The sequence below is a fragment of the Ictalurus punctatus genome, chromosome 13 (genome assembly GCF_001660625.3).
Source record: "Ictalurus punctatus breed USDA103 chromosome 13, Coco_2.0, whole genome shotgun sequence".
Taxonomy (NCBI): Eukaryota; Metazoa; Chordata; class Actinopteri; order Siluriformes; family Ictaluridae; genus Ictalurus; species Ictalurus punctatus.
Genome location: NC_030428.2, coordinates 4,082,556 through 4,226,734, shown reverse-complemented (window position 1 = coordinate 4,226,734; position 144,179 = coordinate 4,082,556). Strand labels below are relative to the sequence as shown.

At 40.0% G+C, this 144,179-nt stretch overlaps 6 protein-coding genes, 3 long non-coding RNA genes and 1 other non-coding gene across 12 annotated transcripts in view; 2 read left to right on the top strand and 8 right to left on the bottom strand.

Annotated features, from left to right (window-relative positions):
• LOC108274210 (NLR family CARD domain-containing protein 3-like) overlaps positions 1–6,897 on the bottom strand; it is an 8,334-nt gene extending 1,437 nt beyond the window's left edge. The window contains exons 1-9 of the mRNA XM_053685133.1: positions 6,803–6,897; positions 6,522–6,643; positions 6,105–6,249; positions 5,662–5,866; positions 3,593–5,372; positions 1,829–2,002; positions 1,441–1,616; positions 1,054–1,230; positions 1–935 (exon numbers count right to left, since the gene is read on the bottom strand). The exon at positions 1–935 is cut by the window's left edge and continues 1,437 nt beyond it. Coding sequence (XP_053541108.1) covers positions 1,595–1,616; positions 1,829–2,002; positions 3,593–5,372; positions 5,662–5,866; positions 6,105–6,249; positions 6,522–6,574 — 2,379 coding nt within the window. The 5' untranslated portion in view covers positions 6,575–6,643; positions 6,803–6,897 and the 3' untranslated portion in view covers positions 1–935; positions 1,054–1,230; positions 1,441–1,594. The remainder of the gene's footprint in view (positions 936–1,053; positions 1,231–1,440; positions 1,617–1,828; positions 2,003–3,592; positions 5,373–5,661; positions 5,867–6,104; positions 6,250–6,521; positions 6,644–6,802) is intronic.
• Positions 6,898–19,307: 12,410 nt separating this feature from the next.
• Positions 19,308–41,863, bottom strand: LOC124628796 (NACHT, LRR and PYD domains-containing protein 12). The gene is made up of 8 exons (XM_053685132.1): positions 41,650–41,863; positions 39,597–41,361; positions 38,395–38,568; positions 33,269–33,442; positions 25,422–25,595; positions 21,284–21,457; positions 20,844–21,020; positions 19,308–20,723 (listed from the first exon to the last, which is right to left on the bottom strand). Exons 1-8 carry the CDS (start codon positions 41,684–41,686, stop codon positions 20,711–20,713), a joined length of 2,688 nt encoding a protein of 895 aa, XP_053541107.1. The 5' UTR covers positions 41,687–41,863; the 3' UTR covers positions 19,308–20,710.
• Positions 41,864–42,091: 228 nt separating this feature from the next.
• On the bottom strand, positions 42,092–43,488 carry LOC128634530 (uncharacterized). Its single transcript, XR_008397726.1, has 4 exons — positions 43,414–43,488; positions 43,133–43,254; positions 42,556–42,672; positions 42,092–42,147 (listed from the first exon to the last, which is right to left on the bottom strand). It is a non-coding gene; the product is annotated as an uncharacterized LOC128634530 (long non-coding RNA).
• A 4,102-nt stretch (positions 43,489–47,590) lies between these two features.
• On the top strand, positions 47,591–51,434 carry LOC128634534 (uncharacterized). The gene is made up of 2 exons (XM_053685171.1): positions 47,591–47,791; positions 47,895–51,434. Exon 2 carries the CDS (start codon positions 48,150–48,152, stop codon positions 51,432–51,434), a length of 3,285 nt encoding a protein of 1,094 aa, XP_053541146.1. The 5' UTR covers positions 47,591–47,791; positions 47,895–48,149.
• A 10,261-nt stretch (positions 51,435–61,695) lies between these two features.
• Positions 61,696–69,191, bottom strand: LOC128634606 (uncharacterized). Its single transcript, XM_053685299.1, has 2 exons — positions 62,645–69,191; positions 61,696–62,463 (listed from the first exon to the last, which is right to left on the bottom strand). The coding sequence occupies exon 1, from the start codon at positions 69,063–69,065 to the stop codon at positions 63,075–63,077; it is 5,991 nt and encodes a 1,996-aa protein (XP_053541274.1). The 5' UTR covers positions 69,066–69,191; the 3' UTR covers positions 61,696–62,463; positions 62,645–63,074.
• A 40-nt stretch (positions 69,192–69,231) lies between these two features.
• LOC108273693 (NLR family CARD domain-containing protein 3) lies at positions 69,232–89,589 on the bottom strand. Its single transcript, XM_053685309.1, has 11 exons — positions 89,248–89,589; positions 88,967–89,088; positions 88,390–88,506; positions 87,926–87,980; positions 87,484–87,688; positions 85,422–87,195; positions 84,745–84,918; positions 80,830–81,003; positions 80,348–80,524; positions 79,871–80,207; positions 69,232–71,197 (listed from the first exon to the last, which is right to left on the bottom strand). Exons 3-10 carry the CDS (start codon positions 88,503–88,505, stop codon positions 80,171–80,173), a joined length of 2,712 nt encoding a protein of 903 aa, XP_053541284.1. The 5' UTR covers position 88,506; positions 88,967–89,088; positions 89,248–89,589; the 3' UTR covers positions 69,232–71,197; positions 79,871–80,170.
• Positions 89,590–89,625: 36 nt separating this feature from the next.
• Positions 89,626–91,127, bottom strand: LOC128634616 (uncharacterized). Its single transcript, XR_008397774.1, has 4 exons — positions 90,851–91,127; positions 90,515–90,703; positions 90,220–90,378; positions 89,626–89,968 (listed from the first exon to the last, which is right to left on the bottom strand). It is a non-coding gene; the product is annotated as an uncharacterized LOC128634616 (long non-coding RNA).
• A 6,574-nt stretch (positions 91,128–97,701) lies between these two features.
• Positions 97,702–110,051, bottom strand: LOC124628795 (NACHT, LRR and PYD domains-containing protein 3). Of its 2 annotated transcripts, none has more exons than XM_053685304.1 (11): positions 109,963–110,051; positions 109,682–109,803; positions 109,105–109,221; positions 108,641–108,695; positions 108,200–108,404; positions 106,141–107,911; positions 104,674–104,847; positions 101,733–101,906; positions 99,164–99,337; positions 98,722–98,898; positions 97,702–98,593 (listed from the first exon to the last, which is right to left on the bottom strand). In XM_053685304.1, the coding sequence occupies exons 2-11, from the start codon at positions 109,720–109,722 to the stop codon at positions 98,557–98,559; spliced, it is 2,925 nt and encodes a 974-aa protein (XP_053541279.1). In that variant the 5' UTR covers positions 109,723–109,803; positions 109,963–110,051; the 3' UTR covers positions 97,702–98,556. The 2 variants fall into 2 exon arrangements, with proteins under 2 accessions (XP_053541279.1, XP_053541280.1); XM_053685305.1 differs by having other exon boundaries at positions 109,682–109,862; positions 109,963–110,036.
• Positions 110,052–111,100: 1,049 nt separating this feature from the next.
• On the bottom strand, positions 111,101–115,341 carry LOC128634617 (uncharacterized). Of its 2 annotated transcripts, none has more exons than XR_008397777.1 (3): positions 113,925–115,340; positions 113,514–113,618; positions 111,101–112,427 (listed from the first exon to the last, which is right to left on the bottom strand). It is a non-coding gene; the product is annotated as an uncharacterized LOC128634617 (long non-coding RNA). The 2 variants fall into 2 exon arrangements; XR_008397778.1 differs by lacking the exon at positions 111,101–112,427 and adding an exon at positions 113,143–113,169 and having other exon boundaries at positions 113,925–115,341.
• Positions 115,342–116,481: 1,140 nt separating this feature from the next.
• trnas-aga (transfer RNA serine (anticodon AGA)) lies at positions 116,482–116,563 on the top strand. The gene has a single exon. It is a non-coding gene; the product is annotated as a tRNA-Ser (tRNA).
• Positions 116,564–144,179: the final 27,616 nt, after the last annotated feature.

The window sequence follows — 144,179 nt, the reverse complement described above, 5'->3', positions numbered from 1 at the left end:
ATGGAGGTCAAATATTTTTAGTGTTGGGCCACCCAGTCTGAATGGGCACCAGCTCCTTCCCCTTCTTCACTACCATCAAGCAAACTATCCACTGGTAGCTTAGGTTTTTGCCCAAACATCGACTCATATGGGTAGTGTTAAGTCGACTGGTGCATCAAAAAGGAGCTGTGGAAGCAATTTTTACCAGGCTACTAATTTCAGCTGCAAATCCACTGGCCACCCCAATAGCACCATTGAGCCCATTGCTTTTATTCAAGGTCCCAGTTGAAAGAATTGACATGGACCTCATCAGGCCATTAGAGAGATGCGCACGAGCGTATTGATTTGTGTTATTTCTGGTCTTATTTCATGTAACACTATGTACAGGACCAGTGCCTCCATGCATGCTGAACACACTGTTGCATAGGCATTTTTCTAAATCATCTCCTGGGTTGACCAATACACTGTGTTCATGACACAGCAAAGGTTGGCAGGTTGTAAGGGAAATTTTACACTGTACTTTCACATCTACTCTCTGTAAAGCGCTTTGTGTAAAGTGTAAAGCGCTTTGGAACCACTAAGGTTAAAAAAGCGCTATATAAGTGCAGACCATTTACCATTAACATGCCTGCTCCTGCCTCGTGCTTTGGGATCAGTCCGTACATTTCCAGATGTGTACTTAAGGCTCGTCAGTCTCCATCCCCGGGGCAGATTGTTGCCATTGCTTTGTACAGCAGATATTTCATTACATGTGTTGATTCCTCCTGTGTATGACCTTCTGCCTGTTCTTGGCTTTGTATCTGCTCCCGTCCCTTTAAGTTTAAGGATTCAGCTCCCAAACTGCTGGAAATGTGGGACGGGTTCTAACTCTTCACCAAAACTGCTTTATCCTGGAGAAGAGGTTTGAGGTGAGACTCCATCATGCGCCTGTCCTGGTGAGTTTATTATAGTTAATGCTGAAAGACAGAAGAGCATAAGTGTAAACACACAACATCAGCATGAACACCAACACACACACATTATTCAGTATGATACAGTAGAGTAGAGTAAAGAGAGAGTAAGTCAGTAACTCACTATAATGTCTCCAGTTTACAGTGTGGATCCTTCAGTAGATCAGAGAGCAGCTTCACTCCTGATTCTCCTGGATTATTACTGTTCAGATTCAGTTCTCTCAGGTGTGATGAGGAGTTTGAACTCAGAGCTAAAGCCAGAGCAGCAAAACCTTCATCTGTAATACTGCATTTATACATGCTGCAAAACAAAACCCTTCTCACACTTAACACACTCAGTTTTAGCTCTGAAAACATCAGCTACACAAAATCTTTATATATAGAATATTTACTCTCCATCTCACACACACAACAATGACAATATATCACATCACTACAATTACAATCACCGCAGATGGAAACTGGATGTAGCTGTGTTTATTAAAAGTCTGCTCTGTGTGTGTGTGTGTACCTCAGTGTCTCCAGTGTACAGTGTGGATTCTCCAGTCCAGCAGAGAGCAGCTTCACTCCTGAATCCTGCAGGTTATTGTGACTCAGGTTCAGTTCTCTCAGTCTGGAGGAGTTTGAGCTGAGAACTGAGGACAGAACTCTACAGCTTTCCTCTGTCAGATTACACACACACACAGCCTGGAAGAGAAATGATGAAATATCAGAACTCTGACCTCAAACACACAAACACAGCCATAATCCAGCTAAAGTTTACCATGTAACAGAAATGTGAGTGTGTTTCTCTTACACACAGAAATCAGAGGACAGAACACCACATCAGTACTATTATTATAATTATTATAATTATTATAATTATTATTATTATTACTGTTGTTGGTGTGTGTGTGTACCTCAGTGTCTCCAGTGTACAGTGTGGATTCTCCAGTCCAGCAGAGAGCAGCTTCACTCCTGAATCCTGCAGGTTATTGTGACTCAGGTTCAGTTCTCTCAGTCTGGAGGAGTTTGAGCTGAGAACTGAGGACAGAACTCTACAGCTTTCCTCTGTCAGATTACACCCCCACAGCCTGGAAGAGAAATTATGAAATATCAGAACTCTGACCTCAAACACAGCCATAATCCAGCTAAAGTTTACCATGTAACAGAAATGTGAGTGTGTTTCTCTTACACACAGAAATCAGAGGACAGGACACCACATCAGTACTATTATGATTATGATTTATTATTATTATTATTATTAATTATTATTATTATTATTATTATTATTATTACTACTACTACTACAATTATTATAAACAAATGCTTTATCATAAAAAGCATTTGATCAAACAAAAAACCCTTCTGTTTTCATTTAAGGATCGTTGTAACTGATAATAATGATAATAATAATAACAATAAATTATTATTATCAGTAACTATGATCCTTAAAGGACTGAAAACAGATGGTTTTTTGTTTGAACAAAAAGGAGCAGGACGTGCTGTGGCTTTGTTTGGAAATATTTCATTGGTGAAACAGAAACAGACAATAAGATGTAAGACAGGTAATATTAACTTATTCTTTCTGTTAGCATAGCATAAATAAAAATAACATCAGATGTGTGAGCTTTAAAATGTCTAAAATAATTTAATATGCATTGTAGTTGCACAGCCACACTGCTCCTGTACCTTTAACTCTCTCTCACACACACACACTGTCACATGTTGTACTCATTGTTCCCATGGTGACAGTGATGTTTTTCTTGTTCTCAATTGTGAAGTTCTGTTCAATGTCTCTTTCAAGTAAAAGGAGAAAAGAAAAAGTGCCTTTCACTGGTGTTTAGTTCACAAAATGATCAAAAAGCAGTCATGAATACATGCAGTTATTTTGTAGAGATCATTTTCATCAGTTTTAGAGAAAAGGTAATAAATGGTGATATAAGGTTTTGTCCATATGGCCCAGATCTCAGTGCAGACGTAACGTGTTCGTGTAAAAAGTGAAACAATCTTCTGTAATGTCATGTATCGTGACGTGAGGAAGTTCAGACGGATGCAAGTGCAGGACAACAGTTTTATTTAGGAGAAAAACAGGCAGACAACTCCAAAACGTGATCCAAAACGTAATCCAAAAACAGGCAAAATGTCAGACGATCGGCAAACAGGCATACACAGTGCTAGGCAGGAAGCAAGGTCGTGGTCACGGAAAACAGGGTCGAGATACAAAACATGAAACATAAGCTCAGCGAGGGACTGGCAGCGGCGAAACCAGCGTGAACTAAACTAACGAACCTTACTACTATTATAATATTCCGCATTGCGTGCTGGGAGGCGCGCGGTATATATGCGGACATGATCAGTGTCATAAATGCTCACAGCTGAGGGCGATTCAGACACACGTGAAAATCCCAGCCAATGACAGAAAAGGGAGGAGACATGACAGAAACATAAACAAACACACGTGTTCAAATGTCATTACTGTCAACAACAAAAAAGCGGGTGCTCATGTATTCGTGCTAAGAGCATGCTGCTTCAAGGGGAAATCATGACATGTAACAGTACCAGAGGTTTGTTTAAAGATGATTAGAGTAACTATTATCAAGCATTAATCCAAACAGTGCAGTTCAGTGTTACATTAAAATAACAAACCATGCAGTAATACATTTATAAATAAAAATACTCACTCAGCTTTTCTGGAGGCTTTGACCACTGGCAGCAGCTTCAGAAGACATTCCTCTGATGGGTCATATTTCCTCAAATCAAACTCATCCAGCTCCTGATCGGAGTTCAGTAACACAAACACCAGAGCTGACCACTGAGCAGGAAAGAGTCTGGTTCCACTGAGACAAAAGTAATCTTCTCTGTTCAGGTAAGTCTGTACTTCCTGCACTAGAGAATGATCATTCAGTTCATTCAGACAGTGGAACAGATTGATGGATTTCTCTGGAGATGGATTCTCCCTGATCTTCTCCTTGATGTACTCGATTGTTTCCTGTTTGCTGTGAGAGCTGCTTCCTGTCTGGGGCATTAAGCCTCGTAAGAGAGCCTGATTGGACTCCAGTGAGAGACCCAGAAGGAAGCGGAGGAACAGGTCCAGGTGTCCATTCTCACTCTGTAAGGCCTTGTCCACTGCACTCCTGAGGAAATCAGACATGGTTGACTTGCTGAAGAAATGGAAACGGCCAGTGCGTTGCTCCACTAACACATTTGTCTTTCTAAAAATAAAGCGGAGAAATGCATATAAAGCAGCCAGAAACTCCTGAACACTCAGATGTACAAAGCTGAACACCTTCCCCAGGTGAAGCCCAAACTCCTCTCTGAAGATTTGGGTACACACTCCTGAGTACACTGCCACTTCTCCAACATCAATGCCACACTCGCTCAGGTCTTCCTCATAGAAGATCAAGTTTCCTTTCTCCAGCTGTTGGAAAGCTAGTTTCCCCAGTGCCAGGATACTCTCTCTGGTCTGCTGAGGATCAGGGTCACATTTCTGATGGTACTTTTGGTCCTTGTGTTTGATCTGAAAGATCAGGAAGTGTGTGAACATTTGAGTCAGAGTCTTGGGGACCTCTCCACTCTCTGCTTCACACAACATTCTCTCTAGAACAGTGGCTGAGATCCAGCAGAAGACTGGGATGTGGCACATGATGTAGAGGCTTCTTGAAGACTTCATGCGTGTGATGATTTTATTGGCCAGGCTCTGTTCACTGATCCTCTTCCTGAAGTACTCCTCTTTCTGAGGATCACTGAAGCCTCGTACCTCTGTTACCTGGTCTACACACTCAGGAGGGATCTGATTGGCTGCTCCTGGTCGAGAGGTTATCCAGAGGAGAGCAGAGGGAAGCAGATTCCCCTTGATGAGGTTTGTCAGCAGTGCATCCACCGAGGCTGACTCGGTCACATCACACAATCTCTCATTCTTCTGGAACTTTAGAGGAAGTCGACACTCATCCAGACCATCAAAGATCAACACCACTGTGTAGGAGTCACAGTCTAGTAATTCTAGTTTTCTCATTGCTGGGAAAAAATGATGAAGAAGCTCCATCAGACTGAGATTTCTCTGCTTCATCAGATTCAGCTCTCGGAAGGGAAGTGGAAACATGAAGGTGACGTCCTGATTTGCTTTTCCTTCAGACCAGTCCAGAATGAACTTCTGCACAGAGACTGTTTTTCCAATTCCAGCAACTCCTTTAGTCAGCACTCTTCTGATGGACTTGTCTTTAAAGAGCTCGTTACATTTGATGGGTGTCTCCTGTGTTGCTGGTCTCCTGGACGCTGTCTCAATCTGTCTCACCTCATGTTCATTATTGACGTCTCCACTCCAACCCTCTGTGATGTAGAGATCTGTATAGATCTCATTCAGAAGTGCTGAGCTTCCATGCTGTGAGATTCCTTCATTAATTCTTTTAAACTTCTCTCTCAGGCTGGATTTCAGCTCTGTCTGATACACAGAGGCCACAGACTCTAATAAACAAAGTAATAATATGTTTTAATGCAAAATCACTGAGCACAATATAAAACGTAAAAATTCTTTCAAATGCTGCTGTTCATTCCTGATTCATGGACTAAATATTATTGAAGGAACAGGACCACTTTACAGAGTAATCACAAACTTGACCACGAACAGAACAGAAAAGCACCAGATGTACATGATACTAAACTCAAACTTCAAACTAAAGGTGTTCATATCTAAAACTATTTCCTCTCTCTAAAGTGAACCTGATGGAATAAAGCCATGACTCAGAACTCTTACTGTTGTGCAGTGTGTTAGCGAGATCTGTGTGGTTCATGTTCTTCAGGACGTGCAGTGTGATCTTCAGCGCTCCCTCTCTGACACTGTGCAGATCCTCCTCATCCTCCACCTCCCTCTCAGTGCATGCTGGGTAATCTGGACTCAGGAGCTTCCTAAACCTCTTCAGCTCATTCTTTATCAGAGTGATGACTTTGTGTTCCAGCTCCTGGTTAGAAACACACAGGAACACATCTCAATATTAGAATGTTACACACTGAGAGATGCTTTTATTTTATGAAAAGAAGAAAGGTCTCTTTCTATTACCACAGTTACAACTGAAATTCTGCCTGTTTACCCATAATGCTGCTGCACATCGATAAATCTGTGAAGCATCATTATCTTAAATAAAAAACCTGCAACCTACTCTCACACACAAGTTACACACATTAAAAAGACACACACACCTTGAATATGGAGTCCAGCTGATTTCTGCTGATGTTTGATTTCTTCTTTTGTGGTCTGAAGGAAATTGGGTGGTCCATTGACCGGTCACTCATCATGGACACACAGCTGGGTTCTGGTGAGTCTGATCTCTTTCCCTCCATCATTCTGTAATTAGAACAGAAATGTCAGCAATAATTAATACTCTGCTGTCTCAGCACTGATACACAATGTGTTCATCATTAAACACCAATAATTCCATCTTTTTAATTCAGCTACAGTCTGCACACTTACTCAAACAGGAGACACGCGTCATACCTCAAGAACTACACCTTAAACCAAAGTTTAGTTCCTCTGTAAACTAGTGAGTGTTTAGAGATACAGATCTGTTCCCATGAGACGGTGTGTATCTATTGCTGGTGAATGGAAAAGTAACTCACCTCTCGTCTTTCTGTAAGTCCTGTTCTCCAGACACACTCATGTTGGAGGTCATGTCTCCTTCTCCAGATTACAGCAGGACACACGTTTACTTCACTCCAACATCGGTGTGTTAAATCAAACCCTGTATCAGCACAGAGTTCACTTACAGGAAATAGTCACGGTATCAAGTCATAAAACAACCTGTGTACATTCAAACCTCAGTACAAACCCACAAAACTCTTCTGCATCTGGTGTACATTCAGTGTGTTTATATATTATAGCTTTAGATTTAGATACTCACTGTGTTTTTACTCCTGAAATGGTTTATTTTCCCCTCGACACAAAATGGAGCTGCCTAGTTTTACTTTTACTGACACCGTCTAACTGGTTTATCTTGTTTATTCTGCAGAGCAGGAAGGGCCGTGGTGTGTGTAAATGAACAATATTTAATGGTGGATTTTATGTGATTCTGCAGTAAAACAGTAAAAATATAACAGCGTATTTTCACATGCTACGAAAGATTTTATTTTCAAAGTGGGCGTCTCCGATCTTTTAGTTTTGTAATTACAGCATTGAAACTAATCCTGGAGGTGCAACTGTTTCCAATATAACATGACCTGCTGGTGAAAGTGGGATAATTTAAACAGGAATCATTGAATATTGAAATCATATCTAAGTATAAATTTGATCCCTCCAAATTTCTTGAATATTTCTCTGGGAATATGGAACCAGAAGTTGTTTGTTGTTTAGATTTAGATTTTAACCGATTAATTTTCAAGGTCCTATTTATAAAATCAAAACCGGTGGCTTGTAGGCCTCCACCTTTAAATTCTTAGGTCATCTCTGCTTTCTTAATGTAATGAATTTTCCTGATCCAGATATAATCAAAATTAACCTGACTGATCTTTTTAATAGCTCTACTTTGAATATGCAGGATAGAAAATTATTCAACCCAATAAGCTAATATCTCTTAATAACCACGAGCAATGTTTACTTTATTCATCTACACATTCATATTTTCAACTGTGAATTTTATAGGGATGCTGTAAGCCTCTGTTAAGCGTCTTTGCTGAACCGGCATTAGCTCACACTTATTCAAATTTAGCTTTAGAACGGAGGCTTTGGAGAAAATGTGAATTGTATGTAATATCTTGGGAACCTCCGTTATCTGCTTCATAGAGATGGTTGTATCATCTGCTAATTGGCTGGTGATTACTGGTTGCCCAAGTACCTTTAATGGAACTATGTTTGAATTTGTAATAAAAATAGAAAGCATTTCTGTAATCATTACAAAGAGAAATGGAGAAATAGGGCCTTGTTTAACCCCACGTTTGATGCTAAATCGGGGTGAGGTACCTCCTGGTAAGGAGATTGAACTATTTGAATTTTCATAAAGAGATTCTATAATGTTTCCAAATTTAAGGATGTCATATTATCTGTTGGTTCTTTTAACATAAGAAAAAATTGATCTTTAAAATGTCCCAAAAGTGTATAGAAATTGAGAGCGAGATATTCCATGACCCTCAGTGGAAGAACACCTTGCATCCTGAGGTGAGGGCGGTTACGACACAGCATCCAGACGCTCTTGAGCACACGGACGTATAGATCTAAGATTTACCACTTTGTATTTGAGGTAGGAATTTGAATATCGTAGCTATTTCAGCCCATGAATTTTTTGCTGGTTTTGATCAACAATTTTATTGTCAAAATAATTATTTAGCCTATGAAACTGTCAAATATGCATACGTTTGCAAGTTAGCCAGCACACCAAAATTGTGTGTATGTGCCACTGCTACGTGTCCATAAATGATTTAATGGTATGGTTAGTCAAAATGTTCAAACAGAGATGAGAATTCTACAATATTTGAAGAGGGAAATCTCTCTCTGAAAATCCATACCAGGTTTTGTTTGTTGCCTTGCAGTGACAGACACTTTGCTCTCGTCAAGCTTGGCAAGAGGCAAACAGTTCAGTGACCCCTAGCTACTGGAGTCTGAACCCTGTGCTTATTATAGAGAAAGTTCATTTTATTTATTGAACTGTGTTTCTAAAAGCTGTGGAATTTATTAATTTGGAGACTCCAACTCAGAAATCCTCAGAGAATGCAGGCAATGTATAAAAAAAAAAAACCCTTGATATGAGGAAAAAGTGGGGGACAAAACCTAGATTTTGAAATGTGGGGGACATGTCCCCCAATGTATAATGGCTCCTACGTCCATGTTACTGACATGTTTCAACAAGAATATAAAGATAAATAAAAAATGACATACAGAGTACAAATGTATAAAATATGGTAAAACCTTGGTTTGCATTCAAACAAATATAAAGTATTTGGAGGAAATTAAGAATTGGTGGTTACTGATTATTTATTATGTTCTTCCTGAGCAGTAAAACCCAAATGTTTGCTTGTGCATAGCGCATTTTACTGAGGACAGCTTGCTGAACCTGAACCTGGGCGGAATGATTCCCACTTTGCTCTGACAATCTTGTGCTTCTGAATCGGAACCTAAGAGTATGTCTGATTATTTTATCTTTTTAAATGATTTTAGATTTTTATCTGCTATTGAGTTTTGTGTTGTGGCCCAGGGCTCGGTTTTAGACCTATGCTAACGTGCTAGCTAAAGTTTTGATATTGGAGTTTCTCTCTGTTTCAACAGACTGAATTAGTGCTACTGGATCAGAATCATCCTGCTGGACATGAAACTGGACTGTGAGGAAGTGAACTGAACAATATATAGTATACAGTGTTTGGGCAACGTCAATGGTCCTGACTCCCCACAGTAATAACTAGCACCCTCACCACCCCACAGGGCGAAATACATCTGAAAAAGCGTGTCAATGGTTAATATTGGGTATGTGTTTGTGTAACCACATTGCTAGAAAAAGTATGATGTTTGAATGTGTACATATATGAGTAGAATATTTGTTTGTGAAATAAATGAAAACAAATGTTGATTACGTTTTTAAGGAGCCCGGTTTGCCTTTGAATAAAAAGTTTAGGAGGTAAAGCATTTAAAAAAAAAAAAAAAAAGAATCTGTTTAAAAGAATTGTGTGTATTACGTGTCTTTCAAACATAAACCTTTAGGAGGTAAAAATGATAAAAAGAGCTGTTCTAAAAAGAATCACGCATATTACATGACTTCTAAACAAAGATCCTTATGAGGTAAAAATGTCAGTGTTGGCTAAAAGAATCGCCGTATCGTTTAAACTAGAAGATAACTTTTCGCGAGATGTCTTCCATGCGCTGGGGTAACGCAGTAATGATATTAAAACCGAATCTCCTCTCTCTCAGTTTCTGTAGGCTATGTGCATCTAATTTATGACTCTACAAGTCTGTTCTGCATGTGCACCTAATTTATGATCTTTGTGTTTTCCTCACCAAGAGTTTTGTGGGGAAGACACTTATTTTATGATGGTGTAATCCTCAGTTTGTTTATGATAATAAGTTAGTGTCTTGGGGTGTTAATGGCTTTACGAAACCCCCACAAATAAGTAAGCACTGTGTTTAAAAGCGGAGTCAGTTACACAGAAGTTTCTAAGATCTCGGCTGTGTACCAGTGTGTGCGCTGTGTAATTTAGACGAACTGGCGGGTTCTCATTTTAGCTCACCGCTAAAGTTTTGTTTTTATTTTGAGGAATCCTTCAAAGGGGAGATGGCTGTCTATCGTAACAGTAAGTGTTTTATTATTATTACGTATTATTAAGAATGTTTATTTATAAACGAATTTATGGGTCTGCTGTAATGTTTAAACAGATATCTAACGCTACAGGTGATGGCGACATCATGTCTATTCCGGACATCGTAGACGAAATCAAGTTTCTGAACAAGGCAAGCGGTACGTACATGTGTTATTATTTTATAAGTATCTGTGCCTATGTATGATGTGTTGTGTATGTGTAGAATGATTTCACGTTTTATTTGACACAAAAGGATCGAACTCAGGCGGTGCGGCTCGGCGAGTCAGGTCGGATAACCCCGTGCTCGGTAAGTGTTGTAATAATTACATATTTGATGGTTATGTTTAAATGGTTTTATGCTGTTTTCTTATTTTTTGTGTGTGTTCGTTTGTTCACTGCTCATGGATTATCAAATCTTGTAAACAATATTGACACACCAGTGTTTAAAAATCGTGCTGCGGGTTCTACTGAACGGCTTGTGTCAACAAAGCCTAGAAAGAACAAGCGCAAAACAGTTACGGTCGCTCAGGTCCATGCTCCGACTGACGAATGTTTGAGAGACAGAGGTTTAGTGACATCTACAACGCCTAAGCCATCAAGATCTTCCCCAGGGTCGACAGACGGTATGGAACATGTGTTTAAAAAAAATAATAAAGTTTTATCATCCTAATTCGTATTGATTTCCTAATTCATGTTTTACTTTTTCCAGAGACAGTTGAGAGTGAACGCGCTGCCGCTGATCCGCACGCTATAGACTCCGTTTTTATCTGGGATTGCGGATTGTTAGAATCGTGGGACGATTGTGCATTTTCCCCGGCTCCTGAGAAACGCGTGCCAGCGAATGTCTGACTGCGGGAGACGACGACTCTGAGGCTTCAAATCAAGAAGCTTACAGTCGCCGGCTATTATAGACAACAACAGAGCCTGATCTAGCGTTATAACTGATACGATCCGGGTTCAAGACCATCGAGGGGTATATTGCGGCAATTGAAGAGTTTTGCTGTATTCAGAGAGCGACTGGACAGCCTTGAGAAGAAACAGCGTTTTTATAATCAATCTATAACGGATACTTGACAACAACACCCCATCATGCATAAACATATTATAGCTACCCAGAGGCTCCTTGCTGGGGAGATTCCCCGCGTTGGCAATGACCAATATCTGACGACGGAGTTGTTACAGCAGATTGTACCATTAGTTAAAAACACCAAACTCGGTGAGTTGTACAATACGTTTTTTTTATACATCTGTGTGTTTACTTGTAGTAATTACTGATTCCTATCTGTTTATGTTGTCCCCCTATCTATATAGAGGAGAAATAAGTCACAAACATGACGGTCGGTGTTACTTCCACGAGCTTTACTCGAATCAATTGTCAAAAATACAACAATACACACAAACAAACAGTGAACCTAAAGTGCATTGAACATTATTTAAATAAAAGTACACATAAAAATACGACTTTCATGTCTAAATTACGACTAAACACAAGCTAGCGCTTTTCTGTTTTTCCTTATAAGGCGAGGACACGCACGCGCGCAATCACACACACACACACGACAAAACTTACTTATCTCTACTCAAAAACTATCAGAAACAAAATATAAGCACGTCTCAAAATGTCAGCAAGTTAACACAGATAAAAGAAGTGGGTAAAACATGCACAACATACCTATATAGAGGAGAAATAAGTCACAAACATGACGGTCGGTGTTACTTCCACGAGCGCTTTACTCGAGTGGAAAATTACCGCTTTCCCCCAGGTATGTGGGCGGAGACTAAAGCAATCGATCCCAGAGTGCAGGATTCAGACCATCCTAATAGATGACTGATCCGCGTTATACTCACTTGAATCATCAATGTATTGACACATTAAAATGGAACAACAGCGAAAAATAAACACTCTTTTAACTCTTTAAAAAAAAAAAAATTGACTATTTAATTTATTACATTTACTGTGTGTGATTTTTTTTAAATTAGTTTTGTTTAAATATAAAAAAATAAATCTTTTTAAAATGTCAAAGCGTTGTGGTGAAACAGTTTGTAATCAGGGAACAGTAATTAAATCTAGAAAATGCGACCACGATGGTTTTTGTTCCTTTAACAGCGCGGTAACACCGACTGACTATTTAACTTATTATATTTACTGTGTGTGATTTTTTTAAACTAGTTTTGTTTAAATAAATTTTTAAAAATCTTTAAAGCTAAAGCTCAAATTAAAGCATTTTGTCAACAGTACACTGTTAATGTCACAAGAGACATTGTCAGATCTCTGAGAGCCCTGGAGACTGGAATAGTGGAACTCCAGTGTTTGGAGACCACAGGAGATCTAGGGCAAATTGAAGCCCTGAAAAGTAAAAAAGCTATAATGAATGATCTGTTGGGCATTACAGGACAGGGGGCGTTGGTCCGCTCACGCTTTAAAAGCATGAATGAGATGGATGCTCCTTCTAAATTCTTTTTTGGTCTATAGCAGAAGAATGGACAGAAAAGATTCATACATGCTGTGCGAACAGAATCAGGAGATCTTCTGTCAGATCCCACTGAAATTCGCAAGCAGACAGTTAGCTTCTACTCGAACCTATACAGCAGTGAGCAGTCAGGGGCACAGATACTGGAGGAGAGCTTCCTTAAAGACCTGCCAAAACTCTCAGAGCATGTGGCCAGAGATATGGACGTAGAGCTAACACTAGCAGAGCTCTATGAGGCTCTCCAAGGGATGGAGAATGGAAGGGCGCCAGGCATAGACGGTCTCCCTGTAGAGTTCTACAAAGCCTTCTGGGCAGTTATAGGGCAGGATGTGCTAGAAGTGTTGTTAGACAGTGTGAAGGGAGGTGAGCTCCCATTGAGCTGCAGGAGAGCTGTCCTGACCCTCCTGCCGAAAAAGGGAGACCTGACGCACTTGAAGAACTGGCGCCCGGTCTCACTGTTGTGCACTGACTACAAGCTACAGGCGCTGGTCCACATAGCCAGCACAACCGCAACATTTAGACTCCAGTTCATCCAGAGACTCAGGACCCAGGAGTTTGGTATGGAGAGCAGCAGCCTATAGGTTGTTACACACAGTAGGAGGACTGGGGTTGGACAGAAATTTGTTTTTAATGGACATGTTGTGGATAAAAAATGTCATAAAATAAACATAAGGGAGGTCCAGATCCAGATCCAGGTCCAGTAACGGTGAGAGAAGGGACTGACGACGGGCACCGGCACCTAGACATACAGAAGCGGTTTTAGTCAGAAGTGGATAAATTGGTAAAACACTTTAAAGATCTTTATGGGTTATTAGTCGAAATAGTCGAAAGAAGTGTACGAGCTGAGGAGTGCTAAAACACACACACACACACACACACACATGCTCGTACAGTCAAGGGCGGGCAAGTAGACACAACATACGCACACACTCTCTCTTTCTCATACACACACATGAATAACTTTAATAGAATCTTATAGTAATAGAGAAACTCTATGAAAAACAGAATTGTAGGATATGCAGGACAGTAGAACTGTAATGATATTAAGAAGTTGGAAGTACAGTAAACCGCTTTTCAAGTAGTATAAATATATATAAACTAAGAAATATAGTGCAAATATGAAAATAAATTATAAACGAGAAATACAGGAAAAAAAGGAAAATATAACTTACTCATGATTCAGATGGTGAAGATTCTCGTCTCGCAAGGAAAGCCTTAATTTTTAGAGAACCATGAAGAAAGCCAGTTATAAGGGTGGCTGCCCCCCCCCCCCCCCCTCGAGATAACGATAAGACCAAGGTCCCTCCCGGTTGTTTAGTCGTCTTGCTTACGTCATTTTTTAACCTAGGGAAATAGGAATCCTGGGTTTTGAAAACCTAGGTAAAAGAGAATCCTGGTTTTTGAAAACCTAGGTAAATGGGAATCTTGGTTTTTGACAACCTAGGTAACTAGAAACCCTGGGTTTTTGTTTCCTGGGTTGTTGGGATTGTGGGTTCTGATTTTATGTGTAAAGTAAAACCCCTGGTTTCAATTCTATGGGTAAGTGAAATAGGCCTTTTCTGGAAACCTATGGGTTATCTAGTGTGTAAATACAGTATAAATACTGGAGCTTAAGCTCAGGGTATTGGGATCACTTTTGAGAATTCTCATCGGTGTGGATCTTGTGTGGTGGAATGGAACAATAAAGCTGGACCCTTGCTTCTTCTCACTCACGGCTGGTGTATTTTTTCTATCTCCAACTGGGCTCAGAGGTAGATGTGAGTATTGGCTTCTAAGTTGAATTTTAAATGTTTTTGGGTAATAGGCAAGAGCACTAGACTTTGCTGGATTACCATTTTTTTATCGTGGGCTTTTTAAAATATGGAATGTTTTTAAAAAACAAATCAAGGGGTGCAGAACACCACACTGGCTGCTGGAGGAACCCCTGGTTCATGGTGGGCGATTAGACATCTCTGGTGTGACCACTCCTTCATTATCCAGAGTCCTGGTCTCATCAGGGATTGTGACACTCCGGCAGCTGGTGAACATCACAGGAACGGACCTGTCACGGGCAGAGGACGTAGCAGCGCGCCTGGGACTACGGTCCCTACGCGTTGTGAACGAGCTCCTACATCGCTGGAGGTCCGCCCTAACGTCAGAGGAGGGTCTCAGCCGATGGACAACGAAACAAGCGAGACTGGGGCTACAGAGGAACAACCTTTTCCCCAGCTGGTCATCGCTCCAGACCTAGATGGGTGTGGGGGCCCCCACCTGGAGTTCAGCGGTGACATGAACATTGAGACAGTGTCCGGTAAGCTTCTGTACAAAGCCTGCGTGAAAGTTTTAAATAAGAAAAAGCTGAATGGGAGAGTGGACACCCCATGGTGAAGTGTACTGGGTTTTAATGATGATATTAAACCAGAGTGGAGGGCACTATACAAACCACCTTTAACCAAAAAATTTGCTGACCTCCAATGGAGGATTTTACATGGAATTGTTTCTGTGAATTCTTTTATCTCCATTTTAAACCCTGAGGTCACACAGGAATGTCCATTTTGTTCACAGAGAGAGACTGTTTTTCATGCTTTTATACATTGCTCCAGGTTTCAGCTATTGTTTGTGTTTTTATAAAACAACCTGAGGTCATTTTATGTGGATTTTACTTTTCAATTTTTTATCTTTGGTTTTAAGTACATCAGAAAGAACAGATTCAAGTGTCAGCTGATCAATTCTATCTTTGGTCAGGCATAAATGGCGATATACCTGAGCAGAAAAAAACAAAGTGGCACAGAACACCGACTGCGATGCCATAAAAGTTCTCTCCAGACTGATCAAATCAAGAATTTTGATTTGAACTTTTACAGGCGTATGGGAGACTTGGAGGTGTTCAAGGCAGTGTGGTGTTATGAGAAGGCTCTGTGTTCTGTAGTGGAGGGAGAACTTTGTTTTACAACAGCATTAGGCTGATAATGTTCTTAATAACTATCCGTTGTTGCGCTGACTTATTTATTTATTTTATTCATTTATGGTTTTTCTTTTTAATGCTCCTTTAAATATTTATTTATTTATATATTGAGTCACCTTTGACTTTAATGTGTATAGTGTGACGTGTGATAAAGGATCGTCAAAAGTCTCTCTCTCTCTCTGATAGTGTGTACATCTTATCTGAGTACACAGAAGTCTGTATATATATATATATATATATATATATATATATATATATATATATATATATATATATATATATATTTTTTTTTTTTCCTGATAATTTCAGCATTAAACTAAGAATCTTTCACTGAATTCTGTGTCTGTGTGATTTCTTCCCAAGTTCGGTACTGAGAAGGTAATAGTAGCGTGGGTCTAATAATTTAATTCTGAGGCTGGTATCAGCAAAATCTTAACAGTTTAATGGTGTCAGAAGTGGGACATGTGGATGGAGGTAAGTGATTTTTTATTTTCGGCATTGTTGAAGTTTGGGTTGAAAATATCACATCGTTTTAGTCTGTGATGTTTTCTGCAAACGCAGTCATCGCAGAGACTTTCACTGAAATTTACTTTTTTATTTTCTGCACGAAGAGTTGTGATCTTGGCTATACCATCATCTGACCTGTGCTAGAGCAAATGTACACACACACACAAAAAAAACGCCAAATATGATGCACTGCCACCACCTAGTGGCCCCTTTTAGGCACTGCAAATTGACTTCACACACATGCCAACTGTCAGAGGTCTCAAATACCTTTTAGTTACTGTGGACAAATTCTCCAAATGGGTAGACGCTTTCCCATACTCAAAAGAAAATGCAAACACCGTTGTTAAAATTCTAGCCAAAGAAATAACCCTGCACTATGGTATTCCTCAGGTTATTGATAGTGATAATGGAACATCCTTTGCTTCTAAGGTAACACAGAAACTTTGCAATATCTGAAGATTGAATGGCACTTCCACATCCCTTATCATCCACAAAATTCAGGGATTGTGAAAAGAAAGAATCATACCATCAAAAGGCGCCTCCCTGGAGAATCCCTCCAGCAATTGGGTTGACCTTTTGCCTGCCGCCCTATGCGAAATTGATTTGACACCTAATCAGAAAATTAAATGGTCTCCTTTTGAGTTCATTATGGGCAGACCATTTCCCAATCCATGGACAAAGGGTAACCCAGGTGTTTGTTTTACAGGAGATCTGGATGTGATTGTCGGTGACTATACTCAGGTTCTCATTGAAAAATTAATTTTGCTTCTCTCTCTTTATCCACTGAACAGCTTACTCACCCTTTCCTTCAACAAATTCATTTAATCTCGAATATAATTTTATTTAATTTCAGCAAATTTAAGACATTCATTTAAATTCCACAGTTGTTGTATTTTTCTGCATTCTTTCAGGTCTGGTAATTATATTTAATGTTTCTGTTCTTTTGATGCTCTATCTGCACAGTAGTATGTATAATGTCCGTCTGTGACTTTTAAGCTTAAACTTGGCATACGAGATTGACAGACAGATCTGTAGAATCACGAGATTGGGAAAGAACAAGAGAGTAATTGCGAGACAGGTTGAGGAGGATGTGTGTTTTTGTTCCCTGTATTGAACAGCAATAGTTGTTCAATACGCTAGTTTTGAAAGTGTTCTTGAAATAAACGGACCTTATACCTTCATCAAAACACACATGGACCTCCTGTGTAACACTGACGCAGTTCTCCTTAAAAGTCTGAATCCACGAAAGGTTGGGGAAGCAGCCTTCAGCCCTCCTACATGTGTGGTGGCTGTTACCCTCACTGCTGTCCTGATGAATTCACAACCCCAGTCGATTCATACCAGCCATATCAAGCACTGCCCATCTGTGACGAGAGACAATACTGCTATGAAGTAGTCCTTAGGAGGCCTCTTCTCATCTCACCTTAACACATACACATAGCATTATATTGTATTAGAAACACACACATGAACTCTATCTTCTACTCTGCCAAAGCTTTACTCCTTTGCTACAACTGTTTAGCATCCACACTCATCTTCAATTGACCTTTGCACCTGAAACACATCAGAACACAGGCTATTGTTAACAAATACAAGTGCGATATTAACTGCAACATTGCTTGCCTCCTGGGAACAATGCTCTGATTATATATACATCGCTTAACTCATTGAATTAACACTTTGCTATGCCCTTTATATTGACCCGACCCTTTGTAAATGCGTGGCCTTTACTATACGGTTGTTTACGTGTATACATTAATGAAAGTCCAAACTAAATTAAACTGGAATATAAACAGCAGTAGCATTTCTGGTAATAGAGCTCTGTACAGAGCTGCCCGTGCCAACCTGAAAGGTGGTATTAAGGAAGCTAAGGCGGCCTATAAGAGGAGCATAGAGTCCCACCTGTCCAGCAAAAATAAACGGGAGGTGTGGCAGGGCATACAGAACATCACGAACTACAGAGGCCGTGAGGCGACAACAGGAGACCTGAGTGCGATTCTGGCAGAAGAGCTAAATTGCTTCTTTGCTCGCTTCAACATCACAACAACAGCACTCATCTGCTCCAGCCCCACCTCCACCCTCATCTGGCCCCCGTACCAGTCCAGCCCTGCCTCCATCCCCTTCTGGTTCCTGCACCACTCTACTTACTGTGAGGGAACACGATGTTAGACGGATGTTTCTGGCAGTGAACCCCAGGAAGGCTGCTGGCCCAGACGGTGTACCTGGTAACGTGCTCAGATCATGTGCCCACCAGCTTGCCCACATCTTTACCAGAATTTTCAATCTCTCCCTGGTCCAAGCAGTCATCCCGTCCTGCCTAAAATCAGCCACAATCATTCCAGTGCCAAAGAAGTCGCCCACCACTAGCCTGAATGATTATCGTCCTGTAGCCCTCACTCCAGTTATCATGAAGTTCTTTGAGAGATTGGTTCTTCAGCACATCAAGGACTACCTCCCCCCAGATTTCGATCCTTTTCAATTTGCTTATCGTGCAAACAGATGCACAGAGGATGCTATCGCCGTAGCTGTCCACTACGTGTTGAGACATCTAGAGCAGCAACAGAGCTACATACGGATGCTTTTGTGGATTACAGTTCGGCTTTTAATACAATAATTCCGGACATTCTCGTTACCAAATTGGTCACCCTTGGCCTCCCCCGCCTCACGTGTGCCTGGATAAAGGACTTTCTCACCAACCAGTCCCAGACAGTGAGACTCGGGCCCCACCTCTCCTCCACTCGCACGTTGAGCACAGGTTCTCCACAGGGCTGTGTGTTGAGCCCCCTCCTGTACTGTCTCTACACATATGACTGTAGACCAGTCTACAACAATAATCTTATCGTCAAGTTTGCTGACGACACCACAGTGGTCGGACTTATCTCAAAAGGAGAGGAGGCAGCCTACAGAGAGGAAGTCCTAAACTTGGCAGCCTGGTGGTCAAAGAACAATCTGACTCTAAACACCAAGAAAACCAAGGAACTTATTGTAGACTTCAGAAAACACAACACGGAGCTGGCCCCCCTCTTCATTAATGGTGAGTGTGTGGAGAAGGTCCACACCGAGCGGTTTCTTGGCGTCCTTATCTCTGCAAACATCTCCTGGACAGACAACATCACAGCGGTTATCAAGAAGGCTCAAACGCGGCTACACTTCCTGAGGGTTCTCAGGAAGTACAATCTGGACTCCAATCTGCTGCTGATCTTCTACCGCTCGTCCGTCGAGAGCTTGCTGACATACTTTATCACGGTGTGGTACGGTAGCTGCACCGCAGCAGACAGGGAGAGGCTTCAGAGGGTAGTAAGAGCAGCACAGAAGATCATTGGCTGCCCTCTCCCCTCCCTGATGGATATTTACACTTCCCGTTGCCTCAGCAGAGGAAAAACTATCATTAAGGACAGTTCTCTCCCTGGCTTTGATCTGTTCAATCTGTTGCCCTCAGGGAGACGTTACAGGTGCATCAAAACAAGGACTAGTACATTTAAGAATAGTTTCTTCCCGAAAGCTATTACCATGATAAACAAACACATGTACTGAGTCCACAGCATATGTATATATTGTCTCAAAACTGTGCATTTCATAGTACCTCCCCCATCCACCCCAATATCTATCTATCTATCTTGCATATCTATCTTGCATATATTGTATATCTTGTTTATTTATTGTTTATTTATCTTGTTTATTTATCTGTGTATTATCTGTTTATTCTTCTTGTGTATTGAATGTATATGTTTGCATGAACAAAAAGGAGTGGCTCTTAATTTCATTGTACATATGTATAGTGACAATAAAAAGGCATTCATTCAAATGTTAGTAGTGGTAGTTAGTTAGTGGTAGTGTTAAGTCGACTGGTGCATCAAAAAGGAGCTGTGGAAGCAATTGTTACAGGGTACTAATTTCAGTTGCAAATCCACTGGCCATCCCAATAGCACCATTGTGCCCATTACCTCTATTCAAGGTCCCAGCTGAAAGAATTGACATGAACACCATCAGGCCATTAGAGAGATGCACATGAGGGTATTGATTTGTGTTATTTCTGTTATTTCATGTAACACTATGTACAGGACCAGTGCCTCCATGCATGCTGAACATACACTGTTGCATAGGCACTTTTCTGAATCATCTCCTGGGTTGACCAAGACACTGTGACACAGCAAAGGTTGGCATGTTGCAAAGGAAATTTTCCACTGTATTTTCACATCTACTCTTTGGCACAAGCTTCATGAATGTGAAACAGTGTAAAGTGCTTTGGAACCACTAAGGTTAAAAAAGCGCTATATAAGTGCAGACCATTTACCATTACCATGTCTGCTCCTGCCTCGTGCTTTGGGATTAATCGGCTGTACATTTCCAGACGTGTACTTAAGCCTCGTCAGTCTCCATCCCCGGGGCAGATCATTGCTGCTGCTTTGTACAGCAGATATTTCGTTACGTGTATTGATTTCTCCTGTGTATGACCTTCTGCCTGTTTTTGAATTTGTATCTGCTCTGTCCCTTTAAGATTCAGCTCCCAAACTGCTGGAAATGTGGGACGGGTTCTAACTCTTCACCAAAACTGCTTTATCCTGGAGAAGAGGTTTGAGGTGAGACTCCTGTCGGTCCTGGTATGTTTCTTAATTCTTAATGCTGAAAGACAGAAGAGCATCAGTGTAAACACACATCAGCATAAACACCAACACACACACATTATTCAGTATGATACAGTAGAGTAGAGTAGAGTAAAGAGACAGTAAGTCAGTAACTCACTATACTCTCTCCAGTTTACAGTGTGGATCCTTCAGTAGATCAAAGAGCAGCTTCACTCCTGATTCTCCTGGATTATTACGCTTCAGATCCAGTTCTCTCAGGTGTGATGAGGAGTTTGACCTCAGAGCTGAAGCCAGAGCAGCAAAACCTTCATCTGTAATCCTGCAGTAATTCATCCTGCAAAAAAAAACCCTCTCACATTTAACACACTCAGTTTTAGCTCTGAAAACATCAACTACACAAAATCTTTATATACAGAACGTTTACTCTCCATCTCACACACACAACAATGACAATATATCACATCACTACAATTACAATCACCACAGATGGAAACTGGATGTAGCTGTGTTTATTAAAACTCTGCTCTGTGTGTGTGTGTGTGTGTGTGTGTGTGTGTGTGTGTGTGTGTGTGTGTGTGTGTGTGTGTGTATGTGTACCTCAGTATCTCCAGTGTACAGTGTGGATTCTCCAGTCCAACAGAGAGCAGCTTCACTCCTGAATTCTGCAGGTTATTGTGTCTCAGGTCCAGTTCTCTCAGTCTGGAGGAGTTTGAGCAGAGAACTGAGGACAGAACTCTACAGCTTTCCTCTGTCAGATTACACGCCCACAGACTGGAAGAGAAATGATGAAGTGTTAGATTTATTTATCTGATTGTGAAATGAGGTGTTTCCATTAGGTGGGAAATAAAGTGTTTACCTGAATACAAGGTTCTAATGTCAGGATAAAAATATAAAATGAACAGCCTGTGTATAAACAATAAACTAGTATTGGCATGTTATTAAAGTAAATGTGTGTGTAATGTACACTGATCTACACCCTGTAGAAATAAATGTACTTTGTTCTGATGTGAGAAGTGATGTAGATATTTCAGCATTAACACAAAGCTGAGTTTCACAGAGACGCTAAAACTGTTGGAGTTCATTGTTCTTTGGAGCTTAATCTAACTTCCACACACATACAAATCACATAACACACATACACACACACACACACACACACACACACACACACACACACACACACACACACACAGAAAAACAAAGCTCAACAGCAGAATCAATGCTAATCCACACCATATAAAATACACACTTTAATGTTTTACTCATATAAAACAATGGGCCTCATTTATCACACTGGATACGAATTAATTTCTTCATAAACAGTGTGTAGGAGCATTTACACAAGAACTCTTTAATGTGCAAATTAAAATGTAATGTTATGGAACATTTACAGGATGTTGAGAGAAAAGGTTGATGAGGTGTTGGATTGGAGTTAAATGGGCGTGGCCACTCAGCACAAGAGCTAGCTCTTTATGTATGTGCATAGCTGCTTTATCTGCTCTTTATTCTGACCCTCAACCCAGTGTTTCTCCACCAACACCTCACTGTCCTCACTGTCCTTATGTAAATGTGCTTTTTTGTTTTTTTTATTTGTATTAAATTTGCAAAGATTTCAAACAAACGTCTTTCATGTTGTCATAATGTGGTATTGTTTGTAGAATTTTGAGGAAAATAATTAATTTAATGCATTTTGGAATAAGGCTGTAACATAACAAAATGTGGGAAAAGTGACGTGCTGTCAATACTTTCCGGATGCACTGTGTGTATATGTGTGTATATGTATGTATGTATGTATGTATGTATGTATATATATATATATATATATATATATATATATATATATATATATATATATATATATATATATATATATATGGGTGAGATGGGGCTGCAGGGGTGGTGGAACTACCTCCCTGAAATGAGTTTTTCAAGGTGGGATGCCAGCATAAAATTAAGAAAAGAAATTAATCGATGTCTCCAGGCCACACCTGAAACGCGCGCACAGACAGCCGCCTCATCATGAGAGTACTGAACTGAGTTCTCTTTAGAGGCTTATTATGCTTGGACGGTGAAATAAATACACACACATCATGTCAAAACACAGGCCTGGCCGAGTATTCATGCAAACACAGTCGGTTATGATTTAAGTGAATGTAAACAGTTGGGGAAAAATCAGAGGTGTGTCAATACAGTATATTAGGTCTGTGCATTAGGTCTTAAAGTGACAGCAGTCTAATAAACCTGCTGCTGTCTGTGTCATTAATGTTCATCAAACAACAAAACACAGAGAAAATCACTCACTCACTCATTTGACTGATAACTTCAGTAAATCTAATAAGAATCACTGTATATGTCATACAGTGAAGTTAATTTCATTTTACATTTAATTGCTTTATTCAGTTTCTGTAGTATTTCTTACTTGAATACTACTGATAGACCTACCTAAGAAAACACATCGTTATCGTGAAACGTATCATGTAGTCATATCGCCCGCCCCAAAATATTAACATTTGGTAATTCCAGTCTTGAATTTCACATAAAATGTGAAATGTACTTCTTAATGTAGTAAATCTCATAAACCCTGCTGATGTTTTTTATTATTTTAGAAATTAAAAAGAAAAAAGTTACAAGAACAGAGCTGTGTTCAGAAATGAGTTTGTTGTGATTCCTAGACAGATTACAAGCAATAATAAAGCATGAAGCTTGTTGTTATAACATGCTGCTAAATGTAACTCTACTCTGTACTCTCTCACACAGACTATATAACTGTGGGGGAGAGGCATCAAATCATTGAAATGTAACTCGAACTGGAAGACACAATATTGTGTGATATAATAACAAAACAGCTTCATTTGTATTTTCATACACTTGTAATCTAATAAAAGTTCTATAAATACCTCTATATCCATTTTTTTTATTGAAACCATTTTTGATAGGAAACTAGTTGAGGTGCTGATGACATGAAATAAAAATATTAAATTGCATTGGCAAGATGTAATAGAGGTATTTTTTGTTACAGTTATGTAGCAATTGGTTTGTGAAGGTTAAAATACTAATTTAACAGCTCAGTGTTGAGTTTACAACTGCAATTTCAAATCTTTTTTCAATGTAATTACTTTCTGGACTCGGCCAGAATCGACTCGGACTTGGCCATTAAAGACTCCGACTTAAGTCTAACTCTGCCGCTTTTGGACTCTGACTTGACTGGTTAAGGACTTGGTCTCGATTCGGATTCGACAAAGATGGACTTGGAGCCAACACTACTAAATATATTTAAAAAGCAGCTTCAACACATTTATTTACCTTGGCTTTCAATTAGGCCTCTTCATTTTAGCCTTAAAACTGTTTTTTTTTTTTTTTTTTTTAATTTCATAATGATCTAATTTAAAAAATATTTTCTGTTTGATTATTTAATTATTTCTTAAGGAATTTTTAGGTTTTAATATTGTATTTTTATCTTTAATGTTCTGTTGCAATAATTTTGTTTTAAGGGGGACCTATTATGCAAAATTCACTCTTAAATGGTGTTTGAACATAAATGTGTGTTGGCAGAAAGTGTCCACAACCACCCTACAATGGTAAAAATCCACCCAGTCCTTTTTTATATTCCCAATAAATCATAAACAGAGTCTCAAAATGAGCCGCTTTTGTTTTCGTCCTAACATGATGTCACGTTGGAACAAGCCCCGCCCAGGGACTCTGCCCTATTAGCATAGCTCCTCCCCTGAGTGAGCTGCACACAATCGGTCATGTTCTCCGCGCTGGAGCAGCTGCAGTGATGAGAAGAATGTCTCAGCTTCGTAAGCTTTGTAAGTGTTCTGTTGTTGGCTGTAAGAATGAACACGAGAGTCTTCATGTACTCCCGGCATCAGAGACACTGAAGACGCAGTGAAGTTTTATTTTTGACGGAAATGTGCCCCAAAAATACCTAATCATTTCACACCAGACTGCTTTGTGAACGAGGGTCAATACAAAGCAGGATTTGATAAAAACTTGATTCTCAAGCATGGATCAGTACCCACTGTTCGTGATCCAGTTTCATATCCAGAAGACGGAAATATCGCACTTTATATTTTGGAATGTTTGCAAATCGTTTTTCCGAATGAGCTTGTTAGCAGATTCCATGGCTAATGCGGCTAAAGTGTTAGAGTTATGTCGTCATTTTTATTTTTAACCCGAAAACACACCTTTATTATGCACAATACAGTAAGGTGATTGTCTTTTTGAAAACTGTGTAGGTTTCTGTGAATCATTTTACACCAGGCTGCTTTGTGAATAAGGTTGTTAGCAGATTCCACAGCTAACGTAGAATCAGAAGCAGGAGCTGGTCTTTTCTAGAAATGGGGCGGGGCGCAGCAGGTCATTTGCATTTAAAGAGACACACACCAAAACAGCCTGTTTTTGCTTCCACCCAAAAAGGGGCATTTACAGCAGGGTATAAGATCTGTGGGGTATTTTGGGCAGGAACTTCAGACACATTCTGGGGACACCTGAGACTTATATTACATCTTGTAAAAAGGCTTAAAATAGATCTCCTTTAATATTATATTTATCATTTTATTTTATTTTCCATTGTGAAGCACTTTGAGCTGCATTTTACGGATGAAATGTGCTTCATAATAATAATAATAATAATAATAATTATTATTATTGTTATTATTATTATTATTACTGTTGTTGAAGGTGTGTGTGTGTGTGTGTGTGTGTGTGTGTGTGTGTGTGTGTGTGTGTGTACCTCAGTGTCTCCAGTGTACAGTGTGGATTCTCCAGTCCAGCAGAGAGCAGCTTTACTCCTGAATCCTGCAATTTATTGTAACTCAGGTCCAATTTTCTCAGTCTGGAGGAGTTTGAGCTGAGAACTGAGGACAGAACTCTACAGCTTTCCTCTGTCAGATTACATTCCCACAGCCTGGAAGAGAAATGATGAAGTGTGAGATTTATTTATCTGATTGTGAAATGAGGTGTTTCCATCAGGTGGGAAATAAAGTGTTTACCTGAATACAAGGTTCTAATGTCAGGATAAAAAACAGCCTGTGTATAAACAAAAACTAGTATTGGCAGGTTATTAAAGTAAATGTGTGTGTAATGTACACTGATCTACACCGTGTAGAAATAAATGTACTTTGTTCTGATGTGAGAAGTGATGTAGATATTTCAGCATTAACACAAAGCTGAGTTTCACAGAGACGCTAAAACTGTTGGAGTTCATTGTTCTTTGGACCTTAATCTAACTTTCACACATATACTGTACAAATCACATAACACACACACACACAGAAAAACAAAGTGCAACAGCAGAAACAATGCTAATCCACACCATATAAAATAAACACTTTAATGTTTACTCATAAAACACTGGGCCTCATTTATCACACTGGATACGAAATAATTTCTTCATAAACAGTGTGTAGGAGCATTTACACAAGAACTCTTTAATGTGCAAATTAAAATGTAATGTTATGGAACATTTACAGGATGTTGAGAGAAAAGGTTGATGAGGTGTTGGATCGGAGTTAAATGGGCGTGGCCACTCAGCACAAGAGCTAGCTCTTTATGCATGTGCATAGCTGCTTTATCTGCTCTTTATTCTGACCCTCAACCCAGTGTTTCTCCACCAACACCTCACGGTCCTCTACTTCCACATTCATCAGGCACTTATGGAGGAGTTCTGGACTGAGCTGGAGCTTGGGGAAATAGCATCAACACTGGACGAGTGCACTCATTCTTCTTCCTGTATTCATTTCTCTGTAAGAAAACTACTTCATCTGAGAGGACGAGTCTACTGGTGTTTGCCTAAATTTCCACAACAGTAATCCAAGAAAGCAAGTGGCAGATGTGGTAAGAGTGACACAGCGCGCATTCTGATTGGTCTTTCTTTGTGCTAACTAATCTATCACTTTTCTCGTTAGGCGGGCTTTACAGTCGACCTCTCTCTCTCTCCGTGAGGTGGGGAGGTGGGAGGTAGCCGCTGAAGTCACCTCCTTGAAATGAGTTTTGGCATGGTCACGTTGACATCTGGGGAACCAACTGTTGTCAAAGCCAAGAAACCTGGAACTGTGGAGAGCCTGCAGTCAAAAAGGGAAAGCAACAGAGCCCGTGCTAAAACGAGAATAAATATAGGTGTGGCTTTTGAGAGGTGGTGAAAACTGAGATCTGAAGGAATTGAAGACAGAGATGCTTTTTTCCTGTTAAACAGGTCAGACATTTCAGTAGCTCAATAGGTAGCTAGCTAACTTGATTCAGCTGTTTGTTTGTTTTGCTATGGTCAGTGTGGTATACTGCACTTATTTCCTGCTAGCTATGAGAGAGAGCAACTCTCCTCTACTTCAAGAAAACCGTATCCACCTCCACCTCCACTGTCGAGTATTGGAGCTAATATACAACACACGAGTACCTCAGTGTTGCCAAGTCTCACGAGACAAATAAGCAACTGCAGATTCAAAAACAAGCCCAATATTATTATATCCTGTTACAGGCTCAATGTAAACAGACTCAATAAATGAGCCTACAACATATTAAACTGAAACCACTCGCAGTTTAAAACTAGGACTGCAACTAACGATTATTTTCACAATTGATTTGTTGGCCGATGATTATTTAACTTACTGTTTATTTAATTTTTTTCCCAATTAATCATATGGGGGGCAACCTGTCAGTGCCATTTTTTCATTTATTTAAAATAAAATCCACAACCTGAGTGCTACAAATATAAACTTAAGACTAAAACTTTACACAACTGTTTGTCCAAATATAATAGACTGAAAAGAACCCAATACACACAGACACACACCAGAATATATATTATTCATTTAAATTAAATTACATTTTTATTCATTATTAATGTTAAATATGAATAAAATAAAGTAGCATATATAGAAATGACTGTTGAATATATAGCCTATAATTGTTGTGGAGTGAGGGGTTCCTTGTGAATTGTTCGAAATATGCTAGGTGTCCAAAGCACACAAAAGGTTGAGAACCACTGGTCTAGTGTATGAATTTTAGAAAGGTAAAATCGTCTCAAATGGAACACGTTAGTTTTTACTAACCTGAAAGTTTGCCCCCATCCGATTAATCGAAAATGAATTCGCCAACTAAATGATTATGAAAATTATTGTTAGCGGCATATTATATATATATATATATATATATATATATATATATATATATATATACACACACACACACACATACACATATATACATATACACACACACACATACTGAATACACACACACACACACACACACACACACACACACACACACAGTATCTCACAATTGAGTACACCCCTCACATTTTTGTAAATATTTGATTATATCTTTTCATGTGACAACACTGAAGAAATGACACTTTGCTACAATGTAAAGTAGTGAGTGTACAGCTTGTGTAACAGTGTAAATTTGCTGTCCCCTCAAAATAACTCAACACACAGCCATTAATGTCTAAACCTCTGGCAACAAAAGTGAGTACACCCATAAGTGAAAATGTAAAATTAGGCCCAATTAGCCATTTTCCCTCCCCGGTGTCACGTGACTTGTTAGTGTTACAGGGTCTCAGGTGTGAATGGGGAGCAGATGGGTTAAATTTGGTGTCATCACTCTCACACTCCCTCATACTGGTCACTGGAAGTTCAACATGGCACCTCATGGCAAAGAACTCTCTGAGGATCTGAAAAAAAGAATTGTTGCTCTACATAAAGATGGCCTAGGCTATAAGAAGATTGCCAAGACCCTGACATTGAGCTGCAGCATGGTGGCCAAGACCATACAGCGGTTTAACAGGACAGGTTTCACTCAGAACAGGCCTCGCCATGGTCCACCAAAGAAGTTGAGTGCACGTGCTCAGCGTCATATCCAAAGGTTGTCTTTGGGAAATAGACGCATGAGTGCTGCCAGCATTTCCGCAGAGGATGAAGGGGTGGGGGGTCAGCCTGTCAGTGCTCAGACCATACGCCACACACTGTATCAAATTGGTCTGCATGGCTGTCGTCCCAGAAGGAAGCCTCTTCTAAAGATGTTGCACAAGAAAGCGCACAAACAGTTTGCTGAAGACAAGCAGACTAAGGACATGGATTACTGGAACCATGTCCTGTGGTCTGATGAGAGCAAGATGAACTTATTTGGCTCAGATGGTGTCAAGCGTGTGTGGCGGCAACCAGGTGAGGAGTACAAAGACAAGTGTGTCTTCCCTACAGTCAAGCATGGTGGTGGGAGTGTCATGGTCGGGGGCTGCATGAGTTCTGCCGGCACTGGGGAGTTACAGTTCATTGAGGGAGCCATGAATGCCAACATGTACTGTGACATACTGAAGCAGAGCATGATCCCCTCCCTTCGGAGCCTGGGCCGCAGGGCAGTATTCCAACATGATAACGACCCCAGACACCTCCAAGATGACCACTGCCTTGCTAAAGAAGCTGAGGGTGAAGGTGATGGACTAAACCCTATTGAGTATCTGTGGGGCATCCTCAAACGGAAGGTGGAGGAGCACAAGGTCTCTAACATCCACCAGCTCCGTGGTGTCGTCATGGAGGAGTGGAAGAGGACTCCAGTGGCAACCTGTGAAGTTCTGGTGAACTCCATGTCCAAGAGGGTTAAGGCAGTGCTGGAAAATAATGGTGGCCACACAAAATATTGACACTTTGGGCCCAATTTGGACGTGTTCACATAGGGGTGTACTCATTTTTGTTGCCAGTGGTTTATACATTAATGGCTGTGTGTTGAGTTATTTTGAGGGGACAGCAAATTTACACTGTTACACAAGCTGTACACTCACTACTTTACACTGTACTAAAGTGTCATTTCTTCAGTGTTGTCACATGAAAAGGTATAATCAAATATTTACAAAAATGTGAGGGGTGTACTCACTTTTGTGAGATACTGTATATAAATAGGCTTATTATGGTGAAATAAATGCACACACATCATGTCAAAACGCAGGCCTGGCCGAGTATTCATGCAAACACAGTCGGTTATTATTTAAGTGAATGTAAACAGTCGGGGGGAAAATCTGAGGTGTGTCAATACAGTATATTAGGTCTGTGCATTAGGTCTTAAAGTGACAGCAGTCTAATAAACCTGCTGCTGTCTGTGTCATTAATGTTCATCAAGCGACAAAACACAAAGAGAAAATCACTCACTCACTCGACTGAATAACTTCAGTAAATCTAAGAATCACTGTATATGTCATTCAGTGAAGTTAATTTCATTTTACATTTAATTGTTTTATTCAATTTCCACAGTATTTCTAACTTGAATACTACTGATAGACCTACCTAAAAAAACATATCGTTATCGTGAAACATATCGTGTAGTCATATCGCCCGCCCCTAAATATTAACATTTGGTAATTCCAGTCTTGAATTTCACGTAAAATGTGAAATGTACTTCTTAATGTAGTAAATCTCATAAACCCTGGTGATGTTTTTTTTTTATTTTAGAAATTAAAATGAAAAAAGTTACAAGAACAGAGCTGTGTTCAGAAATGAGTTTGTTGTGATACATAGACAGATTACAAGCAATAATAAAGCATGAAGCTTGTTGTTATAACATGCTGCTAAATGTAACTCTACTCTGTACTCTCTCACTCAGACTATATAACTGTGGGGGAGAGGCATCAAATCATTGAAATGTAACTCGAACTGGAAGACACAATATTGTGTGATACAATAACAAAACAGCTTCATTTGTATTTTCATACACTTGTAATCTAATAAAAGTTCTACAAATACCTCTATATCCTTTTTTTAAGCATTTTTTGATAGGAAACTAGTTGAGGTGCTGATGACATGAAATAAAAATATCAAATTTCAATGGCAAGATGTAATAGTGGTATTTTTTGTTACAGTTATGTAGCAATTGGTTTGTGAAGGTTAAAATACTAATTTAACAGCTCAGTGTTGAGTTTACAACTGCAATTTCAAATCTTTTTTCAATGTAATTACTTTCTGGACTCGGCCAGAATCGACTCGGACTTGGCCATTAAAGACTCTGTCTTAAGTGCAACCCGGCCCCTTTTGGACTCTGACTTGGACTCAGACTTGATTGGTTAAGGACTTGGTCTCGATTCGGATTCGACAAAGGTGGACTCAGACCCAACACTACTAAATATATTTAAAAAGCAGCTTCGCTTCAACACATTTATTTACCTTGGCTTTCAATCAGGCCTCTTCATTTTAGGCTTAAAACTGATTTTTTTTTTTTTTTTTTTTTTTTTTTTAAGCCTCATAATCTAATTTAAATTTTATTTTCTGTTTGATTGCTTATTTATTTAAGGAATTTTTAGGTTTTAATATTGTATTTATATCTTTAATGTTGTGTTGCAAAATTTTTGTTTTAAAGGGGACCTATTAAGCAAAATTCACTTTTAAATGGTGTTTGAACATAAATGTGTGTTGGCAGAATGTGTACACAACCACCCTACGATGATAAAAATCCACCTACTCCTTTTTTATATTCCCAATAAATCATAAACAGAGTCTCAAAATGAGCTTTTTTTGTTTTCACCCTAACGTGACGTCACGTGTAGGTTTTGTGTGAATCATTACACCAGGCTGTTTTGTGAATAAGGTTGTTAGCAGATTCCACAGCTAATGTAGTATTGGAAGCAGGAGCTGGTCTCTTCCGGAAAGGGGGTGGGGCGCAGCAGCTCATTTGCATTTAAAGAGACACATACCAAAACAGCCTGTTTTTGCTTCTACCCAAAGAGGGGCATTTACAGCAGGGTATAAGATCTGTGGGGTATTTTGGGCTGAAACTTCACAGACACATTCTGGGGACACCTGAGACTTATATTACATCTTGTAAAAAGGCTTAAAATACAGTGCATCTGGAAAGTATTAGTATTAACAGCGCTTCACTTTTCCCACATTTTGTTATGTTACTACCTTATTCCAAAATGGATTAAATTAATTATTTCCCTCAAAATTCTAAAAACAATACTCCATAATGACAACGTGGAAGAAGTTTCTTTGAAATCTTTGCAAATTTATTAAAAATAAAAAACAAAAAAAAGCACATTTACATAAGTATTCACAGCCTTTGCTCAATACTTTGTTGAAGCACCTTTGGCACCAATTACAGCCTCAAGTCTTTTTGAGTATGATGCTACAAGCTTGGCACACCTATTTTTGGGCAGTTTCTCCCATTCTCCTTTGCCGGACCTCTCAAGCTCCATCAGGTTGGATGGGGAGCGTTGGTGCACAGCCATTTTCAGATCTCTCCAGAGATGTTCAATCGGGTTCAAGTCTGAGCTCTGGCTGGGCCACTCAAGGTCATTCACAGAGTTGTCCTGTAGCCACTCCTTTGTTATCTTGGCCTTTGTTATCCAACCTTCGCCCCAGTCTGAGGTCCAGAGTGCTCTGGAGCAGGTTTTCATCAAGGATGTCTCTGTACATTGCTGCATTCGTCTTTCCTCGATCCTGACTAGTCTCCCAGTTCCGGAAAAACATCCCCACAGCATGATGCTGCCACCATCATGCTTCACTGCAGGGATGGTAGTGGCCAGGTGATGAGTGGTGCCTGGTTTCCTCCAGACATAACGCTTGCCATTCAGGCCAAAGAGTTCAATCTCGGTTCAGTCTTTGGTCTGAGAGTCCTTCAGGTGCCTTTTGGCAAACTCCAGGCGGGCTGTCATGTGCCTTTTACTGAGGAGTGTCTTCCATCTGGCCACTCTACCATTCAGGCCTGATTGATGGAGTTCTGCAGAGATGGTTGTTCTTCTGGAAGGTTCTCCTCTCTCCATAGAGACACGCTGGAGCTCTGTCAGAGTGACCATCGGGTTTTTGGTCACCTCCCTGACTAAGACCCTTCTCCCCCGATCGCTCAGTTTGCCCAGTGGCCAGCTCTAGGAAGAATCCTGATGGTTCCAGATTTCTTCCATTTATGGATGATGGAGGCCACTGTGCTCGGACCTTCAATGCTGCAGAAATGTTCCTGTACCCTTCCCTAGATCTGTGCCTCGATACAATCCTATCTCGGAGGTCTACAGACAGTTCCTTGGACTTCATGGCTTGGTTTGTGCTCTGACATGCATTGTTAACTGTGGGGCCTTATATAGACAGGTGTGTGCCTTTCCAAATCATGTCCAATCAACTGAATTTACCACAGGTGGACTCCAATCGAGTTGTAGAATCATCTCAAGGATGATCAGTGGAAACAGGATGCACCTGAGCTCAATTTTGAGTTCATGGCAAAGGCTGTAAATACTTATGTAAATGTGCTTTTTTTGTTTTTTTATTTTTAATACATTTGAAAAGATTTCAAACAAACTTCTTTCATGTTGTCATTATGGGGTATTGTTTGTAGAATTTTGAGGAAAATAATGAATTTAATCCATTTTGGAATAAGGCTGTAGCATAACAAAATGTGGGAAAAGTGAAGCGCTGTGAATACTTTCCGGATGCACTGTATGTCTCCTTTACTATTATATTTGTGATTTTATTTTATTTTCCATTGTGAAGCACTTGAGCTGCATTTTATGTATGAAATGTGCTATATAAATAAAGTTATTATTATTATTATTATTATTATTATTATTATTATTATTATTATTATTACTGTTGTTGGTGTGTGTGTGTGTACCTCAGTGTCTCCAGTGTACAGTGTGGATTCTCCAGTCCAGCAGAGAGCAGCTTCACTCCTGAATCCTGCAGGTTATTCTTACTCAGGTTCAGTTCTCTCAGTCTGGAGGAGTTTGAGCTGAGAACTGAAGACAGAACTCTACAGCTTTCCTCTGTCAGATTACACTCCCGCAGCCTGGAAGAGAAATGATGAAGTGTTAGATTTATTTATCTGATTGTGAAATGAGGTGTTTCCATCAGGTGGGAAATAAAGTGTTTACCTGAATACAAGGTTCTAATGTCAGGATAAAAATATAAAATGAACAGCCTGTGTATAAACAATAAACTAGTATTGGCATGTTATTAAAGTAAATTTGTGTGTAATGTACACTGATCTACATGCTGTAGAAATAAATGTACTTTGTTCTGATGTGAGAAGTGATTTAGATATTTCAGCATTAACACAAAGCTGAGTTTCACAGAGACGCTAAAACTTTTGGAGTTCATTGTTCTTTGGCGCTTAATCTAACTTTCACACACATACAAATCACCTAACACTAACACACACACACACACACACACACACACACACACACACACACACACATACACACACACACAGAAAAACAAAGCGCAGCAGCAGAAACAATGCTAATCCACACCATATAAAATACACACTTGAATGTTTTACTCATATAAAACACTGGGCCTCATTTATCACACTGGATACGAATTAATTTCTTCATAAACAGTGTGTAGGAGCATTTACACAAGAACTCTTTAATGTGCAAATTAAAATGTAATGTTATGGAACATTTACAGGATGTTGAGAGAAAAGGTTGATGAGGTGTTGGATCAGAGTTAAATGGGCGTGGCCACTCAGCACAAGAGCTAGCTCTTTATGTATGTGCATAGCTGCTTTATCTGCTCTTTATTCTGACCCTCAACCCAGTGTTTCTCCACCAACACCTCACTGTCCTCTACTTTCACATTCATCAGGCACTTATGGAGGAGTTCTGGACTGAGCTGGAGCTTGGGGAAATAGCATCAACACTGGATGAGCGCACTCATTCTTCTTCCTGTATTCATCTCTCTGTAAGAAAACTACTTCATCTGAGAGGACGAGTCTACTGGTGTTTGTCTAAATTTCCACGACAGTAAACCGAGAAAGCAAGTGGCAGATGTGGTAAGAGTGACACAGCGCGCATTCTGATTGGTCTCTCTTTGTGCTAACTAATCTATCACTTTTCTCGTTAGGCGGGCTTTACAGTCGACCTCTCTCTCTCCGTGAGGTGGGGAGGTGGGAGGTAGCCGGTGAAGTCACCTCCTTGAAATGAGTTTTGGCATGGTTACGTTGACATCTGGGGAACCAACTGTTGTCAAAGCCAAGAAACCTGGAACTGTAGAGAGCCTGCAGTCAAAAAGGGAAAGCGACAGAGCCCGTGCTAAAACGAGAATAAACATGGCTTTTGAGAGGTGGTGAAAACTCAGAGATCTGAAGGGATTGAAGACTGACAGAGATGCTTTTTTCCTGTTAAAAAGGTCAGACATTTCAGTAGCTCAATAGGTAGCTAGCTAACTTGATTCAGCTGTTTGTTTGTTTTGCTATGGTCAGTGTGGTAAACTGCACTTATTTTCTGCTAGCTATGAGGGAGAGCAACTCTCCTCTATTTCAAGAAAACCGTATCCACCTCCACTGTTGAGTATTGGAGCTAATATACAACATACGAATACCTCAGTGTTGCCAAGTCTCACGAGACAAATAAGCAACTGCAGCTTCAAAAACAAGCCCAATATTATTATATCCTGTTACAGGCTCAATGTAAACAGAGCCTGGAGCTATTTCATTTCTCATTTTATTTATATTTAATGAAGTTATTATAATATCTTTTTCTATATTAAATGATTTATTTATAACTAAGTACATTTTCTGTCTTTACATTTTAGTAGTTTTATTTTTGTTTGTTTATCAGTTTTAGATGGGTTCCCCAGTACAGTGTCCATGTCTGCTGATAATATTGTGTTTTGGGGGGGATTAAATCAAAACATGAAAACTGGAGTTGACTTTTCTAGTGATATCTGGCAACCGTGAGTTTAAATGAAGTGAATTATAATTAGTGAAGGAGAGCGACAGCATACTGTATGTTTACAGACTGAACACTTGCTACTCTTGATTATGATTGGTGAGGAATTTTTTAATGAAGCTTGAATTAAACCCACCTTATAGCGTGTTAATGTCATGATTTCCTCTCGCGCAAAGTGCTGGAGCTCGAAGCGAAGACTAAAATGCTAACTCCGTTTTGGGGTTTTGACACTACAAAATGACGTCATCCCCGCGCCACTCTATGGTGAATGGCTGTAAGTGTAGGAAGCGCTTGCTTTGATCTGCGACAGAGTTTTCTATTAGCGGAGGACAAACTTTAAACGTGAATATCGCAGTCGATCATGTTCATTTAATCGTGGGCAGTCAAAATCGTAATCACGATCGCTATTCGATTAATTGTGCAGCCCTAATATATTATGCTTGTTTTTTTGTTATAACCTGCAGTAATTGAGGGAGGGTGAATTATATTGGAGTTGGGGTGCTCGAGTCGAATTATGAACGAATTCGGACTCCTCACACACTCAAGTAAATTTGTACTCAAACTCGACACGGACTCGAATATTTTGGATTCTGAAGTTTTTCTGAGTACAGTCGAGTCCACGTCACGTGTAACATGAAAAGAAAGATAAAATATAAATAACATCATAAACAGACATCACACCTCTCCCGGAAGTTCCGGGAGTCTCCCGTATACTGATAGCGGCTCCCTGACGGCCGAAAATCATATACAATATCCCGGAAATCGATTTTTTTTAGAGCGCTCGAGAGACCAGTAGGCATAGAGAGGGGAAAGGGGGGCGGGGCACAGCAGCTCATTTGCATTTAAATAGACACACACCAAAACAGCCTGTTTTTGCTTCCACCCAAAAAGGGGCATTTACAGCAGGGTACAGCAGGGTACAGCAGGGTAAAACAACAAAGCACCTGGTCTTGACCAAATCTCGGCAGAAATGCTGAAAGCGGGTGGTGATGAAGTTTTACGGGTGCTCACTACGCTGCTCAATGACTGCTGGCACATGGAACGTGTCCCAAATGACTGGAGACAGGGTGTCATCGTCAAATTACCTAAGAAAGGTAATCTCGCAGACTGTAACAATTGGAGAGGCATCACCCTTCTGTCTGTTCCAGGCAAGGTATTTTGTCTCGTCCTCCTCAAACGGATACTGCGAGCAGTCGATCAGGCTCTACAGGAAGAACAGGCCGGGTTTAGAAGCGGTCGGTCGTGCACTGAACAAATCTTTGCTCTTCGAAACATCATTGAACAAAGCTCCGAATATCAGAAACCGCTCTTGGTCAACTTTATAGACTTTAAGAAGGCGTTTGACAGCGTCCACCGGAAATCGCTTTGGAACATCGCACAGCTATATGGCATTCCACAGCGGTTTATCGCCATTTTCCAGAACTTATATCAGGATTCTAGCTGTTGCATCCGGACGGACACAGGTCATACTGCCTTTTTCACCATCGAGACTGGAGTCAGACAGGGCTGCATTCTTTCACCATTCTTTTTCCTCATGATGATGGACTTCGTCATGCGACGAGCACTAACACAGCCAGCGTCTGGAATTCCGTGGACAGGCCAGGGACGCCTGACCGACCTGCAATTCGCCGACGATATTGTGCTATTGGCACAGAATGGGAAAGTCTTACAGGAGATGACCACTAGCCTGGAGCACGAAGCAGCCAAAGTTGGGTTACGGATCAGCACTGACAAGACCAACGTCATGGCCGTCGGCCGGATGACGCCGGTGCGGATCACGGTGAGCAACCAGCTGATCGAAGAAGTCAAACAGTTCACCTACCTTGGCAGCATTGTGGCTGCGGATGGTGGGACTAACGTGGATGTCAATCGCAGAATGGGCAGAGCATTTGCAGTCTTCCAACAGCTACAACCGATTTGGGCTAGGCGAACTATCCACACCAACAGCAAACTTCGCCTGTTTAATAGCATCATCATATCAACCGCCATCTATGCATCTGAAACTTGGAAGAGCTCGAGGGCAGTCATCCACAAGCTGAATGTGTTTCAACAACGATGCCTGAGAAGAATACTCGGTGTATCATACCGTGATCGTATTTCAAATGAAGAAATTCTAAGAAGAACAAACTCCCGCAGCCTGGCAGAAATGGTCGTAGAGCGAAGAATGCGCTTTGCAGGACACATTCTACGGATGTCTGACCAACGCCACGCAAAGATCGCGCTGCGCTGGATGCCGCCACGGGGGAAGAGAAGAGTAGGGCGGCCGCGGAATACTTGGCGACGAACATTCATGGAAGATCTATGAGCGCTCGATGTCAAATGGGAAGATGTGGAAATCGACGCTTCCGACCGAGCCCGCTGGCGAATGCTTGTTGCCCGATGCGCCCCGCTGCGCGGACGGAACTAACTAACTAACAGCAGGGTATAAGATCTGTGGGGTAATTTGGGCTGAAACTTCACAGACACATTCTGGGGACACCTGAGACTTATATTACATCTTGTAAAAAGGCTTAAAATAGGTCTCCTTTAATATTTCATTTTATTTTCCACTGTGTGTTACGCCACGGCCAGCAGAGGTCACTGCGGCACGACCTCTGACTGGTCACGTGACTCTTTTGTTTTCGTTTGCTTCCTGCTTGGACATTAATATAAGTCTGATTTGCCCCAGGTGTTAATGTTTTTGTTTAATTATGTTTGTTATTTAAGCCCCCCGTGTGACTGCGGACATCGCGCAGTATTGTATTTGGTTTACGTTCGTCAAGTCAAGGAAGTGTAATGGTATGTGCTAAATGTGTAGCATGCTAGCGGTCGTAGCTAGATGTCCCGAGTTTGTATAGTCAGTAGAGACCGTGCTTCCTGTATTTGTTGTCTGCGAAATAATAAAGACTTTGACCTGCACCTGCATCCGCCTCCAGTCTCGTTCCGTAACACTGTGGAGCACTTTGAGCTGCATTTTATGTATGAAATGTGCTATATAAATAAAATTATTATTATTATTATTATTATTATTATTATTATTATTATTATTATTATTATTACTGTTGGTTGGTGTGTGTGTGTGTACCTCAGTGTCTCCAGTGTACAGAGTGGATTCTCCAGTCCAGCAGACAGCAGCTTCACTCCTGAATTCTGCAGTTTATTGTGACTCAGGTCCAGTTCTCTCAGTCTGGAGGAGTTTGAGCTGAGAACTGAGGACAGAATTCTACAGCTTTCCTCTGACAGTGTACACCCCCATAGCCTGGAAGAGAAATTATGAATTATAAGAACTCTGAACACACAAACACATTATTATAATAAACAAATGCTTTATTATATTAAAGCATTTTTCAAACAAAAAACCCTTCTGTTTTCATTCCTTTAAGGATCGCTGTAACTTATTATATTTTTTTAAAAACAAATAATACTAATTTATTATTAATAAATTTATTATCAGTTACAATGGTCCTTAAAGGACTGAAAACAGAAGGTTTTTTTTGTTTGAACAAATGCTTTATTATAATTGAAACTTGAAACCATTTTTTAATGAAAGTACGTGTTAAAAGGTCTCCAACTAAAAAATAAATAAAATAAATAAGAAATCTCCCGTTTGAACAAAAAGAAGCAGGACGTCCTGTGGCTTTGTCTGGAAATATTTCGTTGGTGAAACAGAACAGAAACAGACAATAAAATGTAAGACAGGTAATATTAACTTATTCTTTCTGTCAGCATAGCATAAATAAAAATAACATCAGATGTGTGAGCTTTAAAATGTCTAAAATAAATTAATATGTACTGTAGCTGCACAACCAGACTGCTCCTGTACCTTTAACTATCTCTCTCTCTCTCACACACACAATGTCAGATGTTGTATTCATATTGTTCCCATGGTGACAGTGTTATGTTTTTCTTGTTCTCAATTGTGAAGTTCTGTTCAATGTCTCTTTCAAGTAAAAGGAGAAAAGAAAAAGTGCCTTTCACTGGTGTTTAGTTCACAAAGTGATCAAAAAGCAGTCATGAATACATGCAGTTATTTTGTAGAGATATTTTCATCAGTTTTAGAGAAAAGGTAATAAATGGTGATATAAGGTTTTGTCCATATGGCCCAGATCTCAGTGCAGACGTAACGTGTAAGTGTAAAAAGTGAAACAATCTTCTGTAACAGTACCAGAGGTTTGTTTAAAGATGATTAGAGTAACTATTAACAAGCATTAATCCAAACAGTGCAGTTCAGTGTTACATTAAAATAACAAACCATGCAGTAATACATTTATAAATAAAAATACTCACTCAGCTTTTCTGGAGGCTTTGACCACTGACAGCAGCTTCAGAAGACATTCCTCTGATGGGTCATATTTCCTCAAATTAAACTCATCCAGCTCCTGATCTGAGTTCAGTAACACAAACACCAGAGCTGACCACTGAGCAGGAGAGAGTCTGGTTCCACTGAGACGATTGTAACCTCCTCTGTTCAGGTAAGTCTGTACTTCCTGCACTAGAGAATGATCATTCAGTTCATTCAGACAGTGGAACAGATTGATGGATTTCTCTGGAGATGGATTGTTCCTGATCTTCTCCTTGATGTACTCGACTGTTTCCTGTTTGCTGTGAGAGCTGCTTCCTGTCTGTGGCATTAAGCCTCGTAAGAGAGCCTGATTGGACTCCAGGGAGAGACCCAGAAGGAAGCGGAGGAACAGGTCCAGGTGTCCATTCTCACTCTGTAAGGCCTTGTCCACTGCACTCCTGAGGAAATCAGACATGTTTGACTTTCTGAAAAGATCAGACAGATCAGTGGTTTGTTGTTCTGTTACACTTCTGCTGATGAAGCACAGAAATGTGTATAAAGCAGCCAGAAACTCCTGAACACTCAGATGTACAAAGCTGAACACCTTCCCCAGGTGAAGCCCAAACTCCTCTCTGAAGATTTGGGTACACACTCCTGAGTACACTGCCACTTCTCCAACATCAATGCCACACTCTCTCAGGTCTTCCTCATAGAAGATCAGGTTTCCTTTCTCCAGCTGTTGGAAAGCCAGTTTCCCCAGTGCCAGGATACTCTCTCTGGTCTGCTGAGGATCAGGGTCACATTTCTGATGGTACTTTTGGTCCTTGTGTTTGATCTGAAAGATCAGGAAGTGTGAGAACATTTGAGTCAGAGTCTTGGGGACCTCTCCACTCTCTGCTTCACCCAACATTCTCTCTAGAACAGTGGCTGAGATCCAGCAGAAGACTGGGATGTGGCACATGATGTAGAGGCTTCTTGAAGACTTCATGCGTGTGATGATTTTTTTGGCCAGGCTCTGATCACTGATCCTCTTCATGAAGTACTCCTCTTTCTGAGGATCACTGAAGCCTCGTACCTCTGTTACCTGGTCTACACACTCAGGAGGGATCTGATTGGCTGCTCCTGGTCGAGAGGTTATCCAGAGGAGAGCAGAGGGAAGCAGATTCCCCTTGATGAGGTTTGTCAGCAGCACATCCACCGAGGCTGACTCTGTCACATCACACAATCTCTCATTCTTCTGGAAATTTAGAGGAAGTCGACACTCATCCAGACCATCAAAGATCAACACCACTGTGTAGGAGTCTAGTAATTCTAGTTTTCTCATTTCTGGGAAAAAGTGAAGAAGAAGCTCCATCAGACTGAGATTTCTCTGCTTCATCAGATTCAGCTCTCGAAAGGGAAGTGGAAACATGAAGGTGACGTCCTGATTTGCTTTTCCTTCAGTCCAGTCCAGAATGAACTTCTGCACAGAGACTGTTTTTCCAATTCCAGCAACTCCTTTAGTCAGCACTCTTCTGATGGACTTGTCTTTAAAGAGCTCGTTACATTTGATGGGTGTCTCCTGTGTTGCTGGTCTCCTGGACGCTGTCTCAATCTGTCTCACCTCATGTTCATTATTGACGTCTCCACTCCAACCCTCTGTGATGTAGAGCTCTGTATAGATCTCATTCAGAAGTGCTGAGCTTCCATGCTGTGAGATTCCTTCATTAATTCTTTTAAACTTCTCTCTCAGGTTGAATTTCAGCTCTGTCTGATACACAGAGGCGAGTTCTAATAAACAAAGTAATAACATGTTTTAAGGAAAAATCACTGAGCACAATATAAAATGCAAAATTCTTTTAAATGCTGCTGTTCATTCCTGATTCATGGACTAAATATTATTGAAGGAACAGGACCACTTTACAGAGTAATCACAAACTGGACCACGAACAGAACAGAAAAGCACCAGATATACATGATACTAAACTCAAACTTCAAACTAAAGGGGTTCATATCTAAAACTATTTCCTCTCTCTAAAGTGAACCTGATGGAATAAAGCCATGACTCAGAACTCTTACTGTTGTGCAGTGTGTTAGCGAGATCTGTGTGGTTCATGTTCTTCAGGACACGCAGTGTGATCTTTAGCGCTCCCTCTCTGACACTCTGCAGATCCTCCTCATCCTCCACCTCCCTCTCAGTGCATGCTGGGTAATCTGGACTCAGGAGCTTCCTAAACCTCTTCAGCTCATTCTTTATCAGAGTGATGACTTTGTGTTCCAGCTCCTGGTTAGAAACACACAGGAACACATCTAAATATTATAATGTTAAACACTGAGAGAAGCTTTTATTTTATGAAAAGAAGAAAGGTCTCTTTCTATTACCACAGTTAAAACTGAAATTCTGCCTGATTACCCATAATGCTGCTGCACATTGATTAACCTGTGAACTGTCATTATCTTAAATAAAAAAAACCTGCAACCTACTCACACACAAGTTACACACATTAAAAAGACACAGACACCTTGAATATGGAGTCCAGCTGTTTTCTGCTGATGTTTGATTTCTTCTTTTGTGGTCTGTGAACAAATAAAACACAAGATGTAATATAGACTATATGTATTCATAGCTGCACAACACACTAATACATACAGAGACAGATATTTAACACTATCCTCTTAACACAATACACTGATTTCAGGGTTTCCTCACTGACACTAACATGTTTATGAATAAAATAGTGATCTAGTCATTAATGTCCCAGGTGTAAATGTTGTTGTGTAGCACCACAGACCCTCCAGCTCAGGGACTGCAGGCTGAACTGAACTCTTAAAGCAGTTTTCTCACTGCCAGTCCGAGAGCTGCAGCACTGCACACTTTAGCGTTTTACTGCTTCAACACCTGATAAAGCTCATGAAGGGCTTCATAATGAGACCAGTGAGTTTGATCAGGTGGAACACTGCTGTAAAACACCTCATTGTACTGACCTCACATCAGGAGAACTGGCTCTGTTTCTGAAGTGAAATGGATGCTTCATTGACTGGTCACTCTTCATGGACACACAGCTGGGTTCTGGTGAGTCTGATCTCTTTCCCTCCATCATTCTGTAATTAGAACAGAAATATCAGCAATAATTCATACTCTGCTGTCTCAGCACTGTTACACAATGTGTTCATCATTAAACACCAATAATTCCATCTTTTTAATTCAGCTACAGTCTGCACACTTATTCAAACAGGAGACATGCCTCATACCTCAGGAATCACACTGATGTCAGGAGTCCCAATCACAGATAACTGACTCAGCTGGGTCTTAAAGCCTGTAGAGTTCACCGACTCAAAGCCACACTGCTCTTCTCCTCCACATTACACAGTCCTTTTTACTCTTCTTTCAGTGAATAATTTCTCTAAACTGTTCTTCGATCAGATCAGTGATATATTCACTGCTATTAAACACCTTAAACCAAAGTTTAGTTCCTCTGTAAACTAGTGAGTGTTTAGAGATACAGATCTGTTCCCATGAGACGGTGTGTGTTTATTGCTGGTGAACGTAAAAGTAACTCACCTCTCGTCTTTCTTTAAGTCCTGTTCTCCAGACACACTCATGTTGGAGGTCATGTCTCCTTCTCCAGATTACAGCAGGACACACGTTTACTTCACTCCAACATCGGTGTGTTAAATCAAACCCTGTATCAGCACAGAGTTCACTTATAGGAAATAGTCACGGTATCAAGTCATAAAACAACCTGTGTACATTCAAACCTCAGTACAAACCCACAAAACTCTTCTGCATCTGGTGTACATTCAGTGTGTTTATATATTATAGCTTTAGATTTAGATACTCACTGTGTTTTTACTCCTGAAATGGTTTATTTTCCCCTCGACACAAAATGGAGCTGTCTAGTTTTACTTTTACTGACACCATCTAACTAGTTTATCTGGTTTATTCTGCAGAGCAGGAAGGGCCGTGGTGTATGTGTGTGTATGTGTGTGTGTGTGTAAATGAACAATATTTAATGGTAGATTTTATGTGATTCTGCAGTAAAACATTAAATTATAACAGCGCATTTTCACATGCTACGAAAGATTTTATCTTCAAAGTGGGCGTCTCCGATCTTTTAATTTTGTAATTACAGCATAGAAGATAATCCTGGAGGTGCAACTGTTTCCAATATAACATGACCTGCTGGTGAAGCTGCGATCATTTCATCAGTAAACATTGAATATTGAAATCATATTGAAATTTAATCCCTCCCAATTTCTTAAATATTTCTCTGGGAATATGGAACCAGAATTTGATGTTGTTTCGGAAAGGTTTTAACCAATTAAATTTCAAGGTCCCATTTATACAATTAAAACCGATGGCTTGTAGGCCTCCATCTTTAAATTCTTCGGTCATCTCTGCTCTCTTAATGTAATGAATTTTCCTGATCTAGATATAATCAAAATCAACCTGATTGATCTTTATTTATAGCTCTACTTTGAGTAGGCAAGATAGATAAAATACTCAACCCAATAAGCGAATATCTCTTAATAACTATGAGCAATGTTCATGTACTTCTTGTTCATGTTCGTGTATTCATGACTGTTTTTTGATCATTTTGTGAACCAAACACCAGTGAAAGGCACTTTTTTTTCTTCTTTTATTTGAAAGTGACATTGACAGAACTTCACAAATAATAAGAAATACATAACACTGTCAAAATGGGAACAATATGAATACATCATGTGACATTGGCGATATAGAGGATATAGGAAAATATCTGTCAATAGACATGATTCATTATTCTATTTTCTGGTCCTATGATATGTATCACCATATGACACAGCCCTCTCTGCACTGAGGGACACACGTGAGAGAGAATAAGGACACTGTCACACCTAGCTTGTTTGGTTTTTACTGATCAAACTTTCTCTTTAGATTGGATCTGTAGGGATACAGCCGTATACTGGTGATGACCGCAGTATGAAAATTGACGGCTATAATACAGGTAACATTTACTTACCTACTGCATTGAAAAAAAGTAACCGGACGGATGATCTCACCTGATCAACTTGCTACACACACACACACACACACACACACACACACACACACACAGACAGTGGAGTAAATGTTAGAGAGAGGTGAGGCTGATATCAACATCTGATGGTCTCCATCCTCCCCTGATAAAGAAAGTAAAATCAGCAGTGTGGGATTAGTTTACATGAGAATGAAAGAGGATTGTCCTCGAGGACAAATATCCAGTTGGCAAAAACATAATAACAATCCCTCTGTGCAGATCAAGGGATATGTCCAGTTTATAATGTTAATCCCTAACAAAAAATGTGTGAGCATTGCCATTGCGCTGTATACGTCAGCCAAATATCCAATCACATCAGCCATTTATCCAATCACTTCAGCCATTTATCCAATCACACCAGCCAAACCCAGAGGAAAAGAAAATTAGAAAAGAGCTCTCAAAAACATCTCATGTATTTCTCCTAGACAACAATGAGGTCTGTGTGAAACCAAAACGAGATTATGGCTTATTTCTCCTGTTTCTCAATTTTTTGTCCTGGAGAAAAATAATCATAAAATCTCAAAGTAGCCTCCTTTTAAGTTTCAAAATAGATCTCACCAAGCTCTCAAATAATTCTCAGATTGTCTCAAGTTTGGTGCGTCTTTTTGATCTCTGGCAGAGAAACCAGAGAGCTCTCTCTATGATCTCAATCTATTCTCATCCCAGTCTAATTTGTGCATCTCATGGTCAGCTCAGACAGCACAAATTAAGATCTCCAACACTTTCTCATCCAAACTTAATGGTTTCTTAAAAAAAAAAAAAATCATAAAGAAACTCAAATACATGGTCCTCATTGTAATGTATTTGATATGCTTGTGCATGACAAAAACAAACTTCCAAGACATTTTAAATATGTTTTGATATTTACATGGTGAAAATTGGGGTTATGTAATGCAGACAAAAGCAAATCTAAATATTTTTCACTGGATATTTCAACATCAATAATCTAACAATATTATTTGCTCTTAAATAGGACATCGACATTGGGAAAACAGCTTATTAGTAACGAGGATGATAATCAGTTAGAGTCTATCATTAATATCACTCAGCTCCAAGTGTCTTTCAGTTTCAGAAAATGATCACTTTCTTGTAATGCAGCCATTTAGACAAGGAAGACAGTATTTTAGCTGTATCAAAGCAAACCTGACAAAATCTCAGAACTGACTCATAACTGGTGTAAATGTAGTATATTCAGGAAGACAAGGTATTCCTTCAGTGCAATAGTCATCTGGCCTCCACTTTGATTCTAGAAACCAAAAGAAGAAAAATGTTGTAATACGAGAGAAGATAGTTTGTATATATTGTAACCCTAGTTTTGACAGGTATAGGTCAAAGGTCAAAAAGATACACATTCTAACTCTCTATATCTAGATCAAAGGTCATGATCATAAAAATATGAATAGTTATGTTAAATCTGGATCACATCCATTCGTGACCATATATGGTGCTGCCATGTGTGTTTTTCCGCCCCACACGTTGCGCACACCTGGTACATCTTTTCACATAGAATATGAAACTCTCTGTGGTAGGACATAAAAATATATATAGTTTTGTTAAATCTGGTTCACATCCAAATCGTGACCATACCTGGTACGACCATTTGTTCCCCCCACCTCACCCCACCCCACTCCACACACACACAGACACAAATTGCATAGTCATGTTTTCTCACACTCTGTGGTAGGTCATCGACCATGTGTCGTCGTCCCCCCCCCCACACAGACAAAAGTTGCATAGTCATGTTTTTCCTCTTCACATAGAATATGAAGCTCTCTGTGGTAGGTCATAAGAATATATATAGTTTTGTTAAATCTGGTTCACATCCAAATCGTGACCATACCTGGTACGACCATTTGTCCCCCCCACCCCACCCCAACCCCTCCACAACCCCTCCCACACAGACAAAAGTTGCATAGTCATGATTTTCCTCTTCACATAGAATATGAAGCTCTCTGTGGTAGGTCATAAGAATATATATAGTTTTGTTAAATCTGGTTCACATCCAAATCGTGACCATACCTGGTACGGCCATGTGTATCCCACATTCAAACAAAAATATCACACACACACACCCACACACACACACACACACACACACACACACACACACACACACACACAAACACACACACACACAAACACACACGTGCATGTACAGACAAACGCATGCATACGAACCTGCTTATAAAAGTCGAGCATCCCTCTAGGCTTTATAATACTCTGTACTTAGAACAACGTGTGCGATCTTACAACATGGCTGATGTTTGTCCTAACGCGCCGAAAAAAGCTCACCCTTTTTTGGGAAGAATAGAAAAAATGTTAGAACATGAAAAGATTCAATATTGGGTAATGTCAAACGAATGTACAGCCGGGTTTTTTTTCGATGCAGAAAAAGGAACCCGAAAGACACCCGTTCTGATGCATTCCCGAGCACAAACACACCCCCACACACACACACACACACACACTCGAATGCATACGAACCTGTTTATAAAGTCGAGCACTTCGAAAGTTTTAACAGCGGAAAAGGTTCGACCGAATTTCCAGAGTCAGTTCTTCACTACTTCGAAAGTTTGAACATCGGCAAAGTTCAACAGAATTTCCAGACCCCATGGATTTCTCGGCAGGTAAAAATTTGTATTTTATTCAATTAATAGTTAAATATAAATTGAAATACAATGTTTATGTAATTATCCAGTAGGCAATGATATTGATATAAACTTAGAACTAATCATTCTGAGTACAAAAATCATCATCCTTATCTGGTCATTATGTAATCTGGTACGATACTTTATCTAAAATGTAAATATTCATTACATTTATATTACAGTGCAAGACCGAGTTAAGCTCATCTGTTTCTAGTGTATAGGTAATTAAAATTTGTCTCTTAGATCTATGTAGTGATCTAAAATGGGAATGTTAAGTTATTAAAAGTATGTTTTACTGTTTTATAGACAGCTTGGTGATTATTCCTGATGATGAGATTCCCGAAACAACCACTCAGGACCTTTTGAATCTGAGTTCCACACGTAAGTCAAAACATAAAATTGTGAATGTTTCATGCTGTAAAAGTCCTTCATACGTGAATATAACATTGTTTGTATCATATTCAGAATTTGAGGGAAACGTGTCTAACAGTGATTACGACGGAGATATTTCAGGTGAGTTGTAGTATATTTACCTTCTATTTACACAGCACAAAAAAAAATAAAAATAAATAAATAAAATAAATAAAAGCTCTTTAACATGTTCTGTGACTTATAGATACGAGTGCTACAATAGAAGACCAAGAGGAAATCATCTCGGAAACCGACATTCAACAAGACATCGAACTACAACAGATCTGCGCAGTGTGGCGTGAATTCTTCGAAGCAAAGACTGATTTATTGGAAAACTTTGGACAGATTGATTATACACTTGAATCTGGTCGAGGTACAGATTTTATCCCATTACTGTACAGCACGCTTGAAAATGTGAATAGATGTCTCTCAGTGAGCATAAAGTTGATTAGAAAATTGTATGATAGATATGGCGCAGAAACGACTGAAATGCAGTTCGGATATGGAGATTAAAAAAAAGAGAACCGAAAATTCTCCATTATCGCATGATTTCTTTTATGACGGAAACCAGAGTTTTTCAAATGATTCGCACACACCCCTGAACCCATATTTAACTGAAGCGATCAACAGGCTGAACGAAAGTTTAATACCGTCACACCAAGTCGTTAGTGAGAGACCTAATCAGAGTCCAAATCACGTCGTATCAAACACAACGGTAACGCCGATTAATATATTTTCTGAATTAAATCAATGTCTGTTAGAGTTACATAATAACCTAAATGAACACGGTCATTCAGTACAAATAAACCCTGATCTAATCGATGCAGTCAATCAGTTGAATGAAAATTTAAGATCGTCAGAACAGAACAATACTCAAAATGAAAACCCCAGACGAATTTCCAGTCAAACTGTATCAAGTACGCCGGTCACGTCGCACGACATATTTTTCGAATTAAATCAATGTCTGTTAGAGTTACAAAATAACCTAATCGAACAAAGAGAATCTTTGCAGATAAATCCATGTTTAATAGACGTGGTGAATCAAATCAATGAAAATATGTCATTACCTCCCGTTCAGAATATCGTCTCGACTCCAGAAAACGCTCAGGAACCTAGTCCGTTATCTTCTCATGATATGATACACGAACTTAATCAAAGTCTTATGAGGATAAATGACGGTCTTGTTAACTTAATCGAAAACCCTGACAATATTGCACAAAATTCGGAAAACGATAATGAACGCAACCGCCCAATGGAAAACATACACTCACCTAATACCCAAGATTCTCAAATGGAAAACACACATTCGCCCGATACCCAAGATTCTCAGATGGAAAACTCGCCCGATATCCAAGTAGAGCAAGAGGGTGATGGATTAGATCCTAATATTAGAATAATTAATAGGGAAAGATTCAACAACACTGAGATTAGGAGAAGAGTGAATTTTTCTTCTATCGCGAACGTTGACAGCTTTGCAGATTTTTATAATTATGTTTTAGAGATTTTAAACAGCGCGATTGAAATCGCTAACAATTTAATTTCTGCCAAGGATGTAGTCACCGTTGAAATTAGAGGTGATACGATCAATGTTTCATCACGCGTTCAATTAGACAATGGTGTCATCGATTTAGGTTCTTTTCTGACCATGCTCGAAAATGCAATTCAGAGTAAACGTGAAATTTTTACCGATAATACCCTTGAAATAGTCGTCCAAATCGTTCGACCACCTCGGGGCGGTGGAATTAGAAGGAAAATAGGCCATATATTCAAATCAGAAACCTTGCAGAAGAAAATGCAGCATCTATACATTTTTCACAACAGAGACAACATGTGCTTCGCCTTGTGTGCTAGCCAACTTTTGAATCGTGAAAAAAATGATTTTGAAACCGAACAAATCGCTAGAAAATTACAACACGATGTGGGATTATCCGTAAACACCGCGGTCAGCTTCGCTGACGTACCAAGATTTGAGAGACATTTGAATTGCAAAATCGTAATCGTACACTGTTCTGCTAGCAAAGCCGGATACTCTTTCTTTCAAACTAGCAAGACTCCCCACGAAAAAACCATTTACTTGTTTTTACATGACAACCACTATTACGGGGTTAAAAGTATCAACGGACTTTTAGGAACGAGTCATGTTTGTCATTTCTGCCATTCGGGGTTTGACGTTTTATGGAAGCATAAATGTGCTTATAGCTGCAACGTTTGTCACGACCCCGATTGTTACAAACACCCTAAGAATGTTACTAAATGTCCAGAGTGTCAGAGACTGTGTAGCTCCCAATACTGTTTCGAGAGGCATAAAGCAAAGATTCAATCGCACAAAGGCGAATATTCTATGTGTGAAACGGGATTCTACTGTGGTAAATGTAAACGTGTGATAAGGGATAATCCTTCTAATCGAGAGAATCACGTATGTGCCCATTCGAAATGCATACTCTGTGGCCAAAAACTCGATGAGGATATCGAGCATAGATGTTTTATACAGAGGGCCAGGAAAGAAAGCGAAAATACGGATTATGTGTTTTACGATTTCGAGACTAGGCAGGAAACAGGAACACATGTAGCTAATTTCATATGCTGTATTGATTTTAAGGGTGAGGAGTGGGTGGCTGAAGGGGATGATTGCGTCAGTGCCTTCTTTAAAAAGTTTCGGTGTAATGCATACCACGGATACAAGTTTATAGCCCATAACGCTAGAGGGTTCGATTCATACCTTCTGTTAAACCATTTAGTGAAAGAAGGAATCACACCCGAAATCATAGCACAAGGCGGTAAAATTTTGTGTTTCATCGATACCGCGTTTCGTCAGTCCTACATTGATAGTCTATCGTTCTTACCCATGAAATTGAGTAGCATCCCAAAAGCCATGGGTTTTTCGGAAAGCAAGAAAGGCTATTTTCCCCATTTCTGGAACACCGTAGAACATCAGGATTACGTAGGGCCGTATCCTGACCCTAAGTTTTACGGTGTAGATGGCATGATGCCTAAGGATAGAGAAGAATTCTTTAAGTGGTACAGAACGGTTTCTGACAAAGTGTTTGATTTCAAGAAAGAGATGGCGGAATACCGTGTGAACGATGTAGAAATTTTGAGAAAGGGTTGTATAGCTTTCAGACAAGAAATTCTGGATAGTACAAAGGTCGATCCTTTTAAATGCATAACGATCGCATCTGTGTGCATGAAAATCTTTAGAACCAACTTCCTGCGTAAAGACACTTTAGCTATTCCGCCTCTTGATAATTACATCACCACTCAGAAATCTTTCTCAACACCTTCCATACAATGGCTCGAATATGTTTCAAAAACGCAAAACCTACCCATTCGCCACGCGTTGAACGAAGGTGAAGTCAGGTTCGGTAACTATTACGTAGATGGTTACTGTGAGGAAGGGGAAAACCGTAAGGTTTTTGAGTTTCTTGGGTGTTTTTATCACGGCTGTGAAAAGTGTTTTCCCTCAATGACCCCGCATCCTCTTACCAAATCAAACGCAACCTTCGGAGATATCTGTCAAAAATCGATGGAGAGAATTAAGAATTTGCAAGACACTCTCAATTTGCAAGTCACTCTGATGTGGGAACACGAGTGGAATGAAATGAAGAAAAACGACAATCTCGTGCAAAATTTTCTAAAAGACTTTGACTTTCCTGAGCGTTTAAACCCTCGAGATGCTCTTTACGGCGGTCGAACAAACGCGTTAAACTTGCATTATGTAGCTCAACCCGGTGAGAGAATCTCTTAACTTTACATCGCTTTACCCATTTGTAAATAAGACAAAGACATACCCGATCGATCACCCTATCATCATTTATCGTGACTTTCAACCTCTGAAAAATTACTTCGGTATCATTAGAGCAAAGGTATTACCACCTAGGGGTCTGTGGGCACCTGTTCTACCATTTCGTGTAAAAAGCAAACTCCTCTTTCCTCTATGTAGAACGTGTGCCGAACATCAGTTAAAACATTGCGATCATACGGCTCAGGAGAGAGCTCTTATCGGAACATGGGCATCTATCGAAATTGAGAAAGCCGTCGAAAAAGGTTACAAAATTCTAAAAGTGTTTGAAGTGTGGCACTTTCCTAAAAGGTCTGATAAGCTTTTTACGAGATATATTAAAATGTTCCTCAAGACCAAACAGGAAAGTTCAGGTTATCCGTCCTGGGTCGTTGTTGAATCATCTAAACGTGAGTACATTCGCAAATATGAGGAGAACGAAGGGATTACGTTGGATCCGAAATTTATCACTGTTAATCCTGCCAAAAGATCCGTGGCTAAACTCGCACTAAACTCGTTGTGGGGTAAGATGTGTCAAAGACCAGACAGATCTAACACGACCTTAATTCGAGATCCTGCCGAGTTTTTACAGTTCATGTTCTCCGATATTTATAATGTGAGTCAGTTCTCTTTTTTGAATGAGGAGGTGGCGATGGTACAGTGGCGTTACGCAGACGAGAGATTGATTAAACCGCTAAACGCTAATGTATTCATCGGCATTTTCACTACAGCGTACGCTAGGCTTGAGCTGTACAATTTGATGGATCGATTGGATCAGCGTTGTTTGTACACAGACACAGATAGCGTCATTTTTAAAAGTAAGGAAGGTGACTGGATGCCACCCTTAAGCGATTACTTGGGTGGACTTACCAGCGAACTAGATGATGGCGATCAAATCGTGGAATTTGTAAGCGCAGGTCCTAAAACCTACGGTTACAAAACCATGAAAGGAAAAACAACCATGAAAGCTAAAGGCATTACTTTAAATTATATCAATTCTGAAATTGTCAATTTGAAATCACTAACAGAACTGGTGGACGAGCGAGTGAAAAATCCGGATCATACAGGTCATCTCGTAACCACGCATAACCAAATCGTGAGAGATAAAAAGGGGTTTCATTTGAGAAACAAATCACAGTTGAAAAGGTTCAGGGTTGTGTACGATAAGCGTGTTTTATTATCTGATTTTACAACTCTCCCTTACGGCTATTAAGACTATTCTTGTATATAGGTGTGTATAGTTTCTGTTGATGTGTTTTGTAAAGGAAAATATGAACGTGACTGCTTTTGACGCTAGGATGCAACTTCCCTTTTCATGTATCGTATGTGGACCGAGTAATAGTGGAAAATCTTTTTTTATCAAAATGCTGTTGGAAAACTGTAAAGAGGCAATGTCGGTTGTTCCGGAAAACATTGTCTGGTGTTATACGTGTTGGCAGCCTCTGTACGATAAATTATTGACCAGAATAAAAATAATTTTTCTTCAAGGAATACCTGATTCTTTGTGTGATGACGAACTATTTCCTCCAAATAAAAAAAACTTGTTGGTAATCGATGACTTGATGGAAACCGCCAGTAAAAATGACGAAGTAGAAAAGGCTTTTACAAAATACACACACCACAGAAATCTGAGCGTCATCTACCTCGTTCAAAACTTGTTTTTTCAAGGAAAGACCAGTAGAACAATCAACCTGAACACCAACTACATGGTTCTTTTTAAAAACCCTAGAGATAAATTACAGATCAGCATACTGGCTCGTCAAATGTATCCGGGTAACAGCAAGTATTTTTTAGAATGCTTTCTCGATGCCGTCTCTAGACCTTACGGGTATTTATTTGTTGACCTGAAAGCACAAACGCCAGAAGAACTTCGTCTCCGTTCAGGGTTGTTTCCGGGGGAGAAACCGGTTGTGTATGTTCCGAAGAAGAAGAAAAAACTTTAAAGTATCGACAACAAATGTCTGAGCGATTGAAAAAAACCCTACCGTTGCTGAATTCATTACACAGGTCTCCATCCCGAAGGAGAAAGGATATATTACGCGATGCGCCCACAGATCTCATCCTGAGCATATGTGAACTAGCTTTAAACGTGCTCAGGGGAAACATACCACTGACGACAAAACAGTATCGGGTTTTAAAAAAACAAAAAAAATGGATCAAACTATTTGCTGATAAAAGAGCGTCCGTTGAAAGAAAAAGGAAAGTTATTAATCAATCCGGAGGATTTCTTCTGCCTTTGCTCAGTGTAGCCATTCCTTTTATAAGCAGCTTAATCACGTCCCGCAACAATTAACATGGAGACTGCTGAGAAAATGTATTTAGTCCCTCAACATCAGATCGATAAACTTAGAAACATCACCGCGGAGAAGGAATCCATAAGAAAGACTGTTGAAAACAACTTGGACGATGCAATACGTGGTATTTTATCAAGGACTGATCTGAATGATTACGATAAGGCGAAACTCTACGCGTCTGTGCTGCAAAATTTTTTAAACTTGGTTAAAGTAGGAGAGCAGGAAACCGCCCAATTGACCCTGTCTCTACCTAAAATATCGGAAAGCAAAACGGAAGCAGCTGTGACCGAACACCCCAAAGACGAGATCGTGCAAGAGGTCCTCGCTAACATTTCTGTTAGAAACAAAAGAAACGCTTCGTACGTTATGGAAAAACTTTTAAAAGCCGGGGCTGCGTGGAACGATAGCGGTGAATTTATTTTTAAAGGAAACACTATCAAAGGATCTCACATGGTGGATTTGCTAAAAAATCTCACGGCCCCTCATCGAGTATCCGACGAACGGAGGCCTTTAGGTTGGAAAGAGTTCTTACAGACAGTAGCCAACCTAAATATACCCTTTTCAGCAATACCTAATGGCGGTGTTCGACGCAAAATATCTGACATAAAAAGATCTAAAGATATCTCTCATCTTGTTTCCCCACCTAAAAGCAAAGACACGATTCTGAGCCAGTTTTCAAATCCCCCGTTTTTAACCGTACCGACTGGTTTGATTTTTGAAAAGGACGAGGGACAAAGCATGTTATGTTATGTTATGTTACCCTTTATTTCAATAAAATAACTATTGTTTAACATTTTTCTTGTGAAGCATCGTCATTTACCATTCCACTACATATGTAAATGAAACATATCTAGAGAGTTAACACATTGTACACATGTAATTGAATGCTTTTTATTTACTCTAGGGTACATTTTTTTAACGAATGACACAACAGTGTTATCATTTCTAATTAAATCTTTGCTATACATAGACATAATACGGTTAAATGAATAACCTTTAGCTTTGTGACACAGAAAAAACACACAGTGTTGCCCGCAGCAAACAGACGTAAAGTTTTGAACTTGTACAGGGTTATATTTTATTTTGCAACAGTTCTTTGTCAAAAAATAATGAATCGATCGAGGAAAGAGTTCGTAGTCTGGAGGGTTTCCGTACGAGTCAAAAAATTCTCCTGTGTTTTCGTCATTAAGGCATAACGCTAGCCAGTGCTCACCCGGCATGTGTCTCGGATGTGTGTTTACGATGAATAAAGCTGGAAACTTTCTCAGAGTACTTGTAGGTAGCTCGTCACTGGCCATCACGCCATGAAATATTTTATCTATTTCAGGACAACTTCTCATAACCTCCGTTAGTTCTCTGGTATCCATGAGTTACTGGTAATCGATGAGCACGTTTCTTCGATTGTTTATTTCTAGAATGCTGTCAAAACTGGCATACACTATTAGATTCACCGTGATCGGAAGTGGTTGACGAAATCTGAGTTCCAATCGCATATTGCCCGATTTTATTAATGACAAATGTTGCCCACAATCGTCATCGGGATTCATGTTGAAAGCGAATAAAGTATATCCGTTCAGGTACTCTTCTCTGTTTATCGACAGTGCCTGATCTTTCAGCTGCTTTCCTGATGCTAAAATTAGAGAATGGAATTCACGGACCACGTTACCGGACTGAAAAACAGGCTGAAACGGCTTTGCGGGATATTGCGTACCATCTACGTACAGCGCGATAAACTCTGCATTGTAATGTTAAAATTATAAAATTAAAAGGGTTTTTATTGTACGACCCGCTGAAGGCGTCGTTGTCAACCATCCCGAAGATAATGGTTTTAGGTAAGGGACCGAGGAAGAGGTTCTCTTGTGAACAAATGCGACTCCCTGCAGCTAGACTGAAGGTCTTCAAACAGACTCTTTCGATCGGATACTTGGCTGTGGCGGTGAGAAGTGCTTGTCCGTGACCGATTTTTACAGACGGTGAGACGGTTACTTTCTTCACAAAAAGAGAAGCGTTGAGTATTTTCAGATTGAAATTTGCATTTCCTTCCTTCATCAAACAGAATTCAGCTTTGCTGCGAACCATTTTAATCCTCAAATCGATCCCGTTCAGTAAAAGTTTATCCTGAAAAAATATATCCGAGTGAATGTGTCCAATCAGGTCGAAGGTGTTGCTTTCAGCACTGAAACTGGCCCTTTTTTTGAGGCCTTCGTTTCGTCCGTCCGGGTCTGTGGCGTCCATATGCCCCGCTGTGTCTTTGTAGAATAGCCCGGTGCAAAATTGTGTTTCCAGTGTATCTTTTCCATAGTTGATAAGACTTTCAAAGGTGGCTCGGTATGGGTATGTACTGCTAGATTGAGAAATAAGACGATCCCCGAGCATGACATCCACTTGTGAAAAAAGTGAGGCTACGGGGTAGTTAACGACCCCAACCTTTGCATCGTTAGCTATATTGGAACCGTCGGGGTTCACGATTTTACAGGTCAGATGCAAAAAAGTGTTGTTCAAGTCGAGGTAATCCTCCCCGTTTCCAGCCACGTAGAACTCCAGGGGCCCGTTGTCTGTAAGAGCGGAAAGTGGTGGTATTTCGACATAAGTGTACTTTTCGATACTCGTTTGGGTAAAAGGTAATGTGAAAATATCCAATTCTGTCTTGGTACACTCTGAGGATAGACTGTGTAAGAACGCCATGATGTTAGAAAATGTTCAGCCGATTTCTCTTGTGAGAGATGTAAGGGTGCCTGTTGCCTCTCTGCTCGGTCTTTTTCACACTGTTCTTGATTTTAGTAACCTTACGTCTTTTATTAGGAACCACATGTCGACGCCCTGGGAGCCTTTTAGATTTTTTACGCGCAGTCAACGCAAGCCCCGATCCGTCTTGATTCTGAGCTTGTGTCTTGCTCATAATGTTGTTGAATACGTCACTTATGAACCCTTTAGCAGCTGTTTTTAAATGAGGCTTTGCAATAGCAAAACCCCTTTTGAGGAACGGAACCGCCATTCTAAAAAGACCCTTGAACAGTCCTCCTAGCCCCGACCCATACATGGTGGGGGCGCCTTGAAACCCAGGAAGACCATTTCCAGCCTGGTGGACATAATAATCCACGTAGGTCTGCGGATGAACGTAGCCCCTATCCATCATTTTACACACGGAACGAATGTTTAGCGGGTCTAAAGTGTAGTTTAGCAATAAATTTCCCGTAACTAAAAGGTATAGGCTTGTTCTGATCCGTTTTGACTTCGATTACTATATCGGTAATGTGGTTCTTGGTGAGAGGTACGTAATGCAACTTATCATAAGTAATTGTGACGACTTTGTTGTTTTCACCCGTTATATGTACGCATCTCAGTAACGGAGCAAAACTGTCACCAACTCGTTGATACTCGATAACGTCTGTATATACATACATCGTATAAAAGCCTGCGTGAATATCAGAGGGGTTAGGCGCTTCTGGTTCTCGGGCCGTTATCGGAACACGGGGGTTCATACCGAGCATATATGCTAATTTTCCATTAGCTTTGAACGCAAAATGTTTTTGGGATACGATGCGTATTTTATTTTTCATAGGGTTATAGAATAGCTCTATTCCGAGCTCCATTTTCTTTAAGTTGTTGTTGATTTCACTAACCACTTCATCGATATTTTTATAATATCCTGGAGTGATATTAAAGTTACTGTTTAGTGTTCTCTTTCCATCCCTCTGAATAATATGACACATACTGTCTTCCTCCGTTAACGAGTACCAACTCTGGATATATTGAACCTCTGCGAGCGATACTTCCCATATTCCGTTCAAATCGATTGGTTTGGCGAATTTAGTAGTGTAATGCGAGATCTTATTATTAGGGTAAATATCCAAAGACGCGTTGCTTGGAAGGGTCACAAAGAAACCACACTCTTCCATGGTTTAATTAGTATAGTTTTCAGTTTTGTTCACGGTGATCCTTTTGTTATGTTAACTACGTCTTCGACCGGAACCCACGAATTAAATTTATCGGGCCAACCCACCCATTTCACCAGGCAGATTTTTTTCTGGTTTCGGGTCTTTTCAGACAAGATTTTCTCAATTTTAAACGTCTTGTCCTTACCGATAATGATCTTTTGTAGCTCGGGTTCATAAAATGTTCCGTCAATTTTTTCACCATCATAGTCTCGTAATTTATACACTGGGGGATCTCTCGGTATCCGTTCGGAGATTGTAAAATATTCATCCGTAAAGTTTTGCTTGTATCCTTTCTCAAACTGTCTTTTTAAACGAGAAATTCTAACGATATCACCAACTTTAAACTTGAAATTTAGTTTCTTTAATTTAGGTGTGAACAATCCGTAGAGGGTTTTAAATACTCTGAAGGAATTGGATTCGTTGACCTCGGCAGGTTTCATTTTGATGCTGGAATGGTAATTGTGATTGTACGCTTGAATCAAATCCTGAACTATGTCGATGTATTTTCTCGTGTTAAAAGCGGTAAAATATCTCCACATCCTGGTCTTTAGCGTTCTGTTGAACCTTTCACACACCGATGCTTTTTGCCCCGTACCCGTAGCAAAGTGAATAATGTCATGTTTTTTCATTAATGTTTGAAAATTTTTGTTAAAAAACTCCTTCCCTTGATCAGTTTGTAGTTTTCTGGGGACCCTACCTTCATTTAGAATGGAATCAAAAGCTTTAGTTACTTCGATTCCGGTCTTGTTTCGTAACACACGTACCCAGGCATATTTGGATAAAATATCTATACACGTGATCATAAATTTCGCATTGTCGTTACTCTCTGACAAGTTGCTCATATCGACTAAATCAGCTTGCCATTGTTCATCGATGTTCTTCACAAAAACCTTGTTTCTTTTAAACTTTGTAGATACTGGTTTATGTAGACTGTATGCATCCTGCTCTGCTAACCAGTTTTTTATTTCAGTATCATTAGCTCTCTTACCTATTTTCTCAACAATAGCTCTTTGCAAACTCTCAACACCACCGTACGAACCAGGTTCTGACGGTGTATAATATATATTCTTCATCAATTGTTCAGTCATTTTCGAGTGTCAAGACAAGAATGATCAAACACCAGTGTAGAATAAGCATTTATCTCAGAACACGTGAGTAAGGTATTACATATTCAATCAAATTAACAGTTTCCATTTCTAAACACACGCAGGTTTAGATACATGTTTAGTTTACATTCAATTGATTCAGCAATACATATATATAAAAAAAAACTTGTTACACACCTATGTGTTAAGGACACACGCTATTTACGAATGTCTTCAGCATTTTTGTTTTAATCGGCTTCAGCCTTTTCTCGCAGTTAGAATAGACGTGGCTTGTTTTGAGGTTTCCCATGTATGCGATGGTTCAGCAGGTTCCAGAGATGAGTGAAAGTTCCAGTAATCTACGACGTCTTCGCACACTTGCTCGTTGAAAACGTCTTTGGTTTTCTCCTTGACCTCGTTCAGCACGGTTTTGATGTGAGGCTCGTCTCGCCATTCACACACGGTGGCTTCAGCGATGCCTTGAATTTTTTCCAGGGAAGGAGTGTGTTTGATTCCACACAGTTTCAGACCTCTTGCCAATGTGTATTTGAACCATGGTTTAAACAGTTTTTTCAGCAATCGGTAGGTGTTTAGGTGTAGATAGTACTCTTCAGGATCGAACAAACACGCGTGTTGGAGTTGACTCGGGTGATCGATCGCGCAGCCGTGACAGTTGTCCTTCAGATCTTGTTGGATAACTCTGTCCAGCAGTTCCCCCGTAACAGCACGTATGATGGTTAGAACAGTGTTGGTTATACACCCGTCGGCTTCATCGTTGGTTGTCAGATAGGTCAGATTTCTTTTTCCTAGGCTTTCACCGTCTTCAAAACCCGAACTGGTCACATCATCATCATCATCATCATCATCAGCAGTAGCATACAGGGTTGCATCAGAGGTGTAGAAAACGGGGTTGATTTCACAAGACATATTGCTGGTTGACGCTCAGAATACTTTGGATCGATATGTAATCAGACTCATTTATATAGCGTGTGGGAGGAGTCTTGGGGAGGTGGAGTTTCTGATCAAGAATAGTATATTGACGATCTCAGAATAAGACTTCTTCTAGCCTTTTTTTTATTTGCATCATTTCTTTGTCTCTTCCAGTTTTTTGGAATAATTCATCGATTTGCCGGAAGTAGCGTTGCAGATCGTGCCAGCTGGTTCGGTCATACCTCACTTCACAATTCTCTTTGTTATCAGGGGCGTTGTCACCGGTTAATACAGCAGCACAGTGCAGTGAAACTTGGTTCTTGGAGAAATTTGTTGCTCTGATACAGTATTTGCATTGAAGAGACGTACTGTTCCATTTACGTCTGTACGCATCCGGGGAAAAGAAATCCATTCTAACAATGTAGTCAAAATCCTTGCACCATTTTCTGAACTTTTTCCAGTCACCTTTGTTAAAAGTTACGTTCTCTGTAGCACGGCTCCAGTGGATGTGTCCCGGGACCGAGAACTTGAAAAGCAAAACGGTTCCTTTTTCTGCATCGAAAAAAAACCCGGCTGTACATTCGTTTGACATTACCCAATATTGAATCTTTTCATGTTCTAACATTTTTTCTATTCTTCCCAAAAAAGGGTGAGCTTTTTTCGGCGCGTTAGGACAAACATCAGCCATGTTGTAAGATCGCACACGTTGTTCTAAGTACAGAGTATTATAAAGCCTAGAGGGATGCTCGACTTTTATAAGCAGGTTCGTATGCATGCGTTTGTCTGTACATGCACGTGTGTGTTTGTGTGTGTGTGTGTTTGTGTGTGTGTGTGTGTGTGTGTGTGTGTGGGTGGATGTGTGTGTGTGTGATATTTTTGTTTGAATGTGGGATACACATGGCCGTACCAGGTATGGTCACGATTTGGATGTGAACCAGATTTAACAAAACTATATATATTCTTATGACCTACCACAGAGAGCTTCATATTCTATGTGAAGAGGAAAAACATGACTATGCAACTTTTGTCTGTGTGTGTGTGGGGGGGGGGGGGGGGGGGGGACGACGACACATGGTCGATGACCTACCACAGAGTGTGAGAAAACATGACTATGCAATTTGTGTCAGTGTGTGTGTGGGGTGGGGTGGGGTGGGGTGGGGGGAACAAATGGTCGTACCAGGTATGGTCACGATTTGGATGTGAACCAGATTTAACAAAACTATATATATTTTTATGTCCTACCACAGAGAGTTTCATATTCTATGTGAAAAGATGTACCAGGTGTGCGCAACGTGTGGGGCGGAAAAACACACATGGCAGCACCATATATGGTCACGAATGGATGTGATCCAGATTTAACATAACTATTCATATTTTTATGATCATGACCTTTGATCTAGATATAGAGAATTAGAATGTGTATCTTTTTGACCTTTGACCTATACCTGTCAAAACTAGGGTTACAATATATACAAACTATCTTCTCTCTATGGTGATACCAAGACTCAGATTGAATAGTTTGGAGATACGGTGTTGTATAAATATGTGTGTAATAACTGCTCCAGACCTGGCTGCGTACACTATATTTCTGCATATCATCATGTCTGAAATAGTGTCGTTTTCCAGACTGCTGGCCGGTGATGGGGGTTTAATCAACGTTACCTTGAGAGGCCCTAGTCTACCCTCTGATGTTAACGCTGTCTTGTCACCTGACAACGATTACGATGTGTACGTGTTCGCAAACCAGATTGAAAACATTATGCAAATATGGCTGAACGATATGACCAAAATGTATATCATGATATACTTCTTAATTTCAGTTGATACGATATAACTCCGATATCGATATGAACAATATAAATCCTCAGAAAAACTGCCAAGGACGCCCACAACGGATGTCTGTACCTTCAAACTTCTGTAAAATGAATTTGCCAAGTCTATGAAACCTCCTCTTCTAAAATTATATAATAATTTAGAAATAAAAACGGCACAAATAAATTAATGTTCACCTTTTATTTGTATTTAACCGTCATACAAACAAGAAATGTGAAATCACCGTCAAATAAACATAAAACTCTCACCTTTGTCAATATTAATATCTTTAACTTTAAACAACATAGGCTGATTATTTTATTCTTATAGATTGAAATAAAAGTGCTTCAGCCAGGATAAAAAATATGAAAAATGCTCAGAGTTGCTGAAGAAAACAGAAAAAGTGTGAGCAATAACAAGAACACATGTCGCTGGGGCAGGGACATTGTTTGGCGTTGATGACACCCTATGACAGGCTCTAGAGGTTTCTGGCAAGAAATACAAGCTGGTCTACATTATCTGGCCTCAAAGATGCCCTTTTACATGTGACAATGTTGCCACCTGTACTAAAAACCCTCTCAGAGGGGTAGCTTGTGGCTTGAATACACAAGTAATGTTTTGCCAGTTGTCCTACTCTGGGGAAGTTCTTATGAGGGACTTTCCACCAATCCAGAGGATTTGAGTCATTGTCAGCATCTGGAGACAGAAGTTAGTTGCTGAGCTCCCGCTCAACTGCCTGCTGTACACTCAAGTCTTCTGTGTTGGTACTTGTAGCTGCTCCCAAACTTATTCTTCTGGTCAGATTAAAACGTACGCTTCAACTGATGTTTGTCGTTTCTTTAATTGCATTCCTTCACAACTTAAGCGCATTCAATCACCGTCAAACACCATCAAGCACCATCAAACACCATCAAGCACCATCAAACACCGTGAAAAACTGAAATAAAGTGCATAACACATTCTCACATGAGCATATTGTACATAAGCATGTTCTTAAGAGTCCATGAGTATTCATTCATCTTGCTCACATATTAAACTAGCATTAATGGCCCTAGGAAACATTGCGCTATTACATTGCAATACAAACATGAAATGCACAACATCACAAACTAACATACCGTGTGCGCCTTCCGACCAGAAATCTAGGAGTTGCTGTAACGCTTTACTGTTTAATTATTCTCTTCTTTAGCATCTAACTCCGTGTACAGCGTAGCACCAACAAACTGCATGCACATTTTGCACTGCTATTAGTTAGGCTAATCACATGACCACAGTAACTTAAATTAAATGCAGCTCACCAGTTTAACCTGTAGGTGTCACTATTTCTGCAACCCTTGTAAAACAAAACTCACATAGGCACACATACATGCTTTCAGCGACAGCTACACTGCCACCAAAATTACAAAGATTTATGTTAACCATATTCTGAATAAACTGAATAAATCGTGTAATTTTCCTATACATTTAGCAAGTAATTTTTGATACTTGGTTTTGAACAGCTTAGTCTGAAAGTTTAATATTTCCTGTTTATTGTTTTAGGATACTAGTCTATGAATTCTGCTCCACTAGCACCACTAATTTTTGAACTGGACGCTCAAGTGAAGAAAGTTGCGTTATGCGCTCACCTTTCTTTCCTAAATTACTTTGTCCTATTTGAATTTTGACCTTTCGCACAAGACCATCACCATCTGCCCTTGCCTCAACAACTCTGGCTAGCTTCCACTCATTTCTGGGAATATTGTCATCCTTGACAATAACGACATCCCCAACTTGCACATTTCTTCTGGGCACATGCCACTGTTGTCTGAGGCTTATGCTGGCCAGGTATTCCTTGCGCCACCTGCTCCAGAATTGTTCCGAGAGGTACTGCACTCTACGCCACCTCTTCTTGGCATACAAATCTTCCCGGACAAATTTGCCTGGAGGCGCGAGGGGCACAATGGACTTCATTGTGAGCAAATGGTTAGGTGTCAAAGGTTCAACACCTTTAGGATCATTGATTGTGTTTGTTGTGAGTGGACGACTGTTAACAATTGACATGGCTTCATAGAAGAATGTCCTCAAAGAGGTGTCATCCAGTCTCCCTTTAGCCTGTGCCAGAACAGAACTCATCACGCTCCTAACCGTCCGTATTTGGCGTTCCCAAATGCCTCCCATGTGGCTTGCTTCAGGCACATTCATCAGGAAGTCACATTGCTTTCTTGCAAGGTAAGTTGAAATCCTTTCCTTGTCAAGTTCCATTAGACCTCTCTCCAACTCATTCTTTGCTCCAAGGAAATTAGTACCTTGGTCGGATCGGATTTGTCTTACCGCTCCTCTAATTGCTATGAAGCATCTCAAAGCATTCAAAAATGCGTCTGTTGTGAGATCCTCCAACATTTCTAAGTGGATGGCCCTGCAGCTTAGACATGTGAACAACAGACCATACCGCTTGAATTCCTTTCGACCTTGTTTCGTGTTAAATGGCCCGAAACAGTCAATTCCGGTGTACAAGAATGGAGGAGATGGATCTACTCGGTCAACAGGCAAGTCTGCCATTCGCTGTTCTTCAGTCCGTCCACGCACCTTTCTGCAAGTGACACAACTCTTGATGTGCTTGGCCACTACCTTGCTTGCACCTATTATCCAATATCCGCTGGCTCTGAGCTCATTCAAGGTTTGACCTCGGCCTTGGTGCTGAGTCCTTTTGTGACAGTGGTCAAGTATAAGCTGTGTGACAATGCCTTCCTTAGGAAGGATAACTGGATGTTTCAACTCAACTGATGCAGAGGACATTCTCAACCTGCCACCAACCCTGAGCAATCCATTCTGAAAGATAGGGTCAAGTTGATACATCTTGTGAGTTTTTGGTAGCTTTGTGGATTCCTGACTAAACAATTTCAGCTCCTTTTCAAAGGCTTCTCTTTGTGCTGCTCTGATGAGCACAAGAGCGGCTCCTCTTCGTTCCTCTACACTAATGGGTCCAGACCTGTCTTTGTGTGCCAGTCTCTGAATCCGAGCAATAATGTTGAGGGTTGTATTCCAATCTGAGAGTCTTGACAGCCTATGGAGGAAGCTGTCTCTTTCAACAGCATCTGTTTTCAGGACTTTGACCTCTGGGTCACCTACAAGAAGCTCTGGGGATCTTTGGCTAAAAACAATTTCTTGTTCCCATAAGAACTTTGGTCCTCTGAGCCAATTTGATTCTATTAGTTCTGCCACCTTGAGACCCCTAGATGCGTGGTCGGCTGGATTCTGGCTTGTTTCGACGTAGAACCACTGACTAGGATCAGTAGTGTCTCTTATTTTCTGGACGCGATTTGCTACAAAAACATGAAAGCGTCGGGCGTCATTCTTGATGTACCCGAGCACCACCTGTGAATCAGTCCAGAAAAACTCCTGGTCTATCTTCAGCTCCAGCTCTTCTCTAAGGACACTACTCATAGCGGCAGAGACTGTAGCTGCAGTGAGCTCAAGGCGTGGAATGCTGACCACCCTTGTGGGTGCCACTCTGGCCTTACCCATGACTAATGCACAATGTACTTGTTCATCAGCAACAATCCTGATATAAGAACATTGCCCATAGCCATTGTTGCTGGCATCTGAAAAATGATGCAGCTCAATTTTTCGTATTGTGCTGAGGTGATCAGGAATGAAGCATCTTGGTATTTGAATTTTCTCAAGATTTTCCAGGTCATGGAGCCATGTTTCCCACTTTGGCTTCAGTTCAAGGGGAACATGTTCATCCCATCCTACACCTCGTTTGCACATCTCTTGCAGCACTCTTTTCCCAGTCAAGATGTAGGGAGAGAGAAATCCTAATGGGTCGTATACACTAGCTACCGTTGATAGGATTCCTCGCCGGGTGGCTGCCTTTTCATTGAGGACGACATTGAATGAGAACGCATCCGTCTCTATGCTCCACTTCACTCCCAGCACACTCTGCATTGGAAGCTCGCTGTAGTTCAGGTCCACATCCTTCACTGCACTTGCCCGTTCACTCTCTGGAATTACATCCAAAACCTTTCTGTTGTTAGAGACAAATTTGTGTAAGCGCAGCTGTCCTTTACTAAAGACTTCCCGTGCTTCATTCACAAGCTGGTTGGCTCTTTGAACTGAATCGACACTGATAAGCCCATCATCCACATAGAAATTTTTCCGGATGAAGACTGCAGCCAATGGGTAATCATTCTCATATTTGCTGGCGAGGTATTTCATGCCATAGTTAGCACATCCAGGCGATGATGCTGCTCCAAATATGTGAACTCGCATCCGGTATTCTTTGGGCTCTCTTGCGGTGTTCCCATTTTCCCACCACAGGAACCTCAAGAAATCCCGATCTTCTGGGGTTACGTGGAAGCGGTGAAACATTTTCTCAACATCGCAATTAATCGCGATCTGATGCTGGCGAAATCTACACAGCACTCCAGTCAGAGTATTTGTTAGATCAGGTCCTGTGAGGAGGTGGTCATTCAGAGAGGTGCCTTCACATTTGGCAGAGCAGTCAAATACGACCCTAATCTTCTCAGGCTTCCTAGGATGATACACCCCATGGTGCGGAATGTACCATGTGTTGCCTTCCTTTGTGGTGGCATTTGTTTCTTCTGCATCACCATCTCTAAAGACATTGTCCATGAATTTGATATAATCTTCCTTGTACTTTGGACTCTTTTCCATTTTTCCTTTTAAATGTTTCAATCTGACTGTAGCCAGCTGCTTGTTATTTGGAAGCTGAGGACGCTTTCTAAATGGTAGAGGCATCTCCAGATGTCCCTCTTCGTTATATTGAATTTTCCCATTCAAGAGATGCAGAAATTGAATGTCATCTTGGGATATTGTCCTTTCTCTTGGATTTGTGTCAAGAAAATCTCTCTCTAATGCTTTGATCACAGAGGCAGGTGTGATAGGTGGAAGTTCTTTCACAGAGATACGATGGCAGAACCCTTCGCCATCCCTTATGTCAGTGCAAGGCATTTTGGCTCCAACTATACTCCAGCCTAAATCTGTCTTGACTGCATAAGGTTCATACTCTTCCCCTGATATCACTGCTTTTGGTTTCAGAGCCCGTGCACAGTCATAGCCAATCAGAAGTCCTGCAGGACAGTTCAACAGATCTGGCATCTCTTCGGCTATGCTCAGAAGGTGAGTCCACCCTGCTGCTGTTTCACGAGTGGGAATGCTATTCTTCTCTAGTGGGATGTATTCTTGAGTGTATGCTGGAGGTAGCTCAATGTACTCTTGTAAATTGTACCCTCTCACCTTCAGTCCAACAACTCTGTGACAATTCAGTATTGAACTCTTGTCAGTCATTGTTGACAACTTCAGTTGGACAGGTTCTGTGTGCGTTTGAATTTTTCCACAGACATCATGGTCAATGAAGGTACTGGTACTCTGTGTGTCCAGTAATGCATACACTAAAGTCTCTGGACTATTCTTGGCCGCACTAGAGAGCCACACTGGAACAATCATGGAAGTGCGATCACCATTGTCCATTCTCACGGTGCATAAGGCAATGGAATAATTGTCCTTTTGTGGTAATGCTTCTAGCTTTTCTCCTACAGGGCGTTCTTCGTGAAGTGGAGATGGATGACTTTGTCTACAAATATTGCAAGTAGCCCTCTTTCTGCAATTTTTTGCAACATGTCCGACTCTGAGGCACCCGAAGCACATATTGTTGCTAATGACAAATTTTTTCTTTTCCTCTAGAGACATCGCTGCAAACTTTTCACATTTATAAATAAAGTGATTTTGTTGACAGCACACACAATCTATTTGTCTTTTGGTTTGAGTGGCAGGAGAGTTGGTTGTAGAACTTCCTGATGCACTTGAGTCCTTTGAAGTGAATCTTGATCTTTGAAACACCTTTGTTGACGTTGCTAGAGTGCTGGCTTTGAGACGCTTCTGTTCCTTTCCATTTTTCTCATCTGCTTGTTTTAATGCAAAAAGAGAAGAAACTGGATTGCAAGCAACACGTGCCTCTTCGGCTACAAAGTCTGAGAACTCCTTAAAGGCAGGATATGGCTTCCCTTCATCTAGTGCTTTAGTGACGTACCGGTTCCAGCAAGTTGTTGCCCAGTCAGGAAGTTTTTGTAACAGCTTTTGGTTTTCTTGACAATCATCTAAAACCTTTAGACCATGAACGTAAGGCATTGCATTCTTGCAGGAGATGAGGAAATCACTAAATTCCCTTAATTTCAGTGATTCCTTTGGTCCAATCTTGGGCCAGCTACTCAGCTTCCCCCTGAATGCTCTTTGAACTATGAAGGGGTGACCATAACGTTTGTTAAGGGCATCCCAAGCCTGCGTGTAGGCTTCCTCATCACTTCTATAAAATGTTCCTTCTAACACAGAAAGTGCTTCTCCACTGATGTATTTTTTCAAGTAATATAGCCTATGAGCTGGGTTTGTGCAACTTGTTTCGATTAAGGCCTTGAAGCAGGTACGCCATTCAGTGAATTTAAGTGGATCTCCTGTAAACATGAACGGCTCTGGTGCTGGAAGTCTAGTCATTGCCAGGGATTCTTTTAATGCTTGAACTAGCGAGGCTTCATTTGATTTTGGTTCTATTTTGCTTTCAGAACAAAAAGGGATTGAAAAGTCTTTGGGATTCTGGGTGCATGGAGTGCTGTTATGCTGCACTGGAAGCTGACTTGGAGACAAAGTGAAGATTTCTCTAGTTTCTCCAATTTCAGCATTCAATTTTAATTCCTCTTCAGCATATACATTGTATTCAGCTTCCATAGCCTCAAGATTCCTTTGTTCTTCCATCAGTTTTAACTTCTCTTGTTGAGCTAGCACCTCTTTTCTTTGTGCAGATATTTCCCTTTCCCTGTTAAGTTCAGCACGTTTCGATGCCAAGCGTGCCGCCGCCTCTGCTTTCTTTACTGACACTTGACTATCTTGCACACTACCCACTCCAGCTCTTGACACAGTTGACCCATAAAATGACCTTGCGTCTTCTCTCTGGAGTAATTTTGAAAGAGTTTCCTTAACAGCTTCTGCATTAAACTCTTTATCAGCTTCTGCGTAACGCACTTTCAGAAGTGTAGTTATTTCAGAAGTCACTGATGTGCAGATATCCATTCTCCTTCGTATATCTTGGGCTGGTGTGGTCAGTGCACGTAAGCTCTTATATTCCTGCTTTATTTCTGACTCATACTTTTCCAAGGTTCTTATCATTTCGCCTAAGTCTGATTTACAACATTCTTCCTTTAGTTTAGTTCTAATATACTGAACCTCGGCTTTGAAGGTTACATATGTTAACATGAACTTTCTTTCCCTTTTTGTGCTCTCCTGTTTAATGAGCTCAAGCATCTTTTCTGTTGGGTGTTTTTCTCTTTCTGACCGCCTCACTGCTTGTTCAGTGCCAGGTGTTGGCTCCTGGAGCCCTATCCTATGTATTTGGAGGTCTTTATTAATTTCAGCTAACCGTTCTTCAATTCTTTGTTTCTCTGAGGTTTCAAGTTCAGTTTCTAATTCCTTCTGTAATTCTGTTTTCTCGTTTTCTAGAGCCTGTAGTACTCCTTCTAGTACACAAACATCTGGTGTGCTTTGATCCATTTTAGTAAACTATTTTGAAACAACACTACTGAAATATTAAATGATGAAAGGTAAACTAGAATGACCAGGAAAATACACACTTTCAAATGATCAAACAAGTACGTTATATACACACTGCTATTCAACTTACAAAACTATTCAGATGCAGTTCTCATTTTTCCTTTGTTTCAAATAATAAATTGGAATTGCAATAAATAACAATTTAAACAAAACTGAGAAATGTAAATGCACAGTCTGACCTGGAATCCAGATTTAATGAATGTTCACAAACTCAATTGTCCAAAGATGTCGCGTTGTTGCTTCCCTGTGGCCGTTCTTGGCAGCTGCAGCACCGTCTTCTTCTGGGTTCCACCTTCACGCTGAACTGAAGCTCGCGAGGTCACGTTGGATGAATGCCAGGATGGGTAGGCAGGTCGTTTACGCTGAGTGCGGGACGGAGACTTCACAAGGGGCGGCCCGTACAATATTCCCTGGGATGCTGGCGATCGTTGCTCACTCTCCAATGTCCATGGATGGCGATGTTTTACACCACACCAAACAATACTTTTTCACTGCAGTTCACGAAGCAGTATGTTCTTCACTGTGGCTCGTGGCAGCAGGCCACGTTTTTCACTGCTTTTCCAGAATAGGCCTACGTTCTTCTTCACTGCCTTACCAAAGGCAGTAGGCCACGTTTTTCACTGTAGCTGCTCCCAAACTTATTCTTCTGGTCAGATTAAAACGTACGCTTCAACTGATGTTTGTCGTTTCTTTAATTGCATTCCTTCACAACTTAAGCGCATTCAATCACCGTCAAACACCATCAAGCACCATCAAACACCATCAAACACCGTGAAAAACTGAAATAAAGTGCATAACACATTCTCACATGAGCATATTGTACATAAGCATGTTCTTAAGAGTCCATGAGTATTCATTCATCTTGCTCACATATTAAACTAGCATTAATGGCCCTAGGAAACATTGCGCTATTACATTGCAATACAAACATGAAATGCACAACATCACAAACATGAAATGCACAACATCACAAACTAACATACCGTGTGCGCCTTCCGACCAGAAATCTAGGAGTTGCTGTAACGCTTTACTGTTTAATTATTCTCTTCTTTAGCATCTAACTCCGTGTACAGCGTAGCACCAACAAACTGCATGCACATTTTGCACTGCTATTAGTTAGGCTAATCACATGACCACAGTAACTTAAATTAAATGCAGCTCACCAGTTTAACCTGTTGGTGTCACTATTTCTGCAACCCTTGTAAAACAAAACTCACATAGGCAAATTACTATTAATATTTACAGTGCATTATTGTAATAATAACATAACAAATAAATACTTTAAAGGCTTAAAGAAAGAAATGACACATACATGCTTTCAGCGACAGCTACAGTACTGGTGGACCTGTTTGAAAAAAAGCTAGCCAACAACCGCTTTGTTTTCTTGGCTAGTGTCACTGCTGCAGAAGCATCCCCCATGGCTTCTTCTCTGGACTCCTCTTCCCTTACCACAACAGCTCTCTCTCCCTTCAGCATCTCCAACACACCTTTCTCTTTGATGTATTCTCTCTTCTCCTCCTGAGTGTACTGAAGCTTGAATCTTGGGTCAACGAGGCATGCCATGTCAAGTAGATCATCCATGGCAGAGTCATCATACTTTTCATTCAGGTATCCCATCACTGTTGTCTTTATGGTCCTGGTGAGGTCTGTGTCATCCTCTGCTTCCTTCAAGATGGAGGTGTTGAAGAGATGCATCACTGGTTTTAGGAATGACACACAGACATAGGACTCACCGGACAAGGCATCCGTGAATTCGAGGAGCGGGCTTAGAGCTGCATCTATAGACTCTAAAACATCCACATCTTGCCAAGTAGGAACCAGCGACCTGGTCTTCTTGTCTTTTGAGAGGACCTCTGTGATGGCCCTTTTCTGCTCCAGAACCCGCTTCACCATTTGATGACGGGAGCCCCATCTTGTTGGGGTTTAACTGATGAGCTTGTGCTGTGGCAAGTGATACTCCTCCTGAGCAGCTGCAAGGTCCTGTTTCTTCTTCCAGGAGTAGGAGAAGGCAACCACCACCTTTTTACAGACCCCAACTGCTCTGTCCACTCGCTTGTCTTGGTGAACTTTCTCTGTAGACAGAGAGAGAAAAAAATATTGCAATATATAGTTCTCATTTGTATTTTAACTACAAAATTTGATTTATTTATGTTATTAACCCAAAATCACAATTCTTCTGCTTACGTACATTTTGTTGTTTTTATTTCACACCTGATTTGGCAAAGTAAACATCTGTTTCCATGCCAGTAAAACATCTTTGAATTTAATTGATAGAACTGCTGTATGTATAAATCCATACAAAGTATTTGTGCCTATGTATCCTGCTATCTATGGTGATGCAGACCTGGTGGTCCTCGCTGAGCCCCCAGGAGGCAAGCGCGTCCGTAAGTCCGGCTGCAATTGCTCCGCCCGTGTGATCCTCGGGAAAGTACACCGTCTGGAGGCATAAGCTGACAAGCTTCCAATCTTGGTCAATAAAGTGGACTGTCAGGCTCAAGTATGGTTCCGAGGTTCGGCTTGACCACAGGTCAGCTGTGGTCGCAAAATGTGACACTGACTGCAGTTGCTCCTCCACCCTTTCCCTAACTTCTCCGGAAAGTGTAGGTATAGCTGTGCGGGAAAAATATTTCCGGCCAGGGAGCTCGTATCTGGGGTCGATGACTGACATAATTTTCCTGAAGCCCACATTTTCTACCGTACTAAACGGCATCATGTCCTTAGCCAAAATGTTTGTGACAGCCTTAGTAATGTCTTTATAACGTTTAGACGGCTTGTCATAAGGCATGAATACAGCGATCCGGGTTTGCTGCATCGGTTTCTCTTTTGACACAGCTGGTGATGGGGATGGGGGTGGCGGTGATATTTCAGAGACAGGTTGGCTTAAACCTTTATGCTGCCACATCTTCTGACTCTCAGAATATTCTATCGGGTGGAACTGCTTCAGATGGGGGAACAGATTTGATGTGTTCCTGCTGCTAGTCGGCACCACTCTCCGGCACATTTTGCAGCGCACTGAAACCTGAAGGGTATCAGAGCTTAGATAGCCAAACCAATTCCCTACCACTGAATTAGTCTTTCCTCTATTATCAACTATTTCGTCTGCTTTCTCTTCACTTGTGGAAGCTCACTCAGTCGCATTTGTATTGTGATCGGGGGTACTCATTTTGTAGCTAAAACATGCCGCGTTGGAGCTTAGCCTAACACTGCCGAGCACTGGCTGCATGCCTGTGGTGTACGTCATCACGCACGTAGCTAATTGTGTTCTGCTCTTTCTGCCCAGCTTGAATACAACGAACTGACGCCTGTGTCATGAACGTCAGTCAGTGACTAATGTTTTAATGTATGTCGAAATATCGGAAATGTGTTTAAAAACCATATCACCGTAATTGAAAAAATTTATATCGCGATATATATTGATATTGAACTATTGTCCAGGCCTATACGCAAAGCAATTCTAACATGCGGGCTGATGACTGTCTGGATCTAAATGTGTCTATAGCTCGTGGTAAACACGGTTGTGCTTATCAAAAGATACGTGATCTAGCCCATAACGAAGTAATTGCCAGAAAAAGAATAAATCTGTTTTGCCCCAACAATATATCTAAGAATCTGTGTTTTGCAATCTGTCTGGCCCATTGTATACATCCACGTTGTGTCCTGATCTAGAAGCGATAGCCGAGTCTCTGCCGAACACTGCGGGGTATTCAGTACAGCAAAAGATAGGGTTTAATTTACGTTGTTTAGTTTAATTTGTCATTTATTTATTGAGGAAAATGATCCAATATTACATATCTGTGAGTGGACCTCTAGGATTAGCAGTTTAATTTGAAGGTGAAATTAGAATCAGGTGTTTTTAATAAATGTGATGAGAGGTGACTGAGCACCCGATTGTATTTAAAGAACAGGGATCTATCACAGTCTTATCTTAACATATGCTTGTGGAAGTGCATCATGGGATGAAAAATTCCTCCAAACTGATGTACAGGACTGATCAACAGTTAACAGAAACATTTAGTTGCAGTTATTGTTATTGTTCTTACTTAGTTGCCCCATGACAACATCTGGTGATGCACATACAGATGTCATTATAGTTATATCCAGCACTGTTAAAGTGTCTTGCCACTGTCAAGAAAAAATTCTTCATTCTGATGTTATGTATGTGCACGGCAAACCACTGGCCAGTCATCTCTTGGTGTCTCCAGTGTATACCTCATTACTTCTTTTACAGGAAACACAATTTCCTGTAAAAACAAACAAACAAACAAAAAAACCCTCTTCTGATGCATAAGGAGTTATGGGTAATACATTTTTTCTAATTTTCAATTTTTTTTTAATACATTTACATGTGAACCATCTAGAACGGTTGCTTGCAAGAGTGTCACAGATATTAGGCTAATAATTGAGTGTCACAGATATTAGGCTAATCATGATGTCAGGTAATGAGAGCTGAGACTGATGCAAATGCAGGTAAGGCTGATTTTGTACGTTTGCCCACTGACAAAGAAATGATCCGTCTATAACTTTAATGGTAGATTTATTTGAACAGTGAGAGACAGAATAACAACAAAAAAATCCAGAAAAACGCACGTCAAAAATGTTATAAATTGATTTGCATTTTAATGAGGGAAATAAGTATTTGACCCCTCTGCAAAACATGACTTAGTACTTGGTTTAAAAACCCTTGTTGGCAATCACAGAGGTCAGACGTTTCTTGTAGTTGGCCACCAGGTTTGCACACATCTCAGGAGGGATTTTGTCCCACTCCTCTTTGCAGATCTTCTCCAAATCATTAAGGTTTCGAGGCTGACGTTTGGCAACTCGAACCTTCAGCTCCCTCCACAGATTTTCTATGGGATTTAGGTCTGGAGACTGCCTAGGTCACTCCAGGACCTTAATGTGCTTCTTCTTGAGCCACTCCTTTGTTGCCTTGGCCGTGTGTTTTGGGTCATTGTCATGCTGGAATATCCATCCACGACCCATTTTCAATGCCCTGTCTGAGGGAGGGAGGTTTTCACCCAAGATTTGACGGTACATGGCCCCGTCCATCGTCCCTTTGATGCGGTGAAGTTGTCCTGTCCCCTTAGCAGAAAAACACCTCCAAAGCATAATGTTTCCACCTCCATGTTTGACAGTGGGGATGGTGTTCCAGGGGTCATAGGCAGCATTCCTCCTCCTCCAAACACGGCAAGTTGAGTTGATGCCAAAGAGCTCCATTTTGGTCTCATCTGACCACAACACTTTCACCCAGTTGTCCTCTGAATCATTCAGATGTTCACTGGCAAACTTCAGACGGGCATGTATATGTGCTTTCTTGAGCAGGGGGACCTTGCACGCGCTGCAGGATTTCAGTCCTTCACGGCGTAGTGTGTTACCAATTGTTTTCTTGGTGACTATGGTCCCAGCTGCCTTGAGATCATTGACAAGATCCTCCCGTGTAGTTCTGGGCTGATTCCTCACTGTTCTCATGATCAATGCAACTCCACGAGGTGAGATCTTGCATGGAGCCCCAGGCCGAGGGAGATTGACAGTTCTTTTGTGCTTCTTCCATTTGCGAATAATCGCACCAACTGTTGTCCCCTTCTCACCAAGCTGCTTGGCAATGGTCTTGTAGCTCATTCCAGACTTGTGTAGGTCTACAGTCTTGTCCCTGACATCCTTGGAGAGCTCTTTGGTCTTGGCCATGGTGGAGAGTTTGGAATCTGATTGATTGATTGCTTCTGTGGACAGGTGTCTTTTATACAGGTAACAAACTGATATTAGGAGCACTCCCTTTAAGAGTGTGCTCCTAATCTCAGCTCGTTACCTGTATAAAAGACACCTGGGAGCCAGAAATCTTTCTGATTGAGAGGGGGTTAAATACTTTTTTCCCTCATTAAAATGCAAATTAATTTATAAAATTTTTGACATGCGTTTTTCTGGATTTTTTTGTTGTTATTCTGTCTCTCACTGTTCAAATACAACTACCATTAAAATTATAGACTGATCATTTCTTTGTCAGTGGGCAAACGTACAAAATCAGCAGGGGATCAAATACTTTTTTCCCTCACTGTATATATATATACTGTTAATTTCAGCATTAAACTAAGAATCTTTCACTGAATTCTGTGTCTGTGTGATTTCTTCCCAAGCTCGGTACTGAGAAGGTAATAGTAGTGTGGGTCCAAGAATTTAATTCTGAGGCTGGTATCAGCAAAATCTTAACAGTTTAATGGTGTCAGGAGTGGGACATATGGATGGAGGTATGTGATCTTTTATTTTCTGCCTCCATGTAGATGTCCTTGTATTCTTGAAGTGTATGTTGAAAATATCACATCGTTTTAATCTGTGATGTTTTCTGCAAACGCAGTCATCGTAGAGACTTTCACTGAAAGTACTTTCAATTAAGCTCATTTATTAATGGTGGCATTATGCATTCGAGACACTTTGGGGGACCCTAGATGGGATTATGAATACATGAAGCGGGCATTAAGTGCATGGGAAGATATTAAACCTCAATCGGACGCAGAATATCCTACCAAGAAAAGGGCAATTCAACAGACTTCACAAAAACTAACCATGAACCGTGTAGCACGTAGCTGTCCCTCCTCTGATTCCCCAAGTAGAAAAGTTTGAGGGCGCCACCGCGAGCCCTGGAACAGAGCCAGACATGCAAGCTTGGCTTCATACAAGTTGGTAAATGTTATACCCTGAAACCGCCTAGCGTTATGGAAATAAAAGTCATTTGTGATGCTCTGCTTTTGACTGATAAACCTGGTCATTTTCTTGACTCACTTAAACATCACACCAGATACGCTCAGTTAACCTGTCCTGATTTTCATTGTATTCTCTAGCATTAACTCTGTGGGAATAGATGGGGGTCTAAAATTACACTTCCTAGTTCAAGTTCAAGTGGTTTTATTGTCGTTTCCACCATATACAGCTGGTACAGTACACAGTGAAATGAAACAATGTTCCTCCAGGACCACGGTGCTACATGAAACAAGACACTAACCACATGAGACGACACAGATCTAAATATGATCTACACATTCTACACAAAGTGCACGTGCAGACGTGTTCTAACAACACTGGAGAGTACAATACTACTAAAACAGGACAATAGGCACAGTAAGTGACAGTGTACCACTGTCTACATGTTACTACATGTTACTTCCCCTGACGACCCTGACATTTAGTTTTTTCACAGATTTGTTGTCATCCCTTCATCTCCTTTCAACTTACAAGGTCAGGATTTAATGTTTAAACTGACATGTTCACTCACAATACGGACAGTTTACACTGCTCACTCCATCTAACCTCTGTCTCTCTTCTGTTTGTCATGTTGCTGACGATGAGCACGAGCCTGACTGCGCCGAGCATCTGCTGCTTGATGCACTGTGGGCTCAGTATTCTAACAAAGAGGGTCATATACAGTTACCCCCATATACTACAAATCTGAAGACTACTTGGACCATTTATTGTAAGCAAAATCCGTATATGCTTTTGGTGACACACATGATTTTAGTAAGACATGGCATGCTCATGATTTGCATGCCACTGATGGCAAACCTATACTGCACGTTTCTGATCTCTTAGAAGCCTCGCTCTTACCTGACAGGCTTGCTATTGTTAAGGTTAAAGGTCATGACTCCTCTAACATAGATAAGGCTCATGGTAATTCACACTGATGAATTGGGAAAGTGAGCTGCCCAGAGAGGGTTCGCAAGCCCGTTTATCCACACATTTCACATTTGCTCATTCTATCTCTAAGCTTGATTTTTTGTACAAACGCAGGCCTCTCCAGGTTGTTTCCATCGCCCACCAATGGTTTAATACGCTGCCCTGCTGGCTGCTTTGCTCTCCCACCATCCGTCCTTCCGTTTCCTGTGTGTCTTAATCATGTCAAGCATGTCTTAATCAAAATCAGTGGCCATCAGCCCCACCTGTCTTCAGTCAACCTTGCCATACCTGCAGTCCTCTTCAAAAGTATTGGAATTCGTTTGTTTTTGTTATACACTGAAGACATTTGGGTTTGAGTTCAAAAGATGAATATGAGACAATAGATAAACATTAATTTCCTGATATATACATCTAGATGTGTTAAACAACTTAGAACATTTTGAGGTGAGCAAAAATATTGGAACAGATAGTCTTCAAGGAAATCAAAGTAAATAACACGATTTGGTTGCATATCCCTTCCTTGCAATAAATAATCAAGCGGCGATCCACTGACATCACCAAATTGTTGTACTCTTCTTTTGTGATGCTTTTCCAGGCTTTTACCACAGCTTCTTTCAGTTGTTGTTTGTCTTGAGCGGTTTCCCCCTTTAGTCTCCTCTTCAGGAGGTGAAACACATGCTCAAATGCACAAATCCCAAAGGCCATGCTCCAAAATAAAGTGGAAAGATTACCTAGAGAGTGGAGGTTATATAAAAGCAAAGGCTAAATCTATAATGGGATATTCAACAAGCACATATGGGTTTGATGGTATTGTTGGTATTTTTTTCATCTACACACCCACACACAATCAATGCGATGCAGACAAATTATGACCACATGCTACCAAGCCCCCGAAATAATAGCCTGTCCAGGTAGGTATAAATGGCGTTGGCATATTTATAACAAACATTTGCCGTCAACAGGTTCTTCCAGCAATCAACAATCACAGTGTAGCAAAGGATTCAAGCACTGGACATGGTTCTATAGACAGGAAGTGATGTGTATAAAGAATCAGTCCACCCTCCAGTGGGCATGCACAACAGCGCCTCCAACCAACTTTGCCAAATTCTAGAAACTAAACCCATTCCTGACTGATCAAGTGACTGAGCTATATGAAGATCTAGAGAAGTTTCTAAATTCATCTCTTGCTCTTGTGTGGTCACCTGGGGTTGAGACGCTAAAGATGAACCTATACTCATAAGAGAGTAATCATTTTGTACCCCTGTTGGACTAGACTGAAGCACTGAGGGCTGACAACTAGAATCAACGTGGACTTGACCGTCAGAGTTCCTTACACCCATTCTCGTATGGACTATGGCCACTTGTGAACAATCTCCAATTCTAGGTCCTTCTGGCTCTACTCAATCCTGGGGCTGGAAAGGCCAGTAGACCTGACCCATTGGTTTACCTGGCATATTATTGCCAGGTAAGAACAGGCTTAAGTTCTGAGCAATATACAGTTTTAATGGGGCCATCTTCTCCATGTGGTCTGATCTTATACAGCGTTCCCACTTCATCAATGTAGGCCACAATCTCAAACACAGTGGAGCGCTAGACATCCTGAATCTTATGCCAACCATGAAAATAATTCTTACAATACATTAAAGTGCCAGGGGGTAGTATTGCTACTGAGTCAGGGCAACTGGTCCTATGGTGAATGACCACAGTCTCCAAGTGCCTTCGGGAACTGGAATAAATGGAGGCCAAATACTTTTGGTGTTGGGCCACCCAATCTGAATGGGCACCATCTCCTTCCCCTTCTTCACTACCATCAAGCAAACTATCCACTGGTAGCTTAGGTTTTTGGCCAAACATCAACTCATATGGGTAGTGTTAAGTCGACTGGTGCATCAAAAAGGAGCTGTGGAAGCAATTGTTACCAGGCTACTAATTTAAGCTGCAAATCCACTGGCCACCCCAATAGCACCATTGTGCCCATTACCTTTATTCAAGGTCCCAGTCGAAAGAATTGACATGGACACCATCAGGCCATTAGAGAGGTGCGCACGAGGGTATTGATTTGTGTTATTTCTGGTGTTATTTCATGTAACACTATGTACAGAACCAGTGCCTCCATGCATGCTGAACACACACTGACTACGTTTACATGGACAGCAGTAATCTAATTATTGACCTTACTCTGAGTAAGATAATAATGTGATTAAGGTGTTTACATGAGTTGCTTTTAGAATAATCCTTTCATGTACCCGTTTTACATGTTATAGAACATAATTAGATTAACAGCACACGTCACCGCGCCACGCTGTCCCTCCAAAATTTCACGTATCAACATACAGTTCGTCTTCGTTATGGTAACATATACAGTTTTGGGTGTTTTTATTTAATTTTTTTTACGAATGCTTTAAGTGCAGTTAATTATTTGTCATGCTGTACATGCAAATAGACAACTGCTTGAAGCCGTGGGCTGCGTCCCAAACCGTGTACTTACTATCTATATAGTAGCCGAGACAAATGTATTTTTCCCCACTACAGGCCTATAGTAGGAAAGTATGCGGTTTGGGACGCAGCAGTAGTCTCCTGTTCACCGTAAAATGTTGAGCACTGCCGTGTGTGATCGTATCCTGTCGCAAAATGCGGTGAAAACTCTCACACGATGGTAATAATGTGATTAAGGTGTTTACATGTCTGTAATACACGTCGATAATGCGGCTAAAACAGGAATACTCCACATGTCTTAATTCGATTAGTGTTTACTTCGAGTATGACTTTAATCAGATTAAGCTCATTAAAAATTGCTGTTTACATGGTAGTTTCTTAATCACAGTATTGTCTTAATCGGGTTAATAGTGGATTATTGTTGTCCATGTAAACGCACTGACTGTTGTATAGGCACATTTCTAAATCATCTCCTGGGTTGACCAAGACACTGTGTTCATGACACAGCAAAGGTTGGCAGGTTGCAAGGGAAATTTTCCATTGTATTTTCACATCTACTCTTTGGCACAAGCCTCATGAATGTGAAACAGTGTAAAGTGCTTTGGAACCACTAAGGTTAAAAAAGCGCTATATAAGTGCAGACCATTTACCATTAACATGCCTGCTCCTGCCTCGTGCTTTGGGATCAGTCGACTGTACATTTCCGGACGTGTACTTAAGCCTCGTCAGTCTCCATCCCTGGGGCAGATCATTGCTTTTGTACAGCAGATATTTCGTTACGTGTGTTGATTTCTCCTGTGTATGACCTTCTGCCAGGTCTTGGCATTGTATCTGCTCTGTCCCTTTAAGTTTAATGATTCAGCTCCCAAACTGCTGGAAATGTGGGACGGGTTCTAACTCTTCACCAAAACTGCTTTATCCTGGAGAAGAGGATTGAGGTGAGACTCCTGTCATGTGCCAGTCCTGGAGAGTTTATTATCATTAATGCTGAAAGACAGAAGAGCATCAGTGTAAACACACAACATCAGCATAAACACCAACACACACACACACACACACACACACACACACATTATTCAGTATGATACAGTAGAGTAGAGTAAAGAGACAGTAAGTCAGTAACTCACTATAATGTCTCCAGTTTACAATGTGGATCCTTCAGTAGATCAGAGAGCAGCTTCACTCCTGATTCTCCTGGATTATTATCGTTCAGATCCAGTTCTCTCAGGTGTGATGAGGAGTTTGACCTCAGAGCGGAAGCCAGAGCAGCACAACCTTCATCTGTAATACTGCATTTAATCATCCTGCAAAATAAAAACCCTTCTCACACTTAACACACTCAGTTTTAGCTCTGAAAGCATCAACTGCACAAAATCTTTATATACAGAACATTTACTTTCCATCTCACACACACAACAATGACAATATATCACATCACTACAATTACAATCACCACAGATGGAAACTGGATGTATCTGTGTTTATTAAAACTCTGCTCTGTCTGTCTCTGTGTGTGTGTGTGTGTGTGTGTGTGTGTGTGTGTGTGTGTGTGTGTGTGTGTGTGTGTGTGTGTGTGTGTGTGTGTGTGTGTGTGTGTGTGTGTGTGTACCTCAGTGTCTCCAGTGTACAGTGTGGATTCTCCAGTCCAGCAGAGAGCAGCTTCACTCCTGAATCCCGAAGTTTATTGTAACTCAGGTTCAGTTCTCTCAGTCTGGAGGAGTTTGAGCTGAGAACTGAGGACAGAACTCTACAGCTTTCCTCTGTCAGATTACACTCCCACAGCCTGGAAGAGAAATGATGAAGTGTTGTATTTATTTATCTGATTGTGAAATGAGGTGTTTCCATCAGGTGGGAAATAAAGTGTTTACCTGAATACAAGGTTCTAACGTCAGGATAAAAATATAAAATGAACAGCCTGTGTATAAACAATAAACTAGTATTGGCATGTTATTAAAGTAAATGCGTGTGTAATGTACACTGATCTAACTTAATTAACTTAATTCTAGCTTAATCTACACACACACACACACACACACACACACACACACACACACACACACACACACACACACACACAGAAAAACAAAGCTCAACAGCAGAAACAATGCTAATCCACACCATATGAAATACACACTTTAATGTTTTACTCATATAAAACACTGGGCCTCATTTATCACACTGGATACGAATTAATTTCTTAATAAACAGTGTGTAGGAGCATTTACACAAGAGCTCTTTAATGTGCAAATTAAAATGTAACTCAGAGATCTGAAGGGATTGAAGACAGAGATGCTTTTTTCCTGTTAAACAGGTCAGACATTTCAGTAGCTCAATAGGTAGCTAGCTAACTTGATTCAGCTGTTTGTTTGTTTTGCAGTGGTCAGTGTGGTAAACTGCATTCATTTTCTGCTAGCTATGAGAGAGAGCAACTCTCCTCAACTCTATATATTATTTTAGTTGTTTTAAAGGGGGCCTATTATGCAAAATTCACTTTTAAATGTTGTTTGAACATAAATGTGTGTCAGCAGAATGTGTACACAACCACCCTACGATGGTAAAAATCCACCCACTCCTTTTTTATATTCCCCATAAATCATAAACAGAGCATCAAAATGAGGCATTTTTCTTTTCGCCCTAACATGACATCACGTTTGAACAAGCCCCGCCCAGGGACTCTGCCCTATTAGCATAGCTCCTCCCCTGAGTGAGCTGCACATAATTGGCCATGTTCTCCGCGCTGGAGTAGCTACAGTGATGAGAAGAATGTCTCTGCTTCGTAAGCTTTGTAAGTGTTGTGTTGTTGGCTGTAAGAATGAACACGAGAGTCTTCATGTACTCCCGGCATCAGAGACACTGAAGACGCAGTGAAGTTTTATTTTTGAAGGAAATGTGCCCCAAAAATACCTAATCATTTCACTCCAGACTGCTTTGTGAACGAGGGTCAATACAAAGCAAGATTTGATAAAAACTTGATTCTCGGATTACTGAATTCGGAGTTCGATGGAGTAGGACGCAAAGTTGTAGGCTCCTGCTGATTTCGATTAAAATTGTAATTATTTTGCGCTTTTCGGTCATACAATAGATTTTGACTTAATCTACTCCATTTCCTTTTTTTCCGTTTCCATCTACTTTTAACTTTCTGCCATGTGAAAATGTCTGGAAAGAACATGAAAACCCATGGTAGCATTCAGACACGACTAAGGCCTACGCTGCGAGCAAGTCCCCTTCTTCCCCCGAATCCGCGTTGCCAGGCGGTGACTTTGACTTCATTGCACTCAGGCTTGAGCTGCTGGCTTTACTGAGGAAGGACATTGCCGATATTTATTTTTAAAAAGGAGCTCCAGGAGAATCTCGGGGGTGCGCTGTCTACTATCCAGCTTGACCTGCAGGCAGTGAAAACAGCTGGCTAGTGATAAAGTTGCTACCGATGCTACCATATCAACACTGAAAGGTACTGTTGGGGAAATGGAGCACGCTCTCTCTGGTTGCACCGTTGACATAGTTCATATGAAGACTACTATCGAGGCTCTCACTGCGACCCTGACTCAATTAGAGAAAAAATGTGAGGATTTGGAGTCGAGGTCACGGCGCAATAACATTATAGTTAAAGGATAGGCGGAGTTCCAGAGAGCCCTGACACCTGTACAACTGCCGCTGTAGCGGCCTCGTTAAAAGAGGCGTTTGGTCTGGAGAAGGAGCCGGTTTTGGACCGGTCCCACTGGACCCTTCAGCCCAAGCCCAAGCCTGGTGAACGACCACAAGCTATTGTGTGCAGATTCCACTATCACAATGACTGTGTTGACATTTTACGCCAGGCGAGAGAGCTCCAGCGGATTAAAGTGAGGGATTTAACCATCTCCGTTTTCCCTGACTATACAGCCAAGATAGTCCGGGCCTGGGCTGCATTTAACGAGGTTCGTCGTTCGCTATGGAATACTTCACCCAGCTCGGCTTCGCATTACATATAACGGTGTTCAGAAGGACTTTATTTCAGTGGAGGAAGCAGGAGACTATGTTAAACTCTTGATACACAGCGGCGGCTTTTCCGCTCTTCTTTTATTTTTTGCACTCGGCCTTCCAGCTCTACAGTATTCGGATTATTATTGAAGATATTGTCATTGCTTTACTTCTCCTAGATTTTGTGGACTTACTTCTCTTAAATCTACTTCTGTATTAATGTGTTTCTCTGTTTTGATGCTCTGACTGGGTTAGAGTTTCTGTTTATTTAATTTTATTAGTGTTTTTTCCTCGGCTTTATGTGGTACACTTATATTATTGTTACAAGTCTTTAAAAGTTAAGGACGTTGTATTTGTTATTGTGCGCATACTGTTTATCAGACTTGAAGTCAGTAGGGGTTTTTTCTCTTACTGGAATTTTTGTCTTGGTAATTTTGTTGGTTAGTTCAGCTTACTCACCGAGTTGTTTTCACATTGTGGACAACTTTACGTTATTGTAGGATACACTGCTGTCTCATTTGTTTTATGGAGACTTTGGGTGTGGGTGTTTGGGGGATTGTGAGAGTAAACAAAACATGCCAATGCTTTGAAGGATGTCAATTGGAACAGAGTAATGTTATTCAACTGCGAATCTGTTTTTAGAGGATTTAAACCTAAAATGGTGAACATATTATATTATAGAATTCAGGCAATTTTACTGGGGTTATCTCATACAGTGTGGCAAGTAATAATCTGGAAAGACCTTTGTAATATCACAGTCTAAAACTGGATTTAAAGAGAAGCAAATCAGTAAATGAATCATATGAAAATTAATAAATAAATTAAAAGATAAAAACTTGATTCTCAAGCATGGATCAGTACCCACTGCTCGTGATCCAGCTTCATATCCAGAAGACGTAAATATTGCACTTTATATTTTGGCAATGTTTGCAAATCGATTTTCCGAATGAGCTTGTGAGCAGATTCCATGGCTAATGCGGTTAAAGTGCCAGAGTTATGTCATCATTTTTATTTTTAACTATATATTATGCACAATATAGAAAGGTGATTGTCTTTTTGAAAACTGTGTAGGTTTTGTGTGAATCATTTTACACCAGGCTGTTTTGTGAATAAGGCTGTTAGCAGATTCCACAGCCAATGAAGTATGGGAAGCAGGAGCTGGTCTCTTCCGGAAAGGGGGCGGGGCACAGCAGCTGATTTGCATTTAAAGAGACACACACCAAAACAGCCTGTTTTTGCTTCCACAAAAAAAGGGGCATTTACAGCAGGGTATAAGATCTGTGGGGTATTTTGGGCTGAAACTTCACAGACACATTCTGGGGACACCTGAGACTTATATTACATCTTGTAAAAAGGCTTAAAATAGGTTTCCTTTAATATTATATTCATCATTTTATTTTATTTTCCATTGTGAAGCACTTTGAGCTGCATTTTATGTATGAAATGTGCTATATGAATAAAGTTATTATTATTATTATTATTATTATTATTATTATTATTATTATTATAACTGTTGTTGGTGTGTGTGTGTGTGTGTGTGTGTGTGTGTGTGTGTGTGTGTGTGTACCTCAGTGTCTCCAGTGTACAGTGTGGATTCTCCAGTCCAGCAGAGAGCAGCTTCACTCCTGAATCCTGCAGGTTATTGTAACTCAAGTTCAGTTCTCTCAGTCTGGAGGAGTTTGAGCTGAGAACTGAGGACAGAACTCTACAGCTTTCCTCTGTCAGATTACACCCCCACAGCCTGGAAGAGAAATGATGAAATATCAGAACTCTGACCTCAAACACACAAACACAGTCATAATGGATTGTTAATAATAATTATTATTAACAAATGCTTTATAATAATAAAGCATTTGTTCAAACAAAAACCCTTCTGTTTTCATTCCTTTAAATATCGTTGTAACTGATAATAATAATAATAAAAATAATAATAATAATAATAATATCACAAAATGATCAAAAAGCAGTCATGAATACATGCAGTTATTTTGTAGAGATCATTTTCATCAGTTTTAGAGAAAAGGTAATAAATGGTGATATAAGGTTTTGTTCATATGGCCCAGATCTCAGTGCAGACGTAACGTGTTAGTGTAAAAAGTGAAACAATCTTCTGTAACAGTACCAGAGGTTTGTTTAAAGATGATTAGAGTAACTATTAACAAGCATTAATCCAAACAGTGCAGTTCAGTGTTACATTAAAATAACAAACCATGCAGTAATACATTCATAAAGAAAAATACTCACACAGCTTTTCTGGAGGCTTTGACCACTGGCAGCAGCTTCAGAAGACATTCCTCTGATCGGTCATATTTCCTCAAATTAAACTCATCCAGCTCCTGATCTGAGTTCAGTAACACAACCACCAGAGCTGACCACTGAGCAGGCGAGAGTCTGGTTCCACTGAGACGAAAGTACTCTTCTCTGTTCAGGTAAGTCTGTACTTCCTGCACTAGAGAATGATCATTCAGTTCATTCAGACAGTGGAACAGATTGATGGATTTCTCTGGAGATGGATTCTCCCTGATCTTCTCCTTGATGTACTCGACTGTTTTTTGTTTGCTGTGAGAGCTGCTTCCTGTCTGGGGCATTAAGCCTCGTAAGAGAGCCTGATTGGACTCCAGTGAGAGACCCAGAAGGAAGCGGAGGAACAGGTCCAGGTGTCCATTCTCACTCTGTAAGGCCTTGTCCACTGCACTAATGAGGAGATCAGACATGATTGACATGCTGAAGAAATGGAAAAGTCCAGTGCGTTTCTCCACTAACACATTTGTGTTTCTAAAAATAAAGCAGAGAAATGCATATAAAGCAGCCAGAAACTCCTGAACACTCAGATGTACAAAGCTGAACACCTTCCCCAGGTGAAGCCCAAACTCCTCTCTGAAGATTTGGGTACACACTCCTGAGTACACTGCCACTTCGCCAACATCAATGCCACACTCTCTCAGGTCTTCCTCATAGAAGATCAGGTTTCCTTTCTCCAGCTGTTGGAAAGCCAGTTTCCCGAGTGCCAGGATACTCTCTCTGGTCTGCTGAGGATCAGGGTCACATTTCTGATGGTACTTTTGGTCCTTGTGTTTGATCTGGAAGATCAGGAAGTGTGTGAACATTTGAGTCAGAGTCTTGGGGACCTCTCCACTCTCTGCTTCACAGAACATTCTCTCTAGAACAGTGGCTGAGATCCAGCAGAAGACTGGGATGTGGCACATGATGTAGAGGCTTCTTGAAGACTTCATGCGTGTGATGATTTTATTGGCCAGGCTCTGATCGCTGATCCTCTTCGTGAAGTACTCCTCTTTCTGAGGATCACTGAAGCCTCGTACCTCTGTTACCTGGTCTACACACTCAGGAGGGATCTGATTGGCTGCTCCTGGTCGAGAGGTTATCCAGAGGAGAGCAGAGGGAAGCAGATTCCCCTTGATGAGGTTTGTCAGCAGCACATCCACCGAGGCTGACTCTGTCACATCACACAATCTCTCATTCTTCTGGAAATTTAGAGGAAGTCGACACTCATCCAGACCATCAAAGATCAACACCACTGTGTAGGAGTCTAGTAATTCTAGTTTTCTCATTTCTGGGAAAAAGTGATGAAGAAGCTCCATCAGACTGAGATTTCTCTGCTTCATTAGATTCAGCTCTCGAAAGGGAAATGGAAACATGAAGGTGACGTCCTGATTTGCTTTTCCTTCAGACCAGTCCAGAATGAACTTCTGCACAGAGACTGTTTTTCCAATTCCAGCAACTCCTTTAGTCAGCACTCTTCTGATGGACTTGTCTTTAAAGAGCTCATTACATTTGATGGGTGTCTCCTGTGTTGCTGGTCTCCTGGACGCTGTCTCAATCTGTCTCACCTCATGTTCATTATTGACTTCTCCACTCCAACCCTCTGTGATGTAGAGCTCTGTATAGATCTCATTCAGAAGTGCTGAGCTTCCATGTTGTGATATTCCTTCATTAATTCTTATAAACTTCTCTCTCAAGCTGGATTTCAGCTCTGTCTGATACACAGAGGCCACAGACTCTAATAAACAAAGTAATAACATGTTTTAATGCAAAATCACTGAGCACAATATAAAATGTAAAATTCTTTCAAATGCTGCTGTTCATTCCTGATTCATGGACTAAATATTATTAAAGGAACAGGACCAGTTTACAGAGTAATCACAAACTGAACCACGAACAGAACAGAAAAGCACCAGATGTACATGATACTAAACTCAAACTTCAAACTAAAGGTGTTCATATCTAAAACTATTTCCTCTCTCTAAAGTGAACCTGATGGAATAAAGCCATGACTCAGAGCTCTTACTGTTGTGCAGTGTGTTAGCGAGATCTGTGTGGTTCATGTTCTTCAGGATGTGCAGTGTGATCTTCAGCGCTCCCTCTCTGACACTCTGCAGATCCTCCTCATCCTCCACTTCCCTCTCAGTGCATGCTGGGTAATCCGGACTCAGGAGCTTCCTAAACCTCTTCAGCTCATTCTTTATCAGAGTGATGACTTTGTGTTCCAGCTCCTGGTTAGAAACACACAGGAACCCATCTAAATATTATAATGTTACACACTGAGAGATGCTTTTATTTTATGAAAAGAAGAAAGGTCTCTTTCTATTACCACAGTTACGACTGAAATTCTGTCTGATTACCCATAATGCTGCTGCACATCGATAAACCTGTGAACCATCATTATTTTAAATAAAAACCTGCAACCTACTCACACACAAGTTACACACATTAAAAAGACACACACACACCTTGAATATGGAGTCCAGCTGATTTCTGCTGATGTTTGATTTCTTCTTTTGTGGTCTGTGAACAAATAAAACACATGATGTAATATAGACTATATGTATTCATAGCTGCACAACACACTAATACATACAGAGACAGATATTTAACACTATCCTCTTAACACAATACACTGATTTCAGGGTTTCCTCACTGATACTAACATGTTTATGAATAAAATAGTGATCTAGTCATTAATGTCCCAGGTGTAAATGTTGTTGTGTAGCACCACAGACCCTCCAGCTCAGGGACTGCAGGCTGAACTGAACTCTTAAAGCTGTTTTCCCCACTGTCAGTCCGAGAGCTGCAGCACTGCACACTTTAGTGTTTTACTGCTTCAACACCTGATAGAGCTTATGAAGGGCTTCATAATGAGACCAGTGAGTTTGATCAGGTGGAACACTGCTGTACAACACCTCACTGTACTGACCTCACATCAGGAGAACTGACTCTGTCTCTGAAGTTAAATGGAAGTCCCATTGACCAGTCACTCTTCATGGACACACAGCTGGGTTCTGGTGAGTCTGATCTCTTTCCCTCCATCATTCTGTAATTAGAACAGAAATATCAGCAATAATTAATACTCTGCTGTCTCAGCACTGTTACACAATATGTTCATCATTAAACACCAATAATTCCATCTTTTTAATTCAGCTACAGTCTGCACACTTATTCAAACAGGAGACACGCCTCATACCTCAGGAATTACACTGATGTCAGGAGTCCCAATCATAGATAACTGACTCAGCTGGGTCTTAAAGCCTGTAGAGTTCACTGACTCAAAGCTACACTGCTCTTCTTCTCCACATTACACAGTCCTTTTCTCTCTTCTCTCAGTGAATGATTTCTCTAAACTGTTCTTAGATCAGATCAGTGATATATTCACTGCTATTAAACACCTTAAACCAAAGTTTAGTTCCTCTGTAAACTAGTGAGTGTTTAGAGATACAGATCTGTTCCCATGAGACGGTGTGTATTTATTGCTGGTGAATGGAAAAGTAACTCACCTCTAGTCTTTCTTTAAGTCCTGTTCTCCAGACACACTCATGTTGGAGGTCATGTCTCCTTCTCCAGATTACAGCAGGACACACGTTTACTTCACTCCAACATCGGTGTGTTAAATCAAACCCTGTATCAGCACAGAGTTCACTTACAGGAAATAGTCACGGTATCAAGTCATAAAACAACCTGTGTACATTCAAACTTCAGTACAAACCCACAAAACTCTTCTGCATCTGGTGTACATTCAGTGTGTTTATATATTATAGCTTTAGATTTAGATACTCACTGTGTTCTTACTCCTGATATGGTTTATTTTCCCCTCGACACAAAATGGAGCTGCTGACTTTCACTTTCACATTCTTCCGATCTGGCAGAGGGGGAGGGGCAGTGTGTGTGTGTGTGTGTGTGTGTGTGTGTGTGTGTGTGTGTGTGTGTGTGTGTGTGTGTAAATCAACAATATTTAATGGTGGATTTTTAGCGATTCTGCAGTAAAACATTAAACAGTAAAAATATCACAGAGTATGTTCACATGTTACACAGCGTAAATACTCAGCTGACAAAAAAAGTTTATCATTATTGATGTGAACATTTACTCAAACGTTAAAGTGGGTGAATTTGGATAGTTGTTACCCATTGTGCATATGTGTAAATATATGCACGCTCGATATTTGGGACGCCATTATGCGTTTGATCACCCGGATCAAAAGGTGTGACCCAAAGCTATAATGCCGACAAACAGGTACAAATTATAAAATGCTGTATATCTATCTATCTGTCTGTCCTTCTATCTATCTGTCTGTCTGTCTCTGTTCCTCCGTCCGTCAGTGTGAGAATTATAAATGATTTTTTTTTTTTTGGCTGATTGTTTATAACTGCTAGAATTAAATGTTATAATGCACTCGCCTGATTGGCTGTTTTTGCACGATCTGGGGCATGTTTTAGGGTCACAGCAATCATTTCCTCCATACTCTGGGATTTTTGGTGTGGGAATGCCTTACTGCAAGCACCTTGATTCAATACAGAGATCACAGTTATTAAAACTAGAACTCAGACTAAAGTTCTATTCAAAAAGCATCAACATTACTCTTGTTTTCACAATAGACCATGGTATGAATATTTATGTAGTGAGAACTCACAACTTTTATATTTACAATGTACATTTTTATTTACAACCTATTTGCATTCCAAATAATTTTGGAGATCTTGGGGATTGGCACAGACACATTATAAGTCATTAGTGTCAAGTTTTGAAACTTACGTATGATAGCATCATTGATTAGGAGCTGCTGAAATTTACGTTTTCCCTTTCTCCCTTTGTAACTGTTATGTTTTCATAAGGAGTTATCTCCAATTTTTTCAGCATCCTGCTAATTCCACCTCCCAAGCTGCCTCCACTCTGAAGACACAGATAACGAATCTACAAACAACAACAATCAGCAATTAATCACAAGAGAAATTGTTTTAAAATTATTTCAGGTTAACAATGACTAGTAATGTTGCTTGTGTTGTGGCACATGCCATCTTGTTTTGAAAGTCAGCATCTTTCAGCTTACCACACAGCTCTTTTAGTTCCTCCACAGTCTTACATGGCACCTCTAGCACCTCTGTAAGATCAGAGACAGTGGTGCTTGGCTGACTTGTTGACTGCTGCATTGTTCCGACCGCTGTTGTGATGTTGTCCTGGATTTGGTCTAGTTTCAGCATGATTCCCCTCTCCAAACTCTCAAATAACTTGTAGATTTCTGTCCAGAATTTGTTTTGAAATATCAATGACATTGATAACTACAGCAATGAAAAAAATGAACACTGCCATAAGTCAACATGAGTCTGTTTGGGAGCCAATTAATAAAACTGACTGTAAGATAATTATTATTAAATTAAATAATTACCATCTCGAAGAGATTGTGGATCATTCACACTTCCTTAAACAAGTCACAAAAACGTTTTTCAGATCAATATCTGTATCCATGTGTGTAGTTATCAAAAAAAGAAAATATATTTTTTTAGTATACCAAGTTCTGAGAGCGAAGATATTACACCCACACTCAGGGAAGAACTTTTAGAATGGGCATGTATATTTCAAGTTAAACATAATGCTGTGGATGCTCTCTTAAACATCCTTAAAAGACATGGACATGCAGAACTCCCCCATACTGCAAGGACACTCTTTGGAAATGAGAACCATTATGAACTTACTACCAAAAATGGTGTTGAGAGTGTACAGTTTAATGTGGCAGATCAGCTCTCAAAACATTTGAGTAAATATTCTGCAGCTGTGACAGACCATCTGCAGTCATGTTGATGGACTACCATTATTCAGAAGCTCAAACCTATCCCTCTGGCCAGTTCTCTGTTTCATAAACTTGTCACCTGAATGCATTTCCCCCTGTTCATATCCACTGCTGCATCTAAACCCAAAACACCAAAAACTTTGTTAATGACACTGTTCAGGAATTGGCAGAACTAATCCAGGATGGTCTGACCTGGGGAGGCAGAAACTTAAACATCCAATTAAGATATGTTACCTGCGATGCTCCAACAGAAGCTATGGTCAAGTGTGTCAAGCAGTTTTCTGGATACTATGGGTGCGACAGAAGCAACCAGAGGGGATCCTGGGATGATTGCATGATATATCCTGAAACAGATAACCTGACCATTGTCACGTCTTGAGATGTAAGGGAGATTAGGACGGATGCAAGTGCAGTTGACAGTTTTATTAAGAAAGACAGGCAGAATAATCCAAAGGAAAGTTCATAGTCGAGAAACAGGCAAAGGGTCAGGCGATCGGCAAACAGGCATAAATGGGGCAAAGCAGGAATCAAGGTTGCGGAAAACAGGGTCGAGAAACAAAACAAGAAACATAGAACTGGGAGCGGAGAAACCAGCTTGGACTAAATCCAAAGTTTAACCTAACTAACTCTAACAAGGAACATGTCTATGACCATCTATCGTATCGAATCTAAACTAATTCTCCGTGCCGTGTGCTGGGAGGCACGTGGTATATAAGCAAATCATAATCAGCGTGGTAAGTGCTGACGGTTGACATCAATCTAGACACACGCTCAAACAACAGCCAATGACAGAACAGGGAGGAGACGTAACAGAAACATAACAAATGCATGTGTCCAAAGCAAACAATGTCACAATTGTCAACATTTGAAGAGCGGACACTCACGCACCTTGCTCGTGCACTTGTGCACCCACGTGCTCTCCAGCGCGCCACCTAAAGGGGAAACCGTGACAACCATGAGGACAGATGAATCATTCAGGGAGTGCTGGCAACTTGAACACCATCAAGGAGAGCAGATCTCACCCTTCTCTATCCTCTCATTTGACATGATCAAATCATTCCCCATAGATTACATGCACCAGAGCTGTCTTGGGGTAAAGAAAAAAAATTCTGCTATTGTGGACAAGAGGTAGAACAGATTTCCAGATGTCATCAGGAGATGTGACCCATGTAAGCAGGAGGCTGGTGACACTAAAGAAGCCCATTCCTGACTGCTTTTCCAGGAAGCCAAGGGGATTGCAGGAAATTGAGGAGAGAGGACGGGAGCTATATGGGGGGATGTTTTTAGTTTACAATGTCCATTCCTTGCTGCACCTTGCAGAAGATTCCTTGACAACTGTAGTGCATTCAAGTTTGAGAACTATCTTCATCAGATGAAGAAATTGGTCTGTTCTGGGAAAAATGTTTTAGCACAAGTTGCAAATGGTCTGATCATCAAATTTGAAGGTAGAAAACAAGAAAAAGTTGGTGTCATTCAAGTGCCCAAACAATGTGTTTGTATTAAGCCCTGAACAATGTTGCGAGGTGGTGTCAGAAGAAGTGCACAACAGAATTCAGAATTTTGGTGTCCATACTTCATTCTTTCTAGGGTGTGACAAAATGCCTAGTGACTTGCTCTCCAGTACCATTCACTTTTGAAAACTAGACCATGCAGGTAGAAAACAAGGCCAAAAACAACCAAGATGTTTAGAGTACAACAAGAAAAAACATCAGAAGACTTAATTTAAGCATGAGGTTAGAGAAAGTAGCCAATGGTCATCTTTTAATAATGTAATTGCGTACATTTCATTTGTGTATTGCAAGCTGAAATTACAGATTTATATGAACTTTACTTACAGGTTCATCTGTGTTATGTTGTGCTCCATTTCATTGAGCAAACTGAGGTTGAAGTGGCTCCATCCTTGTGGTTAGAGTGGATCGATTGGGTAGGATTTAGTCCTTATATGTTTTTTATAAAACAAAAATGATAAACAAGGTCAACAACATACATATAAAAATTAAGCAAGCATTCTTGCTTCTGTCTGACAGGTATTATTTTGCTACTGTGTAGCCCAGGCTTAATAATGAGAAACACTATTTAGCTGTCTAACCAAGTCACAAAAGGGTTAACTTTGATTTTCTTGTTATCTTTGATGGATTTGTAAGTGAGCAAATGGGTGAACTCTATGAGGCAGTGAACTGACCAATCAGCTGCCAGCTAGGCTCTGTTACAGTTACACCTCTAGGTTAGTGTCTCTGCACGTTCTTTTGGCGCTTGCACCTGAGCATAGGAGGCTGCATTATCCACTTGAGAGTAAAAGAGAGCTGTGCCTGAATCCACTCTTGTCACGGAGCTAAAGGCAGTGAATTCTGCTAAAATGGTTTTGGCAAAGAGTTGGAAACATCGCGCAGAGATCCTTTCCAATGATACAGATCCCCACGTTCCAGGCGTTCTCCCAGAGATTCATAGATTCCCAGTCCTGGGGGCTGGGTGGCGAGCCGTGTTTGTGACTCTGACTTTAGATGGATTTCCAGGATCATCTTCATCTTCATGGTGGTAGGACCAACACTAATACGAACTAAAAAGGGCCCAACGTTGGTGACTGAACTCTTGTCAACAAAGGCAAGTGAAACTGAGAACGAACTAAGCTCAAGGGAATCTAAAAGGGGATTTATTTACGTGCGTACTTTATTATTTTAGTTTGTTATTTTTTTTCATAACTGTTTTTTTGTATATGTATGTACCAGCCCATGTGTGTTTAATACATTTTATGCAAATTGTCATTCTGGTGTGGTATTCTTTTTATTGAACTTCAATTCTCAGGCTCTTAACAATTTAGCATCTTCTGATTCTGGTCCATATTCATATTACTGATAACCTCTAAGATTACTTTAGACTACTACACCTATGTACATTCTTACTACCTCGTAATAAAGGTGACAACTGAAACGGTATTTGATCTGTTCTGACACTGTAAATAACATAAGGTTCTTCATATTGAAAGAGAATTTCGGTTTTAACTTTGTTTCTTGCAGAAGAAGAATTCCAGCCCAGCAGGCCCAGAAGTGCACAACAGACACAACACTGTAAGTACACATATAAAACTAATGAAGTTGGAATAATCAAGGAAAGCCAAAATGCATGTTGTCTACATGTTTTCTTTAAATGCTCATTTTGATTTACAGTTCAAGAGGAAAGTGACTCATCACAAGGTGAAATAATTATTATGTCACTGTCATCGCATTCATTGTGAAATATGAGGTTAAACAGTGGAAATGAATTATTTAGAACAGAGCCATTTTGCATCTGTTTCTAATTGATATCAAAAACTTCTTTCTTGCTCTATTGCTTTTGGCCCTGAAGATGAGATTTCCAGTTTGAGAGCAAAGAAATCAAATAAATGGCCAAGATCAACAGCAACGGCACCTGAGTAGTAGCGTGTTAAAAAAAAGATTCAACTGTTGAATATTTGATTATTTGAAAATGTTAGATGATAATCTAAAGAGTACAGAGAAGCCCCTTTCTATGTTGTACAAAAATGACCAAATTTAGGAAGGGCTGCACATTTAGAAATGTCAACAAAAAACAACAACAACAAAACTTTCAAAGTCCCTGTGTAATGCTGTGTTTTTGATTTTTCAGCTGAGGAGCCTGATGAAGGTAAGGTCACAGAAGTTCTCCCAGACTGTAACTGTGAGAAACTTTCCCTGTACAGAGCACTTTTCCTGAGATAGAGTCTGTTTTGAATGCAGAGGGACACTGTGATGGACTTTGGATTGGCCTGAGGCAGGGGGACTCCGGAAGGTTAAGGCCTTCTTCCACCGCGGTCTGAAGATGTGCCATGCCAGAAGCCTGCAGTACAGCAACAGAAGTACAAACAAATGGAATTTTCCTTGTGACTTCTGTGCTGAGACTGCAATTCTGTGAGGAGCAGTGTCGTGTGAAGGAAACACATGCGTGTTGTGTCATTGACTTTTCAATGATAGTGGAGATGTGGCACTGTGCATCGATTTGGAGAGCACCAGACTTCCACTGGACAGCTTTGAATATTCCACTCAGCAGCTCTGCCCTCTGTATGTAGACCTGTGCATTCAGACCCTTTGTGCTGAATGTTTTCACTAGCTGGAGGAAGTTGTTTGACTCCTCACTGCAAACAATATTTCCAAAAGTTACACTATCGCAGAAAGCACAACATAAGCATTGACAAAAAGCATCAACTGCACATGTGTTCAGCACAGAGATTCCTGAGTTTAACAGGCTGTTGATTATTTCCATTTTTCAATAGTTCCACTTTCACTCTTTCCCCCTCACAGATGAATCTGCATGGAGCCATTCAGGACAAGGAGAAATGTATGACTTCCTTTTCCTTTTTTTGGGTGGAACCGCTAGGCCTCTCCAGTTTTCAACTGCGTCTTCATCTGTTGGATGGATGTTTGTGACAGTGTCAGACTTCCCAGAACAGGAAGCATCCATTTCTGCTTTTCTGTCTACACGACAAGTTGTGGTGGGTAGTGGATTGGCTCCTGTGATGATCACTGTTGCAAAAGCTGCATCTTGTTCACCTTTTTGTTTTGCAGAAAAAAATTGCATATTGCCCTCAATGAAGGACAGATGTTGAGCAATGAATCAATCCACCCGAATAGACAAGTTTTCATGCTTGAAGAGCCCACGTTTGATGTTTTTGAACTCTGCTTCAACATTGGCTGAACTTGTGGTGATGTTGGTGCTTCGGAAGTGAGGGATCATTACCCTTGTCCAGAGTGGTAAGTAACTTGCAAGTCAGATTGTATTGGGAATAATCTCAGGGAGGAAGTGCATATTATCATGATCACCATTAACCATGGCAAGTGACCTGCTCTTCTCACATATGTCTGTCACCCACTGCTGTAGGTCTGTCTGTGTTTGGTCAAATGGATGCACTTCTTCCAGGTCCTCACCCTCTACATCTGGAATGATTACACACTCTTCTGCAATTCTGGCTTTCAGGTATTTCTTGCATCTTTCTGATATAAGGGGGGCTCCAGAGCTATCATTGTCCTCTGCTTTGCTGAGAGCCACAACAGTAATACTGTGTAGTAGCTCTCTTGCATTGTCCATGGATTGTGACTTGAGAAGCTATGCAATTGATCTCACAAAGAAATCTTTAATGCGATTTGATTTTTTTTCTTCAAGCAGTCCCACTGGCAGATCATCTTGATGCAGTGTGCAACATCAACCTGAACAAAACAAGGTGGCACTTTTGCTGACACCTTACCGAGTAAGACACCACAACACTCATTGATGTAGGTCTTGCTTATATTAGGACCAATATGGTAATGTTGACCAATAGATGCACAATGTATTCAAAAAACTAACATGGGTACCATGTTCAGCTGTAATTTGCATTTCATAGCTCCATTAGCCATACTAGTATTAACAATGAGTTTTCTGTTCAAGAAACATTGACAATCTTAGCTCTTTGAATGTTGTACCATTATGATTAAAGTTAACTAATAATATTCTAACTGACAGTGTTAAAACACTGTATTTACACTAACCAGAATTTTGATTTAGTAACTGTGTTGACTTTTAATATACCTATAGCAACACTAATTTCCACAAGAGCAGGGTGAACAGAAGTGTCACACCTAGTGGTGGGCCATGCTCCAAAATAAAGTGGAAAGATTACCTAAAAGAGTGGAGGTTATTATAACTGCAAAGGGGGACTAAATCTATAATGGGATATTCAACAAGCACATATAGGTTTGATGGTATTGTTGGTATTTTTTTCATCTTCACACCCACACACAATCAATGCGATGCAGACAAATTATGACCACACGCTACCAAGCCCCCGAAATAATAGCCTGTCCAGGTAGGTATAAATGGCATTGGCACATTTGTAACACACATTTGCCATCAACAGAACTTGTTATTTCAGCAACCAACAATCACAGAGTAGCAAAGGATTCAAGCACTGATCTAGAGAAGTTTCTAAATTCAACTCTTGATCTCGTGGGGTTGAGACGCTAAAGATGAACCTATACTCATAAGAGAGTAATAATTTTGTACCCCTGTTGGACTAGACTGAAGCACTGAGAGCTGAGAACTAGAATCAACGTGGACTTGACCCTCAGAGTTCCTTACACCCGTTCTCTTATGGACTATGGCCACTTGTGAATAATTTCCAATTCTAGGTCCTTCTGGCTCTACTCACTCCTGGGGCTGGAAAGGGCCAGTAGACCTGACCCATTGGTTTACCTGGCATATTTTTGCCAGGTAAGAACAGGCTTAAGTTCTGAGCAATGGATAGTTTTAATGGGGCCATCAGTGACCACAGTCTCCAAGTGCCTTCGGGAACTGGTATAAATTGAGGTCAAATACTTTTGGTGTTGGGCCACCCAATCTGAATGGGCACCATCTCCTTCCAATTCTTCACTACCATCAAGCAAACTATCCACTGGTAGCTTAGGTTTTTGGCCAAACATGAACTCATGTGGGTAGTGTTAAGTCGACTGGTGCATCAAAAAGGAGCTGTGGAAGCAATTGTTACCAGGCTACTAATTTCAGCTGCAAATCCACTGGCCACCCCAATAGCACCATTGTGCCCATTACCTTTATTCAAGGTCCCAACTGAAAGAATTGACATGGACCTCATCAGGCCATTAAAGAGATGTGCACGAGGGTATTGATTTGTGTTATTTCTGGTTTTATTTCATGTAATACTATGTACAGAACCAGTGCCTCCATGCATGCTGAACACACACTGTTGCATAGGCACTTTTTCTGAATCATCTCCTGGGTTGACCAAGACACTGTGTTACATTTACATTTATTCACTTAGCATTTACCAAAACGACTTACAAATGAGAAAGATACAAGCAGTGTGTTCATGACACAGCAAAGGTTGGCAGGTTGCAAGGGAAATTTTCCAGTGTATTTTCACATCTACTCTTTGGCACAAAAAAGCAAAGCTAGCTAAGTAAAGCGCGTTGGAACCACCAAGGTTAAAAAAGCGCTATATAAGTGCAGACCATTTACCATTAACATGCCTGCTCCTGCCTCGTGCTTTGGGATCAGTCGGCTGTACATTTCCGGACGTGTACTTAAGCCTCGTCAGTCTCCATCCCCGGGGCAGATCCTTGCCATTGCTTTGTACAGCAGATATTTCATTACGTGTGTTCATTTCTCCTGTGTATGACCTTCTGCGTGTTCTTGACTTTGTATCTGCTCTGTCCCTTTAAGTTTAATGATTCAGCTCCCAAACTGCTGGAAATGTGGGACGGGTTCTAACTCTTCACCAAAACTGCTTTATCCTGGAGAAGAGGTTTGAGGTGAGACTCCTGTCATATGCCTGTCCTGGTGAGTTTATTATTCTTAATACTAAAAGACAGAAGAGCATCAGTGTAAACACACAGCATCAGCATAAACACCAACACACAGACACACACACACATTATTCAGTATGATACAGTAGAGTAGAGTAAAGAGACAGTAAGTCAGTAACTCACTATAATGAGTCCAGTTTACAGTGTGGATCCTTCAGTAGATCAGAGAGCAGCTTCACTCCTGATTCTCCTGGATTATTACAGTACAGATTCAGTTCTCTCAGGTGTGATGAGGAGTTTGAGCTCAGAGCTGAAGCCAGAGCAGCACAACCTTCATCTGTAATACTGCAGCACTGCATCCTACAAAAAAAAATAAATAAAAAAAATAAAAAATAAAAAACCCTTCTCACACTTAACACACTCAGTTTTAGCTCTGAAAACATCAGCTACACAAAATCTTTATATACAGAACATTTACTCTCCATCTCACACACACAACAATGACAATATATCACATCACTACAATTACAATCACCACAGATGGAAACTGGATGTAGCTGTGTTTATTAAAACTCTGGTCTGTGTGTGTGTGAGAGCAAGAGAGAGAGAGAGAGAGTGAGAGTACCACAGTATCTCCAGTGTACAGTGTGGATTCTCCAGTCCAGCAGAGAGCAGCTTCACTCCTGAATCCTGCAGGTTATTGTAACTCAGGTTCAGTTCTCTCAGTCTGGAGGAGTTTGAGCTGAGAACTGAGGACAGAACTCTACAGCTTTCCTCTGTAAGATTACAATCCCACAGCCTGGAAGAGAAATGATGAAGTGTTAGATTTATTTATCTGATTGTGAAATGAGGTGTTTCCATCAGGTGGGAAATAAAGTGTTTACCTGAATACAAGGTTCTAATGTCAGGATAAAAATATAAAATGAACAGTCTGTGTATAAACAATAAACTAGTATTGGCATGTTATTAAAGTAAATGTGTGTGTAATGTACACTGATCTACACGCTGTAGAAATAAATGTACTTTGTTCTGATGTGAGAAGTGATGTAGATATTTCAGCATTAACACAAAGCTGAGTTTCACAGAGACTCTAAAACTGTTGGAGCTCATTGTCCTTTGGAGCTTAATCTAACTCACACACACACACACACACACACACACACACACACACACACACACACACACACACACACACACACACACAGAGAGAGAGAGAGAGAGAGAGAGAGAGAGAGAGAGAGAGAGAGAGAGAGAGAGAGAGAGAGAGAGAGAGAGAGAGAGAAACAAAGCTCAACAGCAGAAACAATGCTAATCCACACCATATAAAATACACACTTTAATGTTTTACTCATATAAAACACTGGGCCTCATTTATCACACTGGATACGAATTAATTTCTTCATAAACAGTGTGTAGGAGCATTTACACAAGAACTTTTTAATTACTTGAATACTACTGATAGACCTACCTAAAAAAACATATCGTTATCGTGAAACGTATCGTGTAGTCATATCGCCCACCCCTAAATATTAACATTTGGTAATTCCAGTCTTGAATTTCACATAAAATGTTACAGTTATGTTGCCATTGGTTTGTGAAGGTTAAAATACTAATTTAACAGCTCCATGTTGAGTTTATAATTGCAATTTCAAATCTTTTTTTCAATGTAATTACTTTCTGGACTCGACTCAGACTTGGCCATTAAAGACTCGGACTTTTTATACTCGGCCCCTTTTATACTCATACTTGGACTCAGACTTGATTGGTTAAGGACTTGGTCTCGATTCGGATCCGGCAAAGGTGGACTCGGACCAAACACTACTAAATATATTTAAAAAGCAGCTTCAACACATTTATTTACCTTGGCTTTCAATTAGGCCTCTTCATTTTAGGCTTAAAACTGAATTTTTTTTTAAAAAATGTCAATGATCTAATTAAAAAAATATTTTCTATTTGATTATTTATATATTTCTTAAGGAATTTTTAGGTTTTAATATTGCATTTTTATCTTTAATGTTGTGTTGCAATTTTTTTGTTTTAAAGGGGACCTATTATGCAAAATTCACTTTTAAATGGTGTTTGAACATAAATGTGTGTCGGCAGAATGTGTACACAACCACCCTACGATGGTAAAAATCCACCCACTCCTTTTTTATATTCCAAATAAATCATAGAGTCTCAAAATGAGCCGCTTTTGTTTTTGCCCTAACGTGACATCACGTTTGAACAAGCCCCGCCCAGGGACTCTGCCCTATTAGCATAGCTCCTCCCCTGAGTGAGCTGCACACAATCGGCCATGTTCTCCACGCTAAGAATGAACATGTGTGTTCATGTACTCCCGGCATCAGAGACACTGAAGACGCAGTGAAGTTTTATTTTTGAAGGAAATGTGCCCCAAAAATACCTAAAATCATTTCACACCAGACTGCTTTGTGAACGAGGGCCAATACAAAGCAGGATTTGATAAAAACTTGATTCTCAAGCATGGATCAGTACCCACTGTTCGTGATCCAGCTTTATATCTAGAAGACAGAAATATCGCACTTTATATTTTGGGAATGTTTGCAAAACGATTTTCCGAATAAGCTTGTTAGCAGATTCCAAGACTGAAGCGGCTAAAGTGCCAAAGTTATGTCGTCATTTTTATTTTTAACCCGAAAACGCACCTTTATTATGCACAATACAGTAAGGTGATTGTCTTTTTGAAAATTGTGTAGGTTTTCTGTGAATCATTTTACATCAGGCTGCTTTGTGAATAAGGTTGTTAGCAGATTCCACAGCTAATGTAGCATCAGAAGCAGGAGCTGGTCTCTTCTGGAAACGGGGCGGGGCGCAGCAGTGCATTTGCATTTAAAGAGACACACACCAAAACAGCCTGTTTTTGCTTCCACCCATGAAGGGGCATTTACAGCAGGGTATAAGATCTGTGGGGTATTTTGGGCTGAAACTTCACAGACACATTCTGGGGACACCTGAGACTTATATTACATCTAGTAAAAAGGCTTAAAATAGGCCTCCTTTAATATTATATTTATAATTTTATTTTATTTTCCATTGTGAAGCACTGAGCTGCATTTTATGTTTGAAATGTGCTATATAAATAAAGTTATTATTATTATTATTATTATTATTATTATTATTATTATTATTATTACTGTTGTTGGGTGTGTGTGTGTGTGTGTGTGTGTGTGTACCTCAGTGTCTCCAGTGTACAGTGTGGATTCTCCAGTCCAGCAGAGAGCAGCTTCACTCCTGAATCCTGCAATTTATTGTTACTCAGGTCCAGTTCTCTCAGTCTGGAGGAGTTTGAGCTGAGAACTGAGGACAGAACTCTACAGCTTTGCTCTGTCAGATTACACCAACACAGCCTGGAAGAGAAATGATGATGTGTTAGATTTATTTATCTGATTGTGAAATGAGGTGTTTCCATCAGGTGGGAAATAAAGTGTTTACCTGAATACAAGGTTCTAATGTCAGGATAAAAATATAAAATGAACAGCCTGTGTATAAACAATAAACTAGTATTGGCATGTTATTAAAGTAAATGTGTGTGTAATGTACACTGATCTACATGCTGTAGAAATAAATGTACTTTGTTCTGATGTGAAAAGTGATGTAGATATTTCAGCATTAACACAAAGCTGAGTTTCACAGAGATGCTAAAACTGTTGGAGTTTATTGTTCTTTGGAGCTTAATCTAACTTTCACACACATACAAATCACATAACACACACACACACACACACACACACACACACACACACACAGAAAAACAAAGCTCAACAGCAGAAACAATGCTAATCCACACCATATAAAATACACACTTTAATGTTTTACTCATATAAAACACTGGGCCTCATTTATCACACTGGATACGAATTAATTTCTTAATAAACAGTGTGTAGGAGCATTTACACAAGAAATCTTTAATGTGCAGATTAAAATGTAATGTTATGGAACATTTACAGGATGTTGAGAGAAAAGGTTGATGAGGTGTTGGATCAGAGTTAAATGGGCGTGGCCACTCAGCACAAGAGCTAGCTCTTTATGTATGTGCATAGCTGCTTTATCTGCTCTTTATTCTGAACCTCAACCCAGTGTTTCTCCACCAACACCTCACTGTCCTCTACTTTCACATTCATAAGGCACTCATGGAGGAGTTCTGGCCTGAGCTGGAGCTTGGGGAAATAGCATCAACACTGGACGAGTGCGCTCATTCTTCTTCCTGTATTCATCTCTCTGTAATTAAACTATTTCATCTGAGAGGACGAGTCTACTGCTGTTTGTCTAAATTTCCACGACAGTAAACAGAGAAAGCAAGTGGCAGATGTGGTAAGAGTGACACAACGCACATTCTGATTGGTCTCTCTTTGTGCTAACTAATCTATCACTTTTCTCATTAGGCGGGCTTTACAGTTGACCTCCCTCTCTCCGTGAGGTGGGGAGGTGGGAGGTAGCCGGTGAAGTCACCTCCTTGAAATGACTTTTGGCATGGTTACGTTGACATCTCTGGAACCAACTGTTGTCAAAGCCAAGAAACCTGGAACTGTGGAGACCCTGCAGTCAAAAAGGGAAAGCGACAGAGCCCGTGCTAAAACGAGAATAAATATGGGCGTGGCTTTTGAGAGGTGGTGAAAACTCAGAGATCTGAAGGGATTGAAGACAGAGATGCTTTTTTCCTGTTAAACAGGTCAGACATTTCAGTAGCTCAATAGGTAGCTATATAACTTGATGTAGCTGTTCGTTTGTCTTGCTATGGTGAGTGTGGTAAACTGCACTTATTTTCTGCTAGCTATGAGAGAGAGCAACTCTCCTCTACTTCAAGAAAACCATATCCACCTCCAGCTCCGCTGTCGAGTATTGGAACTAATATACAACACACGAATACCTCAGTGTTGCCAAGTCTCATGAGACAAATAAGCAACTGCAGTTTCAAAAACAAGCCCAATATTATTATATCCTGTTACAGGCTCAATATAAACAGACTCAATAAATGAGCCTACAACATATTAAACTGAAACCACTCGCATATTAAAACTAGGGCTGCAACTAACGATTATTTTCACAATCGATTAGTTGGCAGATTATTTATTTATTTATTCCCGATTAATCGTATGGCAGCAAACTTTCAGTGCCATTTTTTCATTTATTTAAAATAAAATCCACAAACAGTATTACAAATAAAAACTATTTGTCCAAATATATAAGACTGAAAAGAACCCAATACACACAGACACACACCAGAATATATATTATTCATTTAAATTACATTTTATTTATTATTAAGGTTAAATATGAATAAAATAAAATAACATATATGGAAATTATTGTTTAATATATAGCCTATAATTGTTGTGGAGTGAGGGGGTCCTTGTGGATTGTTTGAAATATGCTAGGGGTCCAAAGCTCACAAAAGGTTGAGAACCAGTGGTCTAGTGGATGTATTTTAGAAAGGTAATATCGTCTCTAATGGAACACATTAGTTTTTGACTAAACAAATGAAAATTAATCCACCAACTAGTTGGTTATGAAAATTATAGTGAGCTGCATATTATATATATATATATATATATATATATATATATATATATATATATATATATATATATATATATATATATATATATATATATATATATTTATGCATATGTTTTTGCACGGTGGGATGTCAGCATAAAATTAAGATAAGAAATTAATCGATATCTCCCGGCCACACCTGAAACGGGCGCACAGACAGCCGCCTCATCCTGCGAGTACTGAACTGAGTTCTCTTTAGAGGCTTATTATGCTTGGATGGTGAAATAAATACACACACACACGTCATGTCAAAACGCAGGCCTGGCCGAGTATCCGTGCAAACACAGTCGGTTATGATTTAAGTGAATGTAAACAGTTGGGGAAAAATCGGAGGTGTGTCAATACAGTATATTAGGTCTGTGCATTAGGTCTTAAAGTGACAGCAGTCTAATAAACCTGCTGCTGTCTGTGTCATTAATGTTCATCAAACAACAAAATACAAAGAGAAAAATCACTCACTCACATATTAACATTTGGTAATTATTATTATTATTATTATTATTATTATTATTATTATTATTATTATTATTACTGTTGTGTGTGTGTGTGTGTGTGTACCTCAGTGTCTCCAGTGTACAGTGTGGATTCTCCAGTCCAGCAGAGAGCAGCTTCACTCCTGAATCCTGCAGGCTGTTGTTACTCAGGTTCAGTTCTCTCAGACTGGAGGAGTTTGAGCTGAGAACTGATGACAGACCTCTACAGCTTTCCTCTGTCAGATTACACTCCCGGAGACTGGAAGAGAAATGATGAAATATCAGAACTCTGACCTCAAACACAGCCATAATCCAGCTAAGGTTTACCATGTAACAGAAATGTGAGTGTGTTTCTCTTACACACAGAAATCAGAGGACAGGACACCACATCAGTACTATTATTATTATTATTATTATTATTATTATTATTATTATTATTATTACTACTACTACAACAATTATTATAAACAAATGCTTTATTATAATATTCATTTAAGGATCATTGTAACTGATAATAATAACATCAACAACAACAACAACAACAACATTAATAATAATAATAATAATAATAATAATAATAATAATAATAATAATAATAATAATAATAATAATAAATTATTATCAGTAACAACGATCCTTAAAGGACTGAAAACAGATGTTTTTTTGTTTGAACAAATGCTTTATTATAATGGAAACTTGAAACCATTTTTTAATGAAAGTACGTGTTAAAAGGTCTCCAACTAAAAAATAAATAAAAAATCTCCCGTTTGACCAAAAAGGAGCAGGACGTGCTGTGACTTTGTTTGGAAATATTTTGTTGGTGAAACAGAACAGAAACAGACAATAAAATGTAAGACAGGTAATATTAACTTATTCTTTCTGTTAGCATAGCATAAATAAAAATAACATCAGATGTGTGAGCTTTAAAATGTCTAAAATAAATTAATATGTACTGTAGCTGCACAGCCAGACTGCTCCTGTATCTATCTATCTATCTATCTATCTATCTATCTATCTATCTATCTATCTATCTATCTCTCTCTCTCTCTCTCTCTCTCTCTCTCTCTCTCTCTCTCACACACACACACACACACACACACACACACACACACACACACAATATCACATGTTGTATTCATATTGTTCCCATGGTGCCAGTGTTATGTTTTTCTTGGTCTCAATTGTGAAGTTCTGTTCAATGTCTCTTTCAAGTAAAAGGAGAAAAGAAAAAGTGCCTTTCACTGGTGTTTAGTTCACAAAATGATCAAAAAGCAGTCATGAATACATGCAAGTATTTTGTAGAGATCATTTTCATCAGTTTTAGAGAAAAGGTAATAAATGGTGATAGAAGGTTTTGCCCATATGGCCCAGATCTCAGTGCAGACGTAACGTGTTAGTGTAAAAAGTGAAACAATCTTCTGTAACAGTACCAGAGGTTTGTTTAAAGATGATTAGAGTAACTATTAACAAGCATTAATCCAAACAGTGCAGTTCAGTGTTACATTAAAATAACAAACCATGCAGTAATACATTTATAAATAAAAATACTCACTCAGCTTTTCTGGAGGCTTTGACCACTGGCAGCAGCTTCAGAAGACATTCCTCTGATGGGTCATATTTCCTCAAATCAAACTCATCCAGCTCTTGATCTGAGTTCAGTAACACAAACACCAGAGCTGACCACTGAGCAGGAGAGAGACTGGTTCTACTGAGACGAAAGTTCTCTTTTCTGTTCAGGTAAGTCTGTACTTCCTGCACTAGAGAATGATCATTCAGTTCATTCAGACAGTGGAACAGATTGATGGATTTCTCTGGAGATGGATTCTCCCTGATCTTCTCCTTGATGTACTCGACTGTTTCCTGTTTGCTGTGAGAGCTGCTTCCTGTCTGGGGCATTAAGCCTCGTAAGAGAGCCTGATTGGACTCCAGTGAGAGACCCAGAAGGAAGCGGAGGAACAGGTCCAGGTGTCCATTCACACTCTGTAAGGCCTTGTCCACTGCACTCCTGAGGAGATCAGACATGGTTGACTTGCTGAAGAAATGGAAAAGTCCAGTGCGTTGCTCCACTAACACATTTGTCTTTCTAAAAATTAAGCAGAGAAATGTGTATAAAGCAGCCAGAAACTCCTGAACACCCAGATGTACAAAGCTGAAGACCTTCCCCAGGTAAAGCCCAAACTCCTCTCTGAAGATTTGGGTACACACTCCCGAGTACACTGCCACTTCTCCAACATCAATGCCACAATCTCTCAGGTCTTCCTCATAGAAGATCAGGTTTCCTTTCTCCAGCTGTTGGAAAGCCAGTTTCCCCAGTGCCAGGATACTCTCTCTGGTCTGCTGAGGATCTGGGTCACATTTCTGATGATACTTTTGGTCCTTGTGTTTGATCTGAAAGATCAGGAAGTGTGTGAACATTTGAGTCAGAGTCTTGGGGACCTCTCCACTCTCTGCTTCACCCAACATTCTCTCTAGAACAGTGGCTGAGATCCAGCAGAAGACTGGGATGTGGCACATGATGTAGAGGCTTCTTGAAGACTTCATGCGTGTAATGATTTTATTGGCCAGGCTCTGTTCACTGATCCTCTTCCTGAAGTACTCCTCTTTCTGAGGATCACTGAAGCCTCGTACCTCTGTCACCTGGTCTACACACTCAGGAGGGATCTGATTGGCAGCTCCTGGTCGAGAGGTTATCCAGAGGAGAGCAGAGGGAAGCAGATTCCCCTTGATGAGGTTTGTCAGCAGCACATCCACCGAGGCTGACTCTGTCACATCACACAATCTCTCATTCTTCTGGAAATTTAGAGGAAGTCGACACTCATCCAGACCATCAAAGATCAACACCACTGTGTAGGAGTCTAGTAATTCTAGTTTTCTCATTTCTGGGAAAAAGTGATGAAGAAGCTCCATCAGACTGAGATTTCCCTGCTTCATAAGATTCAGCTCTCGAAAGGGAAGTGGAAACATGAAGGTGACGTCCTGATTTGCTTTTCCTTCAGCCCAGTCCAGAATGAACTTCTGCACAGAGACTGTTTTTCCAATTCCAGCAACTCCTTTAGTCAGCACTCTTCTGATGGACTTGTCTTTAAAGAGTTCATTACATTTGATGGGTGTCTCCTGTGTTGCTGGTCTCCTGGACGCTGTCTCAATCTGTCTCACCTCATGTTCATTATTGACGTCTCCACTCCAACCCTCTGTGATGTAGAGATCTGTATAGATCTCATTCAGAAGTGCTGAGCTTCCATGCTGTGAGATTCCTTCATTAATTCTTTTAAACTTCTCTCTCAGCCTTGATTTCAGCTCTCTCTGATACACAGAGGCGAGTTCTAATAAACAAAGTAATACCTTGTTTTAATGCAAAATCACTGAGCACAGTATAAAATGTAAAATTCTTTCAAATGCTGCTGTTCATTCCTGATTCACGGACTAAATATTATTGAAGGAACAGGACCAGTTTACAGAGTAATCACAAACTGGACCACGAACAGAACAGAAAAGCACGAGATGTACATGATACTAAACTCAAACTTCAAACTAAAGGTGTTCATATCTAAAACTATTTCCTCTTTCTAAAGTGAACCTGATGGAATAAAGACATGACTCAGAACTCTTACTGTTGTGCAGTGTGTTAGCGAGATCTGTGTGGTTCATGTTCTTCAGGAAGTGCAGTGTGATCTTCAGCGCTCCCTCTCTGACACTGTGCAGATCCTCCTCATCCTCCACCTCCCTCTCAGTGCATGCTGGGTAATCTGGTCTCAGGAGCTTCCTAAACCTCTTCAGCTCATTCTTTATCAGAGTGATGATTTTTTGTTCCAGCTCCTGGTTATAAACACACGGGAGCACATCTAAATATTATAATGTTACACACTGAGAGATGCTTTTATTTTATGAAAAGAAGAAAGGTCTCTTTCTATTACCACAGTTATGACTGAAATTCTGTCTGATTACCCATAATGCTGCTGCACATCGATAAACCTGTGAACTGTCATTATCTTAAATAAAAAACCTGCAACCTACTCACACACAAGTTACACACATTAAAAAGACACACACACCTTGAATATGGAGTCCAGCTGATTTCTGCTGATGTTTGATTTCTTCTTTTGTGGTCTGTGAACAAATAAAACACATGATGTAATATAGACTATATGTATTCATAGCTGCACAGCACACTAATACATACAGAGACAGATATTTAACACTATCCTCTTAACATAATACACTGATTTCAGGGTTTCCTCACTGACACTAACATGTTTATGAATAAAATAGTGGTCTAGTCATTAATGTCCCAGGTGTAAATGTTGTTGTGTAGCACCACAGACCCTCCAGCTCAGGGACTGCAGGCTGAACTGAACTCTTAAAGCAGTTTTCCTCACTGCCAGTCCGAGAGCTGCAGCACTGCACAGTTTAGTGTTTTACTGCTTCAACACCTGATAAAGCTCATGAAGGGCTTCATAATGAGACCAGTGAGTTTGATCAGGTGGAACACTGCTGTAAAACACCTCACTGTACTGACCTCACATCAGGAGAACTGGCTCCGTCTCTGAAGTTATTTGGAATACCCATTGACCAGTCACTCTTCATGGACACACAGCTGGGTTCTGGTGAGTCTGATCTCTTTCCCTCCATCATTCTGTAATTAGAACAGAAATATCAGCAATAATTAATACTCTGCTGTCTCAGCACTGTTACACAATGTGTTCATCATTAAACACCAATAATTCCATCTTTTTAATTCAGCTACAGTCTGCACACTTATTCAAACAGGAGACACGCCTCATACCTCAGGAATTACACTGATGTCAGGAGTCCCAATCACAGATAACTGACTCAGCTGGGTCTTAAAGCCTGTAGAGTTCACTGACTCAAAGCTACACTGCTCTTATCCTCCACATTACACAGTCCTTTTTACTCTTCTCTCAGTGAATGATTTCTCTAAACTGTTCTTAGATCAGATCAGTGATATATTCACTGCTATTAAACACCTTAAATCAAAATTTAGTTCCTCTGTTAACTAGTGAGTGTTTAGAGATACAGATCTGTTCCCATGAGACGGTGTGTATATATTGCTGGTGAATGGAAAAGTAACTCACCTCTCGTCTTTCTTTAAGTCCTGTTTTCCAGACACACTCATGTTGGAGGTCTTGTCTCCTTCTCCAGATTACAGCCGGACACACGTTTACTTCACTCCAACATCGGTGTGTTAAATCAAACCCTGTATCAGCACAGAGTTCACTTACAGGAAATAGTCACGGTATCAAGTCATAAAACAACCTGTGTACATTTAAACTTCAGTACAAACCCACAAAACTCTTCTGCATCTGGTGTACATTCCGTGTGTTTATATATTATAGCTTTAGATTTAGATACTCACTGTGTTTTTACTCCTGAAATGGTTTATTTTCCCCTCGACACAAAATGGAGCTGTCTAGTTTTACTTTTACTGACACCGTCTAACTAGTTTATCTGGTTTATTCTGCAGAGCAGGAAGGGCCGTGGTGTATGTGTGTGTGTGTGTGTGTGTGTGTGTGTGTGTGTGTGTGTGTGTGTGTAAATGAACAATATTTATTGGTAGATTTTATGTAATTCTGCAGTAAAACATTAAATTATAACAGCGCATTTTCACATGCTACGAAAGGTTTTATCTTCAAAGTGGGCGTCTCCGATCTTTTAATTTTGTAATTACAGCATAGAAGATAATCCTGGAGGTGCAACTGTTTCCAATATAACATGACCTGTTGGTGAAGCTGCGATCATTTCATCAGTAAACATTGAATATTGAAATCATATCAAAATTTAATCCCTCCCAATTTCTTAAATATTTCTCTGGGAATATGGAACCAGAATTTGATGTTGTTTAGAAAAGGTTTTAACCAATTAATTTTCAAGGTCCCATTTATACAATTAAAACCGATGGCTTGTAGGCCTCCATCTTTAAATTCTTTGGTCATCTCTGCTCTCTTAATGTAATGAATTTTCCTGATCTAGATATAATCAAAATCAACCTGATTGATCTTTATTTATAGCTCTACTTTGAGTATGCAAGATAGATAAAATACTCAACCCAATAAGCGAATATCTCTTAATAACCATGAGCAATGTTCATGTACTTGTTGTTCATGTTCATGTTTGTGTATTCATGACTGCTTTTTGATCATTCTGTGAACCAAACACCAGTGAAAGGCACTTTTTTTTTCTTCTTTTATTTGAAAGTGACATTGACAGAACTTCACAAATAACAAGAAATACATAACACTGTCAAAATGGGAACAACATGAATACATCATGTGACATTGGCGATATAGAGGATATAGGAAAATATCTGTCAATAGACATGATTCATTATTCTATTTTCTGGTCCTATGATATGTATCACCATATGACACAGCCCTCTCTGCACTGAGGGACACACGTGAGAGAGAATAAGGACACTGTCACACCTAGCTTGTTTGGTTTTGTTTTGGTTTGATCAAACTTCCTCTTTAGATTGGATCTGTAGGGTTACAGCCGTATACTGGTGATGATCGCGGTATGAAAATTGACGGCTATAATACAGTGTACATTTATTCATCTACTGCATTGAAAAAAAGTAACCGGACGGAGAATCTCACCTGATCAACTTGCTCCACACACACACACACACACACATATACAGACAGTGGGGTAAATGTTAGAGAGAGGTGAGGCTGATATCAACATCTGATGGTCTCCATCCTCCACTGATAAAGAAAGTAAAATCAGCAGTGTGGGATTAGTTTACATGAGAATGAAAGAGGATTGTCCTCGAGGACAAATATCCAGTTGGCAAAAACATAATAATAATCCCTCTGTGCAGATCAAGGGATATGTCCAATTTATAATGTTAATCCCTAACAAAAAATGTGTGAGCAATGCCATTACGATGTGTACGTCGGCCAAATATCCAATCACATCAGCCATTTATCCAATCACACCAGCCAAACCCAGAGGAAAAGAAAATTAGAAAAGCGCTCTCAAAAACATCTCATGTATTTCTCCTAGACAACAGTGAGGTCTGTGTGAAACCAAAACGAGATTATGGCTTATTTCTCCTGTTTCTCAATTTTTTCTCCTGGAGAAAAATCATCATAAAATCTCAAAGTAGCCTCCTTTTAAGTTTCAAAATAGATCTCACCAAGCTCTCAAATAATTCTCAGATTGTCTCAAGTTTGGTGCGTCTTTTTGATCTCTGGCAGAGAAACCAGAGAGCTCTCTCTATGATCTCAATCTATTCTCATCCCAGTCTAATTTGTGCATCTCATGGTGAGCTCAGACAGCACAAATAAAGATCTCCAACACTTTCTCATCCAAACTTAATGGTTTCTTAAAGAAAAAAAATCATAAAGAAACTCAAATACATGGTCCTCATTGTAATGTATTTTATATGCTTGTCCATGACAAAAACAAACTTCCAAGACATTTTAAATATGTTTTGATATTTACATGGTGAAAATTGGGGTTACATAATGCAGACAAAAGCAAATCTAAATATTTTTCACTGGATATTTCAACATCAATAATCTAACAATATTATTTGCTCTTAAATAGGACATAGACATTGGGAAAACAGCTTATTAGTAACGAGGATGATAATCAGTTAGAGTCGATCATTAATATCACTCAGCTCCAAGTGTCTTTCAGTTTCAGAAAATGATCACTTTCTTGTAATGCAGCCATTTAGACAAGGAAGACAGTATTTTAGCTGTATCAAAGCAAACCTGCCAAAATCTCAGAACTGACTCATAACTGGTGTAAATGTAGTATATTCAGGAAGACAAGGTATTCCTTCGGTGCAATAGTCACCTGGCCTCCACTTTGATTCTAGAAACCAAAAGAAGAAAAATGTTGTAATACGTTTTATAGATTTGTTGTCAGTCATGTACACAAAATGTTGAAAAGCAGCATTGGTAAGTTTGTGGCTCACTAGTCTCCTTGTGGTTATTTTCCATAGTAATTCTGTAAGTCTAAACACATTACCAATCACTAGACATCAAGGTGTCGGAGTTACCTGAGCTGCCATTTAAAGCTTTGTAAACCAATTCAAGTACAAGTGCAAGTCTCACATCAGTAAGTAGTGTTTTGTTAACACTATTAACACTACTACCGATCACAATTTAAAGCTCTATAACATGGTATTTCTTACATTGCCACTATATAAATAGACCAGATGCTATCTTTGAAACATCTGAATATTTATTATACAGTTATATGAATACAGTGCAAATGACATTATGGTAGCCCAGTAAGCATGTCAGCCAACTGTGCAGACACACCTGGATGGATACAGGGACATAGCACCTTCCTACACATTTCAGCTTTCAGATAAGTGTGCTGCTATCCAAGCCCTCTCCAGCCAATTCTTTGCTTATACCAAAATAGTCAGTGCTGACACTGGAAGTAGTCTGAGGGAATAATTTACAGTATACCATATTCATTTTCCCAATTACTATGGAACCAAAATTCTTTGTGTAGAAAACTGATCACACTTCATTACTCTATGGAGTTAGATGTTTTACATTTTTGAATACTTGTTACTTGCATTCTCTACTCCTCGTGTGTCTAGCTAAAAATTGAGATAAATAATACAGTTATCATACTTCAACCACAATGCATATTTCAACTGGATGTGCAAAATATTAGGAAGACCTCAATATAACTCAGTACAGTTCAAGAGCACCACAATTTACAGTCTACAAAATTATACTGCATTATTTTTATTCACGTGTACTCAATAAATTGGCAGGTATATTCTTAGTAAACTGTCATTTCAAACAAAAAACAATTTCTTAGTTATATAAAAGTATTTATCAATGCTGTCAGAAGCAAAGCAACTGCTGAAATTTGGCTGGGAGAAGAACATAATAACAGCTGTCCATATAACAACAAAGACGTCTGAAATCTTCTCACCTTTCTTCTGTATCTTTTGCAAGTACTTTGCTGGCTCTTGACTTTTCTCCTCCAGCATGAATCATACCTCAGTGCCATTTTCAAATTTAGGAAGCATCAATTTCCCTGAAATAATGTCAACAGACAAAAAATAACCTCTCTGAGTACAAAGAAGCATTTGAAAACTGAATCAAAAATCAATCATATAATCAAAATCAAAATGCCTCTCTCTCTTTCAGTTACATTACATTTCCAACTGCAACTACTTCATGGACCATACTATAGTATATGATTTAATCCTATATTCACATACAGACAGGCTACAAAGGAAAAAACAGCTTAAAGTGTCTCAGTAAGGTGTTGGGCCATCACATGCTGCTAGAACAGCTTCAGTGCTCCTTGACATTGATTCTCCAAGTCTCTGAACTCAACTGGAGGGATGAACACAATTCTTCCAAGTGTTTTGATTGTGATGATGTAGAGTCTACATGGTTCGCATCCAACCCACATCGAAATCCAAAGGGACAAAAGCGCTGATGATCGTTAAACAGTTCATGTGAATATAAGAAAAAACAGTAGACAGAATAAATTACACCAAATACACTGGGAACAGTTTAACTAAATCTTTATGAAGTGAAACAATATTACGGTTTCAACATTTCCTATTATTGCCGTCACTGAAAGGTACCAAAGCTTGCAGAAAATGACATTAAAACTGAAGTATATGTGATACAATTGGGGTAACATCCAGAGACACATTGCACCAGTCACAGAAGATGGTAAAGGCAAATACACAGATGAGACTGCCTCAACGAGAAGCACTTATGAATATATTGTAAATCAAGTGCTCCTATTTGAAGTAATCTAATAGTGCTTTCTTTTGAAGGTATTGGATGTTGTCCAAACTGTTTAACGTTTAATAAATTGTAAAAAAAATTATAATAAATGAATAAATAAATAAATAAACAATAATAAAATGAAAAAAAAAAGAAGTATCTTTAGTTGCTTCAATCACCCAAACCACCCCAACAAATAGCACTTACCATTCAGGAAAGTCAGAGCCATTGATAGAATAACAACTGTGACAATAAGACAGATGGGTGGTCTTCTTCTTTGCATCTTGTCCTGCCGTATTCACCACAACAAATATAATCACTACATTCCTGCTATCCTAGAAGTTGTCCACTGAGAATTTACCTGTTGTCCACTATTTCATTCTGAGGGGCCTGAGTCAAGTGTTGTTCCTTTGAATGCTTAGAGTCTGATCATAACTTGAGATGATTCACAGTCCAACCCACAGAATCCAATGTGACAATAGAAGTGATGATGGCAGATCACTCCATGTGAATGAACCAGGTGATTCACACATTGACAGGCAGTTATCACTCTCGATTGAGAGTAGGTACACAGCCAAATGATGCTTTCACTGATGTATTCAAAGGTATTGCCTAAGAGATTTCAGCATATGTTTCACTAAATACTTGTGCAAGAATTTTAATAAATATTTATAAACAGAAACACTTAAGTTAGAATCTCAACAACAATGAATGTGATTATAGTTTCACACTCCACATTCATGGTGTCCAAATTCACTGAAAGTTGCCCCAACTTGTAAGCACTTACTTTAAAACTTTAAAACCTGCATAAAAAGTCTTCTTGATTCAGTTGTCTGAATCACTGAAAACTACCCCAACAAATAGCACTTACCAAATGATTCAGACAGGTCAGAGCCATTGTTAGGATATCAACTGTAACAATAATGCTGACTGACCTCTTCACTATCACCTGGAAGAATTACCAATAAAAGTATACAATCATTGCATACCTGCTATTGTACAAAGTCTTCACTGAGATTTTTCGACTTGCCCACTACTTAATTCTGAGATGCCGGACTCAGGCGTTGTTCATTTCAATGTCTAATAAAGAGTCTGGATCTGCCCAGACCTTAGATGGTTGGCATCCCAAGCCACACTGAAATCCAATGTGACAGTAGCTCTGATGTTGACGCGTCATTTCGACTGGCGAAAATACAATTGGTCTTCCCGCCCGCTACCCCACTACCTCCATGATTTGGTTTGCCGTAGGGCAGTTGAAACATGGTTTGTTGTGGCTGTTACCCAAGCTTGAATGACAAACTATGGAGCTGTTAAAAATCCAGGTATGTCACCTTAAAAAGTGTTCTCCTCTCCTGGAAACATTTGTGTCAAAATACTGCATGGGTTTCCTTTAAATCACTGCCTGTAGATATTCGACCAGTTATACAAGTGTTTATACAACTCATATGGTCAACATAACACTGTGCATGGTCCACGACGCACACCTTCAATGCATCAGGATGGCTGAGTGGTCTAAGGTGCTGCATTCAGGTTGTGGTTTCCCCTGGAGGTGTGGGTTCAAATCCAACTCCTGAAGTCTAGTTCCTTTGCCTCAACTCTGTTGAGGGGGCATTTGGTTGTTCCTGATGAGATATTTCAAGAAATCCATCAAAATGTCCCTGCATAGTTTGAATTGCTAATTAAACTATCTTTTGTGAGTCTGGATGGCCGAGCGGTCTAAGGCGCTGCCTTAAGATTGCAGTCTCCTCTGGAGGTGTGGGTTCAAATCCAACTTCTGACAATCTGCCCAGTTGCTACAATCTGTTGAGGATCTAAAAGACTGTTTGTATTGTAATTTCTCTTTGCATGGTGTCATTTTTTAAGTCACGTCACTTGAAATGTATAGTTTAGGATGCTTACAAACAGGTTTAAGCTTCTGTTTGCCACACTATGGTTAAGAACTGTTCATTGAAGCCCATTCTAGGCTTCAAATTATAGCACTGTCTTGATTTTATGGCACTGTCCATAGATGGTTGCCAAGGGAACCAACTACACTGCCTCGTTGTGTTGCCAAAATACCTGAGCAGGGTCCCTAAAAGAAGCCTATACATTCTGAAACAAAGTGCATGGAAATGCGATCAGACAGTGGTCCATGCTGAAGCAAGGCTTTGCGTGTAATTGTGGCCAAGTGGTTAAGGCGATGGACTAGAAATCCATTGGGGTTTCCCCATGCAGGTTCAAATCCTGCCAACTAGGTCTGAAATATGGTTTATGATTCCAGTAGCTGGGCTAGCAAGAGTGGCAATAAATCTGACTGTATTCTTCACTGAAACACCATGTACATCAATTGCTATTAAAAGATTACAGTTGTTGCATACCTGCTGTTGAACTGAGAATTCACCAAATAAATGCTTTTCATTCTGTGCGAACAGAGAGTCTGGTGTTGTCCCTTTGAACATTCAGGAGCTGCCCAGACGGTAGACGGAGAGCACTGTCTAACACAGCAGTCCAAAATCTCCCATAGGTGATCAACTAGGTTGGGATCTGGTGACTGTGAACTCAAACCATTCAGTGAGGGCAATAGGGGCACTGTCATCCTGGAAGAGACCACTCCCATCAGGAAAGAAATGTTTCATCGTAGGACAAAGGTGATCACTTGGAGCAACTTTGTATTGATTTGCAGTAGCTTCTTCCTCTAAGGGGACAAGAGAACCCAAACATGCCAACTCCCCAGAGCCAGCAGACCCCTGTTATTGGGGTGCAGAATTCATGCCTTTCCTTTTCTCTTGGTGTACGCCACAGATGACCTCAACCACTTGAGAATATGGAGAGGGATGGCTCATCCGACCGTATTACTTTTTTGTCCACATCTTAGTAGACCAGTGTCGTTCTATCACTCTCTATACATATATTTTGGTTTTCATCTCTTCACTTCAGAGGTTTGGAGAATCTATGCCAAGGCCCACTGAAACTGTTCTAGTGGCCTGTGGTACCCAAAACCTCGCTAAGACACTAAATGTTGTTTTTTCCTTAAATTAGCTAGGTTGTGTGATAAAGACTTACCCCACTACCATCAAACACACATGTAACTTCTATGGAAGAGCAATATTTATGCTTGACTGGTGTCACAAATGGAGCTGCAACGATGGTGACACTAGAGATGACAGAAAAGGCACACTCTTACACAATTAATACATAGCAGTTGGTTTTACAACTTTTTGCATATACTAGTGTTACAGTAATTGGACAATTATACATTTATCCAACTTTTCCTATATAAAAAACTGATGATGAAGATAAAGCATATAATCATCATCATTTATTTTAAAAATCAGTTGTACCGTTTATGATAATAGATGGTTGGCATACTTCAACACAGTGTGCACTGATTTCACCTCAAAAGCACAGAACAACAGCATTGTTCCAGGCATATCATAATCAATAATTTACGTGCCAAAAACCAGCAAGAGGCCAATGTCCAGTTTATTAAACCACAGTGGCATTTTGAGAATGAAGAATTCCTGGCTGAACACCTCTGACAGTGTGAATAAACAATTTCGATAAACCTAATATAAAGAGTATAGAACAAAAACGCCATTATTGTTACGACACGGCCGGCAGATGGCACTGCAGCGCGGTTTCTAAGTGGACATGTGACTTTGTTTTGGTTCATGCTCTTCCTGCTTGAGTATTGGGTTGTGTGAGGATGTCTTTGACTTGCCCCAGGTGTCCATGGTTTAGTTTAATTATGTTGGTTATTTAGAAAGCTAACATTTCTGTGGGGAAATGGGTGTAAAAATAAAAAGGGCCACAGGAAGAAGTAAACCTTGAGCCTTGAACTTTAACATGTTAGATTTTACTCAAAAGAAGTTTCTACTCTCTACATCACAGCTTCAATCATTTTCGGTAGATTTCATCTTAGGTCTAAGCGCTAGTTAGCTGTCTCCTTTTTAAACCGTATAGCTGAAGCGCTGTTTAACGATTTAATTGAATTCAACTACATAACAGATTTATAACTATGTGTAAAGATGAGGAGAAAAAACATGACTTGCCTTGAGTTAGTGTCCAGCTCTGCTGCTCCACTCAGATGAGGCTGTGAGAGAATCAACTCCAGGGGGAAAGATGTAGTTTTCTCTCAGCTCCTCACTACACGTTCTATTAAACGCGATTTCGACCACATATTAGCAACGAAGGGATTGGGACTTCAGAATCTTTTATTCAGGTGTGTAAAATAAACATTTTTACACGTCATGGAAATGCCTAGAGTATAATCTATTTAACAATCCATTCATATATAACACAAACATACCAGATCAAGATATGGCTTATACAATGAAATCCAACGTGGTTTAGGGACAATATCTGCGCATGCGCGTGCTTAGCTCCGTAGGTTTTGGTTTCGTACGTGCAGTTTTGTATGCAAGAGATTTCGTATTCCAGTAAAAGATGAAATAAAAATAAATCTTAGTGAACAATTACATCTGGATATATTTCTTTGAAATTACACAGCAGTAACTTGATTAATCAGTTTTTTTTCCCCGCATAAGTAGTTATATCATACACTTTCTGTCAAACTGTCAATCAAAGTAGTGTGTTTGATAATTTATGACCCTCTGTGCTTCCCTGACTGGCAGGTCTGTAGGGGTGGTGAGAGGGGTAACCCTATCGAGTGTATCAGCTGGTCAATCTGGCTCCTTTGTGTCTGGGGGTGTTGTGGAGAGGTGGGGGGGAATAGCCCCCCTCCCAACAAAAGGTGTTTATGTTAATGAGTTTGGTTTTTGGTGGGGTGAAATACGTCTGAAAAGAAATAATGTTTTTAATATGGGGATGAGTTTGTGTTACTGTGTGGGGGTATTTCGTTTGTGTAAACACACTGTTAGAAAAGCATGATGTTTGAATGTGTACGTATATGAGTAGAATATTTGTTTTGTGAAATAAATGAAAACAATTGTTGACTATGTTTTTAGGGATCCCGGTTTACCTTTGAATAAAAAGTTTAGGAGTTAAAGCGTCTTTTTTTTTTTTTTTAAGAATCTGTTTAAAAGAATCGTTTGTATTACATACATTCTAAACAGAAACCTTTAGGATGTAAAAATGATTAAAAGAGCTGTTTAAAAAGAATAGCGCATATTACATGACTTCTAAACAAAGATCCTTACGAGGTAAAAATGTTAAAGTGCTGTTTAAAAGATGTTTAAACTAGGAGATAAGTTTTTTTTTTTTTTTTTTTTCAAGAGATGTCTTCCAGTGTCTGTGTTAAGCAGTAATGAAGTTAAACTGAAACACCTCACTCTCGCTAAACCCCGCCCACACATACGTGTATTCAAACACGCCTCTCTCTCTCTCTCTCTCTCTCTCTCTCTCTCTCCACACCCATACACGTGTTTTCATCTTAGCCAGTATGTTCTGTCAAAATGTCAATCACGGCGGTAGAACTAGAGGGCTAATTTATGGCCTCGTCCTTGTCAGGCCTGCGTTTCTCTGGGAGTGCTTAATTTATGGCCCTTTGTTTCTTCCTGACCAAGAGTTTTTTATGACTAGGGGGGTCTTGGTGTGATCCTACAGATTGTTCATGATAATGAGTGTCTGTGGGGGTGTTAATGGCTTTACGACACACCCTACAATAGGTATGCGTTATGTTTAAAAGTAGGGTCAGTTATGCAGAAGTCTCTAAAATCTCGGCTGTGTATCAGAGCGCTGTGTAATTTTAGGCGAATCGTCGATTCTCGTTTTAACTCACCGCTAAAGCTTTATATTTTATTTTGGAGAGTACTTCAAAGAGGAGATGGCCGTCTATCGTAACGGTTTTATTTTATTTTTATTATTATTACACATTAAGAATGTTTTTATTTATAAACGAATTTATGGGTTTATTGTGGTGAATTAAACGGGTCTCTAATGTTACAGGTGATGCTGACATTGTGTCTATTCCGATCATCGTAGACGAAATAAATTTTCTGAGCAAGGCAAGCGGTACGTACGTTGTTGTTCTTTATAAGTATTCGATCCTATGTATGATGTGTTGTGTATGTGTTTAATGATTTTACTTTATTTTACACAAAGGGGCGAACACAGAAGTCCCGCGAGTCAGGTTGGAAAACCCCGTGTTGGGTAAGATCTGTAATGAGATATTTAGCTGTTATGTTTAAAAGCGGTTTAAGATGTATTCTTATGTATTGTGCTCGTTTGTTTACTGTTCAAGGCTTGTCAAATATTGTAAACAAGATCGCTGCACCCGAGTTCAAAAATAGTGCTGCGGTTTCTACTGAACGCGGTATAAAAACGAGCTCTGGAAAGGCCAAGCGTAAAAGAGTCGCTCAGGTCCACAGCGCGGGGGTCGCGACGTCTAAACGTAAACGATCGAGATCTCCCCCACAATCGACAGACGGTATGTAGCATGTATTTTTTTTTTTTATATATATATATATATATATATATATATATATATATATATATATATATATATATATATATATTTTTTTTTAAGAGTGCTTCATCATCCTAATTAGTGCCGGTATCCTAAGTAATGTTTTGTGTGTGTTTTTTTCTACCCCAACAGAGTCAGCTGTGAATGAACCGAGCGCTATAGACTCTTGTTTGAACTGGAATCAGGAGCTGTTTGATTCGTGGGACGCCTGTGTATTTACCCCGGTTCCTGGAGACGATCTGCCTTCAAACCAAGAAGCATTTGGTCGTGAGGCTACTGTTATAGACAATAACAGAGACTCGGCGGAGGTGACACGAACCGGGTTCAAGGCCATCGAAGATCGTATTGCAAGATTTGAAAAGACTTTTGCTAGCGTCACCGAGCGTCTGGACATTATAGAGAAGAATCAGCGTCTTTATAATCAAAGTGTTGTGGAAACATTACAAAACCATACCATCACACACAAACAAATCATAGCAACCCAGAAGCTTCTTGCTGGGGAGATTCGACCCGTTGATCACAATCAACACCTGACGACAGAATTGTTAAAACAGTTTGTACAGCTGGTTAAAAACAAGAAACTTGGGTGAGTTGTACAATAAGTATTTTATACCCCTGTGTGTGTGTGTGTGTGTGTGTGTGTGTGTGTGTGTGTGTTTATTTCCTGGTTCGTATCTGGTTTACTGTGTTTTTTTTTTTTTGTTTGTTTGTTTTTTTGTTTTTCTACTAATTTTTGTTTCAATTTAAAAAAATCTGTAAAAATGTCAAAGCGGTGTGGTGAAAACTCGAGTAATCTGGGAGCTGCAATTAAATCTAGAAGATGCGAGGATGGTCTGTGTACTTTTGAACAGCGTGGCAATACGGAGACGTTACAGTGTTTAATTCGGACAATGGAGGATCTGAATAGACAGCAGTCTACCACTGATACTTTGTTGGACTAATTTAACAGTGTTAGATCAGTGGCTGAGGTTCAAACAGCACCACTGCCTAATTCGTTGTTAGACAGCGATTCAAATTCACAGCGGGGGTGGGGGGTCAGACAGTCAATCATTTAATCCTTCAGAGCCAGATTTTGGGTTATCCGAAGCCGCTATTGAGTCTATCGTAAGAGAGGGTGGGTCTGTTGGTGGTTATACGGTGGTACCGAGACTCAGATTTAATAGTTTGGAGATACGGCGTTGTAGACCACAGGTGTAAATACGTTTGCGATGTACGTAGTGCACCTGATTGTCATAAATACGTCGGCAAAATGAGGCAATGTCACGAGTGTTTGCGGTACTGCAGATCAGCCTACTGTTACAATGCGCATAAACAAACACAAACAGGACAACAGTACGCTCAGTGTGATGTCACTAAATACTGTCAGAAATGTAATAGGCGATATCACGTCAACGGAGCCGCACCAAAAAAACGTGTGCCCTGCAGAACACTATCCATTGTAAAGCTGAATTGGTTAATGACTGAGTACACCAATGTTTCATACAACCGATAAAAATGGAACCACCAAGCGACAAATACATTTATTATGATTTTAAGACACAACACACGGACGGTAAACACGTAGCAAATTTCGTATGCGCCATTACATTTAAAGGGGAAGAGTTCACAGCCGCTGGTACAGACTGTATAGATCAACTTGTTAAAAAGTTTAGACAGCCTCATTATCAGAATTACACATGGGTTGCACACAACGCTTCAGGGTTTGACAATTTTATACTATTGGAATATTTTGCAAAAGCAGGGCTAACACTCCAAATTACTATGCAAGGCTGTCGGATCATTTTAATGTATGATAAGACATTCAAGCAACGTTTCATCGATAGCTACTCTTTCATCCCTATGTGTCTGTCCATGACATCCGCTGCGTTAAATCTAACCTGTGCTGAGAAAGGCTATTTTCCACATCTGTTCAATAGAATAGAAAATGAAGACTATGTAGGCCCATTCCCTGATAAGCATTTCTACGGCTATGAGACAATGTCTGACAAAGAGAGGGCCCTGTTTGATAAGTGGTATGATTTTTGATTTAAAAAAAGAGCTCGCCATGTACGGCAAGAACGATGTCGTTTTGCTCCGTGAGGCATGCATGAAGTACTGTGACGAATTCATACAATGTACCAAACTCGACCCATTCAGATACACCACTTTGGCAGCGTGCTGCATGGCCGTGTATAAAACCCACTATCTACCGAGAGACACACTAGCTCTGACCCATAACAATGCATACACTAATCAGAACAAGACATACTCAGCCATTTCCATTGAATGGCTTGAATATGTCAAAACAACACACGGCGTGAACATACAGCAATTTTAAATCATGTAGAGATGGTGATTGGAAAATATCATCTCGATGGTTATTATGAAAAGGATGGTGTGAAATACAGTTTCGAATTCGACAGATGCATGTTTCACGGGCATGAATGTCGTTATAACCCAAACCATTTACATCTGTTATCAAAAGTGCCCTACGCTTTGCTCAGAAGACAGTTTGATGATAAGGTCGAAATTTTGGAAAAGGCGTATGGTCTCGATGTTGAGGTGATGTGGGAATGTGATTGGAATAACGCTAAACAGAACAATGTCGCTGTAATGGCGTTTATGTCCACTTACACACATCCTAATGATTGAAACCGCGCAACGCGCTATTTGGTGGTCGTACTAACGCGTACAAGTTGTATCACAAAGCCGACAATAGTGAAAAAATACAATATGTCGACTTTACAAGTTTGTACCCCTTTTGCCAGGCCAAAAAATGTTACCCCATAGGACATACACAAATAATTTTCAAGGATTTTGAACCTCTTGAAAATTATTATGGGTTTGTCAAGGCTACAGTACTGCCACCACGAAAACTGCTTCACCCTGTCTTTCCCTATAGGACCGGTGGTAAGCTTATGTTTCCACTTTGTCGTACATGCGCCGAACATCAGAATCAGACAGACCCGTGTGGCCATACTGATGAGGAAAGAGCGATTTCAGGCTGTTGGGTCAGCATAGAGCTGTTGAAAGGTGTGGAAAAGGGTTATATTGTAACGAACGTGGACGAGGTGTGGCATTTCCCACAACGGTCAGAAACTTTGTTTTGTGATTATGTTAAAACATTTTTACAATATAAACAAGAGGCCAGCGGTTTCCCCGCACACGTTATGACAGACGCAGACAAGGAATCCTACATCTCAGACTACTTTGAGAAAGAGGGGATTAAGGTGGATGCCGGTAAGATAAGTCGCAACCCAGCACGGCGTTCTATTAACAAACTTCTGCTGAACTCACTTTGGGGTCGTTTCTCCATGCGTGAAAACTTGCTGTGTACAGAGTTAATTTCGGACCCGGAACAATTTACACAGCACATATTCGGTGACGGGTATGATGTTAAACACTTTATCTTTGTTTCAGACAGCGTGGCTCTAATTCAGTGGTGTTATGCGGATGGGAAAGGGGGGCAGACTCGCGACATCAACATCTTTCTTGGTGCTTTCACAACAGCTCATACCCGTCTAGAACTTTACGAATTAATGGACAAATTGGGTGACAGACTGTTGTACAGTGACGCAGACAGTGCGATCTTTACGTCTAGAGAGGGCGACTGGGAACCTCCGTTGGGCCCCATCTTTGTAATTTAACTGATGAGGTTGGACCTGGTGATCATATTGTAGAATTTTGTTCAGGCGGACCAAAAACATATGGCTACCGCACTGCGAAGGGTAAGGTATGCATGAAGGCCAAAGGTGTCACGCTCAACACTGTAAATTCAAAAGCCATTAGATTAGACACCCTGATTGGACTTGTCGATCACTACGTCCTGGGGGTGGATAATAGTCGTCATATACTGGCATACACGGATACCATTGTACGTAATAAAAACAATTCACACTACACAACAGGTCAGTTGTTAAAAAGTTTAAGGTTGTGTACAACAAATGCTTACTGCTCCCAGATTTCACAACGATCCCATATGGCTTCTGACAATCTTTTTGGACATAGGGGTGTGCGAGACACAGAGGGGTTTGATTTCAGATTACATCACCCTTTTTCATGTGTGATAAGGACCTTCAAACTCGGGGAAGTCATATTTTGTAAAAATGTTGTTGCAAAATGCTGTACATTTGATTTCTAAAAAAAGTTAAAATATTGTGTACATTTATGATTGTTGGCAACCGTTGTATGATGAATTGTTGAAGATGTACAAAATAAAATTTGTTGAAGGATTACCACAGACTCTGAATGATGATGCTCTGTTTCCGGCCAACACGGTTAATTTGTTAATCCTCGATGATCTGATGAAAGAGGCCAGCGGGAGCAGTGAGGTGGAGAAGGTCTTTACCCAATATGTACATCATAGAAATCTTAGCGCTATTTATATTGGACAGAATTTATTTTGCCAAGGAAAAGCCAGTAGGACCATCAGTTTAAACACAAATTATCTAATGTTGTTTAAAAATCCCCGAGATGCTAATCAAGTCAGTGTTCTAGGAAGTTATCAAGACGCAACCATCAAGCCTTTCGGGTATCTGCTGATTGATTATAAAACAAAAACTCCCGAACACTATCGGCTCAGAACAGATTTACTTGCGCCACACCCTGTGGTATATCTCCAGAAAAGAAGATAGCGAAATGTCTGCCAGACTTTGTAGAAACCTGCCGCTTTTAAAAATATTATTAAAAGCGTCACCCAAACAAAGAAGGATTATTTTACAAACTGCCACAGACGAGCTCATTGCGACATTGTGTGAAGTAGCTCTTAATGTTCTCTATGGTAATATACCTCTCACATCACAACAATACCAGAAACTCAGAAAAAGGAAAAGCCTGATCAGATTTGTAGCGGATAAGACTGCTGGTGTTAAAAGAAAGAGACGTGTAATAAATCAACAGGGGGGCTTTCTTCTACCGCTCTTAAGCGTGGCTATTCCTTTCATCTCCAGCCTGATTGCATCTAGATAACAGAGGAGATGGAGCACACAGAGGAAATGTTTTTAGTCCCGCAGCACCAGTTGGACAAACTAAAGACCGGGACAGCACGCGAATCTATTCAGCAAATCGTGGAGAATGATTTGGACATTGCTATAAGAAATATCTTGCACCGCTCTGACTTGGACAGTTATGAAAAAGCGAAGCTGTACACAAATGGTTTACAGCGCTTTTTAACAGTCGCTAGACAAGTGGACCGTGAAAACAGCACATTAACATTGACACCTATGCAGACTGAGCATGCTGAAAAAGAAAAGCCGTCTGCGCCGCCCGGCGTAAACCACCACGACGGTTTAGATAACGTAGCGGCGGATATTTTGAAGAATGTTACGCAGAGGAGTGTAAAAAACGCTCGCTACATTTTAGATAAAATGTCTAAAATGAAAGATGTCACATCTTGGGACGATTCAGGGGAGTTTGTGTTTAACGGTAGAACTATTCCCGGCGAAGCCCGAAGACTAGTCGGCTGGCTCGAATTTCTGGAGGCTTTTGCTACTTTAAACATACCATACTCAACGGTGCCAAACCATTATGTCAGACACGCAATTAAATCTTTCAAAACCACATCGACTTTGCCTATAACCAATTCGTCTAAGAGGCGTAAAAAGCAGAAAATACTTCCGAGCACACCATCAGCAAAATCAAATTATTCAGATGGCCCTGTATTCAAATCACCCACTCTTGACACGAGTCAGTGGCTACGTTTTTAATCCACGAGTTTTCTTTTGTTTATGATCTTGTTATTATCTGTATTGCTGTATGTGGTGTTTGTATAACAACAACAATAATAATAATAATAATAATAATAATAATAATAATAATAATAAAGAGTCAAAAGAAGAAGAAATCTCTGTTCTTTGTTTTTACTGAAAAAAAATTAGTGTTAGATTAACATTTCACCTGTCTGAACACAACAAATACAGCTGAAAACATTTTCATTACAAACACCTTTTTTTAGTTTTAGTTTTTTTCATAAATGCTGACACCATCTTGTCATTTTTAATAAAATCGCCGGTATACATCTTCAACACACGGTCATAATCATGTCCCTTCACTATATGATAGAGAAAAAACACACAATGCTGCCCGCAGGTCTCTGATGAAAACTCTTGGACTTGTACTACTGAATGTTGAATCACTCTAGAATTGCGGTTTAGAAAGTTTTTGATATTCTGTGGAAAACGATTGTCATCTGGGTTATTACCAAAGCTGTCAAAAAAACAACCCACGCTGACCTCGTTTATGTAGATGGCTAACCAGTGTTCACCCGGGAGTCCTGAAGGATGCGTGTTGATTATCACCATGGATGGTAATTTTCTTAAGGGGGCTTCTGGTAGGTGGTCACACGGTAGTACGCCGAGAAAATGGGTATTACACGAGATCTTATCCATTATAGCCGTAAGCTGGATGGTGTCCATTTTGCCTATTAATAGTAATCAACAAGGATCTGTCTGCGATTTGACACTTCGATAATGCTGTCAAATATGGCATAAACAATTATCGTTGATCGTTCATGGTAGAGGTTGTCTAAAACGTGCTTCTAGCCTAATGTTCCCAGACTTGATAAGCGACACGTGTTGACTGCAGTCTTCGTCCGGCGTGAGATTAAACGTGTACACGTGCAGAAAATCCTCCCGATCAATTCAATTCAATTCAATTTTATTTGTACAGCGCTTTTTACAATAGACATTGTCTCAAAGCAGTTTTACAGAAATATCAACACGTATACAGATATTAAAGGTGTGAATTTATCCCAACTGAGCAAGCCACTGAGTGGCGACGGTAGCAAGGAAAAACTCCCTAAGATGTTTTAAGAGGAAGAAACCTTGAGAGGAACCCGACTCAGAAGGGAACCCATCCTCATCCTCATAACAACAGTTAGTGTGGAAAAAGTTCATTATGGATTTATATGAAGTCTGTATGGCCTTAGGAGCAGCCGTGGTCCCAGCAGTCTGGAATTAGAGAAGATTTGAGCTCCATCCAGAGGCAGAAAGGATCTGGATCTCTAGTATCTCCATAAATTTGTGTGGGGCTCGGCGAAAGGAGAAAGGGAGAAAAAAGATTATTATGACTGCGAAGTAGTAGAACAGAATCTAGTCAGGGTGGGCTTGAGTAAACAAATACGTTTTAAGCCTAGACTTAAACACTGAGACTGTGTCTGAGTCCCGAACACTAATTGGAAGACTATTCCATAACTGTGGGGCTCTATAAGCGAAAGCTCTTCCCCCTGCTGTAGCCTTCACTATTCGAGGTACCGTCAAATAGCCTGCATCTTTTGATCTATGTAGGCGTGGCGGATCATATAAAACCAAAATATCGCTTAGATATTGTGGCGCGAGACCATTTAGTGCTTTATAGGTTAATAAAAGTATTTTATAGTTAATGCGAGATTTTACTGGGAGCCAATGCAGTATTGATAATATCGGTGTGATATGGTCGTATCTTCTAGTTCTAGTTATTACTCTACCAGCTGCATTCTGGACTAAGTGGAGCTTATTTATATTCCTACTGGAACATCCAGACAGTAAGGCATTACAGTAATCTAATCTAGAGGTGACGAATGCATGAACTAGTATTTCCACATCATGTAGTGACAATATGTTTCTTATTTTAGAAATATTTCTGAGATGAAAGAAAGCTATCCTAGTAATATTATCTACATGAGCATCAAATGATAGGCTGGAGTCAATAATCACTCTAAGGTCTTTAACTGCTGTACATGATGAAACAAAAAGACCACCCAGAGTAACCATGTGATCAGAAAGATTTCTTCTAGCTACACATGGGCCTAATAAAAGTATTTCTGTTTTATCAGAATTAAGTAGAAGGAAGTTAGTTAACATCCAATGTCTAATGTCCTTTACACAATCCTCAACTTTACTAAGCTTCTGTCTGTCCTCTGGCATCACTGAAACATACAACTGTGTATCATCAGCATAACAGAAAAATCACCATCACTGGAGAAATCACCATTTACGTCTACGAACTGATAACGATCGGTCAGATAAGACCTGAGCCAGGAGAGGACTGTTCCCTTAATACCAACAACATTTTCTAATCTATCAAGGAGAATAGTGTGATCTATAGTATCAAAAGCTGCACTAAGGTCGAGTAACACAAGCAGTGAGACACAACCCTGATCGTAGGTCAGTAGAAGGTCATTTACTACTTTAACTAACGCTGTCTCTGTGCTATGATGAGGTCTAAATCCTGACTGATACATTTCATGAATGTTATTCCTATCTAAGTACGAGCATAACTCTTTTGCTACAACCTTTTCTAAAATCTTAGAGATGATATTGGTCTATAGCTGGACAATTGAGACGGGTCAAGATCAGGTTTTTTAATCAAGGGTTTAATAATTGCTAATTTAAGTGATTTAGGTACATAGCCAGTGCTTAGGGAAGAACTGATTATATTTAAAAGTGGTTCAGTTACTCCTGGACAAATCTGTTTAAATAAACATGTAGGTACAGGATCTAGTATGCAAGTTGGTGAATTGGCTGAAGAGATTAATGTAGCTAGTTCGGTCTCTCTAAGCGGAGCAAAACACTCTAAACATTGATCTGATATTGCTACATTGTCATGTAATGGGTTTGTTACAGTACTGTCCAGTTTTAATTTAATGGCCTGTATTTCACGTCTAATATTTTCAACCTTATCAATGAAAAATTTCATGAAATCTTCACTGCTATGTAATGATTGAGTGTTTCTCTCTGTAGTGGTTTTATTCCTTGTTAATTTTGCTGCTGTGTTGAAAAGGAATCTAGAATTGTTTTTGTTGTCTCCTATCAAGGTGGAGAAATAGATTTTTCTAGCATCGCCAAGAGATTTCCTATATTTCAGTAGGCTCTCCTTCCATGCTGTTTGAAATATCACCAGTTTGGTTTGACGCCATTTACGTTCTAATTGTCGAGTTGTCTGTTTTAAGGTTCGCGTTTGATCGTTATACCAGGGTGCTAATTTTTTTTCTCTAATTATTTTCCTTTTGAGTGGAGCCACTCTATCTAGCGTGTAGCAGAGTGTTGACTCCAAGCTTTCAGTCACCTGATCGAGTTCTATGGGATCTGACGGTGATACAAATCTAATTGATGTTTCTGCGAGGTTATTTATGAAGCTCGGTGCCGTAGCTGATGTGTAGGTACGTTTTACGCGGTAGCGAGGCGAGGTGCAAATATTATGATCAATACGTATTATGAACGAGATAAGATAATGGTCTGAGACAACTTCAGACTGCGGAAAAATGATAATATTTTCTATACTTAGTCCGTATGTTAGTATGAGGTCAAGAGTGTGACCACCATTATGAGTAGGCCTGATTACGTTCTGATTAATCCCTACTGCATCTAAGATGGACACAACCGCTAATCTTAGAGGGTCTTCCAGGTTAACAAAATGAATATTAAAGTCTCCGACGATTAATGCTTTATCTATAGACACAACCAGGTTTGAGACAAAGTCTGCAAATTCACTAAGAATTTCAGTATATGGCCCTGGGGGTCTGTAAATAATAATTAGAGGAATTGACTTATTTTTTGTGGCTACATAACTTATACTGGTATAAAGAATTTAAAAAGAATTAAATTTATGCTTAGGTTCTTGTGTGACGACTAGATTTTTACTATGGATGAATCCAACACCTCCTCCTCTACCAGTTGAACGAGGCTGATGTACATAACTGTATCCAGGAGGACTGGCTTCATTTAATGCTATGTACTCGTTTGGTTTAATCCAAGTTTTTTTTAAACACATTAAATTACATTCCTGATCAGTAATGATATCGTTAACAATAAGAGCCTTAGACGCAAGAGATCTAATGTTTAATAGTCCTAGCCTCAGATCAAAAGTGCTGGCTGTGCATTCAATATGATTAAATTAGGTTATATGTTAATTAGGTTACGAAGACTGACTTTCCGAGATTTTCTATATATTTGTATAGCTCAGGGAACAGACACAGTCTCTATAGTATGTATTACTGGTGCCGGATTTTTAATTGAACATTGATTATACTGAATGTTGTTATCATTGGAAGATGTACTTACGGTAGGCAGTCAATAGCTAGAGGTTGATTTTTAAGATGCTTTCCAGAAGCCAGCACTAACTGGTAAAATTCATGCACTGCAGAGCCGCTTCCATATTCAGGCTGCAGAGGTTTAGCGGGGTGCTGTTGGCCGTCCAGATAAACTGCCAAAAATTCTAGGTCATAGTTTTTAAAGGCGAACGGATTTTGATTATACGAGCCAGTAAACGCATCATTATCAACCATAGCCAGATTTTGGTAAGAACAAGTTCCTAAGAACAAGTTTTCTTGATTACAAACACGTGAGCCTACAGGGATTGAGAAATTTTTCACACACACCTTGTCGATGGGGTATTTGGCTGGCGTCGAGAGTAATGCTTGCGCGTGCCCCAATCTCACACCTGGTGATACTGACACTTTTTTCACAAACAGTGAAGCTGACATGATGTTTAGTTTATAGGCCACAGCGTCGCTCCTCATCAAACAGAATTCATCTTTTGCCCTCGTCATGCGGATTTTAATGTCCACGCCGTTAAGCATTAGTTTTTCTTGAAAGAATATGTCGCTGGGAATGGGTCCTAGTAGTTCAACAACGTTGCTGGCGTTATTAGATGCAGCTCGTTTGGTCATAACTCTATTACCACCAGCGAGGTCCAATACGTCCATGTTACCAGCCGTGTCTTTGTAAAAGAGCCCCGCTGAGAACTGCGTTTCAAGAGCGTCTTTACCATAATTGGTTTATAATCAATGCGAGATTTCACTGGGAGCCAATGCAGTGTGGATAAGATCGGGGTGATGTGGTCGTACCTTCTGGTTCTAGTTGGACTCTAGCAGCTGCATTCTGGACTAACTGGAGTTTGTTAATTAATATTAATTAATAGAAAGTAGAGTCCCCATTTTTTATTTAAATTAGATTAATTTCTAAAAGATATTTAACAGTAATCATGAGAGTCACAGGAAAGCACACCACCAAAACAGTACACTACCAGTGGTAATAATAATAATAATAATAATAATAATAATTATTATTATTATTATTATTATTATTATTATTATTAAACACACACACACACACACACACACACACACACACACACACACACACACACACACACACACACACACACACACACACATTATAGGTTAGTTACCAAATTTAGCAGGTGTATAGCTCTGCTTAATTACTAACAGTCCTTCAGGCACCTTCATAACACACTTGTGCACGCATCACACCTCAGTTCCTCAGCACCATTAAAAATGAGAATTTAAGCGTGAGAGATATATCGAAATTGTTTTATATTTTCACATAGTTTCCCCTTGTATGAATTCTGTATGATGTATGAATGTTGAAAAAAAATTACACTCAGGTTGAAGACAACATTTTTAGAAAATATCGTTTCTGAGTATACAAAATTTACACAGTTTAGGACTGCCGAATGATGCAAAAAAAAAATAAATAAAACAAACATACCTGTTTATTTGTTTGTTTGTTTGTTTGTTTGTTTTAATCTAAGGTGATCAGTGGAGTCTGGCACAAAACATTTTGACTTTAATTTATTTTTAAATTCATCTTATTTTAATGTAGAATGTTAAAGATTGAGAGCGACAAATAAACAGAAGTTTATGTTAATTTACAGTAATGCACTCAAGTCATCTGAAGTTGATTTACATCTTATATTTTCCAAAACTTAAAAAAGAGCCTTAAATTGACTGAGCGTAAGTGTGGACACTATGCATGAAAGGGTTAAGCATGATTTATTTATTGATGGTTTTAGACTGCAAGCTGTAATAGCCATGTAATTACTCGGGTCAAAAATCTTGAATTAATGAGTTGACATTTATTATTTTTATGTGTAACACTGTACCAAAAATGCAATTAAATATAATTGTAATCCCGAGCTTCTAACACTCTACACTGGCATTTCTTCATCATTTATGCCGTTATTCAGCATACTGGTAATTATTACAAACAATATTACTGTAGGCCCTATTTTAGGAAATTGTCTATTTTGGTGGCATTGGTGCTGATATATATAATAGATAATAGATAAATAACAGCTAAAATGACAAACCTAGTTGTAATCAATCTCTCTCTCTCTCTCTCTCTCTCTCGAAAATAAATTAGTGACGTTCAAATGTGTAAGTGATCAGAGTGTGAAATATAGCCTAGGCCTGCATAAAATAATGCATAACAGTCTCTTGACTCAGTACTGCATCAGAACATGCAATAATTAAGAACTTTGTCACATACTCTATGCTAGCAGCACCATCTTTTGGTACCAGAAAACATGTCAATGCCTATAGCCCTCAAAATTAAAATGCCCTTTTTTCAAAGTTCTTCATGGTCCATGTCCTACTGAGACTCACCATCTACTTTGTTACAAAGTACACCTGTACACTTTCACATTCATACAGTTATCTAATCAGCCAATCATGTGGCAGCAATGCAATGCAAAAAAAAAAAAAAAAAAAAAAGAACCATAAATTAACCTTTGAGGAAACTTGCATTAACTAAGTGATATTGGAAATACTATGTCAAGTGTAAACAGAATTGGTTATAAATTATATTAATTGCCAAAGTTTCCAATTAAATAATGTTTTGGACAAATGTCCTTTACCAGATGTGTAAGCAGAGTGCTTCTGAGGCTGAAGTGAAACCAATGGATATTCAACATGCTTGATGATTGTCATGGATTTCCCCTTGTGCTGAGCACTGGAGCGAGCAGATGCACGGTTTTTGATCCTGTTTATGTCCGTGTGTTTCTGATTCTTGTTTTTGTCTAGCATACCTTGTTTGCTGACCGGCTGATCTTTGCCTGTTTATGACCACATATTTTACCTTTTGATTTGGATTTGTCTGCCTCTCTCTCTTCAATAAAGCTTAACTGCACTTCGCCTACAACATGGATGCAGCAGGAGAGCAAAGGGAGAATCATACTGGGTTCTTTATGCTGGTGTTTGATTCAGTATGAGTTCCCCATTGGACCCACCTGGATACTCTGGATCCCTTTGAGGGCTTTGAAAGCCCTGGAAGGGATTTTTTCTCCAATGCCAGTTCTATTTTGAGAGCCTGGTGAACCCCAAGCCCAAGGAGAGACAGTGGGTAGAATTCTTGTTACCCTGGTTGGTCAATCTGGCGCGCCAGTGGGCAAAGCTCCTGACTGCCACATGCAACTTCAGCCTGGGAAGCTCATCTGCATCATGAGGGTGATCTATGGAAAGGCAGAGTTCAGATTTAATTTAGAACATTTTTTGGGGAGGGCCAGCTTGACGGATGAACTTGTGAGGCCGTTCACCACCAACTATGAGTGGGCTCCTCTCCAGACGTGAATTATTGTGTGTTTCTGTGTGTTTATTGCCAGACCCATACTAAGCCATTCATCCTCGTTTCTAGTTCCATGCTTTTTAATCATGTTTATTTCCACGTGTTTCTGATTCTTGTTTTTGTTTAGTATAACCTGTTTGCCGACTGCCTGACCTTTGCCTGTTTAAGACCACTTATTTTGCCTTTCAATTTGTCAAATAACTGAGAAAAAAAATATTACTCTGTCATTCATTTAGTATGAGAAATTATTCAATATTATATATTTGTGATTGGCAAAAGTATGTGGACCTCTAGGATTAGCAGTTTAATTTGAAGGTGAAATTAGAGTTAGGTGTTTTTAATAAATGGGATGACAGGTGAGTGAGCACCCGATTGTATTTAAAGAACAGGGATCTATCAAAGTCTTATCTTCACAACACATGCTTGTGGAAGTGAATCATGGGATGAACAAAAATTCCTCCAAGCTGATGTACAGGACCGATCAACATTTAACAGAAACATTTAGTTGCAGTTATTGCTGCACAATGGTCACACCACATACTAAAAACAAAGTTTCACATACTTCACTACTCACAGATATGTAATATTGGATCATTTTCCTCAATAAATGTCCAAATATTATATTTTTGTCTCATTTGTTTAATTGGGCTCTCTTTATCTAATTTTAGGACTTGCGTGGAAATCTGCATGGTTCACACACTGTCAAGCACCACTGTAAAGTCCGAGGTTGTAAATGAGGTCTTTCTCCTTAAATTTTCTTACTTAGTTGCCCCATGACAACATCTGGTGATGCGCATACAGATGTCATTATAGTTATATCCAGCACTGTTGAAGTGTCTTGCCACTGTAAAGAAAAAAATCTTCATTTTGATGTTATGTATGTGCACAGGAAACCACTGGCCAGTCATTTCTTGGTGTCTCCAGTGTATAGCTCATTAGATATTTTAAAGGAAACATAATTTCCTGTAACAAATAAATAAATAAATAAATAAATAAATAAATAAATAATAAAAAAAATAACTGGTGATGCATAAGTTATGGGTAATACATATTTTTTTATCATTTTCAAATTTTTAATAAATTTACATGTGAACCATCTAGACCAAGCAACCAAGAACCAAGCAACAACTCTTGCTTGCAAGAGTGTCACAGATATTAGGCTAATCATTTCATTCACTTCTGACAAACATGATGTCAGGTAATGAGAGCTGAGACTGATGCAAATGCAGGTAAGGCTTTAATAAAAGTTTGCAACAAATGCAAAATGCAAGGCAGCGGCAAAACCATGAAACAGGCACAAGTCAGGCAATCAATAAACAGGATATCAGAGGTAGGGCAAACACACAAAAACGAAGTCAATGTCAGAACTAGTAAAAAACAGGCAGCAAATACAACGGTTTAGTAATGTCAAAGATACAGTGGAACTGAGCATATATTTCACAAAGAGCAGGCGGTAGAAAGTCTCTACATACAGGTGTGTGTGTGTGTGTAATTGGGATCATATGTGCCCAGAGGCGAACCTAGATTATGTGGGGTTAGTTTTGGGTTTATTTGTCTGTAATTGTCCTTAATTCATTCGTCATTATCTCCATCACTTACACTTGTCCTGTTATCTCTTTTCCTCCTCCTCTTGTTTCCTCTTGCACCTCTTCTTCTCTCTCTGTCTCTCTCTCTCTCTCTCTCTCTCTCTCTTTCTGATTGTGTGTACATCTTATCTGAGTACACAGAAGTCCATGTCCCTGTCTCGACACACTAAAGCTCTCTGTTCCTAGTTAAGTTAAGTCAAGCAATAATCTAACTCTTCCTCCTTTCTGTATATATTCTGATAATTTCAGCATTAAACTAAGAATCTTTCACTGAATTCTGTGTCTGTGTGATTTCTTCCGAAGCTCGGTACTGAGAAGGTAATAGTAGCGTGGGTCCCAGAATTTAATTGTGAGGCTGGTATCAGCAAAATCTTAACAGTTTAATGGTGTCAGAAGTGCGACATATGGATGGAGGTAAGTGAGCTTTTATTTTCTGCCTCCGTGTAGATGTCCTTGTATTCTTGAAGTGTGGGTTGAAAATATCACATTGTTTTAATCCACGATGTTTTCTGCAGGCATCGTAGAGACTTTCACTGAAAGTACTTTCAATGAAGCTCATTTATTAACGGTGGCATTATGCATTCGAGACACTTTAGAGGACCCTAGATGGGATTATGAATACATGAAGCGGGCATTAAGTGCATGGGCAGGTATGAAACCTCAGTTGAACACAGAAAAGGGCAATTCAACGGACCTCACAAAAACTTACCATGAACCGTGTAGCACGTAGCTGTCCCTCCTCCGATTCCCCAAGCACTCCACCGCCATATCATACTCGTCCGTCTGAATCCAAAGAAGAAAAGATCAAGGGTGCCACCGCAAGCCCTGGAACAGAGCCAAACATGCATGCTTGGCTTCATACAAGCTGGTAAATGTTATACCCTGAAAGCGCCTAGTGTTATGGAAATAAAAGTCATTTGTGATGCTCTGCCTTTAACTGATAAACCTGGTCATTTTATAGACTCACTTAAACATCACACCAGATACGCTCAGTTAACCTGTCCTGATTTTCATTGTATTCTCTAGCATTAACTCTGTGGGAATAGATGAGGGTCCAAAAATACACTACCTAGTTCAACTTCAAGTGGTTTTATTGTCGTTTCAACCATACACAGCTGGTACAGTACACAGTGAAATGAAACAATGTTCCTCCAGGACCACGGTACCACATAAAACAAGACACTAACCACATGAGATGACACAGATCTAAATATGATCTACACATTCTACACAAAGTGCACGTGCAGACGTGTGCTAACAACACAGGACAGTAAAATACCACTAAAACAGGACAATAGGCACAGTAAGTGACAGTGTACCGCACTGTCTACATGTTACTACATGTTACTTCCCCTGACAACCCTGATATTTAGTTTTTTTCACATATTTGTTGTCATCCCTTCATCTCCTTTCAACTTACTAGGTCAGGATTTAATGTTTAAACTGACATGTTCACTCACAATACGGACAGTTTACACTGCTCACTCTATCTAACCTCTGTTTCTCTTCTGTTTGTCATTTTGCTGATGATGACCATGAGACTGCGCCGAGCGTCTGCTGCTTGATGCACTTGCCTCAGTCCCTAAAACAGTGTGGGCTCAGTGTTCTAACAAAGAGGGTTATATACAGTTACCCTCATATACTGCAAATCTGAAGACTACTCAGACCATTTATTGTAAGCAAAATTATTCTGCGTCGTTTTCATGTTGTTTCTCATGCTGCACGAAGAGTGGGGATCTTGGCTATACCATCGTCTGACCTGTGCTAGAGCAAATGTACAAGAAAAAACGCCAAACATGGTGCATTGCCACCACCTAGTGGCCCCTTTCAGGCTTTGCAAATTGACTTCACACACATGCCAACTGTCAGAGGTCTCAAATACCTTTTAGTTACTGTGGACAAATTCTCCAAATGGGTAGAAGCTTTCCCATACTCAAAAGAAAATGCCAACACTGTTGTTAAAATTCTAGCCAAAGAAATAATCCTGCACTATGGTATTCCTCAGGTTATTGATTGTGATAATGGATGACCCTTTGTTTCTAAGGTAACACAGAAACATTGCAAATATCTGAAGATTGATTGGCACTTCCACATCCCATATCATCCACAAAGTTCAGGGATCGTGAAAAGAAAGAATCACACCATCAAGAACCGTCTCCCTAGAGAATCCCTCCAGCAATTGGGTTCACCTTTTGAGTACACAGAAGTCCCTGTCCCTGATCTGACACAATAACAACAACTCTCTGTTCCTAGTTAAATCAAGCAATGATCTAGCTCTTCCACCTTTCTGTATATATATATATATATATATATATATATATATATATATATATATATATATATATATATATATATATATTCTGGATAATTTCAACATTAAACTAAGAAGCTTTCACTGAACTCTGTGTGACTTCTTCCCAAACTCGGTACTGAGAAGGTAACAGTAGTACAGGTCCAAGAATTAAATTCTGATTTTAGTATCAGCAAAATCTTAACAGGTTCATTTTCAGGAATTAAGCTCGTGCAACTCGAGTGTGAAGGGGTGGCGGAGCATAAACGAGTCCACAAATGTTATAGTGCCCATCAAAGAGGCCCCATTTAAGATGTTGCTGCACATTATTTTAAGATGAAAAATTTCGGATAATTTAAATGATCAACACTCAGGGGCCCTCTGAGTATGTGGGGCCCCAGGCAATTGCCTACCTTGCCTGCCCTGTAGATACGCCTCTGGGTGTGCCTGATGAGAAGTCCGGTGATTGAAAAAGAGGCAGAGAGTGTGTGTGTGTGTGTTCTGGCAAGTGTAGTTCATGGTGGCCATATCTGTAGGCCGTGAAGCATGTTGGGAGATCTATGATGTTCTTCTGGTGAATCCATAGTTGTAAAAAGTCATTGCACATTTCCTTGTGAAGATTTGAACACCAAATAGGAATGAGAGTCTGTAGTTTTGTAATGGATTGTGGTGTAAGTAGACAACTGACTTGTTGCATCCCTAGAGGGAGGCAGAGTCTTAATCATAATCAGTGTCCATCAGCCCCACCTGCAGTCAACCTTGCCATACATGCAGCCCTCTTCAAAAGTATTGGAATTCTTTTGTTTTTGCTATACGCTGAAGACATTTGGGTTTGAGTTCAAAAGATGAATATGAGACAATAGATCAAAATTGAAGCTTTAATTTCCTGATATATACATCTAGATGTGTTAAACAACTTAGAACATTTTGAGGTGAGCAAAAATATCGTAACAGATATTCTTCAAGGAAATCAAAGTAAATAACACTATTTGGTTGCATATCCCTTCCTTGCTATACATAATCAAGCGCCGATCCACTGACATCACCAAATAGTTGCACTCTTCTTTTGTGGTGCTTTTCCAGGCTTTTACCACAGCTTCTTTCAGTTGTTGTTTGTTTTGAGGGGTTTCTCCGTTTAGTCTCTTCTTCAGGAGGCCATGCCCTCCCAAAGGCCATGCTCCAAAATAAAGTGGAAAGATTACTTAGAAGAGTGGAGGTTATTATAACAGCAAAGGGGGACTAAATCTATAATTGGATATTCAACAAGCACATATGGGTTTGATTGTATTGTTGTTGTTGTTGTTGATTTTTTCCATTTTCACACCCACACACAATCAGTGCGATGCAGACATATGACCACATGCTACCAAACCCCCGAAATAATAACCTGTCCAGGTAGGTATAAATGGTGTTGGCACATTTATAACACACATTTGCCATCAACAGAACTTGTTCTTCCAGCAACCAACAATCACAGTGTAGCAATGGATTCAAGCACTGGACATGGTTCTATGGACAGGAAGTGATAAAGAATAAAAAATAAGTATAAATGTATAAAGAATCAGTCCACCCTCTAGTGGGTATGCACAACAGCACCTCCAACCAACGTTGCCAAATTCACTCCTACCTTTAATGGCCGTCATCCCGGTGAACACTGAGAGTCCCATGAGTAGAACGCCTAAAGGATGGCCTAGAAACTAAACCCATTCCTGACTGATCAAGTGACTGAGCTATATGAAGATCTAGAGAAGTTTCTAAATTCAACTCTTGCTCTCTTGTGGTCACCTGGGGTTGAGATGCTAAACATGAACCTATAATCATTTTGTACCCCTGTTGGACTAGACTGAAGCACTGAGGGCTGAGAACTAGAATCAACGTGGACTTGACTCTCAGAGTTCCTTACACCCGTTCTCGTATGGACTATGGCCACACTGTGAATAATCTCCAATTCTAGGTCCTTCTGGCTCTACTCACTCCTGGGATGGAAAGGGCCAGTAGACCTGACCCATTGGTTTACTTGGCATATTGTTGTCAGGTAAGAACAAGTTTAAGTTCTGAACAATGGACAGTTTTAATGGGGCCATCTTCTCCATGTGGTCTGATCTTATACAGCATTGCCACTTCATCAATGTAGGCCACAATCTCACACACATTGGAGCACCAGACATCCTGAATCTTACGGCAACCATGAAAATGATTCTTACAATACACTAAAGTGCCAGGGGGTAGTATTGCTACTGAGTCAGGGCAATTGGTCCTACGGTGAATGACCACAGTCTCCGAGTGCCTTCGGGAACTGCTATAAATGGAGGTCAAATATTTTTAGTGTTGGGCCACCCAGTCTGAATGGGCACCAGCTCCTTCCCCTTCTTCACTACCATCAAGCAAACTATCCACTGGTAGCTTAGGTTTTCGGCCAAACATCAACTCATATGGGTAGTGTTAAGTCGACTGGTGCATCAAAAAGGAGCTGTGGAAGCAATTGTTACCAGGCTACTAATTTCAGCTGCAAATCACTGGCCACCCCGATAGCACCATTGCGCCCATTGCTTTTATTCAAGGTCCCAGTTGAAAGAATTGACATGGACCTCATCAGGGCATTAGAGAGATGCGCACGAGCGTATTGATTTGTGTTATTTCTGGTCTTATTTCATGTAACACTATGTACAGGACCAGTGCCTCCATGGATGCTGAACACTCACTGTTGCATAGGCATTTTTCTAAATCATCTCCTGGGTTGACCAATACACTGTGTTCATGACACAGCAAAGGTTGGCAGGTTGTAAGAGAAATTTTACACTGTACTTTCACATCTACTCTCTGGCACAAGCCTCATGAATGTTAAACAGTGTAAAGCGCTTTGGAACCACTAAGGTTAAAAAAGCGCTATATAAGTGCAGACCATTTACCATTAACATGCCTGCTCCTGCCTCGTGCTTTGGGATCAGTCCGTACATTTCCAGATGTGTACTTAAGGCTCGTCAGTCTCCATCCCCGGGGCAGATTGTTGCCATTGCTTTGTACAGCAGATATTTCATTACATGTGTTGATTTCTCCTGTGTATGACCTTCTGCCTGTTCTTGGCTTTGTATCTGCTCTGTCCCTTTAAGTTTAAGGATTCAGCTCCCAAACTGCTGGAAATGTGGGACGGGTTCTAACTCTTCACCAAAACTGCTTTATCCTGGAGAAGAGGTTTGAGGTGAGACTCCTGTCATATGCCAGTCCTGGTGAGTTTATTATCCTTAATTCTGAAAGACAGAAGAGCAGCAGTGTAAACACACAACATCAGCATAAACACCAACACACACACACACACACACACACACACACACACACACACACACACACACACACACACACACTATTCAGTATGATACAGTAGAGTAGAGTAAAGAGACAGTAAGTCAGTAACTCACTATAATGTCTCCAGTTTACAGTGTGGATCCTTCAGTAGATCAGAGAGCAGCTTCACTCCTGATTCTCCTGGATTATTATCGTTCAGATTCAGTTCTCTCAGGTGTGAAGAGGAGTTTGACCTCAGAGCTGAAGCCAGAACAGCACAACCTTCATCTGTAATACTGCATTTAATCATCCTGTAAAACAAAAACACTTCTCACACTTAACATACTCAGTTTTAGCTCTGAAAACATCGACTACACAAAATCTTTATATACAGAACATTTACTCTCCATCTCACACACACAACAATGACAATATATCACATCACTACAATTACAATCACCTCAGATGGAAACTGGATGTAGCTGTGTTTATTAAAATTCTTCTCTCTCCGTCTGTGTGTGTGTGTGTGTGTGTGTGTGCGCGTGTGTGTGTACCTCAGTGTCTCCAGTGTACAGTGTGGATTCTCCAGTCCAGCAGAGAGCAGCTTCACTCCTGAATCCTGCAGTTTATTGTGACTCAGGTCCAGTTCTCTCAGACTGGAGGAGTTTGATCTGAGAACTGAGGACAGAACTCTACAGCTTTCCTCTGTCAGATTACACCTCCACAGACTGGAAGAGAAATGATGAAGTGTTCGATTTATTTATCTGATTGTGAAATGAGGCGTTTCCATCAGGTGGGAAATAAAGTGTTTACCTGAATACAAGGTTCTAATGTCAGGATAAAAATATAAAATGAACAGCCTGTGTATAAACAATAAACTAGTATTGGCATGTTATTAAAGTAAATGTGTGTGTAATGTACACTGATCTACACGCTGTAGAAATAAATGTACTTTGTTCTGATGTGAGAAGTGATGAAGATATTTCAGCATTAACACAAAGCTGAGTTTCACAGAGACGCTAAAACTTAAAGCTTATAGGGAGGACAGACACTATCCACTCATCTCTGATCACCTGCCAGCAGAATAATGACTGGAAAGATGGAAAGGGAGATTACATTAGAACTATAACTACTATTTTTATATATATGAGTATGTGAAGGGAATTCTCAAATACCTATGATGAATGTATTCACTTAATTACCTCTTTGAATAAGCTGATCAAACTGCTATCCTGTATTATAGCTGACACATGTATTTTTGTGTCAGCATGACACATGACATTTTGTATAATCACTATGTGCTGTGTGTTTTGTCTAAATCTGTCTGGTACCTGCACAAGTAGAAAACGTCCACGCACTGCTTCTTATTTTTGTGTATAAATAACTCCTGTTTTGCAATAATAAACTGAGAACTCTCTGTGAACAGTATATGTGTCAGTGTGTGTTCACTGGGACTCTCCGGGTACCCGAATGCTCAACGGAAAACCACACATAGCCCAGAATTAAGAGTTAAACGTAGAAGATAAAGGCTGAAGAAGGCATGGCGGGGGACTGACGGACCTAAACTGAGATTTCCCGTGAATCTAACAGTATGTTATGCTTGTTTTTGTGTTATAACCTGCAGTAATTGTGGGAGGGTGAATTATATTGGAGTTGGGGTACTCGAGTCGAATTAGGAATGAATTCGGACTTGTCCCACACTCAAGTAAATCTGTACTCAAACTTGATACGGACTCGGACATTTTGGACTCGGTAGTTTTTCTGAGTACAGTCGAGTCCGCGTCATGTGTAACATGGAAAGAAAGATAACAAATAAATAACAACATAAACAGACATCCCACTTCTCTCGGAATTTCCGGGAGTCTCTCGTATACTGATAGCGGCTCCCTGACGGCCGAAAATTATATGCAATATCCCGGAAATCGATTTTTTTTTAGAGCGATCGGGAGACCAATAGGCGTAAAGAGGGGAAGGGGGGAGGGGCGCAGCAGCTCATTTGCATTTAAAGAGACACACACCAAAACGGCCTGTTTTTGATTCCACCCAAAAAGGGGCATTTACAGCAGGGTATAAGATCTGTGGGGTATTTTGGGCTGAAATTTCACAGGCACATTCTGGGGACACCCGAGACTTATATTACAGCTTGTAAAAAGGCTTAAAATAGGTCTCCTTTAATATTATATTTGTCATTTTATTTTAGTTTCCACTGTGAAGCACTTTGAGCTGCATTTTATGTATGAAATGTGCTATATAAATACAGTTATTATTATTATTATTATTATTATTATTATTATTATTATTATTATTATTACTATTGTTGGGGTGTCTGTGTGTGTGTGTGTGTGTGCACCTCAGTGTCTCCAGTGTACAGTGTGGATTCTCCAGTCCAGCACAGAGCAGCTTCACTCCTGAATCCTGCAGTTTATTGTGTCTCAGGTCCAGTTCTCTCAGTCTGGAGGAGTTTGAGCTGAGAACTGAGGACAGAACTCTACAGCTTTCCTCCGTCAGATTACACTCCTGCAGACTGGAAGAGAAATTATGAAGTGTTAGATTTATTTATCTGATTGTGAAATGAGGTGTTTCCATCAGGTGGGAAATAAAGTGTTTACCTGAATACAAGGTTCTAATGTCAGGATAAAAATATAAAATGAACAGCCTGTGTATAAACAATAAACTAGTATTGGCATGTTATTAACCCTTAAGCACTGACACTTGCGTTCATTCCACCGGCAGGTATGAAGACATACCTGAGTTCAGCATTGATTTGTTTTGTGATCTCACATAACACAGTAGTGGTTAATGGCTCATATGAAAGTAGAAACTTAAGACTTTAAGAATTAGCAGTTATTTCAAGTATTTCTTCTTTTACTTAGCCTACCTGGGGCAATATATTCAGATTTGATTTTTTTTTTTTAATTACATAAAAAAAATTATTTACTTTTAACACAATTGTTCCATCTTCACAGCA

Coding starts and splice junctions, on each gene's coding strand:
- LOC124628796 (XM_053685132.1), bottom strand. CDS start 41,686: ATGAACCACACAGATCTCGCTAACACACTGCACAACA. Junction 41,362..41,649: donor CGCTAACACACTGCACAACA/GTAAGAGTTCTG, acceptor TTTGTTTATTAG/AACTCGCCTCTGTGTATCAG. Junction 21,021..21,283: donor TGTACACTGGAGATACTGAG/GTACACATACAC, acceptor TTTTTTTTGCAG/GATGAATTACTGCAGGATTA.
- LOC128634534 (XM_053685171.1), top strand. CDS start 48,150: ATGATAGATATGGCGCAGAAACGACTGAAATGCAGTTCGGATATGGAG.
- LOC128634606 (XM_053685299.1), bottom strand. CDS start 69,065: ATGGATCAAAGCACACCAGATGTTTGTGTACTAGAAGGAGTACTACAG.
- LOC108273693 (XM_053685309.1), bottom strand. CDS start 88,505: ATGATGGAGGGAAAGAGATCAGACTCACCAGAACCCAGCTGTGTGTCC. Junction 87,196..87,483: donor CGCTAACACACTGCACAACA/GTAAGAGCTCTG, acceptor TTTGTTTATTAG/AGTCTGTGGCCTCTGTGTAT. Junction 80,525..80,829: donor TGTACACTGGAGACACTGAG/GTACACACACAC, acceptor TTTATTTTGCAG/GATGATTAAATGCAGTATTA.
- LOC124628795 (XM_053685304.1), bottom strand. CDS start 109,722: ATGAGTGTGTCTGGAAAACAGGACTTAAAGAAAGACGAGAG. Junction 108,405..108,640: donor AGCTGGACTCCATATTCAAG/GTGTGTGTGTCT, acceptor GTTTATAACCAG/GAGCTGGAACAAAAAATCAT. Junction 104,848..106,140: donor AAAGCCTCCAGAAAAGCTGA/GTGAGTATTTTT, acceptor TTTCTCTTCCAG/TCTCCGGGAGTGTAATCTGA.